This window comes from Nomascus leucogenys, unplaced genomic scaffold (genome assembly GCF_006542625.1).
Source record: "Nomascus leucogenys isolate Asia unplaced genomic scaffold, Asia_NLE_v1 Super-Scaffold_258, whole genome shotgun sequence".
NCBI lineage: Eukaryota > Metazoa > Chordata > Mammalia > Primates > Hylobatidae > Nomascus > Nomascus leucogenys.
The window spans coordinates 3,771,072-3,900,200 of record NW_022095769.1 but is presented as its reverse complement, the minus strand read 5'-3'; the positions used below and the strand labels follow the sequence as shown (position 1 = coordinate 3,900,200).

The window sequence follows — 129,129 nt, the reverse complement described above, 5'->3', positions numbered from 1 at the left end:
CTGGTCCCCCAGCTCCCCAAGGCACACCCACCTGTTCTCGTATTCTCAGCAACACTGTGCGGAAGCCGACTCGGGTCAAGCCATCCTCAGGAGGGAAATAGGTGCCTCCGACAAAGGGCTGGAGGTTGGGAGCCAGCCACACATTCATGGGCCAGCCCCCGCCACTGCTGGTGGCCTGGTGGAGAGAGGGCAAGGGTAAAGGGAGCTGCCCTGAGCCCACGTGGCGCATACACTCCCGAGGAGGGCTGCTCACCTGCACAAACGTCATGTACACCTTGTCCACGTCAGGCTGCTCCTCACGGTCTACCTTCATGCTCACAAAGTCCTCACTGAGCAGGCAGCCAATCTCCTCATTCTGGAAGGACTCCTTTTCCATCATGTGGCACCAGTGGCAGGTAGAGTACCCGACTGAACAGGGCCATGGGGAGAGGTCAGGGGGCCAGCAACGGGTCAGAGGGAGGCTGGCCAAGTAGCCCTGGCTGCATGGAAGACGTCCTGGCCTCTAGTCTCCTGGAAGACCCGCCAAGCCAAGAGGACCCTCTCCCATCTACTGCCACTCCCTGCCCACACTCCCATATCAGGGAAGGTGGGAGCATTACCTGAGAGGAAAATTGGCTTGTTTTCTTTCCTGGCCTTGTCAAAGGCTTCCTGTCCCCAGGGGCACCTAGACCCAGCAGGGTGGGGCATCACTCAGTAGCCCAGAGGGTCACTCAGTAGCCCAGAGGGTCTGCCCAGCATTTCCAGGCAGGGCCCCAGGAGAGGTGCTCACCAGTCCACAGGATTGCAGGCATGTTGTAGGAGGTATGGTGACTTCTCGTGGATCAGGCGGTTGGGGACCCTCTGGGGTGTAGATGAAGGATGGCTTCCCTTCCCTCCAGCAGGCATGGGCACTGAACTACTGACCGTCGCACTTCGGTCCTTGTCCCGGGAGGAGCTACCCCTGGTGAGGACTGGTGCGTCAGGCAAGCCAGGGGCCTCCACCCACCTTCTCCCAGGCCCCCCAGCACCTGCCCCACTCCACTCAGCACCCCAGTAGGACCCCTGCTCCCAGTCCAACCCACCTTTCTGAACCATGGGGGAGACTGTGGCCTTTGTGTTCCCCCTTATGTTTTTTGGGGGGGTGAGGAGAGGTGGCTCATTGGGGGCTCCTTGCCAGGTTAGTCTCCCCCAACCTCCTGGGCCTGGCGGTGGGAAGGATGGCTATGAGGTCAGGGCGGGTCACAATGGGCAGAATGGTTCTTGGGGCTCCATTCTTACCCCTCCCCAGACCCCTCCCCAGGCCCTTCTTGGAGCAGCTGCTTGGAGGCATCTCTCTGGCAGGCCTGGGTGTGGCCCCACTGGAAGGCAGCCCACTGTTGGTGGCTGGACAGGCCAAGATCAGTAGGGTCTGGTACTGGACCAGGTGAGGGACAAACGGAGGAAACCAGACATGGGGACTCCCTCACTCAACGCCCACCTGCTGGGACTCCTGTGTGGCCAGGTCCTGGGCCAGACCCCAGGACACCTAGGGAATCAGAGACCTCAGGGAGTTCAGCCTGGAAGTGGGACTGCAGGCAGACCTAAATAACGAAAGGTCCATGCAGCAATAAAGGACTGTGACAGGGCACAGGCTACTATTGGAGAAAGGCCCTTGACCCAGCATCCAGCACTGGGGTGCAAGGAAGGCTTCCTGGAAGCGGTGTCAGAACAGTCCCTGAGGAGCTGGCACTGCACTGGAAGGAAGGGGAGAGGAGGGAAGGGATGAGGAGGGGAGGGAGGGGAGGGGAGGAGGGCCTTACTGCCAGGGCCAGGTCTCAGGAGCAGACCGGAGGTGGGGTTGGGGAAGGGCCAGGCATGCAGGGGTGGTCCAGACTGGCACTGGGGACCGGTGTCCGGAAGACCCTCCACTGGGCCCGCAGGCAAGCGCAGGGAGTGCCCTAGGGGCCCGCTTGCCCGCCTGTACCTGCGGCTTGCGGCGAGGCCTGCACTGGCGCGGGGCAGCAGAAGGACGCGGCCCAACCAGGCCCGCGCGCCCAGCATGGCTGCTCGGGGCCGTGGGCCCGGCCGCTAACGACAGGAAGGGAGGGCAGGAGGCTGCGAGGGGCGGGCCGGGCACCTAGGGAGCCGCGGGCGGGTCTTCGCCCGGACTTGGGACAGTGTGGCTGGTCTCCGAGCGTCGCCCTGCGGCGCAGCGCAGAATTGCAGATCAGGCACCCCGGCCTTGGGAGGACCCATTCTGTGCATAAAATTGGGCTCTGCCCCTGCCTGCGGAGGACAGCCCTTCTCAAGGGAATAGGGAGAGTTGTGGGATCTAGGGCTGGGGGATGCTAGGGCCATGGGATGCCAGAGCTTCGGCCCATTTTGTCCAACCCCTGCCCATTTTACAAATGAGAAATGAGGTCCAAGGCGAAGGCGTACCTTGGCCAGGTCCACCAGCTAACAAGCTTTGCTTTTTGCAGCCTCCTCGTCTCTAGGTCCTACTCAAATCCTACCCACTCCAGGAAGCCTTCCTTAAATAATATTGATGAGCCCATTTTACGTCTCATAGGTTACACATGGCCTCACTGGCTACATTCAGCCAATATTTATTAAGTGTCTGCTGCCTGCCACTCTGCAAGGCACTGAGTATACAATGGTGGGCAGAGAGAAACAAGGCTCCTGCCCTCACATGGCTCACAGTCTGTTGAGAGCGGCAGATTCGACAGCCATACCGATAAACACCCATGTGACAAGTCCGTGAGGGTATAACGTAACAAGTGACCTGATCTGGTGGAAGGGGCAAAGGATGAAGGCTTCCCTGAGGAAATCACATTTGTGAAGCCATGGAGAACGAGAGGAAGGAACTTGGAGGGTGCTCAGGGGGACTGCTGGGGAAGGAGGCAGAGGCACAGTTTGTGCAAAGGCCCCGTGGCTTGTCAGTGAGTCAGGGCTGAGCAACTGCAGAAAGAGGGAAGACAGGGAGTAGATGAGGGCAGAGGCAAGATCTTGGAGAGACTCGTGAACTGTGAGAAGGGGATTTTTATTTTTTGAGACAGAGTCTCGCTCTGTCACCCAGGCTGGAGTGCAGTGGTGTGATCTCGGTTCACTGCAACCTCCGCATCCTGGGTTCAAGGCTGGTCTCAAACTGCTGACCTCAGGTGATCCATCTGCCTCGGCCTCCCAAAGTGCTGGGATTACAGGCATGAGCCACCATGCCCAACCCAATTTTTTTTTAGACGGAGTCTCGCTCTGTCGCCCAGGCTGGAGTGCAGTGGATCTTGGCTCTCTGCAACCTCCACCTCCTAGGTGCAAGCGATTCTTGTGCCTCAGCCTTCCAAGTAGCTGGGACTACAGGCGCGTGCCACCATGCCCAGCTAATTTTTGCATTTTTAGTAGAGATGGGGTTTCGCCATGTTGCCTAGGCTGGTCTCAAACTCCTGACCTCAAGTGATCCATCTGCCTCAGCCTCCCAAGTGCTGGGATTACAATTGTGAGCCACCGTGCCTGGCCAGAGAAGGGGATTTTTGATGAGAGTAGAAGCAAGCTATTGAAAGGCTTTAGTCAGGAGGGTGACCCGGTTGGATCTGCGTTTTGGAAAGATCCCACCAGCTTCCCAGTGGAGAATGAACTGGAAAGGGGCAAGACTGAAAGCAGGGGCAGATAGGAGGCTATAGCAGCACCCAGGGGGGAAATGGGGGAGCGGAGATGCAGAAAAGGGGATGGGCTGGAGGTCGGTCAAGGAGGAAACGTTGTCAGGATTGGCAGCAACAAAGAAGGCGGTGTCCAGGGTGACTTGCAAGGTGGGGCCGTTCCCTCAAGAGAGGGCATGGGGTGGGGGTGGGGGGACAACTCATGGGGTTCATTGTTGGACCTGCGGGTTTGAGATGTGCACATGGAGACAGAGATGACACTGCTTGGAGGACAGAGGAGAGGCTTCAGGAGAGAGGATTGGGGATCTTGACTGTTGAGACCATGTGGGTGTGGAGCTGATCCAGGGAGACTATGCAGCGGAGCAGAGAAGAGGGCTCAGGTCCAGGCTTGAGTGAGCCTGTGAAAGACACGGAGGCAGGGTGTGGTGGCTCACGCCTGTAATCCCAGCACTTTGGGAGGCCGAGGAGGGTGGATCACCTGAGGTCAGGGGTTTGAGGCCAACCTGACCAACATGGAGAAACCCCCATCTCTACTAAAAATACAAAATTAGCTGGGCACGGTGGCACATGCCTGTAATCCTTGCTACTTGGGAGGCTGAAGCAGGAGAATCGCTTGAACCCAGGAGGCGGAGGTTGCGGTGAGCCGAGATTTCACGATTGCACTCCAGCCTGGGCAACAAGAGCGAAACTCCGTCTCAAAAAAAAAAAAAAAAGAAAGAAAGAAAAAGAAAGACACAGAAGGGGAGCAGCCAGGGTGCAAAGGACAGCACCCCAGAGATGAAGGACAGAGTGCCTACATGTCAGACTCCTTAGGGGCCAGCCTGGCTGGGACAGAAAAATGTCCACTGGCTTCAGCAACATGGAGGCCATTGGTGTGCTTAGTGGGCGTCATTCTAGTGAAGTCAGGCTGAGAGCAGAAGTCGCTGAGTCGGCTGAGGAGGAAGAGGAAAGGGAGGGGAAACAGAGAGAGATGATGGGTGCTTGACATGAGGGCAAAGATGGGAAGTGTTTATACCTTTCTTGCTTCCTTTAAAACAACAGTTCTCAACAAAGGGGAGGTATATATGAGAATCATCAATGCCTTGTCATGTTCCACCCACTAAAAATCTGATACATTCAACTCAGTTAAGACGTATGGCCTTCTGCCCTTAACCTTCCTTAGCAGTTAGAATTAGTCTTTTTTTTTTTTTTTTTTTTGAGACACAGTCTCGCTCTGTCCTTCAGGCTGGAGTTCAGTGGCACGATCTCAGCTCACTGCAACCTCTGCCTCCCAGGTTCAAGCGATTCTCTGCCTCAGCCTCCTGAGTAGCTGGGAGTACAGGCGCCCACCACCACGCCCAGCTAATTTTTGTATTTTTAGTAGAGATGGGGTTTCACCGTCTTGGCCAGGCTGATCTTGAACTCCTGACCTCATGATCCACCCGCCTCGGCCTCCCAAACTGCTGAGATTACAGGCGTGAGCCACCGTGCCTGGCCTGATATTTTTTTTTTTTTTTTTTTTTTTTTTTGTGAGACAGCTACTCATGTCTCGCTTTGTCGCCCCGGCTGGAGTCTGGAGTGCAGTGGTACAACCTCGGCTCACTACAACCTCCGCCTCCCAGGTTCAAGCGATTCTCCTGCCTCAGCCTCCTGAGTAGCTGGGATTACAGGCGCATGCCATACCGCCCAGCTCATTTTTGTATTTTTAATAGAGACAGGGTTTCGCCACGTTGGCCAGGCTGGTCTCGAACTCCTGACCTCTGGTGATCCGCCTGCCTTGGCCTTCTCCCAAAGTGCTGGGATTATAGGCGTGAGCCACCACGCCCAGCCTAGAATTACTTTTTTTTTTTTTTTTTGAGACTGAGTCTTGCCCTGTCACCTAGGCTAGAGTGCAATGGCGTGATCTCGGCTCACTGCAACCTCCGCCTCCTGGGTTCAAGCAGTTCTCCTGCCTCAGCCTCCCAAGTAGCTGGGATTAACAGGAACATGCCACCATGCTCAGCTAATTTTTTGTATCTTTAGTAGAGACAGGGTTTCACCATGTTGCCCAGGCTGGTCTTGAAGTCCTGACCTCGAGATCCGCCCGCCTCAGCCTCCCAAAGTGTTGGTATTACAGGTGTGAGTCACTGTGCCTAGCCATAGAATTACTCTTTTAATGAATATATCTAACAAAGCTGGGCACAGTGGTTCACACCTGTAGTCCCAGTACATTGGGAGGCCAAGGTGGGCAGATTGCTTGAGCCCAGGGGTTCGAGACCAGCCTGGGCAACATGGCAAAACCTCATCTCAAAAAAATAAATAAAATTAGCTTGGCATGGTGGCATGCATCTGCAGTCCCTGCTACTTGGGAGCCTGAGTTGGAGAATCTCTTGAGCCCATGAGATCGAGGCTGCAGTGAGCCGTGATCGTGCCATTGCATTCTAGCCTGGGTGTCACGGCGAGACCCTGTCTGGGGGAAAAAAAATATCTAACAAGTCAGATGACAGTTTTATTACCCAAAAAAATCTGTACGTGTCACAGTTGCCGTTTTCTGCCTCTTACCTGTAATCTACATTGTAGTACTGACAGGTTTTTCTAATACTCTGTGACCAATAGAGGCAACATTAAAACTTGCAGTATCCCAATATCGGAGAAATTTTACTTTGTGGTTTAACCTGGTAGCATAAAGCTACGTAATTTATTTATTTATTTTATTTATTTATTTTTTTTTGGAGGCGGAGTCTCGCTCTGTCGCCCAGGCTGGAGTGCAGTGGCGCAATCTCGGCTCACTGCAAGCTCCGCCTCCTGGGTTCACGCCATTCTCCTGCCTCAGCCTCTCTGAGTAGCTGGGACTACAGGCGCCCGCCACTACGCCTGGCTAGTTTTTTTTTGTATTTTTAGTAGAGATGGGGTTTCACCGTGGTCTTGATCTCCTGACCTCGTGATCTGCCCACCTCGGCCTCCCAAAGTGCTGGGATTACAAGCGTGAGCCACCGTGCCCGGCCTAAAGCTATGTAATTTATTAAAGTAGCTCCATTTCCATGAATGTACTGGGCAAGGACTCTTTTTTTGTTTGGCATCTTAATGCCAAATCTGTTTTGCTGTCTGATATATAAGACAGTGTTTCTGCCTTACAAAAGCTTTGGCTTATAGATATGACTCCTCTGTGCCGGAACATAACAGCTTCCAGGTTGTATCCTGTCTATCACAACAATAAAAATTAACGCTTCGATATTTCAGCAGTGTGTATACCTGTTAAGGACTGCACCTTAGAATTTGTTTTTAAATGATATATGAAGGCTAGGCGCAGTGGCTCATACCTGTAATCCCAGCACTTTGGGAGGCCGAGGCGGGTGGATCCCTTGAGGCCAGGAGTTCGAGACCAGCCTGGCCAATATGGCAAAACCCCATCTCTACTAATAAAGTACAAAAAAAAATTGTGTATTTTTGGGTATGGTGGCACACACCTGTAGTCCCAGCTACTCAGGAAGCTGAGGCACAAGAACCTCTTAAACCCGGGAGGTGGAGGTTGCAGTGAGCTGAGATCCCACCACCACACTCCAGCCTGGGCGACAGAGCAAAACTCTGTCTCCAAAAAAAATACATACATATATATATGTATATATATTTTTAAATTTAACAGTAAAATTGCTGTCTGCTCTGTAAGGGGAAAATGATAATTAAGTTTAAGTCATTGCATTTGTGATTCTACAAGTGAGTTAACTGCTTTCTTTTTTTAGACAACATGTGATTTTTTTCATAAATTATCCCTTCCTTTGCACTGATACTATTCAGGTTATCTGGAAGAGTTCATGTACCACTAAGAATGAACTATTGACAGTTAGGCTTAGGCTCCTGGTTAGAACACCACCACTCCTCTCTCCACCTTACCTTCTGTTTGTCCCAGTGCAAAATTTGTTTGTTCTTCTCTTGCTTAGGTGAAGATTGTCCCCAGTGGATGGTCCCTATCACAATCTCTACTAGTGAAGACCCCAACTAGGCCAAACTAAAAATTCTAATGGACAGGCCAGAGATGAATGTGGTTTTGAAAAATGTCAAACCAGACCAATGGGTGAAGGTGAGTTCGGAATCTTACCTAAACAGATTTCTCTCACTTATACATTTTATGGCCAGCTTTAAATTCTGCTTCAGTTTAGTAGTTTCAAAGAAAAAAAAAAACCTAAACTTTTCTTTGTGAGATTTAGGACGAATTTTCATATAGTATTGTTCAGACATTTGTCCTTATGTTAGGGAAGGTAGTGGTAGAGAAGCAGATCCAAAGGCATAGGACTAAGGAGGAGAAGAAAAACAAAAGTAGATTGAGTGTAAGCTTATATGAACCAAAATATTTGTAGTCTCACACCTTCAAACTCCCCTGTTATTGTAATGAAAGGTTAACTTCAATGATGTGTTGTCACCATATGTGTACTGCTGTAATCTAGTGAGAGCAGGCATAGATAATAATCGGTTCGTGTCACTGAAATGTAAAATTCCTTAGCTGGTATTTCAAAACCATTTCACAAAAATACCAGTAGGTATGAATTATTTTTCATTATTCTGTACTCTGTGCCTTTCATAATGAAAGTATTTACTACAAACTCTTAATTGTATGTTCCTAATAGGAATTACACATTTTATCAGACATTTGTGCTTTTTGAAAAAGAAAGCCCGCCGGGCGCCACGGTAGCACTTTGGGAGTAATCCCAGCACTTTGGGAGGCCGAGGCAGGCAGGTCACTTTGGGAGGCCGAGGCAGGCAAATCACAAGGTCAGGAGTTCAAGAACAGTCCAACCAACATGGTGAAACCCTGTCTCTACTAAAGGTATGAAAAAAAAAATTAGTCGTGATGGCGTGCACCTGTAATCCTAGCTACTCGGAGAGGCTGAGGCAGGAGAATCGCTTGAACCCAGGAGGCGGAGGTTGCAGTGAGCCGAGGTCGCGCCATTGCACTCCAGCCTGGGTGACAGGGTGAGACTCCATCTGAAAAAAAAAAAAAAGCCATGTTCCTGTTTATCAACTTTTTATTTTTTCGAGTTGGGGGTCTCACTATGTTGCTTAGGCTGGATTCAAACTCCTAGGCTCATGCGATCCTCCCACCTCAGGCTCCAGAGTAGCTAGGATTATAGCCATGAGCCACCATGCCTGGCATTGTTTTACTTTTTTAAATATATATTTAAAATATACTCACTGGAATATTACCATTTAAAATTATCTGGAAGATTATGTTGTAGCAATATGAAAAATTTCTTATAAATGAGAAAAAAGTTATGTACACTACAATTTTGATTAGGTTAAATAAAGGGAATCAATAAAGTGATAGTTGAGTTAAAATTGTAGGGGTGGTTTTAAAAATGTTTACATATAAATAGTAAAATATTTATATCTTACTGTTTTACCATTTAACTATTTTGAATATAAATGTTCTCAAAAATATTTTTTGGCTATTGGTAAATAGCCTATAGAGAATAATGCAGTTGCCAGGTGCAGTGGCTCATGCCTGTAATCCCAGGGAGGCTGAGGCGTGGCGGATCACCTGAGGTCAGGAGTTCGAGACCAGCCTGGCCAACATGGTGAAACCCTGTCTCTCCTAAAAATACAAAATTAGCTGGGTGTGGTGGCGGGTGCCTGTAATCCCAGCTGCTTGGGAGGGTGAGGCAGGAGAATCACTTGAACCTGGGAGGTGGAAGTTGCAGTGAGCTGAGATCATGCCACTCCCCTCCGGCCTGGGCGACAGAGTGAGATTCCATCTCAAAAAAAAAAAAAAAAAAAAAGAATAATGCAGTCAGTAATTACCTCACGCCAAAAATCTTATGAAATTGCCTTAGGTCCATGTAATTCTTTAAAATTGGGATCTGAAAATTGTTAATCCGTTCAGTCTCTGTGCTTATAAGATCAATGTTTGTAAAGGCCTAAGCTTTCTTAGAGATTCTACTGTCCAGGTGTTTTCATATATATTAAGTATTTTCTGTAAACCTAAAATTGAGGTTAGAAATAGAAACTTACCCACATTATTTTGTCCCTTCCATGTTCTTTCTACTGTCCCTCACTTTGGCCCCCACAATTTCAAGTTTCCCTTTTCTTTTGTCTGTGCATTCATTCTATCTTGATGTGTTGTCTTGTTTTAATCCATTAGTTGGCATAGATGGTCTTAACTGTTTTTCATCCAGGTATATCTAAAACCAGAACTCCTTTTAAACATACAAAAGGTTGATTTAAAAAATTAATGGAGCTGTTTAATAGTACTTACTGGATATCTTTGCAGTTAAACTTAGGAACAGTGGGGTTTTATCGGACCCAGTACAGCTCTGCCATGCTGGAAAGTTTATTACCAGGCATTCGTGACCTTTCTCTGCCCCCTGTGGATCGACTTGGATTACAGAATGACCTCTTCTCCTTGGTGAGCATCTGTGACTTAAGTAATATGATGGATTTTGCTGATTAAAAGATTTTATTTTTCCTGGAGTATCTGAAACATAATTAGAAGAATATGGGTCTTCTTGATGGTTAAAAACACCTTTGGGACTAGAGCAAATGACTATTTTTAATATGACAAGATTGAGGCTATATAATTTAAATCCCATTTCACTACTCCTAAGCCAGCTTTCTGAAACTCTTAATTAAACTATCCTTTGTGAGGCAAAAAATTCCTTTCTTTTCAGTAGAAATAAATATGAGCCTTGAAGAAATGAACTCTACTGATAGGTTTTTAAAATAATTAAGTCAGAGTGATTTTTTTTTTTTTTTTGAGATGGAGTCTTGCTCTGTCACCCAGGCTGGAGTGCAGTGATGCAATCTTGGCTCACTGCAAGCTCTGCCTCCCAGGTTCATGCCATTCTCCTGCCTCAGCCTCCTGAGTAGCTGGGACTACAGGCGCCTGCCACCATGCCCGCCTAATTTTTCGTATTTTTTAGTAGAGACGGAGTTTCACCATGTTAGCCAGGATGGTCTCCATCTCCTGAACTCGTGATCTGCCCAGCTCGGCCTCCCAAAGTGCTGGGATTACAGGCGTGAGCCACCGTGCCCGGCCGATTTTATGTTTTTCTAAATAGTGGTTGTACTTTGCTGGGAAAGCCAGAATTTTTAAACATCGTGTTCTTATTTCAAATTATATCCCATTAGCTTTAGAATTATATTTATATTTGGCTTTCTTCCAGAAAGGATTTAAAGCAGCAATTAGTATTATTTTCTTTATGACTTCAGCATAGGTTAGGTAATTTCCAGATGTCTTTATGATAAAATTGTCGTATTCCTCCTAGTATTCCTTTAAATTGGACTGGAAATTTTCCCTCCCCTCTGCAGTCACTGGTTTTGGATTCCGCCTTTGTATAAACACAGATTAGCATTGATGCACAAAACCTCACATCTGCTGATCTAATTGCTGAGAGAGACCTGTCCCAGGAGAGTGAGCTGTTTGTGCAGTTGGCTGCTATAACAGAAGTTCTTTTTCCTAACTCTGTTAGTTCTGAAAGGACTTTGAATTTGTAGTGCCTTCTAGTTTATGTTCTTTTAGAAATGAGTAAAGGAGAGGCTTAAGTTGACACAGTTTGCAGGTCTGGCTTTGAAAGAATGTCTGTCAACAACCAAAGCTCAAACTATTTTTGCAATTTTTCTGAAAGTATGAAAAATTTCAAAACAGTAACAAAGCCAAGTCCCCAGAAACTGAGTAGAAATAGAAGTTAACTGGTTTGTTGTTGTTCTCAAATTGTTGGGACTTTTAGTGTAATTTTAAAAAGTAGTTCTTGTATAAATAGCAAATAATTCATTCTAATTTTTCTGTAAAAAGAGAGAAAAAAGTAACAAAGGAGTAGAAAAGGAATGTTATCCGAATAGGATTTTTATTCTAACAGTGTTCTGAGCTTATACAGTCCCATTTCCTTAAACCAAAGAAATTGCTAGCAGCAGATAATGCCAAAAATGCATGCTTATGTTTTTTGGTTTTGTTTGAAGACTAGGTTAATTTATGTTTTTTCCTATCCCAGGCTCGAGCTGGAATCATTAGCACAGTAGAGGTTCTAAAAGTCATGGAGGCTTTTGTGAATGAGCCCAATTATACTGTATGGAGCGACCTGAGCTGTAACCTGGGGATTCTCTCAACTCTCTTGTCCCACACAGACTTCTATGAGGAAATCCAGGAGTTTGTGAAAGATGTCTTTTCACCTATAGGGGAGAGACTGGGCTGGGATCCCAAACCTGGAGAAGGTAATGGATATACTAAATGGAGAAAGAATTAGGCAGAAGTTGGTACTTTTTTATGTGGTTAACAATATAATTAATATCATCTTTGTAGCTACTGGATGTTACTGTATATTCAGCAAGCCAGAAATTAAGACTTGAGTCTTTTAAGTCTACTGGTGAAGTTACATGGGTCAACAACACAGAAACAGTAGTGGTTATGTGTGTTCGATGCTAAATATAATTTGTGCACATGGTGGAAACAAAAGTCTTTTGCAGAATTCCAGAGGCCTATTTTTAGTCAAGAAAAGCAAAAGGGAATTTCAGGTTGTTTTGTTTTATTTATTTATTTATTTATTTATTTAATTTTATTTTTTTGAGACGGAGTTTCACTCTTGTTGCCTAAGCTGGAGTGCAATGGTGCGATCTCGGCTCACCGCAACCTCCACTTCCTGGGTTCAAGTGATTCTCCTGCCTTAGCCTCCCGAGTAGCTGGGATTACAGGCATGTGCCACCACGCCCGGCTACTTTTATATCTATAGTAGAGACGTGGTTTCACCATGCTGGTCAGGCTGGTCTCGAACCCCGACCTCAGGTGATCCACCTGCCCTGGCCTCCCAAGTTTTATTTATTATTACCATAAATACCAGGCACCTTTATGTATAACTTGTAAAGGTGCTGAGAGACACAGGGGTCAGCTTTTTTAATTAAGGAAATTATTTGCTTTCTACATGTGTTCTCTGCTCTGTGATTATTTCTATAAGCATATATTTACTCTTTTTGCTCTCATTTAAAAATTGGGAATGACTAAAGGTTTTACATATCATTATTTTTTATCATCTGCTAATAACTAAAGGTGGTGTTTCCTCCTGACCAGTCTTGATCCAGAAGTCTTTTGTAATAAAAATAGTAGCAATACCTAGACCTCTATGTCTTGTCTTTTTTTTTTTTTTGAGATGGAATTTCACTCTTGTCACCCAGGCTGGAACGCAATGGCGCCATCTCGGCTCACTGCAACCTCTGCCTCTCGGGTTCAAGCGATTCTCCTGCCTCAGCCTCCCAAATAGCATACCACCACGCCTGGCTAATTTTTGTATTTTTAGTAGAGACGAGGTTTCGCCATGTTGGCCAGGCTGGTCTTGAACTCTGGGCCTCAAGCGATCTGCCCGTCTCAGCCGCCCAAAGTGCTGTATTACAGGCATGAGCCACTACAGCTGGTCCCAGCTTCTATGTCTTTTCTTCATTGATTCAACAAATATTTATGTAGCTAGTAAATGCCATATACTATTCTAAGAGCTGGTGATACAGCAGCAACCCAAATATTGCCTTATATGGCTTATATTCTAATGGGAGACATAGCAAATAATTAAATGTATAATGGTCTAGGTGGCAGGAAGTATCATTAAGAAAAATAAAGTTGCCGGGGGTGGTGGCTCACGCCTGTAATCCCAGCACTTTGGGAGGCTGAGGTGGGTGGATCACAAGGTCAAGAGTTCAAGACCAGCCTGGCCAAGATGGTGAAACCCTGTCTCTATTAAAAATACAAAAATTAGCCAGGCATGGTGGCGGGTGCCTCTAATCTCAGCTACTCGGGAGGCTGAGGCAGAGAATTGCTTGAACCCAGGAGGCAGAGGTTGCAGTGAGCTGAGATGGGGCCACTGCACTCCAGCCTGGGTGACAGGGCAAGACTCTGTCTCAAAAAAGAAAAAAGAAAAATAAAGTCGTCAGATAATAAGGAGTGCTGGGCCACTATTTTCTAGAGAGTGTTTGGGGAAACTGTCTCTAATAAGGTGATACTGAGCATAAACTGAGACATGGAGAGAGTTATGAGGATACCTAGAAGAAAAGTGGTTCAGAGGAAACAGCAAGTACAAAAGACCTGAGATGGGAGCATGCTTAGGGTATTCGAGGAATAACAGGAAAGCTGCTGAGTTCAGGACAGGATCGAGTGGGAGAGGGCAATGGGAGACCTTTCTGATCCTATAGAACCTGTTTGCTACAGTGAGAAGTTTTTTGACTTTCACATTTAGTGATATGACACGCTAATTAGAGAGTTTTGGGCAGGGGAACTTGATTTGATTTACTTGGCTTTCTGAAGAACAGACTAAAAGAAGACGAGAGGAGGCAGGGAGACCATTCAGAAGGCTATTTTAGCAATCCAATTGAGATGCTGGTTGCAACTAGAACTTACAGGTGGTAAAGTCTGTGTATATTTCAAAGGTGGAACTGAAACTATTTGGTGAAGGATGGACTGTGAGGTGGAAAGAAAGAGAAGTGTCATCAAATTTTGGCCTGCAGAACTGGAAGAATGAAGTTGCCACGTACAGGGATAGGGAAGACTGCTGTAGAAACATTTTTTTCTTTTAAAGATACAGAGTCTTGCTCTGTTGCCGAAGCTGGAGTGCAGTGGTGCAGTCATAGCTCACTGCAGCCTCGAATTCTGGGTTCAAGCTATCCTCCCACCTCAGCCTCCTGAGTATTTGGGACTACAGGCATGCACCATACCCAGCTATGTTTTTTTTGTTTTGTTTTGTTTTGTAGAGACAGGATTTCACTATGTTGCCTAGGCTGGTCTTGAACTCCTGGACTCCAGAAATTCTCCCGCCTCAGCATCCCAAAGTGCTGGGATTGCAGCCATGAGCCACTGTGCCTGGCATAGAAGCATATTTGTGTGTAAGAGGGAATCGGGCCAGGCGTGGTAGCTCACACCTGTAATCCCAGCACTTTGGGAGGTTGAGGTGGGTGGAACACCTGAGGTCAGGAGTTTGAGACAAGCCTGGCCAACATGGTGAAACCCCAGCTCTACTAAAAATATAAAATTAGCTGGGCGTGGTGGCACACGCCTGTAGTTCCAGCTACTCAGGAGGCTGAGGCAGGAAACTCACTTGAACTGGGAGGCAGAGGTTGCAGTGAGCCGAGATCACGCCATTGCACTCCAGCCTGGGCAACAGAGCGAGACTCCGTCCAAAAAAAAAAAAAAAAAAAATGAGGGGGTGGGAATCATGTCACACATGTGGCTCACACCTGTAATCCAGCTACTCAGGAGGCTGAGACAGGAGAATTGGTTGAGTCCTGGAGTTGAAGCCCAGCATGGGCAACATAGTGAGACCTCATGTCTTTAAAAAACAAAACAAAACTGGATGAGATCAACCAGTGACTGAGTGTAAGTGGAAAAAAGAGGTCTGAGTTCAGGATTTAGAGATTGTGTGGAAGAGGAAGAATCAGCAAAAGAGACAGACTGGCCAGTGAGGTAGAAGGAGAGCCAGGAGAGAGAGGGGGTATCCCAGAATTTAAATAAACAGCAGATGAAAAGAAACAGTAGATGAAGGCAGAGGGAATGTGATCAGCTGTGTCAGATGCTACTATACTAAGTCAAACAGAATGATGAAGGCTAATTCAATATTACATTTAACAAGTTTTGTGGAGTAGTGGGGAACAATAATGAATTCTCCACTTTTGGAGCAGGTTCTTTAGAATAGGAGGAGAGGAAATGGAGACAACACACTTAGACAACTTTTTAAAGGAGTTTTGCTGAGAAGATCAGAGAAAAGGGGTAGACAAGAGAGAGGTGGGGTAAAGGAAGGAATTTTTAAGTTGGGAGATTTTATATTGCATTTTCTGCAACTATTTGAACATATGCAGTAATAATGGAAAAATTCATGTTTTGTGAGAGAGAGGGGTTATTGCTGAATAATCAAGAGGAGTTGAGATCCAGTGCAAAGTTTAGGAGTTGGTTTTAGATAGGAGCACAGATGAATAGTGACAGGATAGGAGTACATGGACACAGATGCATGTAAATTAATGGATGTTGCACTTTTCTTTCATGATGATAACGTGACACTTTTTGACTTCAAAACCATCTTTACAATATAGGGAAAGTGCCTTCAATTTCCTAGCTATACAGATGGGAGAATGAAACACGGCAAAATAATAAAATGTTGCCTTGCATCACACAGCGTGTTAGTACCAGAGCCAGAATATAAATTACTTCTTGTAAGAATCATCACAATAATGTGTAGTTATCTATTGATCTGTGATGGTTTTCTTAAAATTATTTTTGGTTAAATTCTGATTTAAATATAGCAAAATGAATAATCTAAATGTTACAGTTCATGACTTTCGGCAAACACGTACCACATTTCCATCACCCAGAAAGCTGCTTGGGCTCCTTCCCAATTGGTCCCTGCTACTTGAGCCTCCCCTGCCTACCCCACACAGGCACATGCCATTCTGATTTCTTTCACCTAGATTAATATTTATCTCTTCTATTTTATATACATAGAATCATATAATGTGTGTTCTGTTCTTATACCTGGCCTCTCTCACTAAGCATAATGTTTCTGAGATAATCCGGGTTGTTCATTGCTTTTTATTGCTGAGTAGTATTTCATCATATGAATATACTACATTTTATTTGTCCATTGTACTGCTGCAGTTCATCAGATTTGTGTGCCGTTAACTGTTTTTTTTCTCAATCATTTGTTTCCTGGATGTTAACTTTTTTTGAGATATAATTCACATACCATAAAATTCACCTTTTTAAAGTATACAATCAGTATTTGTTAGTATGTTCACAAGATTGTGCAACTATCACCTCCATATTTCCAGAACAATTTCTTCACCGTCCCCACTCTCAGTCCCCCACCCCCCGCAAAAAAAAAGCCTTGTATCCACTGGCAGGCACTCTCCATTTCCTGGCAACCACCAATTTACTATTTCATGGATTTACCTATTCTGAACATTTCATATACATAGAATCATAAAATACTTGGCCTTTTATATCTGCTTCTTTCACTTAGCATAATATTTTCAAGATTCATCTATGTTGTAGCATGTATCAGTCCTTCCTTTTATTTTTTTTTTGGTAACGGAGTCTCACTCTGTTGCCAGGTTGGAGTGCAGTGGTGTGATCTCGGCTCACTGCAACCTCCGCCTCCTGGGTTCAAGCAATTCTCCTGCCTCAGCCTCCCCAATAGCTGGGGCTACAGATGCAGGCCACCACGCCCAGCTAATTTTTGTATTATTAGTAGAGATGGGGTTTCACCATGTTGGCCAGGATGGTCTCGAGCTCTTGACCTCGTGATCCTCCTGCCTCAGCCTCCCAAAGTGCTGGGATTACAGGCGTGAACCACCACACCCGGACCCCCGGGTCTCTTTTATAAGGGCACTATTCCCATTCATGAGGGCTCCAGTTTTTGGCTATTATGAATTCTGTTATGCACATTTGTATACAAGTTTTTGTGCAGACGTGCTTTCATTTATTTTCGAGATACCTAAGAGTGAAATTGCTGAGTCATATGATGACTCTGTTTTTTTTTTTTTTTTTTTGAGATGGAGTCTCACTGTGTCTCCAGGCTGGAGTGCAGTGGGCATGATCTCAGCTCACTGCAACCTCCGCCTCCCGGGTTCAAGTGATTCCCCTGCCTCAGCCTTCTGAGTAGCTGGGATTACAGGTCCATGCCACTGCACCTGGCTAATTTTTTGTATTCTAGTAGAGACAGGGTTTCACCATGTTGGCCAGGATGGTCTCGATCTCCTGACCTCATGATCCGCCTGCCTCAGCCTCCTAAAGTGCTGAGATTACAGGCGTGAGCCACCGCGCCCGTCCTTTTGTTTTTTTAAGAGACAGGGTCGGCTGGGTGGCAGTGGCTCAGGCTTGTAATCCCAACACTTTGGGAGGCCAAGGCAGGTGGATCACCTGAGGTCAGGAGTTCGAGACCAGCCTGGCCAACATGGCGAAACCCTGTCTCTATAAAAATGCAAAAATTAGCCGGGCGTGGTGGTGCAACCCTGTATTCCCAGCTACTCAGAAGACTGAGGTGGAGAATTGCTTGAACCTGGGAGGCGGAGGCTGCAGTGAGCTGAGGTCATGCCACTGCACTCCAGCTTGGGCAACAGAGTGAGACCACATCTCAAAAAAAAAAAAAAAAAAAAAAAAAGACAAGGTCTTGCTCTGTGCCCAGGCTGGAGTACAGTAGTGTGATCATAGCTCACCGCAGCTTCAACCTCCTGGGCTCAAGTGATCCTCCCTCCCCAGCCTCCTGTGTAACTGGGCCTACAGACATATGCTACCATGCTTGGTTAATTATTAAGTTTTTTGTAGAAACAGGGTCTTGCTGTGTTGCTCAGGCTGGTCTTGAACTCCTGGGCTCAAGCAATCCTCTTGCCTTGGCATCCCAAAGTGCTGGGATTATAGGCATGAGCTGCTGTGCCTGGCCATAACTGTATGTTTAACCTTTTGAGGGACTGCCAGACTGATTTTCTAAGTGGCTTCACCATACTGTGTTCCCACCAGCAGTGTTTGAGGGTTTCAATTTCTTTTTTTCTTTTTGAGACGGAGTCTCGCTCTGTCGCCCAGGCTGGAGTGCAGTGGCACCATCTCGGCTCACTGCAAGCTCTGCCTCCCGGGTTCACGCCATTCTCCTGCCTCAGCCTCCCGAGTAGCTGGGATTACAGGCGCGTGCCACCATGCCTGGCTAATTTTTTGTGTTTTTTAGTAGAGACGGGGTTTCACCATGTTAGCCAGGATGGTCTCGATCTCCTGACCTCATGAGCCACCCCGCCCGGCCGAGGGTTTCAATTTCTCCACATCCTTGCCAACACTTGCTATTATCTTTTTTATTATAGCCATCATAGTGGGTATGAATTGGTATCTCATTGTGGTTTTGATTTGCATTCTCCTAGTGATTAATTATGTTAAACATCTTTTTATGTGCTTATTGGCTATTTGTGTGTCTTGGAGGAATGGACCCATCAGATTTTGATTTTTAAAATCTAAGATTTCAATTTATTATACATAGAGCATACTAGTTCCATATGTGATCTTTCTTTGAACCTTGGGTCGAAACTGCATGATGTAAGCCTGTTCTTTTCACACATAATCCTTAGCAGAGTAGTTAACTAGACTGAGTAAACATTTAGTAAATTCAGATAGTTGGCATTCGTGACTGTAGATAAAGTCAGCAAGTTTATTTGCTTGTCTAATCTATTTAGCATATCACTCTTATGATTTGATAAATGTAAAACAAGTATTCTCTCAGGTATTAAGTTAATTGAGTGTGTTTGTTCAAGACCGTAGAATTGGTATAGCACAATTATAAGATATCCAGATGGCAAACTTACAAAAATAGGCTTTTTAAGTAGTCTTATGTCTCTTTTACTTCTCAAATCAGGTCATCTCGATGCACTCCTGAGGGGCTTGGTTCTAGGAAAACTAGGAAAAGCAGGACATAAGGCAACGTTAGAAGAAGCCCGTCGTCGGTTTAAGGACCACGTGGAAGGAAAACAGATTCTCTCCGCTGATCTGAGGAGTCCTGTAGGTTTTCACGATAAATTCCCTTGACATATAGGTAACTACATCATTTTGTGAAGCACGGAACTTTTTTTTTTTTTTTTTTTTTTTTGAGATGGAGTCTTGCTCTGTCGCCCAGGCTGGAGTACAGTGGCGTGATCTCGGCTCATTGCAGCCTCTGTCCCCTGAGTTCCAGTGATTCTCCTGCCTCAGCCTCCTGGCTAGCTGGGATTACAGGCGCTGCCACCACACCCAGCTAATTTTTGTATTTTCATTAGAGATGAGGTTTCGCCATGTTGGCCAGGCTGGTCTCGAACTCCTGACCTCAGGTGACCCACCTGCCTTGGCCTCCCAAAGTGCTGGGATTACAGGCGTGAGCTACCATGCCCAGCCTGGTACTTTTTTTAATAGCCAAAACTGACCTAAGAACTGACCCACAAACCACGTCTACCTCTATTTTAATATATACTATTTAAGTGGTTTATAGTCATCTTCTTACTTGTTTAAAGTTTCTCAGTCAGTGTTGCAGTGCTGAAAGGTGATTAGCTGTGCACATTCCCCTGAAAGCTGCTGTGCTCTGCTGGTACAACATGCCATTTACCTTTGTGGTTGCTCACAGGCACTGCTAGCTCCTTAACTACAGTTTGTAATATCCACATTTATAATATTTACTTTTTTTTTTTTTTGAGATGGAGTCTCACTCTGTTACCTAGGCTGGAGTGCAGTGGTGTGATCTCGGCTCACTGTAGCCCCCGCCTCCTGGGTTCAAGCAGTTCTCCGTGCCTCAGCCTCCTGAGTAGCTGGGATTACAGGCACCTGCTACCACGCCCAGCTAATTTTTGTATTTTTAGTAGAGACAGGGTTTCGCCATGTTGACCAGGCTGGCCTGGAACTGCTGACCTCCGGTGATCGCCTGCCTCGGCCTCCCAAAGTGCAGGGATTACAGGCGTGAGTCACCGCAGCCGGCCAACATTTACAATATTGTTTACTTGCTTTCTGTCTTTTCTTAGTATTAGAATACTTGAAACAAGGTACATTTAATCAAATGACTTATTTTTTGTCCCTGTATTCTCTTGTAGGTCTATCTGACTGTTTTGAAGCATGGTGATGGCACTACTTTAGACATTATGTTAAAAGTAAGTATATTTGAGAAGGCTCCCATTTCCTGCTTTTGAGCTTGGATAGACACACAGTACACCTCTAAATGGTTAAAAAAAAAAAAAGTCCTAGAAAAGAAAGATGCATATTGTAGACATGCAAGTATTTTAAAACTGTGAGAGAATTATATGTCTATCCATATATGTTATTAGATCAGTATTATCAGTATGATGCCAAAGACGTCTTATTTTCCCCACCTTTTTTTACTCACTTTATGCATCTGAAATCTTTTTTTTTTTTTTGAGACAAGCTCTCACTCTGTCACCTAGGCTAAAGTGACATAATCATGGATCACTGCAGCATCAACCTCCCAGGCTCAAGTGATCCTCCTGCGTCAGCCTTCCAAGTAGCTGGAATTATAGGAGTGTGATAACCGCACCCAGCTAATTTTTGTGTTTTTTGTAGAGACAAGGTTTCACCATGCCCAGGCTGGTCTCAAACTCCTGGGGTCAAGTGATACACCCACCTCAGCCTCCCAAAGTGCTGGGGTTACAGGCATGAGCTACTGTGCCCAGCTGAAATTTTAACACTGAAATAAATGTTAGTTTTGATTAACAAGTCACTTTCTTTAAATTTTATCTTCAGTGTAAACTTACTTGGGGTTCTGCCCATTTTAAGCAAAACGTTTGTTTCTGTGCTTAGGTTCTGTGCTTAGAAGGTTTGTTTTTGTGCTTAGAAAAGGGATAGACAGATGATGATCAAGTGTCTCAAGCATCTGAGCTATGGCAGGGTCCTTTATTAATAGACGAAATTAATTCACCTGCCTTCATAGTCTCTCTAGTTTTCCCAGGGTAATTGGCATATAATTAAGCTCTGACTTAGATAAAATATAGATAAAACTTTCCATGTCCTCATAATGGCAGCAATGTTTGAAATTTTCAATCAATAGTAGTACTGTGAAGCAAATGCTATCTCCAGTCCCTATTCATACAGTTCCGGTCTATAAGGAAATGGCTTGAGTGCACTGGCTACATTAGAGGTGGAGGTAGCCAAATCTACTTTTTAATCATTAAATAAAATGTGCAAAATGTGCCTAAAAACCCATTTGTTAAAAGATCCACGCTTAGGACAGGAGTGGAATGTGCTCTACTGTCTCTACCTTTCATGGATTAACAACACTCTTCTGACTTCAAGGGAGTTCATGATAATCAGCTTCACTGTAGAAATAGCTCTAATGATCATAATTGCAGATCTAAATTCTGATATTTTGGTTTTAAACAAATCCTCTGAAAAATGATTAGGATGTCTGAAAATAGAAACTTTAAGAAAGTTTCTCAAAATGTACTGCTTTACTCCTGTTGTAATAGGTTTACTTTCTTTTTTTTTTTTTTTTTTGAGACAGAGTCTTACTCTGTCACCCAGGCTGGAGTGTAGTGGCATGATCTTGGCTCACTGCAACCTCTGCCTCCCGGGTTCACGTGATTCTCCTGCCTCAGCCTCCCAAGTAGCTGGGACTACAGGCGCCTGCCACCACACCCAGCTAATTTTTGCATGTTTAGTAGAGACGGGGTTTCACCATATTGGTCAGGCAGGCCTCGAACTCCTGACCTTGTGATCCGCCCGCCTCGGCCTCCCAAAGTGCTGGGATTATAGGCATGTGCCACCATGCCTGGCCTGCTTTCTAAGAATATAAAAGTTATATTTGGGAGAGCTGGGCATGGTGGCATGCACCTGTAGTTCCAGCTTCTCAGGAGGCTGAGGCAGGAGGAGCGCTTGAGCCCAGGAGTTCAAGGCTGCAGTGAGCTATGATTGTGCCACTGCACTCCAGCCTGGGTGACAGAGCAAGACCCTATCTTAAAAAAGACCCTAAAAAAAGTTAAATTTGGGTTTACCTTCCACCTGAACATTAAGGTCCCTTCTCAGTCTTAATATTCTGTGAACCTATATACTATAAATGATATGTATGAAATGGGATATTTGATTTTTTTTTCATCTAGTCCATGATGATATGGAAAAAGATAGGGATTCTGAAAATTTCATGGCAGATACATTGACATTTTCATGTCATGGCACTTTTAAGATTTTCCACAAGTATGTGTATTTATTAAGAGTTTGCACTTATTTAACCCAAGGGAGTTCACGATAATCAGCTTCACTATGGAAATAGCTCTAATGAAGGCGGAATCATGGTTCTTCAAGAAGCCATTTGGTAAGAGATGAAGAAGGTTGTCTTATGATGGTAATTTAGGAATAATATAGCAGGGTTAAAGAACATTAATTCACAGTATATTTGAAATGTGGTGTTAGAGTGCCATCTAGTGGACTAGAATAGCAGGTTCTCTTTGGAGGAAAATGCTTCCTGAAAGCCAGAGGTTCAGACCTTGAATATTGGAGCTGAAAAGGGCCTTAGAAATTATCTGTCCACTCATCTCATTTTACACATAGGGAAACTGAGACCCAGAGGGATGAAGGACTTAGTCAAGATCATACAGCTAGTTAGAGGCAAAACTGGGACTAGAACCCAGATCTCCCAAGGTCCTATCTATTTTACTGCACTGCTGCTCAGAGTCCAAAGGGGTCAGGCATGGTGGTTCATGCCTGTATTCCCAGCCCTTTGGGATTACAAGTGATGGGAGGATCACTTGAGGCCAGGAGTTCGAGACCAGCCTGGGCAACATGGAGAAACTCCGGCTCTACTAAAAATAGAAAAATTAGCTAGGCATGGTTGTAGTGAGCTAACACCATTGCACTCCAGCATGGGCAACAGAGCGAGACTGTATCTCAAAAAAAAAAAAAAAAAAAAAAAATAGGGAGACCAGCCTGGTCAACATAGCAAGACCCTATCTCTGCTTCTTATAAATTAAAATTGTTTATTGAAAAAAAAAAGTGTCAAAAGGAAGAGGAAACTGAGAGCTTTGATGAGGTCTCCAGACACTCTGGTCAGTGTTAAATCTTAAGGGGTAGAAAAGATCAAAAGAGTCTTGGAGACATAGCTCTTATACATTTATAGTTCTAATTTTTAAGAATTACAACATTTTGTTTCTGATTATGAAAAAAGATTTTATATATATATATATATATACTATGGAAGATTTAGAGACTAGAAAAGTATAAAGAGGAAAATAAAACTTACCTGTAGTTTAAAAAGCAGGTAGCAAAAACAGCATGTATAACATGCTCTCTTTCCAGATTTGATAATGTACATATAGTAGTAATTTTATTTTTTCTTTATGCTTCTCTGTCTTTCAGATATTCTGCATTCGGTATGTGCTGCTTTTGCAGTTAAAAAGTGTGAAGATGCATAATCCCACTGATCAGAAGCCATCATTAATTAATACTACCATTTTGATGTATTTCCAGGGGTTCTCCCCCACCCCTTTTTTTTGGAAACACAGTCTTGCTCTTTTGTCCAGACTGGAGTGCAGTGGTACGATATGGGCTCACTGCAACCTCCACCTCAGCCTTCCAAAGTGCTAGGATTGCAGGCGTGAACCACTGCGCCCAGCCATATATATATATATTTTTTTTTAAATTTAGGATCATTCTGCTTCATCTACTTTCTTCACTTAAATACAAGAACATGTTTATGAGATATTTTTAAAATATAACTTTCAATAATGCATTTTTATAAGTAATTACAGTATTCATTTTCAATTTTTCACTATTATAAATTAATTTGATGATTTGGTATAAGATTACTAATGATTAGTTTGTTCTTCTAACACAGAACATTAGCCAGATATCAATAATGTAAAGAATTTGGCTATGATAGATTTTACCTCTTAGATCTTGATGTTAAACTGGTCTGAACTAATGACAGGCTGTTCATCTGGTAGCATTTACATCTAGTGATTTACTTACTGTAACAGCAGATGACAAATTTAGTGCCAAAGCATATTTTTTTCTTTTTTTTTTTTGAGACAGAGTCTCGCTCTCTTGCCCAGGCTGGAATGCAGTGGCACGATCTCAGCTCACTGCAACCTCCCAGGTTCAAGCGATTCTCCTGCCTCGGCCTCCCAAGTAGCTGGGATTACAGGTGGGCACCACCACACCTGGCTATTTTTTTTTTTTGTATTTTTAGTAGAAACGGGGTTTCACCATGTTTGCCAGGCTGATCTCGAGCTCTTGACCTCAGGTGATCCGTCCGCCTCGGCCTCCCAAAGTGCTGGGATTACAGGTGTAAACCACCGCACCTGGCCCAAAGCACCTTGAAAAGTATTCTCTTTCGTTAATATAATGCCCTGCCATTCTCACCTAGTGAGAATATAGAACTTAAGTTTTACCTTACTGGGGAAGAAAGCATATAATCATATGCAGAACATCCAAGGGAGAGTTAACTATTCCTATCTTTATCTTTTTTCCTGTAGCTTCATAAACAAGCAGATATGCAAGAAGAGAAAAACCGAATTGAAAGAGTCCTTGGCGCTACTCTCTTGCCTGACCTGATTCAAAAAGTCCTCAAGTTTGCACTTTCAGTAAGTTACGGTGAAAACTGCATTTAGAAGTGAATCGTTACCCATCTGTGACGAGTGTCTCTGATTCAGCTCTGATCCTCTTGAGCTGCCTTAACCCTAACTAAAGCTTCCTTTTCCAGAGAAATTGGCTTGAGTTTTTGTTACTGATTTCTGTTTTTCTCCCACTAGTGGCGAGAATCATAATAGTTGGGAGAGTAAACAAATTGTCTCTCCAGAATGGAAACTATGAGGACAGGGACTCTTGAAAACTGGGAAACTGGCTTATGCCTTTGCTTACTTTGTGTCTCTTCCTTTCTTAAACCTATAGGCTCCTAAGCAAGTATCTGTTGAGCAGTCTGTCTGAACCTGTCTCAGTACCTCGTTCTCATTTTGGTTGATCTTTAGGTTAAACATTATCTTCTTTGCTGAGAACTGCTGGTTCCAGTTATTCCTAAAACAAGGAATAAGTGTCTTCAGTGTGATTACTTCAGTGTCAACAGTATGTTGCAATTTCTGGTACCAGAATATGTTTTTGATACGCTAGACTTTTAGCTCTGTTTGTTTTTTAGGAAGAGGTACGTCCGCAGGACACTGTATCGGTAATTGGTGGAGTAGCTGGAGGCAGCAAGCATGGAAGGAAAGCTGCTTGGAAATTCATAAAGGACAACTGGGAAGAACTTTATAACTGATACCAGGGAGGATTCTTAATATCCAGACTAATAAAGGTATGTGAAAAATTTTGAGTAGCTTGCTAATCATGGATATTATTGAGTGACATCCATGATTCACTACACCCATACATTGTGGTCTTTGCTCTTTAAATGTTTCCTACGGCCAGGCGCAGTGGCTCACACCTGTAATCCCAGCACTTTGGGAGGCCGAGGTGGGCAGATCACCTGAGGTCGGGAGTTTGAGACTATCCTGGCCAACATGGTGAAACCCTGTCCCTACTAAAAATACAAAAATTAGCTGAGCGTGGTGGTGTGTGCCTGTAATCCCAGCTACTTGGGAGGCTGAGGCAGAGAATCGCTTGAACCCGGGAGGCAGAGGTTGTGTGAGCCGAGATGAGGCCATTGCACTCCAGCCTGGGCAACAAGTGTGAAACTCCGTCTCAAAAAAAAAAAAAAGTTTCCTTAAATAGTTACTGGCTTTGTTTAAGGACTTCTCCATCTCCCATCACAAATCCTTTATAACAGACTGAAGTTGGCAGAGAACAGAATGATTTGTTTTTAGGGTAAATGGAAGTTTGTTCCCAGCCTCTTTTAGTTTCACTTACTGTTTAAAACCATTGTTTTGCAGCTATCAGTTGAGGGATTTGCAGTTGATAAAATGGCTGGAGAGGTTAAGGTAAGGAAAATACTGTTTACTCTTCACTTTTCAATCTAGTAAGTAAAAACAATAACCTGGTTGTAATTATAGTATTGGGACAATGTACTGTAGCATCTCTTGTGTTTTTGTTTAGAGAAAGACATCATGCAGGGCTGTAGAGGCCATATTAAGAATTTCCTGGCCGGGCGCGGTGGCTCACGCCTGTAATCCCAGCACTTTGGGAGGCCGAGGCGGGCGGATCACGAGGTCAGGAGATCGAGACCATCCTGGCTAACGCGGTGAAACCCCGTCTCTACTAAAAATACAAAAAATTAGCCGGGTGAGATGGCAGGCGCCTGTAGTCCCAGCTACGCGGGAGGCTGAGGCAGGAGAATGGCGTGAACCCTGGGGGACAGAGCCTGCAGTGAGCTGAGATCGTGCCACTGCACTCCAGCCTGGGCGACAGAGTGAGACTCCTTCTCAAAAAAAAAAAAAAAAAAAAAAGAATTTCCTAAAAATGGCCGGGCATGGTAGCTCACATCTGTAATCTCAGCACTTTGGGAGGCCGAGGCAGGTGGATCACCTGAGGTCAGGAGTTCAAGACCAGCCTGGGCAACATGGTGAAACCCCAAATTAGCTGGACACGGTGGTGCACACCTCTAATCCCAGCTACTCGGGAGGCTGAGGCAGGAGAATTGCTTGAGCCCAGGAGGTGGAGGTTGCAGTGAGCTGAGATCGTGCCATTGCACTCCAGCCTGGGTGACAGAGCAAGACTCCGTCTCCAAAAAAAAAAAAAAAATTTCCTAAAAATGGAAAGCCTTCGAATGGTTTATAAACAAGGCAGTGCCTTGATCTGATTTGTGTTATAAAAATTTCAGTCTGGCTGCAATTTGGATAATAGTTTGGAATGGGGAAGAGAAGATGTTGGGAAGCTAACTCTCCCAGCAAGAATGATAGAATAGCTTACAGTAGGGTAGTGGCAGTAGTGGAGGAGACGGAGTAATGGAGATTCAGGGGCTTGAATTTGTTAACCATTAGTTCAACAATATTTATTGATTGGCTTCTCTGTTGTGAGCGTACCTGGGAGAGGAAGAAAAACAAGCCAGGATAATCCCCAGGTTTCTGGTGTGTAAATGTTGGTACTACTTACTGAGATGGAATGGAAAAAGACTTGAGGCCCTGAGAACTGAACCATGATTAGGAGCCTTGGAACAGTAGCAGTTGTCATCTGTGTAAATAAGGTTATTGATTTCTAAAAGGTCTCTGTTTAATCAGATGGATTAGTCATTCTGTCTTTCACACCTGCGGTGACTAAAGGAAAAGCCCTATCATTTTGCCAGCTGGTGTTTAAGAGTTGCTTTGTTTTCTATGAAACCAGGTGTACTCCATTAGAAAAGTTTATTCAACTTTTAATCATTAAGCATTGTGATAAATTATAAACTCAGAAATTGTTTGTTTTACTGTATTAAAAATGTTGGATTCCTGTAATTCCAGCATTTTGGGAGGCTGAGGTGGGAGGATTGCTTGAGCTCAAGAGTTCAAGACCAGTCTGGGCAACATGGTAGGACCCCATCTCTACAAAAAGGAAAAAACAATTAGGCCTGGGAGTGCACGCTTGTGGTCCCAGCTACCCAGGAAGTTAAGGTTGGAGGTTTACTTGAGCCCAGGAGGTTGAGGCTGCAATGAGTCATGTTCGTTTCATTGCACTCTAGCCTGGGCAACAGAGTGAGACCCTGTCTCAAAAAAAAAAAAAAAAAAAAAAAAGACCATGGGGTGTTAAATTATTAGGGCACAGCAGCAATTTAAACTTCTTTGTATTATCATCCCTTACAAATTAATCTTTATTTGAAGCAGCCAAAATGTGTTGAATCCTTAAGTACTCTGTGCTAGGTATTTTGTCAAATGTTTATATGGATTGTCTCTTTAATCTTCTGGAGTGAATATTTTCTCATAGTTGAGAAAACTGAGACTTAGAGCAGTTAATTTTCTCACAGTCACAAGCTAGTACATGACCAAGCCTAGATTCAAGTTCCAAGTCTTCAGTCCAAAGACTGTATTTACCACGACACAATTAGCCTAAAAGAAAGGCAGTAGGTTCTGTCTCTTTATTAACTTTTGATTAGTTTGTTAAGCATAGAATATTTAAGGGGAGAATTCCTATATGCAGGTCCAAGGAGTTGCTTGTTTTCTTTTAGCCTGAGGGTCGCAGTGGTAAATTCTCGTGCCTCATGAAGGATTCTGCATCCTTCATATAGACCAGTGGGTATTTTTTCATAACCTGTAATATTAACTTCTTACTGCTAGTAATGATCCCGCATTCTGGGTTGTTTTATACCAGGCTTTCTTCGAGAGTCACCCAGCTCCTTCAGCTGAGCGTACCATCCAGCAGTGTTGTGAAAATATTCTGCTGAATGCTGCTTGGCTAAAGCGAGATGCCGAGAGCATCCACCAGTACCTCCTTCAGCGGAAGGTCTCACCACCCACAGTGTGAATCCTGAGGTGCCGCCATTGGCGGTTCTGCTGCTTCGCTGCAGGGATAAGGTGGAGCTACCGAACAGCTGATTCGTATGCCAAGAATTTGGAGTCTTCTTTCAAACCAGTGGGGGCTGGACAATGAATGTAGTTAACTGGTTCCTGCTCACATTCCAGAATTAAATTCTATTGAAAAAGGAAAATCAGCAATTCAGCAAAAAATAAATAAAAAATAAAAATGTAAATACGATAGTAATAAAATAGAGCATAACGAAACTGAAACTTTCTGAAGCCTTGTCAGTGGTTAAAAGTATTTAACACCCTACTGTTAATGACAGATGTTCTGTTTTTATAACCTACCAAAAGGAAACTAGAGGCTTCTTGGTAAAGAGGATTTTTGTGAAGTGGGTTCTGCAAGCAGCCTATAAGCCAAGGGTGGTGTCCATTTCTGGGAATGGTTAAACACAAAAGGCTGATAGCTGGTATAACATAGTTGGAGTCAGTGCATAATTCCAAGTGGCTTTTTTTTTTTTTTTTGGCACGGGGACTGATCAGGAAGATATATTCCTGTATAACTCAATCTGAACCAAGGATTGTAGTTTAATTTTCCTCCTTGCCTTCCCTTCTGTGTGACCCCTTGGCCAAACAAACAAACAAACAAAAAACAAACAAAAAATAAAACCTACCCTGTTCTGGTTTTTTTCCTCCCTTTAGTTCCACCCCCAACCCCCATTCCCCGGTGTCCTTCTTAGAGATAAATAATAAGGAAACATCTTTCATAGTCACATTAAATAAAGAGAAACTGATATACATTATTTTTTTTCTTTTTAAAGATGACTTATAAGAACCCTGAAATTCATATAGGGGAGACAATAGAAATAAAAAGATCTTCAGCCAGGCCTTTCTGAAGGAGTTATTCTGCTAAAAATGGTCTTAGTTGTCTGACAAGCCAGGTATTGAACCTCTTCATAACAGTATCACCACTGGCTTCTCCTGGTTCATTTTATGCGTGCGAGAAGTCAGTGGTAACTGCTGCAGGGCTTATACATTAGTGGTAACTGGTTTAAAAAACAAAGACTGTAAGCCTGTGTGTGCCACTGTTTGCTTCAACAGTATATCCTACTAACAAGCCTCACCTATTTAATCCAATGAGTTTTAAATCTAAATCTCATTCCCTTCTTCTTTCCCTTTTTCTTTTTTTCTTAAAAAATTTTTTTGTTAACAGAAATTCATATTTGGTGTGGCTCAACTATTTCAGAAGGTCATCAGATTGTGAGACTGCTTCCTTGAAACATTTTTGTGCTATTGTTTTAAAAAAATAACAATTAAAAAACAGTTGGCGTTAATAAAAATGTCAATGTGAAACTGATGTGCTGATTCACTTTATTCTCTTTGATAAGAAACTAAACTTTCCTATCATTCAGTAGGCTTATGCAAAGTTATACTATCATAGGATTTTTCAAATTCAAAAAAATCCAGTTCCTTAATTCCTAATTTATAGATCTTAACAGAAAAATCCTGAGATTCATTCTAAATCAGTTCTACATTCTCAAAACTCTCTCAGAGACTCTTACAGTCAGCATTCAGGAATGAACTTGAGACTTCCTCAGTCCCTAGTTTTGAGGTACCCTAGTTCAGGCACCATGCTCAGGGCTGCCCTCAGGCTCTCCAAACATGCTTAAGGCACCAGTGAAGCAGGGGCACCAAAAAGACTGAGAAAAATGCAGTTTTAATTGAAGAACTCAGAATTTTGCAACCAGAAATTCTGGAAACAGGTTATTTTACTTTCAGCATACATGTGATTTTTGTCTGTAATAGTTAAGTAGTTTGAATTACGTTCAGGGAGAGGTTATACTGGATGTCTTCCATTTGCCTTTCAGAACCCGTCTTCATCCCACTGTGGACCCCAGCGGGTGCTGACCCACATGGACTGCATGAATGGCTCCCTTGCCCTCTGACTTCAGCTTCTGTTTATCCAATTAGTAATATCCAAAGAAGATAAGAAGACACAAGGAAAAGATGGTCAGAGTACTCTGGCTTTCTCATTGCCAGGTCACATGGGTTGTCTGTGTCCCTTTAGCAAAGACCACAGCTTTCACCAAGCAGCCCCCTCTAGCTTCTGGCTCCTTCTCTTTGCTCCTTCACATCTATGAATAGAAAGGAGAACTCGAGAGCTGGGCGCGGTGGCTCACGCCTGTATTCCCAGCACTTTGGGAGGTCCAGGTGGGCAGTTCATCTGAGGTCGGGAGTTCGAGACTAGCCTGACCAACATGGAGAAACCCTGTCTCTACTAAAAAAAAAAAAAAATACAAAATTAGCTGGGTGTGGTGGCGCATGCCTGTAATCCCAGCTACTTGGGAGGCTGAGGCAGGAGAATTGCTTGAACCCAGGAGGCAGAGGTTGCGGTGAGCTGAGATTGTGCCATTGCACTCCAGCCTGGGCAACGAGAGTGAAACTCCATCTCAAAAATAAAATGAATAAATAAAAATCCAAGCTTTTGGTAATATGTTTATACTGCTGAATCTATACTTAGAGCGTCATTCTTGACTGAAAAATATATTGCTTGATAGAACTGAATCTCTTCCTTTACTAGATACTAGTTTTAGGGTTTCAGAGTTGGTTTTCTCTAAATAAGAGTATTGTGACAATGCAAAATACCCACCCAAGAAGGACCAATGCCTTCTTGTACCAACCCTGGTGCAAGCAAAATGATTGAGGTGTTTGGTTTCAAATGCAAGAATAAGAGCCTTGATGTTAACAAAACATTGAGCTGAACAACTGCCTTCCCTAGGAAACCAAATCAGAGGACTGGTTGTTCTACCAGTTTGATGGCCTATGTTGTGATAGGTGACAGTGTCAGGTGAAGGAAAGTCAAGTGAGTTGTTACTGCCATTTATAAAGAACTCCGATTGCTCCTGTGATTCCACTGCAAGTATCTGGCAGCTGTAGCTTTCACTACTGGGCTTCTGTTTCCAACACTGGGGAGGAATTGGCAGAGAATGAACATAGTTTACTATCATGATCTGTGCTTTCTCAGGGAGGTTGTAGCAGCTAACAGCAGATATACATCAATTAAGATGACTACCAGGAAGAAAAAAATAATCCTTGTCATGGTTTGGCTGACAGTACCACTATGGTCCTCTGAGACATCCCCTACCCCTACTCTAATCAACTTTAACCTTCATCACCAATTTGACAAATTTTACAAGTGTATTACGTTACACTGCAATTCTGGGCAACTCTTAATAAGGCACTGATTACCTTGCATTATTTGTACTCATCTGGACATTCTCTTCCTTAATGTTTATTAGCTTGTACTTTTAAAATTAAGGAGGCGGCCAGGCACAGTGGCTCACGCCTGTAATCCCAGCACTTTGGGAAGCTGAGGCAGGTGGATCACTTGAGCCCAGGAGTTTGAGACCAGCCTGGGCAACATAGTGAAACCCCATCTCTACAAAAAATACAAAAATTAGCTGGGTGTGGTGGCACACTCCTGTAGTCCCAGCTACTTGGGAGGCCGAGGCAGGAGAATCGCTTGAGCCCAGCAGGAGGAGGTTGCAGTGAGCCGAGATCACGCCACTGCACTCCAGCCTGGGTGACAAAGCAAGACGCTATCTCAAAAAAATAAAATAAAAACTAGTTAAGGAGGTGCAGGCATGGTAGCTCACACCTGTAATCCCGGCACTTTGGGAGGCCAAGGCGGGAGGATCACTTGAGCTCAGGAGATTGAGACAGCCTTGGCCACATGGTAAAACTCCGTCTCTAGTAAAAGTAAAAAAATTAGCTGGGCATGTTGGCGTGTGCCTGTAGTCCCAGCTACTCAGGAGGCTGAGGCTGCACTGACCTATGATCACACCACTGCACTCCAGGCTGGGTGACAGTGAGACCCTGTCTCAATAGGGCCAGGGGTGGTGGCTCATGCCTGTAATCCCAGCACTTTGGGAAGCCAAGGTGGGTGGATTGCTTGAGCTCAGGAGTTCAAGACCAGCCTGGGCAACATAATGAAACCCCGTTTCATTATACAAAATATAAAAAAATTAGGCATAGTGGTATATGCCTGTGGTCCCAGCTACTCAGGAGGCTGAGGTGGGAGGAGGATCGCTGGAGCCCAGTAAGTTGAGGCTACAGTGAGTCATTATGGCACCACTGCACTCCATCCTGGATGAGAGAGCAAAACCCTGTCTCAAACAAACAAAAATAATAGTAATAAAAATAAGGAGAAGAAAAAATCAGTATGTGGAATGGCTATTAGGTTAGTGGGAGAAGTCTCAAGAACACCATACAAAATAATAGAAGGGAGACGGAGGGAAACAACTTACAAGAAAAAGTACAAAGCACTTAAAATATTTGAGATGAATGAGAATGGATGTGATTGCTGTTGCTTTTCTAACAGGTCAATTTCCTCTTCTATCAGCAGAATACTTGTAAGTCAGAATGTGAAGGGATGGGATAGGATGAAGTTAATACTGTGCCCCCTACAAGTGTAAAGTTGTTTTCTTCTTTTTTGTCTTGAGATGATCTCTTTGTCACCCAGGCTGGAGTGCAGTGGCGGGATCCTGGCTCACTGCAGCCTTGAACTTCTGGGCTCAAGGGATCCTCCCACCTCAGCCTCCTGAGTAGCTGGGACTACAGGTGTGTGCCACCACACCCACTAATTTAATTGGTTAATTTTGTGGAGGTGGGTTTTCACCATGTTGCCCAGGCTTGTCTCGAACTCCTAGGCTCAAGTGATCCCAAGTTGCTGGGAGTACAGGCATGAGCCATCTTGCCCGGCCTTAGTTCATTTTTGTTTTTTTTTTTTTTTTGAGATGGAGTCTTGCTCCGTTGCCCAGGCTGGAGTGCAATGGCGTGATCTCGGCTCACTGCAACCTCCGCCTCCCAGGTTCAAACGATTCTCCCACCTTCAGCCTCCCGAGTAGCTGGGATTACAGGCATGCGCCACCTGTCTGGCTAATTTTTGTATTTTTAGTAGACACAAGGTTTCGCCATGCTGGCCAGGGTGGTGTTGAACTCCTGACCGCCCACCTGGGCCTCCCAAAGTGCTGGGATTACAGGCGTGAGCCACCGCGCCTGGCCTCTTAGTTCATTCTTATAACAGTAACAGAGTAGATAGACTATTGGATAAACAACGAAATAGTACATGACTTAGATCTCTTGGCTACCAAACCTGGCCTTCTCTTAATTGCTTATTCTCCGCAAATGGAAGACCTGTGTGACCAATATAGTAGCTACTAGCCATACGCAGCTATTTAAATTAATTAGAATTAAATAAAAAGTTGCTTGGGGCTGGCTCACGCCTGTAATCCCAGCACTTTGGGAGGCCAAGGCAGGTGGATTGCTCGAGTTCAACACCAGGCTGGACAACATGGTGAAACCCTGTCTCTACTAAAAATACAAAAATTAACCAGGCGCATGCCTGTAATCCCAACTACTAGGGAGGATGAGGCAGAGGAATTGCTTGAGCCCAGGAGGCGGAGATTGCACTCCGCGCCACTGCACTCCAGCCTGGGTAACAGGGCAAGACTCTGTCTCAAGAAAAAATTTGCTTGGTTGCACTAGCCACATATCAACTGCACAGCAGCCACATAAGGGTAGTGGCTACTGTATTGGACAGCACAGATATAAATCATATTCATCACTCAGGAAAGTTCTATTGGATCACCCTGAGCTACACCTCGTATATCCAAGTGTATTTTTTTGTGTATCATTGAAAGTAATAGCCTGGGCAACATGGTGAGACTCTGTCTCTACAAAAAAATTGAAAAAATTAACTGGGTGTGGTAGCACACACCTGTAGCCCCAACTGCTCAGAAGGCTGAGGTTGGGGGATCACTTGAGTCCAGGAGGTGGAGGTGGCAGTGAGCCGTGTTTGTGCCACTGCACTACAGAGCCTGGGCAACAGAGTGAGACCCTGTCTCCAAAAAACAAAAAAGTTACATTTTTACTAATCTTGTAACAAATTGCTGTTCATCTAAGAACATTATATCACTAACCCCTATTCATTTAAAATTTTTTCATGAACGTAATATATGTCGTATTCATTTTTCAAAAATTGAAGGAAAAAAAGTGACTCTTCTTACAAACTCCTCTACCTTTTTATACTCTATGCATTTTGAATATTTTTAGTAATGAAGATAGGCTGTGCCTCCTTCACTTGTCTGACCATGTAACCACTGCCACGTGTTTTCAGTCTTTGCTGTATAAAACTAAATGTGCCATGCTCAGAGCTGCCACCCGTGTCCTAAGTCATGAAGCTAATCACCAAAGACTACTTGTGAAAAAAGTAACAGCTGGCAAATGCATACCTAGAGAAGTGTTTCTTCCTTGTTTAGAGTCACTGGTTCATGAATGTTTTCCAGCCTGACTTACTGATGTTAAATGCCAGTTTTGTGGAGTGCACACATTTGAAGAATGTGACTTTAAGTTCCTGGCTCAATTAGTTTAAGTGGCTCATGTAATGAATTCACTCAATGTTCTTCCCTCACTGGAGATGTGAAGTGCACTATATTTGGAACTAATACTTGCAATCCTATACGCTGTTGCCTGGGTGTTGAGCTATAAATTTTGGTTAGTATCACCATTAACTAGATTCAGGAAGTTATATGATGATGAATTTCACAAAGATTTTGGTGAAGAGAGATGTGACTGGTTTGAAAAAAAGGGGGGTGAGGGTGCTCTTCTCATAGGTTCCCAATGTGCAGGGACTTCAGCTTGCTGACACTGTTGAATGAGGCCATGCATTCCTCCCACTGGGGCTTGCTCACCTGCTGACGCTTGCCACGCCAGCCTGAGCAACTGTGTTGCCCTGACTCCTAGGCTTGCTCCCATTAACTTGGTGACTACACCTCACTGCTTCCAACAAATAAAACAAATGTGCCATCCATCCGGTAATGACCCAAGTGTGCACTAAACCCAAGAAAGACCTGAGATAGGAATAATCTAGGTAGCTTTAAATGTTCCTGTTCTCTAGGATCCAACCTTAGCCATCCCCAGTAAGATGCTGGGCAAAGGTTCTCATTGGTATGTAGGCATCACAGAAGGCTGGTGAGAAGAGGACCGGCCTTTTCTAGTCATTATCAAATAATACAGCAGCACTGTGCTCCAGCCTCACAGGCTGCTATTTGATGTGAGAGGTGTGCATTTTGGCCACTGATCAAAAGACCTTGGTTACCACAAGAACCTTGTCAGAAAAGCCCCACAGCATTAAACCTGAGTGCAGTATTCAAGGCAAGGTTCTGATGGATTTGTTCAATGGCTATGGGATTCAGATGGCAGACAGTAGTTGCAAAAGCTTTTACTGCAGAAGGAAATGCCTATTATACTAGATATTGAGGCTACAGTATCAAATAAGGTAGACTTGGTCTCTGCCCTAATGGAGCTTATGATCTAACAGTGACAAGAGATATCGAATGAGTAATTTTAAGTGTGCCGACTCTGGAGTGGGAAGTTCAGTGTGCTATACTAGACAGTTCAAAGTAGCCTGAAGGGTCAGGAAAGTCTCCCCAGAGAAATGTTAAACTGAAACCTGAAAGATGAGTAGTTGCCAGGCAAAGAGGAGAGAAAAAGTGTTATTAGCAGAAGAAACAGCATGTGCAATGGGCCTGTAGTTAGAAGGAAGCAGACCTATTTAAGAAAGCAAAAGAGGGCTGGGCGTGCTGGCTCACGCCTGTAATCCCAGCACTTTGGGAGGCCAAGTCAGGCAGATCACCTGAGGTCAGGAGTTCGAGATCAGCCTGGCCAACATGGTGAAACTCCCGTCTTTACTAAAAATACAAAAAAATTAGACGGGCATGGTGGCGGGCGCCTGTAATCCCAGCTACTCGGGAGGCTGAGGCAGGAGAATCCCTTGTACCTGGGAGGTGGAGGTTGCAGTGAGCCGAGGCAGTGCTATTGCACTCCAGCCTGGGCAACAAGAGCAAAAGTCCATCTCAAAAAATAAAAAAGCAAAAGAAATCCAAGATGGGCCCGGTGCAGTAGCTCACACCTGTGATCCCAGCGCTTTGTGAGGCTGAGGTGGGAGGATCGCTTAAGCCTAGGAGTTCAAGACCAACCTAGGTAACATAGTGAGATCCAGTATCTACTTAAAAAAAAAAAAATTAGCTAGGCATGGTGGCATGCGCCCATAGTCCCAACTACTTGGGAGGCTGAGGTGGGAGGATCGCATGAGCCTAGGAAGTTGAGGTATATGAGATGTGGTCCAGCCACTGCACTCCAGCCTGGGTGACTGAGCAAGACCCTGTCTCAAAAAAAAAAAAAAAAAAAAAAAGAGGATACTCGGCCGAGCGCAGTGGCTCACACCTGTAATCCCAGCCCCAGCACATTGGGAGGCCGAGGCGAGCAGATCACAAGGTCAATAGATCAAGACCATCCCGGCCAACATGGTGAAACCCCGTCTCTACTAAAAATATAAAAATTAGCTCGGCATGGTGGTGCATGCCTGTAGTCCCAGCTACTCAGGAGGCTGAGCCAGGAGAATTGCTTGAACCCAGGAGGCAGAGGTTGCAGTGAGCTGAGATCGCACCATTGCACTCCAGCCTGGCAACAGAGTGAGACTACATTTAAAAAAATAAAATAAAATAAGGTAAGTGTTATTAGCAGAAGAAACAGCATGGTGCAGTGGCTCACGCCTGTAATCTCAGCACTTTAGGAGGCCAAGGTGGACAGATCACCCGAGGTCAGGAGTTTTGAGACTAGCTTGGCCAAAATGGCAAAACCCCGTCTCTACTAAAAATACAAAAAAATTAGCCAGGCGTGGTGGTGCACATCTGTAATTCCAGCCACTCGAGAGGCTGAAGCACAAGAATCGCTTGAATCCGGGAGGTGGAGGTCGCAGTGAGCCAAGATAGTATAAGAGCGAGACTTTGTCTCAAAAAAAAAAAAAAAAAAAGATACTGGGAAAAAAAAGAGAAACCCAGGAGAACAGAAAGCTCTCAGGAAAGTGGTACAAGAGGGGTCTGGAGAGACAGACTAGAGCCAGGCTGGCAAGAACTTGGGCCTTGTTAAAGATTCAGAACTCAGCCAGGCATGGTGGCTCACATCTGTAATCCCAGCACTTAGGGAGGCAACGGTGGAAGGATCACTCGAGGCCAGGAGTTCAGGGCCAGCCTAGGAAACACAATGTGACTCCATTCTCCGAAAAAAGTAAAAATATTCAGGACTCTAAGGAACAATAGGAGAACATCAGATTCCTCACCTGTAAAGTGGAAATAATAAGTTATCTCATAGTTATCAGGGAGCAAAATGAGAATAATACAAATAAAAGGCCTTTTTAAGTTATAAAGCATTATAGGAATACTACTAAGATTATATTATTAGTAAAAATAAGTTGTGCTGCTTTCTTAATAGAACCCAAGAGTTCAAATCTCCTCATAATGGGAATATGAAATACCCTCTAAAACCCTGACCTACTCCAGGGAACTGATGGAAAGGTCTTAAGTTTATTTCAGTTGAAACTTCCAGTGTGAGGCTTATGAAGCCTGGGGGTGAATGCAGCTCTTTGGAGCAGGATCACACCATTTATGGCAATGGGATTTCTCAGCTCTACACCAACTCCCTGACACCGCTTCCAGAAAAGATCATTCTGCCTCCTCAAACCCACCAGAGTAGAATCACCAAAGCATTCTTGCCTCTTGATTTCTTTTTCTTTTTTTTTGAGACACAGTCTCACTCTGTCGCACAGGTTGGAGTGCAGTGGTGCGATCTCAGCTCACTCCAACCTCCGCCTCCTGGGTTTAAGCAATTCTCCTGCCTCAGCCTCCCAAGTAGCTGTGACTACATGCGCATGCCACCACGCCTGGCTTATTTTTTCTATTTTTAGTAGAGACGGGGTTTCACTGTGTCAGTCAGGATGGTCTTGATCTCCTGACCTCGTGATCCACCCGCCTTGGCCTCCCAAAGTGCTGGGATTACAGGTGTGAGCCACTGCATCCGGCTACCTCTTGATTTCTTATAGCCAAAGCTTAAGCCCAGCATCTTCTTTTTTCTTTTTTTTGACAGAGTCTCACTCCATTACCCAGGCTGGAGTGCAGTGGTGCGATCTCCACTCGCTGCAACCTCCGCCTCCTGGGTTCAAGCAATTCTTTTGCCTCAGCCTCCTGAGTAGCTGGGACTACAGGCATGTGCCACCACATCCAGCTAATTTTTGTATTTTTAGTAGAGACGGAGTTTCACCATGTTAGCCAGGCTGGTCCCAGCTCAGCTTTTATAGCAGTTGCCATCATTCCAGAAATGTTATACTCTGAGCTGTTCATGGCAAAATCATTATCCCAATTGGTACCTGCTTTATTACACTTTAGGAAAAATTCCACCTATTTCCAAATATGTGATACTTTATTCTTACAATGGTTCCGAGTAGTAGGCACAACCAGTAGTCAAATTTCACAGAATGGATGAGAAACCTGGAGTTTACCTCTCCAATCTGACCAGCCCTGACATGCCACCATGGAGAAACATAATAGTTCATTTTGGGCCATGTCTTCTCTGCCTCCAAAATATGAAACATTACCCAAGTATAGGAGGGCAGAGCTGCTGCCCAGATAGGCATGTGATTTACCATTACCACAACCCTCTTGCTAGCTGTGAGTAGAACAAACTAGACACAATTCTTCCCCAGAGAAGTCACTGACTACTCCAAATGTTCTATAGTACTACACCCCAGAGGTTGCAAACTTGCATTTCTTTTTCTTGACCTACACAATGCTTTCAAAGTCTTTTTGAAATTTTATTTACTTATTTTATTTTCTCATGTGGCCAGTGGGTGGGAAGACCAAAAATCCTCAATCTGCTTGAAAATTTCCATTCCAGCTTTAAAAAATCGAGGTATTTTAAATAAAGATCCAGATTAACAGCTTTTCTTGAAAAATCACCACTGAGCACAGCAGCTCATGCCTGTGATCCCAGCACTTTGGGAGGTCAAGGCGGGATGATTCCTTGCTTGAGCCCAGGAGTTCGAGCCCAATCTGGGCAACAAAGCACAACCTTGTCTCTACGGATAATTTAAAAATTAGCCACAGGTTGGCTGGGCGCGGTGGCTCAGCCTGTAATCCCAGCAATGGGGAGGTGGAGGTGGGTGGATTATCTGAGGTCAGGAGTTTAAGGCCAGCCTGGCCAACATGGTGAAACCCTGTCTCTACTAAAAATACAAAAAATTAGCCAGGAGTGGTAGCGCGCACCTGTAGTCCCAGCTACTTGGGAGGCAGAGGCTGGAGAACTGCTTGAACCCAGGAGGTGGAGGTTGCAGTGAGCCGAGATCATGCCACTGCACTCTAGCCTGGGTGACAGAGACTTCGTTTCAAAAAAAATTAGGCGGGCATGGTGGTGCGTGTCTGTGGTACCAGCTACTCAGGAGGCTGAGCTGGTTACATAGCATTCAGTCACTTACACAGCACTGCCACATCCTTGTGATCTGCACTGTGGTTGATGTTTTTATTATCATCTCTTCCACCCTCCCATTTTTCAGAAAAGGACCTGAGTTCCAGAGGGTGCTTTACCCAAGTCATCACTGGAACCTCTGTCAAAACCCAGCTGTTCTGAACACTCAGTGATGCATTTATTTTATCTTTTTGAGACAGAGTCTTGCTCTTGTCACCCAGGCTGGAGTGCAACGGCACAACCTCGGCTCACTGCAACCTCTGCCTCCCAGGTTCAAGCGATTCTCCTGCCTCAGCCTCCCGAATAGCTGGGATTACAGGCGCCCACCAGCACATCTGGCTCATTTTTGTATTTTTAGTAGAGACAGGGTTTCACCATGTTGGCCTGGTTGTTCTGGAACTCCATCCAAGACAGGGTCTCTCTCTCTCTTTTTTTTTTTTTGAGATGGAGCCTAGCTCCGTCACCCAGGCTGGAATGTGGTGGTGAGATCTCGGCTCACTGCAGCCTCTGCCTCCCAGGTTCAAGAGATTCTCCTGCCTCAGCCTCCTGAGTAGCTGGGACTACAGGTGTGTACCACCATGCCCAGCTAATTTTTGTATTTTTAGTAGAGACAGGGTTTCACCATCTTGGCCAGGCTGGTCTCAAACTCCTGACCTCAAAGGATCTGCCCACCTCAGCCTCCCAAAATGCCAGGATTACAGGAGTGAGCCACTGCTCCGGCTTTTTTTTTTTTTTTTGGAGACAGGGTCTCCCACTGTCATGTAGGCTGGAGTGCAGTGGCACAATAATCACTCACTGCAACCTCTACCTCTCGGGCTTAATTGATCCTCCCACCTCAGCCTCCGAAGTATCTGGGACTAGAGGTATGAGTCATCATGCCCAGACTAATATTTTAATTCAAACATTTATTAACTTAATGCTTTAATTTACTAATTGAATTTCATTAATTCCTAGTTAACCAAAAGAAACCCAGGATAGCTGGAACAAAGAGGACTCATGCTGGCTGGAGTGCAGGCAGGATGGCTGGAAAGGAAGTAGCCATTTTGGACCATAAAGAGGAAAGCCCATGTTATGCTGGGCTTGGTGGAAATCGACACACTCTGTTTATGCCTCTGGATATATTATTCACCGCTGGGCAATTTAGCCTACTATGATTATGTTTTGTTTCTTTGTTAGTTAAAAAAAATTTCATGGAGTCAATTATACCTAAAAACAAAATTGGGATTTATTTGCTTAGTTTTCTATGTTCCAATCATGAATTTATTCTCCATCGTTCACTAAAAGTGTAGATTTTTCCTGTATTCATTTCATCTTATTTCTTGGGTACCTCCCTCCTGGAGGCTTTTGTCCTCTGGCTCCAGCCTTACTGATTGCTCCCTACGCCTGCTGCCAGGCCGGCTATCACCCTAGGATTTCCCTTCATTATCATCTTGGAGACTTTCTTATTTCTCACCTATACTGGAATACCCTGTTGCCGGGATCACGTCTTCCTGTTTCTTGGTTTATTCTCTTATTCTGGTGCACCACATCCTCCAGTAGTTTCCTGAGAAAGGGTACATGGATAGGAAATAAGATTTTATGTATCTGAAAATATGCTTTTTTTTTATTTTTTTGAGACAGGGTCTCACTCTGTTGCCCATGCTGGAGTGCAGTGGCATGATCATGGCTCACTGTAGCCTCTATCTCCCTGGGCTCAGGTGATCCTCCACGTGCAGCTTCCCAAGTAGCTGGGACTCCAAGCACAAACCTTTTTTTTTTTTTTTTTTTTTTGTAGAGATAGGGTTTCACCATGTTGCCCAAGCTGCTCTTGAACTCCTGAGGCTCAAGTGATCCATCAGCCTCGGCTTGCCAAAGGCTTGGGATTAGAGGCATGAGCCACTATACTTGGCCCTGAAAATATGCTTACTCTACTGAATTCACAATTTAAATAATTTATAAAATTATATATCATAAATCATTGGAAAACATTCCTACATTATCCTTCAGCATGGCTAATAAGAAGCATGATGCCAGTCTCATCACTGTTCCTTTGAATGTGACCTGCTTTTTCTATGTTTTAGGATCCTCTATTAACTCATTGATCAGAAACTGCATGATAATATGTCTTCGAATGAACGTTTTCATCCATTACATTGTGTACTCAGTGGGCCTTTCATTTTGGAAATCTAGGCCATTCAGATCTGAGATGACTTCTTGAATTTGTCCTTTGATGATTGTTTTCTCTCCATTTCTCTATGTTCCATATCACTATAATGCTGCTTTTTTTTTTTTTTTGAGATGGAGCCTCACTCTGTCGCCCAGGCTGCAGTGTCAGTACACTCCAGCAATCTCGACTCACTGTGACCTCCGCCTCGCAGGCAAGCAATTCTCCTGCCTCAGCTTCCCGAGTAGTTGGGATTACAGGCATGTGCCACCATGCCCGGCTAATTCTTGTATTTTTAGTAGAGATGGGGCTTCACCATGTTGGTCAGGCTGCTATCGAACTCTTGACCTTATGATCTGCCCACCTCGGCCTCCCAAAGTGTTGGGATTACAGGCGTCAGCCACCACACCCAGCCCTCTGTAATGCTTCTTAATTGAATATTAGTCTTACTGGGCCGCCTTTAGTGTTTTAAAAATTTTTCCGGCTTTTAGGGTTTTTTAAAAAGCTATTTTCTCAATTTTATCTTCCAACTCATTGATTAAAGTTAATGGTTATCATATTTTTTAGATGTTTTATTCTCCAATGTTCTTTTTTAAAAACAACCTGTACTTATTTAATTGATACAACATTGTTATATCTCTGAGAATATGTATCCTCTGTTTAAAGTTTAGATTTTGTTTTGTCCTGTTCTAGGCATCATAGCTGGGATTACAGGCACACACCACCACCCCAGGCTAATTTTTGTATTTTCAATAGATACGGGGTTTCGCCATGTTGGCCAGGCTGGTCTCGAACTCCTTACCTCAGGTGATCCACCCCACTTGGACTTCCAAAGTGCTAGGATTATAGGTCTGAGCCACTGCACCCGGCCTAGATCAATTTTTTTTTTTTTTTTTTTTTTTTTTTGAGTCGGAGTCTTGCTCTGTCACCCAGGCTGGAGTGCAGTGGCGCAGTCTCGGCTCACTGCAAACTCTGCCTCCCAGGTTCACGCCATTCTCCTGCCTCAGCCTCTCGGAGTAGCTGGGACTACAGGCGCCCGCCACCACGCCCGGCTAATTTTTTGTATTTTTAGTAGAGACGGGGTTTCACCGTGGTCTCGATCTCCTGACCTCGTGATCCACCCGCCTCGGCCTCCCAAAGTGCTGGGATTACAAGCGTGAGCCACCGTGCCCAGCCTAATTTTTTTTTTTTAATGGGCAAAATATTTAAACAGATATTTCACAAAATAAGATATATGAATGGCCAGTAGACTGGTAAAAAATGTTCAACATCATTGGCCGGGCGCGGTGGCTCACGCCTCTAACCCCAGCACTTTGGGAGGCCGAGGCAGGCAGATCACGAGGTCAGGAGATCAAGACCATCCTGGCTAACACAGTGAAACCCTGTCTCTACTAGAAATACAAAAAATTAGCCGGGAGTGGTGGCGGGCACCTGTAGTCCCAGCTACTAGGGAGGCTGAGGCAGGAGAATGGCGTGAACCCAGGAGGCAGAGCTTGCAGTGAGCTGAGATCGTGCCACTGTACTTCAGCCTGGGCGACAGAGCGAGACTCCATCTAAAAAAAAAAAAAAAAAAAAAAAATGTTCAACATCATTAGGTCATCATAGAAATGCAAATTTAAACCATAATGAAATACTATGACTAAAATGGCTAAAATTAAAAAGACTGACAATATCAAGTGTTCATGAAAATGTGGAGCAACTAAAACTCTCAAACATTTGTGGTAGAAATGTACCGTAATACAGCAACTTTGGAAAAGAGTCAGGCAGTTTCTTATAAATATATGCACACCATATGACCTAGCATTTCCACTCCTAGGTAGAAATAAGATAAAAGCACATGTCCAAGCTGGGCGCGGTGGCTCATGCCTGTAATCCCAGCACTTTGGGAGGCTGAGGCGGGTGGATCACTTGAGGTCAGGAGTTCAAGACCAGCTGGGCCAACATGGTGAAACCCCATCTCTGCAAAAAAATACAAAAAAAATTAGCTAGGCATGGTGGCACATGCCTGTAATCCCAACTACTCGGGAGGCTGAGGCAGAAGAATTGTTTGAACCTGGAAGGCGGAGGTTGCAGTGAGCCGAGATCACCCTATTGCACTCCAGCCTGGATGACAGAGACTTCGTCTCAAAAAGAAACAAACAAACAAACACAGGTCCACACACAGACTTACACAAAAACGTTCAAAACAGCATTAATTCATAGTAGCCCCAGACACAATCCAAATGTCCATAAACAGGAGAATGACTAAGCCAATTCTGGCAAATTCCTACAAGAGAATATTACTCAGCAAGAAAAAGGAACAAACTATCGATACATGGAACAATTGGATGAATCCTAAGCAAATGACAACAGACATAAAAATAGTACGTTTTATGATTCTATTTATACAAAAGTCTAAAAAAGACAAATCTGGCCAGGCGTGGTGGCTCATGTCTGTAATTCCGGCACTTTGGGGAGGCTGAAGCAGAAGATCACTTCAGTCCAGGGTCTGAAACCAGCCTGGGCAATATAGCAAAACCTTGTCTCTACAAAAAATAAAAAAATTAGCCGGGTATGGTGGCACATTCCTGTAGTTTCAGCTACTCAGGAGGCTGAGGTGGGAGGACTGCTTGACCCAGGAAGTGGAGGTTGCAGTGAGTTGAGATTGCATCACTGCACTCCAGCCTGGGTGACAGAGTGAGACCCTGCCTTAAAAAAAAAAAAAAAAAAAAAAAGACAAATCCAATCTATAATGACAGAGTTCAGATTGGTGGTTGCCTGGAGATAGAGGTGGAGGAGGAAAGTCGTTTGGAAGTGACACAAGAACTTTTGTTGGTGATAGAAATGTTCACTATCTTGATTGTGATGGTGATCAGATTAGCATAGAAACCTAAAACCTACATTTTAAAAAATATGTTATACCACAGTAAAGGCAATTTAAAAATAAACACAATGAGATAACACTATACATCCACCCACTAGAATGTCTACAACTAAAAAGACAAGACTGACTGGGTGCATTGGCTCACATCTGTATTCCCAGCACCTTGGGAGGCCAAGATGAGAGGATCACTTGAGCCCAGGAGTTCGAGATCAGCCTCAGCAACACAGCGAGACCCTGTCTCTACAAAAAATAAAATTAGCCAGGAGTGGTGGCATGCACCAGTGGTCCCAGTTACTTGCGGTGTTGAGGTGAGAAGATCGGCTGGGCAGGTTGAGGCTGTAGGTCACTGCACTCCAGGCTGGGCAACACAGCAAAATCCTGTCTCAAACCACTTTGGAAAACAGGTTAGCAGCTCTTTATATACAAATATAAGCTTAACATATGACCCAGCAACTCTACTCCTAGCTATTTTTCCAAGAATAATTCAAACTTGTCCATCCAATGACTGGCACATAAATATTTATGACAAGTTTATTTATAGTAGTCCCAAATGGAAGCAACCCAAATGTCCATCACCAGATGAATGAATAAATGTGTGGTACATCCATGCAATGGAAAACGATGAAAAGGGATGAACTACTGATGTGCGCAACAATGTGATTAATTTCAAAAACACACTGAGCAAAAGAAGCACCAAAGAGTACATATGGCACGATTTTACTTGTATAAAATTCTAGAGAACACAAAATAAAATAATGTCCACAAGTAGACTGTGGCTGTAGGATGTAGGAGGATGATTGCAAAGGAGTGTAAGTCATGGTGCTGGTAAATTGGGAAAGAAAAGAAAAAAAAGAAAAGAAAAGAAAGAGCCCGGATTTGTGGTACTGTTTTCTGTGGTGTAAATACTCCCACCATGACCAACTTTGAGCTACTAATACGATGTTACTAATGTAGATTTGGGAAGAGATGTACATATTTGGCTCTCCTGAGCTGGTACTAGCTAGCACATTACCACAGAAAGGAACAAAGGTGATCAGATGGTCAGTATCTTGACTGTGGTAGTGGTAGCACAGGTTTATACATTTGTCAAAACTTACCAAACTGTACTCTTAAAATTGGTGCACTTTACCGCATGTAAATTATATTGCGAAAACAGTTATGTTTCAAATAAATATCAGCAACAACCCATATGCCCAATAACAAGGGACTGGTTACATTAGTTTATTGTCTATCCTCTTGATAGACTAGGATGCAGCCATTCAAACAACTTAGAAAATTTCAGCAACAAAGCAACATGCTTTGCTATACTGTATCATGTTTTGTGGCAGAATAGGAAATTTTATTTATTTTTATTTTTTATTTTTTTTGAGATGGAGTTTCACTCTTGTTGCCCAGGCTGGAAGCAATGGCACAATCTTGGCTCACCACAACCTCCGCCTCCCAGGTTCAAGTGATTTTTCTGCCTCAGCCTCCCAAGTTGCTGGGATTACAGGCATGCACCACCACACCCAGTTAATTTTGTATTTTTAGTACAGTCGGGGTTTTTCCATGTTGGTCAGGATGGTCTTGAATTCCCCACCTCAGGTGATCCGCCCCCCTCAGCCTCCCAAAGTGCTAGGATTACAGGCGTGAGCCACTGCGCCTGGCCGGGAAATTTTATTTTTACCATATGTTTGTCTATGCAAATTTTGTGGGCAGATGGATAACATGAGGCTTTTTGAAAGCACTGTCATGAGTTAATTCTTTTCTTTGTATTTAGAAGCAGTATACAGCAAAATGGTTGACAGCCCAGAATCTGTAGCCAGACTACCTGGGCTAGTGTTCAGATCCCAGGTGTCACTTCTCTCAGCTGGGCGACCTTAAGCAACTAACCTAAGCTCTTTGAGCCTTTGTTTCCTTTTTCGGTTTGTTTTTTTTGTCTTTTTTTTTGAGATGGAGTCTTGCTCTGTCGCCCAGGCTGGAGTGCTGTGGCGCGATCTCGGCTCACTGCAACCTCCACCTCCCTGGTTCAAGCAATTCTCCTGCCTCAGCCTCCAGAGTAGCTGGGATTACAGGTGTCTGCCACCATGCCCGGCTAATTTTTTTTGTATTTTCTAGTAGAGATGGGGTTTCATCATCTTGGCCAGGCTGGTCTTGAACTCCTGACCTCATGATCCACCTGCCTCGCTGCCTCGGCCTCCCAAAGTGCTGGGATTACAGGCATGAGCCACCGCACCCAGCCAAGCCTTAGTTTCTTGACTGTAAAAAAAGGCACAATAGGAGTACCTATTTCGGAGGGTTTCTGGGAGGATTAAATGAGTTACTATATGTAAAGAGCCTTGAACAATACAAAGAGTAAGTGTTTTAAAGACATCAGGCTGGGTGCAGTGGCTCACACCTATAATACTAGCACTTTGGGAGGTGGGAGGTTCACTTAAGCCCAGAAGTTTGAGACCAGCCCGGGCAACATGACAAAACCCCATTTCTACAAAAAATACCCCCCAACACACCCAAAAAAATTAGCCAGGTGTGGTGGCACACACCTGCAGTCCCAGCTACTGTGGAGGCTGAGGTGGGAGGATCACTTGAGCAGGAAGTTCAAGGCTACAGTGGGATCACAGATCACATCACTGCACTCCAGCCTGGGTGACAGAGAAAGACGCTGTCTCAAAAAAAAAAAAAAAAAAAAAAAAAAAGGGCCATGTGCGGTAGCTCACGCCTGTAATGCCAGCACTTTGGGAGGCCGAGGCAGGTGGATCACCTGAGGTCAGGAGTTCGAGACCAGCCTGACCAACATGGAGAAACTGCGTCTCTACTAAAAATACAAAAAAACTAGCTGGGGCATGGTGGCACATGCCTGTAATCTCAGCTACGAGGGAGGCTGAGGCAGGAGAACCGCTTGAACGCACGAGGCGGAGGTTGCCGTGAGCCAAGATTGCGCCATCGCACTCCAGCCTGGGCAACAAGAGCGAAACTCTGTCTCAAAAAAAAAAAAAAAAAGCTATTATTTTCATGAAGCAATGATATTGTTTGGACAATAAAAATGCTTACTATGTGCTAGGCAGGAAACACAGGAATTTATATGACATGGTTTCTGACCTCGAGGAGCTATAAATGTGGTTCTCAATTGTGGGGAGTTTGGGAGGGATTCACTCCCTTCCTAGGAGTTATTCTGTAACATCTGGAGACATTTTTGATTGTCCCACCATGACTTGGTGGGAGAGGAGCTAGTGGAACTTAGTAGGCAGGGGCCAGAAATGCTGCTAAACATTCTGAAATGCACACGACAGCTTCCCCACAAGTAATTATGTGAGGGCAGGCACAGTGGCTCATGCCTGTAATCCCAGCACTTTGGGAAACCGAGGCGGGTGGATCACTTGAGGCCAGGAGTTCGAGACAAGCCTGGGCAACACAGCAAAACCCCATCTCTACAAAAAATACAAAAATTAGCCAGGTGTGGTGGTGCATGCCTGTAATCCCAGCTACTCAGGAGGTTACCCAGCTACCAGGAGGCAGAGGTCACAGTGAGCCAAGATCATGCCACGGCACTCCAGTCTGAACAAGAGTGAGACTCTGCTCTCTGCCACCACCCACCCCCAACACCACCCGCAAAAAAAAGAATTATGTTGTCCAAAATAATCAAGGTTGAGAAATCCTGAGTCATAGTCTAACTCAGGACAAAAGATACATGCATACATACAAATTGTACAAGGCAAATAATCAAAATAGAGCATTATGCAATTATACATATAAAAAAATAAAAACAGAAAAGATAGAAGAGCCTGGGCCAGAGTACAGGATTCCCTGTGACACCTGGCCAGGAAGACAGGCCTCAGTGAACTTTCAGTTTTGGGACCCAGTGGACATACTTCAAAGATTTGCAACTTTTAGCTTATTCTATCAGTAGGTACCTTTTCTAAAGGTTAAGTCAAAGTTAAAAGGCTTCACTTCTGCATTGCACCACCGGTGTGAAAATGTACTGGGGCCAGTTCACATATGTTTAATTCATATTATCTTTTCAATGCAACTTGATAAAGAGTCAATTTAAAATTCTTAAAAGGGCGGAGCAAGGTAGCTCATGTCTATAATCCCAGCATCTTGGGAGGCAGAGGGAGGAGGATCACTCGAGTCCAGGAGTTTAAGACCTGTCTGGGCAACATAGGGAGACCCTGTCTCCACAAAAAAATGAACAAAATTAGCCAGGTGCAGTGGCTCACACCTGTAGTACCAGCTTTTTGGGAGGCTAAGCGAGGAGGATTGTTTGAGCCCGGGAGATTGAGGCTGCAGTGAGCCAAGATCATGCCATTGCATTTCAGCCTGGGCAACACGGCAAGATCCTGTCTCAATAAATAAATAAATAAAATTATTAAAAGTACATTTTTTGGAATCAACAAGAAATGATACATAAGAATATTTTGGTTTCCATTTAAAATAGAACTATTTTGGATAAAATATGCCGATATTTTAATGGTGGATATAATTTGAGGTTGCAGGTAGTTTCTGCGGAATTCCTTTTCAAAATTTCTACAGTGAGGAACATATATTTCTTTGAAAATCTGAGAAAGAAGAAAGCGTCCGGGTGCAGTAACTCATGCCTGTTACCTCAGCACTTTAGGAGGCTGAGTCAGACGGACTGCTTGAGCTCAGGAGTTCGAGACAGCCTGGACAATGTGAAGAGACCATGTCTCTACAAAAAATATAAAAATTAGCTGGGTGTGGTGGCATGTGCCTGTAGTCCCAGCTTGAATAGAGGTGGTGGAGGCTGCGGTGAGCCGAGATTGCGCCACTGCACTCTGGCTTGGGTGACACTGTAAGACCCTGTCTAAAAAAAAGCCTGATGTAAACCATACATAGTTCAAGGAAATGCAACTTGAAGTCTCGGTGTAATCCTCCCCATCCTACTAAACCATGTGGCCACCAACTCCTCCCACTTGGGAAACACTGCAAAGTGGCATCACCACCCATTCCACAGTGCAAGCCAGAAATCTAGTAGGGACCAGTGGACACTTCCCTCTTCTTTCAATCAATCGCAAAGTTCTTCATGCCACTGCATTCTAGCCTGGGAGACAAAGCGAGATCCTGTCTCAAAAAAAAAAAAAAAAAATCACCAAGCTCAATTAATTTCGCTATCTCTTTGTGTTTCTACCATTACTTCCACCCTTCTCCTTTTCACAAGTATCATGTCCTACGTGATTACTGCAACGGCCTCCTAACTGGTCTCCCTGCATCTACTCTTTCCCCTTCTCATCCAATCTCGACATTGTAATGACCATCCTTCTTAAAACCTTTGAATAGCTCTCCTTTGCTGTTAGGATACAGACAAAACCACTTGCATGGCAGGGAAGGTCTTATATGGTCTTCCTCCACTCAACACTTGCTCAACTCAATCCCTTGTTCTCTGTTTTGGGGACATTGGCATTCCTGCAGTAACTTGTAATCCCCAAGCTCCTTCCCACCAGAGCCTCCATACACACTATTCCTCTCTTCTTCACCTGAGTAACTCTCTTCCCTTCCTCAGCTAAGCTTTCCCTGAACTCCCCTGACTGGAACCTTCCTTGACATGTGTCACTTTTACAACTTTACATGTTTGAGAGATTAAATGATTAAAGTCTATCTTCACTAATAGACCAAGGACCACTCACTTAGCACAAAATACATGGTAAGGAGATAACAGCCAATGCATACATAACATGCTAGACTGGTATTCACCATGTCTTTTATTTATTTTTTAATTAAAATTAAAGCTGCCATATTTTTCTTTTCTTTTTTGAGACAGGGTCTCGCTGTGTTACCCAGGCTGGAGTGCAATGGCGTGATCTCGGCTCACTGTAACCTCCACCTCCTGGGTTCAAGTGATTCTCCTGCCTCAGCCTCCCGAGTAGGTGGGATTATAGGCTCCTGCCACCACGCCCGGCTAATTTGTGTATTAAGTACAGATGGGGTTTCACCAAGTTGGCCAGGCTGGCCTCAAACTCCTGGGCTCAAGTGATCCTCCAGCCTCGGCCTCCCAAAGTGCTGTGATTATAGGCATGAGCCACTGCACTCAGCCCATTCACCATGTCTTAACTCACTTAGGACCTCCCTATTTGTCCCTACATAGTAAGGACAATTAACAGTCCCATTTTACATTGAGGAAAGTTAACTCACAAACTAAGAAGTGGTAGAGCTGGGATAGGAACTCAGGCACCCAATTTCTAGAGTCTGTGCTCATCACTCAAGCTCTGGTACCTCACCAGCATTTATTGAATGTGAGTACTTTTGATAGGAACTAAACAGCACCATCAGTAACAACTAAAGTCAGTTCATTTTGATTTTGGTAAGGATTTTATGTTTGATTGGAACTTTGCTGTAAAACTTTTATTTTCCCAGCATTTTACTTCAGCCACAGGGTCTCGCTGTCACCCAGGCTGGAGTGCAGGATCATAGGTCACTGCAGCCTTGAACTCCTGGCCTCAAGTAATCCTCCTGCCTCACCCTCCTGAAGTACATGCCACCATGCCTGGCTTTTTCAAAATTGTATAGGTTGGGCATGGTGGCTCACGCCTGTAATTCCAGCACTTTGGGAGGCCGAGGCAGGTGGATAACTTGAGGTCAGGAGTTTGAAACCAGCCCGGCCAACATGGTGAAACCCCATCTGAAATATAAAAAATATTAGCTGGGCGTGGTGGTGGGTACCTGTAATCCCAGCTACTTGGGAAAACAAGGGACTGAGAACAAGGGATTGAGTCGAGCTAGTGTTGAGTGGAGGCAAGACCATACAAGACCTTGCCTGCCATGCAAGTGGTTTTGTCTATATCCTAAGAACAAAGGAGAACTGCTTGAACCCGGGAGGCAGAGGTTGCAGTGAGCCGAGACGGCGCCACCGCACTCCAGCCCGGGTGAGAGCGAGACTCTGTCTCAAAAAAAAAGAAAGAAAATTGTATAGAGACAGAGTTTTGCTCTTATTTCAGTTGCTTTAAAAATCCATTTGCCCTCCCTGGTATCATCATGACTGTTGTTGAGACAGAGGTAGCCCAGCAAGCTGCTGGAGAGCAGGGGAAAGTTAGCTTGAGTGAAATAAATTATGGATAATTTGTAGTGTAGGTGACTCAGGTAAGGACAATTCCAGGATTTTCACAGACGTCATCTCACTTAATCTTCATTGACTTTTTTCGGTGGGGGGGAGGGGGGGGCCGGGAGGGTGACGGTCTCAGTCGCCCAGGCTGGAGTGCAGTGGCACAATCTCAGCTCACTGCAACCTCTGACTTCTGAGTTCAAGTGATTCTCCTGCTTCAGGCTCCCAAGTAGCTAGGATTACAGGCTCCCACCACCACACCCGGCTAATTTTTGTATTTTTAGTACAGACAGGGTTTCACCATGTTGGCCAGGCTGGCCTCAAACTCCTGGGCTCAAGAGATCCTCCAGCCTCAGCCTTCCAAAGTACTGCGATGACAGGCGTGAGCCACCACGCATGGCCAAGCTTCATTGATTTTTTTTTTTTGAAATGGAGGCTTGCTGTGGCACCCAGGCTGAATGCAGTTTTTGGTTTTGTTTTGTTTTGTTGTTTTTTTGAGATGGAGTCTTGCTGTCACCCAGGCTGGAGTACAGTGGGTTTTTGAGATGGAGTCTTGCTCTGTCACCCAGGCTGGAGTGCAGTGGTGCAATCTTGGCTCACTACAACCTCTGCCTCACGGGTTCAAGCAATTCTCCTGCTTCAGCCTACTGAGTAGTTGGGATTGATTGCAGGTGCCCACCACCACGCCCGGCTAATTTTGTATTTTAGTAGAGACAGGGTTTCACTGTGTTGGCCAAGCTGGTCTCTAACTCCTCACCTCAGTTGATCCGCCCACCTCAGCCTCCCAACGTGCTGGGATTACAGGCATGACCCACCACGCCCTGGCCCAATCTTCACTGATTTATAACAAAGTTACACACACAGGGCAGTTGTTCCAGTTAATAGATGAAGCAAAATGCTGGGGTTAAGGAACTGCTAAGCCATGGGAAATCCACTAGTCACAGTATAGTGTGAGGAATGGTGTCCCTACATTTCTAGCTTCAAAACTGCAAAGATATCTCTAGCAGAGAAAGACCATTTCTTCCTCTTTTAACGAAGAGTTGGCCAAGCTTTCCTAATTCTTTGTGAAACCCTTCAGCAAAGTCAGACTTCCTCCTAAGTTTTCCCAGTGTGGCTAGTGCAGGGCAATTACCTCACCAGCTCAAGTCATATGGTAAAAAGCTCTATGAACCAGCTACATCCAATTACCCCTACATCAGTACTGTGAAAATGAAGCAATTCAAGAAATTTTGTTATCATTTATTTTTTCTTTTTTTGAGAGTCTTATTCTGTCGCCCAGGCTGGAGTGCAGTGGTGAAGTCTTGGCCCACTGCAACCTCTGCCTCCCGGGTTCAAGAGATTCTCCTGTCTCAGCCTCCCGAGGAGCTGAGATTACAGGCGTGTGCCACCACGCTCCGCTAGTTTTTTTTTTTTTTTTGTATTTTTAGTAGAGACACGGTTTCACCATGTTGGCCAGACTGCTCTTGAACTCCTCATCTCAAATGATCCGCCCGCCTCGGCCTCCCAAAGTGCTGGGATTACAGGCATGAGCCACCGCACCCGGCCCTATTATTACACTTTTCCTTTATCATTTTAAAAATCTTCATCTTTTAAAAGAGACAGGATCTCGCTAAGTTGTCTAGGTTAGTCTTGAACTCCTGGGCTCAAGAGATCCTCCCAACGTCCTGGGATTACAGGCCTGAGCCACTGCTCCCAGCCTAGGAAATTCTTAACCTGGAGCCCACTTACCAATGTCAAAGGAAGTCAACATACTGTATGCACATTTTTTTTCTTTGAGATGGAGTCTCGCTCTGTTGCCAGGCTGGACTGCAGTGGCGCGATATCGGCTCGCTGCAACCTCTGCCTCCACGGTTCAAGCGATTCTCCTGCCTCAGCCTCAGGAATAGCTGGGACTACAGGTACGCGCCACCACACCGGGCTAATTTTTTGTATTTTAGTAGAGTCGGGGTTTCACCATGTTGGCCAGGATGGTCTCGATCTCTTGACTCGTCATCCGCCCCCCTCGGCCTCCCAAAGTGCTGGGATTACAGGCATGAGCCACAGCGACCGGCCCACATTTTCTTTACATGCATTTTGCTAAGAAAAGGCATTCATGAGTTTCTTTCGGGGTTGAGAACTGAAACAGGTTAAGAACCACTATCCTTTATGCCTGTACACACATTCTTTCTGGTTGGAGGTTGGGCCTTTACAGGGTACTTTTGGAGGGTGAAACATTTCCATTCTGTCAAGCACCTGGTAGCTATGGATGGGGGGTCTAAGAGGAGGAATCCCTCAGCTCACCCATAAGCAAATCAGATTTATCACAGCACAGGTCTCAAGCCCCATATAAGCAGGCCTAGGGGACTCCTTGGAGAGGAAGCTGCTTGTAGGGACAAGGGCAGTCAGGAGAGCTTGAGCTTATCAAGCCACTAACCAACCAGTTGTGTGACCTTGGACAAGTTCCACACCCTCTCTGGGCTTCAGTTTCCACATCTACACATTGGAAGTGGAGCCACATGGCCTTACAGACCCGTCCCAGCCGAAAGCAGGGTACCAAGTCGACCTAGCCATTAAAGCAGCTTCCTGTGGGCGCGGCGCAAGACTTCAACGGCCCCCCCCTCCCCCGCTCAGGCCCGCGAAAGCCTCGCTCAACACGCCCCTCGGAGAAACCGCGCTTACCCAACCGCAGCCCCAGAGTTCGAACCCAGCTCCGCCTCTTCCCGGGGGCGTCCCATCGTGCCCCGCGCCGGGCTCCTAGGGTAGCCGGGCGCCTCCCGCCTTCCCGCGCCCCGACCCCGAACTCCTCTCATTTCTATCGGGCACCCTATCCTATCAACGCCTACTATCCTAGCCAATCGCGCAGGCTCCGAGTCGTGCCTTCGGACCATCCTCCTCCCAGCGCTCAGCCGGTCTGAGCTCAAGGCCTTTACCAAGCCCACCCAATCAACGGCGGGCTCTCTCCTGCCCCATCCCAATCTCCCTCCCCCCGGCCAATCCGCGCGCTCCATTCCGCTGCCCGCCCAGCCAACCCGGGCCTTGAAACATGCAGGCGAATGGGCACGAGATGGCCCTTCGACGCCGAGCGCCTGGCCAATTGGGGATTCCGCGTGGCCAGGACAGCGGCCAATCGCCGTGGAGCGCGGCGCCTCCGCGGAGAGGTCCGGCCCGAATATCCCTCCGCCTTCCTCCCTCCCTTGCTCCCTCCCTGCGCGCCGCCTTTCACTCACCGCCTCCCTTCCTTCTTTCTCCCTCCGCCTCCCGAGCACCAGCGCGCTCTGAGCTGCCCCCGGGGTCCCTCCCCCGCCGCCAGCAACCCATTTGGAGGGAGGAAGTAAGGGAAGAGGAGAGGAAGGGGAGCCGGAGCGACTACCCAGAAAGAGCCGGTGAATGGGCTTGTGGTGACCCCCGCCCCCCACCCCACCCTCCCTTCCCACCCGACCCCCAACCCCCATCCCCAGTTCGAGCCGCCGCCCGAAAGGCCGGGCCGTCGTCTTAGGAGTCGCCGCCGCCGCCACCTCCGCCATGGAGCTGATCACCATCCTCGAGAAGACTGTGTCTCCCGGTAGGACGCAGGAACCGGGGGTTGGGCTGAGGTGATTGGGGTGGGGGAGGGGAGGCCCGGCCCCTCTGACCCCGCTCCGTCTCCCACTTTCCTCCCCCTAGATCGGCTGGAGCTGGAAGCGGCGCAGAAGTTCCTGGAGCGTGCGGCCGTGGAGAACCTGGTGCGTGCTACCCCGCCGCGCCCATCCCGCCGCGTCCCCATCCCCTGCGTGCGGGGCCTTCCCGCCCTCCCGGAGGCCCAGGCCTCGGGAACCTACCCCGCCCCATCCTGTCCCCCTCCCCCCCAACCCGGTCCAACCTAACCCCGCCATCGGGAAGCCGGTGGGTGTGTCCCGCCCCGAGCCCCGCGACTGGCCAATGGCGCGGCGCGCCGGGCTGCCTGCCGCCCAGTCGTCGCGCGGCCTGAGGGCGGCGGTGCAGCGGGAGGGAGAAAGGGAGGGAAGGGAAGTTAGGTTGCGCGGCGCTGCGTGTTCAGCAGGGTGGGGGTGGGGGAGTCGGGCCTAGGGGCCATGTGGAAGCTCTGGGCCCGGCCGCCCGCCCTGTCTGACCCCGGCCGACTTCTCCTTCCTGTCCCTTGGCCCCTGTGGCTCTCCCCACCTATTTCCTAGAGTTCTGCCCTTTCCTAGCTACCTTGGTCCGTGCTCCTGGCCAGGCCTGGCACCCGACTGCCTCTTAACCCATTTCCACTAATATTTTTCCCTCTTCTGCCCGGTTATTCCTCTCTAGGGGTTTTTTCTTTTTCTTTCTTTTTTTTTTCTTTCCTTCTGACCTGGATGAGTAGAGACCTAATCACTAGGGGTCTGCACCCAGAAAACAGACTGAGGCTCATCTTTGAGATGGGGCCTGTTTGCTGATGAAATCACAGGGGAAAGTTCCTCGTTTTTCATGGTTTAAAATTTAAGGGGTCCGGAGAAAATGAAGCTAACTCCGCTAGAGACTGGTCCTTTGTATAAAAATATGGGATGGATTGGTTGAAACAGCCTAGATGCCAGTTAAGTTTCTCTTTGGTGTCCATCTCCTGTTGGGGGATGGGGTCAGAGGGAAGGATTGGATGATGCTTGACATCTTTGAGAAAGGTAATAGGAATTAAGTCTGAATAACATTGTAACCATATGTGTTCCTTTGTGTTATATAGGCAAAATGTCAACATCAACAAAGTGACAAGGCTTATTTTATACAGACTGCCTTTGAATGATTTTTTTGTTGTTGTTCTTCATATGTGCCAATTTTTACAACTAACCTGTTTATCCTTTCCCAGAAGAGTTTTTTCCACTAGTATAGGCTGATAATTCCATTTAGGGTATTATTCCTGTTTCAGCTTTTGCAAATTTTGCAAGAAGCTTTTTATCTTATTCCTAACATTCTTAACATTCTTTAGTGGTACATAATTAATAAAACTTTTAAGAATTATCTTCTGCTGTGCTTGCAGAACTTGTTAGCAGTAAGAAAAATGTGTCTGCTTTTGGCTTTTCCTGCTAACTTTGCTGTTTGGGCACGGTTTTTTTTGGCGGAGAGAGGGGTGTGTGTGTTAAATTTTTAAACAAAGGAAGTAGTTTTTGAGGCCTGTGGATTACAAAAGGTTACAAAAGAACATGCTTTTCAGGAATCCACTGTATTCCTCAACTAAAGTCCAAATGTATAGGAGCAAGTAATTGTTGATCATTAGATACAAAGTTATTTTGCTTGAACAGCTTGCCTGAAGATTTTTTCTTTCACTTTTTCCCTGTTTCTAAATATCTTATCACTTTTCCTTATAAATCCGCTTTTTTCATTGTTTCCTTTTTGCTGAGTGCCCACAAATAAAACAGAGGATGAGGCTCGTAAGTTTGTTTTAGGCTTATCTGTATTTCCCCCTCTCATAAAAGATCACCTCCTTCCACGGGATGAAAAGCTACCCTGCTGCTGCCATGAGATGGAAAGTTGAATCATTCTTTTGGGACCAAGGTTTTTGAAATGTAGATAAACAGTTTTATTTTCTGCCCCCCATCATAACAGGTATTCGTTCAACAAACATTGAGTACCAGACATTATTAAAAGTTCTTGGGACACCTCAGTATACATAGAAGACTGACTACTACTACCATACTCTGAAACCTTGCAATTCAGGGGGTCTAACGTGACAATTTGGGCACTAAGAATGATCTTGATAGGAAAATCTGTAATTCCTCAAGTGCTAGGCTCCATGAGAAAAGTGGAAGACTTCCTGTTATACTAAGTAACATTTTTATAGAAGTCAGTGAAGTAAATATTTTGTGGTCTCCTGAGATGCTTATGATATATCAAAAAAAAAAATTAGACTTTAGTTCCCCTCCTCTCCCCTCCTCTGGTGGTTCAGTGCTCTATAAATTATCCTGAGTTCTGGAAATTCCTAAGATATTTTTATTTACAGATTTATCTTCCCTTAACAGCCCACTTTCCTTGTGGAACTGTCCAGAGTGCTGGCAAATCCAGGAAACAGTCAGGTTGCCAGAGTTGCAGCTGGTCTACAAATCAAGAACTCTTTGACATCTAAAGATCCAGATATCAAGGCACAGTATCAGCAGAGGTGGCTTGCTATTGATGCTAATGCTCGACGAGAAGTCAAGAACTATGTGAGTAACGCTTATCTGTTTGGTTATATTGCCCAGAGAACAAGAAATCGCTTTCTCAGATCTTTTGCTGTTTGCATGGGATAGAGCTGACAGTGTGATAGGTTTCTGGGACCTGAACTTTACCTAAAGATAAAAATTGTCTTTGTCTTAAATCTTTCTCAACACAGCTTGTCCATTCCCATTGATGGATTGGAATTCTTTTTAGATGACTGAGGTAGGCTGCAGCCGTTTGGGAAACTTTAATTATGTGCCGTAATTTGTAAAATCTGTTTGGCAAATGGGAGTAGTGTAGAAATTGGTGCTAAATTTGTATAAAAATTAGGGAATTTGTTAATACGTATTTCCAAGCTCTCCAGAAATTCTGATTTAGTACTTCTGGAGTACAGCTCAGGGAATTTTTTTTTTTTTTTTTTGGAGACAGTCTTGCTCTGTTGCCCAGGCTGGAGTGCAATGGCATGATCTCAGCTCACTGCAGCCTCTGCCTCCCAGGTTCAAGCAATTCTCTGCCTCAGCCTCCCAAGTAGCTGGGATTACAGGCACCCACCACCATGCCCAGCTAATTTTTGTGCTTTCAGTAGAGGTGGGGTTTCACCATGTTGTCCAGGCTGGTCTTGAACTCCTGACCTCAGGTGATCTGCCTGCCTTGGCTTCCCAAAGTGCTGGGATTACAGGCATGAGCCACCTCGCCTGGCTGTTGTTGTTTTTAAATTAAGTTCTTTAGTGATCTGTCTAACGTGGGTAAGGCACAAAGAGGAGTGAGTTAAATATCTGTGCAGTCATCATTTTGTCCATGGTATCTGAGTGGAAACTAGTGGGGAATTCCTACATATGTACTTGTGCAGGACATGGTTATGCACATCATACTTGCTATTTCCTGGTTCTAGATATCAGCATTAGGTAAAGTAGTGCCCTGTAAGGCAATCACTTCTCTATCTGGTTGTGTACTTCCTTCTGTCACCAATCTTGCATACCCATGATAAGGAGCCAGGTTATTAAATCTAACTTGGTTTCAAATCTTTTTGGAATATGTAGAGCTGTTTCTATTCATGTTGGGTCTGCTTGTGTAATAACAACATTTTAATTCCTTCTCCCTCAGCTAAGTGACATAAATGGAAGTATATTCTATCACTGGAAATCTCGATACTGATAGTGCCCATTCAGTTTCTCATCTTCCTTAAATTACACACTAGTAAATGGGATAAGATGTAATTGGAATTGGAATTGGCTTATTTTTTGGCACATCACTCTTAACACCATCCTTTTAAAAAAAAAAATTAGACAATAATGGCTGGGCGCAGTGGCTCATGCCTGTCATCCCAGCACTTTGAGAGGCCGTGGTGGGTGGATCACCTGAGGTCAGGAGTTCGAGACCAGCCTGGCCAACATGGCGAAACCCTGTCTCTACTAAAAATACAAAAATTAGCTGGCTGTGGCGGTGGATACCTCTAGTCCCAGCTACTCGGGAGGCTTAGGCAGGAGAATTGCTTGAACCTGGGAGGCAGAGTTTGTGGTGAGCCAAGATTGCGCATTGCACTCCAGCCTGGGTGACAGAGTGACACTCCATTTCTTAAAAAAAATAAATAAAAATTAGATAATTTATATAGGCATGGTTAAGCCCTCGGGCATGAAAAAAAAGCTAACAGTTACCTCGGCCTTTTTCCTTTTCATAGCACAACTGATAATTAATACTAAATTTCACTGTTGATCTTTTTTGAAATCTGGATATTGGGGCACAATTGAGAGCTAGTTTCTCTTTTCTGATAATTGAATATTACTATTAAGGTTACCTCTAGTTTAAACAGAAAACTTTTAGTACTCAGGAGGTGGACATCTGTAGTTTCTAAATCACCTCAAGTAATACGGAGTCTTCAGAAAGCAATCTAAAGGAAAAAGGTAAAGGTAGAATGGGATTCAGTGCACATCACATATGTACTAGGAGACAATGTAGTGTGGTGAGAAGGCACCCTGGACTTGGGTTGATAATACCCATTCAGCCCCTGACATTCTGGACAATTCACCTTGTTTTTCCCCCTCATTCCCTCATGTCTTTGACATACAGTTTTTGTCCATTCTAGCTCTGCTAGTCCTTGAGAGCAAAGCCTTTCATTTAACATCAATCCAAACTGTTTGTAGTTGGGTAGAGCTGATGGGGGTGGGGGCCAGTGATGGTGATATACCATATAAGAAGGAAAGGAGGAGTTCATTATTGGTTCTAGCCGCAAAGCAGGATACTAAGTGATCCGACCCAGTCAGCAGAGCTGGCCTGAATATCTGGCAGCTATTCTTTGTCCTGTGTTCATGCCAGAACAGTTAACTGTTTGCCTTTGAGTGGACTAGTGATTCTTAGTGAGTTCATTGACTGAATTAGCTGATCACGGTAATAATTAATCCTAGGTCAGTTGTGGCTTCGTCTTTTATCATACCTGCGCCTTTACTCTTTACATAAATGGTGGTGTGGTTACCATGTCAAGCGAGACATGTTTAATGACAAGTGGATCTTGTTTTGACATCTGGCCAGATTTTGGTATCTGTCAGTGGTAGAGAGAACAGTTCTTTGATTCTTGGGCAAACAGAACAAATCCTTTCAGAGTGGATGTTATATAAAGATTAGTTCATAGGTGTTATTAACATCAGCAACTTTGTTTTTGTATTTAGTGATGTTGTTACTTGGCCAAGGCCTTTCTATGTAAGTCACCCAGAGTGCTGGGTTGTCAATGATTAGAAGGAAAAAGTTTTGTTTCAGCCCACGTCTCATGAGTGAGATCTCCTTGGATCAGATTAGACAGTGATATACTGTGAATAAGACCCACCCGAATGCCCCAGAACTAGCTTCATTCTAGTGTCCGTGTCTGTCCACAAAACGAGGTTGTGAACCATCCTTTCCTTATTAATGGCAACAATGAGCCTGGAAGATGAGTTTTGTCCCTATCTCTCTCCTTTGCCATTTACTGCTACCTCCGATTGTAACTTCTGGTTGCCCACCTCATGCCGAAGGTTGAAGTGAGGTGGGATGACTGGTTTTGTTTCTAGGTTCTAGGGCAGTGTTGATTATGCTGATGTTGCTGCTGAGGCTGGCTTTTTCTGACAGCCTTTTCTACTTCTCCGTATTATAGATAAGAATTCTGAGGCCAGGCACGGTGGCTCACGCCTGTCATCCCAGTACTTTGGTTGGCCGAGGCGGGTGGATCACCTGAGGTCAGGAGTTCAAGACTGTCCTGGCCAACATGGTGAAACCCCACCTCTACTAAAAATACAAAAACTAGCCGGGCATGGTGGCAGGCACCTGTAATCCCAGCTACTTGCTGGGGGGAGCTAAGGCAGGAGAATCACTTGAACCTGGAAGGCGGAGGTTGCAGTGAGCCGAGATCGCGCCATCATGCTCCAGCCTAGGGGACACGAGCGAGACTTTGTCTCAAAAAAAAAAAAAAAAAAAAAAAAAAAAATTCTGAGACAGCTGCCTGGGCACAGTGGTCCACACCTGTAATCCTAGCACTCTGGGAGGCCAGGAGTTTGAGACCAGCCTGGGCAACATAGGGAGACCCCATCTCTACTAAAAATCCAGAAAAGTTAGCTGGGTGTGATGGCATGTGCTTGTAGTCTAAGCTACTCGGGGAGGCATGGGAGGTCGAGGCTGCAGTATCGTTGTGCCGCTGCACTATCGTTTTGCTACTGCACTCCACCCTGGACAACTGACTGAGGCCTTGTATTTTCCTTTTTTTTTTTTTTTTGAGCCTGGGCAATATGGTGATGCCCTGTCTCAACAAAAGATAGCTGGGCGTGTCAGCATATCCACCCCTGTAGTTCAGGTACTCAGGAGCCTGAGGCGGGAGGATAGATTGCACCATAGAGATTGAGGCTACAGTGAGCTGTGATCGTGCCACTGCCCTCCAGTCCGGGCAACAGAGTGAGACCCTGTCTTAAGAAAGAAAAAAAAAAAAGAATTCAGAGACACTAATATAAGTATGGTGGTGGGCAAAATGTGGTCAAATAGTGTTAGAAATTTGTATCTTTTGTCTTTTTTGGTGCAGGTTTTGCAGACATTGGGCACAGAAACTTACCGGCCTAGTTCTGCCTCACAGTGTGTGGCTGGTATTGCTTGTGCAGAGATCCCAGTAAACCAGTGGCCAGAACTCATTCCTCAGCTGGTGGCCAATGTCACAAACCCCAACAGCACAGAGCACATGAAGGAGTCGACATTGGAAGCCATCGGTTATATTTGCCAAGATATAGTAAGTGCTTGCCTAATGTATCTGGTTTATATACCTCTGATTGCCTCTAGCTGTGACATGAATGATATTAGTACTACCTTACTGAATCACGAAGAAAGCCAAGCTAAATTGCACAGTGTTTTGAAAGTGAGACTGATTTATTTCCCTTAGGCCTCTGTCTTCACATTGCTAATCACGCCCTAAAGTAAAGAAACTTGAGGATCACAAACTGAAAGCAGAAGTCTGTGTCTGAAGAGTCTTAGATTCTAGACTTACAAAATGAGGATATTCTCATTTGGAGCATCCCTGACCCAATCCTTTTTCTTAAGATCCTGAATGTACCATGAATGTTGTGGCGCATTTTCATTTACTACATTACGGAAAGTTTTGCCAACATTTGATGTAGTTGGTTTAGCCACTGGAGACACAGTATTAGATGTAGCCCTCCCAGCACTGTTGTTCCTGATGAGGTTACCACTCTTGGTGTGTATTTTAATATATAGACTTTATGAAGCAAAGGAGCCCACAGCACTTGACCCGGACTTAGACTCCCTAGATGTGCCCAGGTGTTGATCCTTGGCCTTGGCCCTTAAATATCCTGAAGCTTTACTTTAGAGTACAGATGGCCTGGAAAACACCAACAGACTGCCATCTCCATTTGCACAGAAGCGGGGAAGAAAGCTAATATTACCTCATACCCAGAGTCATTATGCTAAGAAGTCAAAGATGAAGTTGATGAGTTTGACTTGCTTTTGTTCAGTTTTGGACTGCCAGTACCATGAGATTATTTTGCAGGTGGTTTGCAGTGCTACTCCCAAATGGAAATGGGTGGGGAAAGATCACCAAGTCATGATACTTTCTTGAGTGAACTTTACAGTTAAAAAGACTGCCGATTAAGCCAGGCACAGTAGCTTACACCTGTAGTCCCAGCTGCTTGGGAAGCTGAGGTGGGAGGATCACTTGAACCCAGGAATTTGAGGGTGCAGTGCACTGTGGTAGTGCCTGTGAATAGCCACTGCACTTCAGTCTGGGCAGTATAGACCCTGTCTCTTAAGAACAGAAAAAGGACTGCTGATTAGTCATGAGCTCCTTATGGCAGTCATCTGGAGGGGATTGATTCCAGCACCCTCCTCAGGTACCAAAATCCTCAAATGTTCAAGTCTGTTACATAAAATGGTGTAGTATTTGCATATAACCTATGCAGATCCTCCCATATACTTTAAATCATCTCTAGAATACTTACAATACCTAATTCAATGTAAATGCTATATTAATAGTTGGTATACTGTATTAAGGGAATGACGACAAGGAAAAAAGGTGTACATGCACCTCTTGGTGCAGTACAAATGCAACCATCCATTTTTTTTCCTCTAAATATTTTCAATCCATAATTGCTTGAATCCACAGATGTGGAACCCATGGCTGCAGAGGGCTGACTGTATGTTCATTGCACTTCTCTGCTTGTTACAGGACCCAGAGCAGCTACAAGATAAATCCAATGAGATTCTGACTGCCATAATCCAGGGGATGAGGAAAGAAGAGCCTAGTAATAATGTGAAGCTAGCTGCTACTAATGCACTCCTGAACTCATTGGAGTTCACCAAAGCAAACTTTGATAAAGAGGTAAGTTTTTTGACAATAAGGTGTAGATTCAGACAGTAAGGGATGAAAGTTTTTTGTTTTGTTTTCTTAAGTTTGTGATTTAGAAAGTACCACCTACTTAAAAGTATTTGTTTGTAGTTTAGTTGAGTTCGTGTTGTGTGAGATATCCCCATGGAGTGTTTGCCGTTTCTCATCGTGCTTTTGGAAATAAAGTGTTTCTAAGCTTAGGTTTTTCCTTTTGCAGTCCAAAGTGTGGAATGTTGTTGGGTTTTTTTAAATTATAGGGCATGGTCGTGCATACTTGTACTCCAGCTACTTCAGAGGCTGAGGCGGGAGGATTGCTTGAGGCCAGTTGTTCAAGGCCAGCCTGGGCAACAAAATCAGATATCGTCCCTTAAAAAAAAGAAAGGAATAGGCTGGGCGCTGTGGCTCAAGCCTGTAATCCCAGCACTTTGGGAGGCTGAGGCGGGTGGATCATCAGGTCAGGAGTTTGAGACCAGCCTGACGGACATGGTGAAACCCCGTCTCTACTAAAAATACAAAAAAATTAGCCAGGTGTGGTGGTGTGCACCTGTAATCCCAGCTACTCAGGAGGCTGAGGCAGGAGAATCACTTGAACCTGGGAGGCAGAGGTTGCAGTGAGCCGAGATTGTACCACTGTATTCCAGCCTGGGCGACAGAGCGAGACTGTCTCAAAAAAAAAAGAAAAGGAAAGAAATTATGGCATGTACTATATACTTTGGTTTCTTTTAAGATTGTGTGAATCTTTTGCCTTGTACTAAAGATTTTGTGGAGGCCGGGTGCTGGGGCTCACATCCAGTAATCCCAACACTTTGGGCCACCAAGGCAAGAGGATCACTTGAAGTCAGGAGTTTGAGACTAGCCTGCACAACATAACAAAACCCTGTCTCTAAAAAAAAGATTTCTGTGGAGAGGAACAACTGAGTTGTTAACCAGTTTTGTGAGCTCTTGTGTTTACAGGGCTTATAATGGAAAAAAAAGAATGAAAAATGAAATGAATAAAAATTATAGCAATTGGTGTGTTTCATACCACCTTAGGAAGGTGTTTTTAAGAAACAGGATATATAGGCAGGTGCTCTGGCACATGCCTGTAATCCCAGCTACTTAGGAAGCTGAGGTGGGAGGATCACTTGAGCCTGGGAGTTCAAGGCTCAAGATTTCAGCACTGTACTTCAGCCTGGGCAACAGTGCAAGACTCTGTCTCCAAAACATATATATATATATGCGTATGTGTATGTGTATGTATAATATATATGTAAACATTTTGGCTGAAAATGTAATGAATAACATAAAATTTACCATCTTAAGTCATTTTTAAATGTATAGTTAAGTAGATTCACATTGCTGTGGAAACAATCTCCAGAACTTTTTCATCTTGCAAAATTGAAACTACATACTGAACAACAACTCCTCATTTCCCCTTTTCTCAGCCACTGGTAACCACCATTTTACTTTCAGTTTCTATGTATTTTACTACTCTAACGAAATACCTTACGTAAGTGGAATCATATAATATTTGTCTTTTTGCGACTGGTTTGTTTTACTTAGTATGATGTCCTCAAGGTTCATCTAAGGGGTAGCATTTGTCAAAATTTGCTTTTTAAGGGTGATTAATATTCCATTATATATATATGCCACATTTTGTTTATCTAGTCGTCCATCCATGGCCATTTGGTTTGCGCCCACGTTTTGGCTATGGTGGGTAATGCTGCTATGAACATGGGCATGCATGTGTATCTTTGAGACTCTGCTTTCAGTCCTTTTGGGTAAATACCGACAAGTAAAATTGCCGGGGTCATGGTCTGAAAGTATTTCTGTATGTATGTTTGTTGACACTTTAGCTGGCTTTTTACCATTTCTTGACTTTGGAAAGGTCTGAAACCCCAGAGCAAACGGCAATTCTAAGTCATTAGAAAACTGGATTTTTGTTTAATAGATTTTGGAAGATTTAGGAGGGTAGCACATAAAGCTCATTCTCCCTTTTCTCACCACATTTGATGTGAATTTGCTACCTCAGAAAACAAATTTGGTCTCTGAAATAAAGCAGATATTTTGAATTCTCTTATTTTAGCTATAAGGAAATTGATTTTCCTACATGTAAATTTTTATCTTTTAACCAACCATTTTTATTTAAACCTTGTGACCTACATTTTTCTGTTTCCTCCCTGAAGTCTTTGTTAGTGAAGGGTCATTTTGGAGATTAAAAGATTAGGGACCTCATTGGAGGGCAAGTCACATAGCAGACACCGAAGGTAAACTCTTTATAGCCTTTATAGTGCTGTACCATCTGAAGGGAGAGTGGCTTGATTGTACCAGGCAGGGCTGTGTGGGGCCCTGAGGGAGCGAGAGGTTTTCCTTGTAGAGGGAGTCTGGAAATCTTCCTATGTACAGGTTATGCTCTCCTAATTCTCTTTATTTTTATTCCTCCTACAGTCTGAAAGGCACTTTATTATGCAGGTGGTCTGTGAAGCCACACAGTGTCCAGATACGAGGGTAAGTGTTAGGTTATATGAAAAATCTGTCTCGCATCTTTCCTAGGAAATGTCAAATCTAATATAAGTTTAAAATACTGGGAATCAGTTGACTTGAGCAATAAGGTTTGATTAATATTGTTACTAATAATTAATATTCTGGCTGGGCATGGTGGCTCACACCTGTAATCCCAGCACTTAGGGAGGCCATGGCAGGCAGTTCACCTGAGGTTAGGAGTTTCATACCTGTCTGGCCAACATGGTGAAACCCTGTCTCTACTAAAAATACAAAAAAATTAGCTGGGTGTGGTGGCACGTGCCTGTAGTCCCAGCTGCTGGGGAGGCTGAGGTACAAGAATCGCTTGAACCTGGGAGGCGGAGGTCACAGTGAGCCGAGATCATGCCAGTGCAAACAGACTCCATCTCAAAAAATAATAATGATAATTAATAAAAACATTGGAGAAGAGGGAAGAATTGTAATGGAAGTTGCCATCCTCTTAAAAAAGGTTTAAGGGGCCAGTGTGGTGGCTCACTATAATCCCAGCAATTTGGGAGGCCAAAGCAGGAGGATCACTGAGGTCAGGAGTTGGAGACCAACCTGGGCAACATGGTGACACCATCTCTACTAAAAAATATGTATACACAAATAAACAGTTAAGGGAGAAAAGGTTTTCGATCAGCTTTGCTACTTCATCGCCATAGGTTATTCAAGCCATTTCTACTAAAAAATATATATACACAAACAGTTAAGGGAGAAAAGGTTTTTGATCAGCTTTGCTACTTTATTGCCATAGGTTATTCAAGTGATTGTTTTCCCCTGTAGCCATTAAAGCAGCTTTGCTATTGCTATACCCAAAACCTGACCCTTCAAGAAGATAGAAGTTAACATCTTCAGTCTGAATAGTATTAGTGAATTTAGCCCTACCGTGGGTTCCACACGCACCTTTAATGCAAAAAAAAAAAAAAAGGACTGAGGCCAGGCGCGGTGGCTTACGCCTGTAATCCCAACACTTTACAGGCGCATGTCTGTAATCCCAGCTACTCAGGAGGCTGAGGCGGGAGAATCCCTTGAACCCGGGAGGCGGCGGTTGCAGTGAGCTGAGATCACACCACTGCACTCCAGCCTGGAATACTCCATCTCAAAAAAAAAAAAGGATTGGGTGTGGTGGCTCACGCCTATAATCCCAGCACTTTGGGAGGCGGAGGCCAGAGGATCACTTGAGCCCAGGAGTTGGAGACCAGTCTGGGCAACATGGCAAAACTCCATGTCCACAAAGATTAGCTGTGCGTGATGGGGCGAGCCTGTAGTCCTAGGTACATGGGAGGCTGAAGTGGGAGGATTACTTGAGCCTGGTGGTTGAGGCTGCAGTGAGCCATGATCATGGCCACTATACTTGCACCAGGGCAACAGAGCAAGAAGAATGTCTCAAAAAAAAAAAAGAGAGAGAAATGGCCGGGCGCAGTGGCTCACACCTTTAATCCTAGCACTTTAGGTGGCCAAGGTGAATGGATTGCCTGAGCTCAGGAGTTCGAGATGAGCCTGGTCAACATAGCAAAACCCCGTCTCTACTAAAAATACAAAAAATTAGCTGGGTATGATGGTAGGCACCTGTAGTCCCAGCTACTTGGAAGGCTGAGGCACGAGAATTGCTTGAATCTGGGAGGCAGAGGTTGCAGTGAGCCAAGATCATGCCACTGCACTCCAGCCTGGGCAACAAGAGCGAAACTCTGTCCCTTCCCCAAAAAAGAGAGAGGAAATGGGAAAATAAAGGAACGGATAATGAGGGAATTGAAGGGAGATAATGAATTTTAGGGAAATGATAACATATCCCATATTTACCTCAATTAATCCTTAGGATTATTGGCCCATTTGAGTGAATCTAACTTTGTCAGATTGCATTGTTATTTTCGTAAACTATCTGATCTGCTCTTCATAAAAGGTACGAGTGGCTGCTTTACAGAATCTGGTGAAGATAATGTCCTTATATTATCAGTACATGGAGACATATATGGGTCCTGCTCTTTTTGCAGTAAGTATTTTTTATGTGATTTGAGCTTATAGCTAATTACAGAGCCCATCATCCTTAGTTGCTATTTTGCCAATTCTGTAATATTTTACTTAATATTATGTAATCAAGGAAATTCCTTGAGACTGTTAGGTTTAAGCTCATCAGTGGTGTGCCAAGAAAACTGGTGCTAACTTTGTGTGGGTAAACGACCTTCATTTTGAGGCCCGGCCCGGTGGCTAACGCCTGTAATCCCAGCACTTTGGGAGGCTGAGGCGGGCGGATCACCTGAGGTCAGGAGTTCGAGACCAGCATGGCAATATGGTGAAACCCCGTCTCTACTGAAAACACAAAAATTAGCTGAACGTGGTGGCACGCGCCTGTAATCCCAGCTACTCTGGAGGCTGAGGCTGGAGAATCGCTTGAACCCAGGAGGCGGAGGGTGCAATGAGCCAAGAACACGCCATTGCACTCCAATCTGGGCCACAAAGCGAGACTCTGTCTCTAAAAGAAAAAAAAAACCCTGCATTTTGAAAATCTGAGGCTAGGCATGGTGGCTTACGCCTGTAATCCCAGCACTTTGGGAGGCTGAGACTGACAGATCACTTGAGTCCAGGAGTTTGAGACCAGCCTAGGCAATATGGTGAAACCCGCCTCTACAAAATATACAAAAATAAGCCAGGTGAGGTGGCATGCACCTGTGGTCCCACCTACGCAGGAGGCTGGGGTGGGAGCCCGGGAGGTGGAGGTTGTTTGAGCCTGGGAGGTGGAGGTTGCAGTGAGCTGAGATTGTGCTACTGTACTCCAGCCTGGGTGACAGAGTGAGACCCCATTACCAAAAAAAAAAAAAAAAAGAAAGAAAGAAAATCTTTCTTTTTCTATCTTTTCTTTCAAGCCTAGCTTGCTTTTTATAAGTTACATTTCTGAAATTTGCATGTCTGTGGTTAAAGCCGGGTTGGAGTGGGAACTCACTTGAATCAGTACTTATTTGGGGCCTGGGGTGTTTTTCTTCTTAAGATCACAATCGAAGCAATGAAAAGTGACATTGATGAGGTGGCTCTACAAGGGATAGAATTCTGGTCCAATGTCTGTGATGAGGAAATGGATTTGGCCATTGAGGCTTCAGAGGTGAGCTGGGGAGAACTATTATTCTGAATAGGCTTTGGGACATATCTCATTTGTGGATGATACTCCCCTTCTAGGGGAACTTTATTCTGTCTGGGTTTAGAGGGTATCTCCATTGGCAGAGATTTTGATTTTTCTGCTAGCCAGAGCCCTTCATGAAGGAGGCACATCAGTAATGAGGGCTCTCACGTTTTTGCCAAGCAGTCAGGCATGATTGATCGTAAATAGTGGTATTATCACAGTGAACACAAGGGGGCAGCAGGCTGTCGCAGTTTACCAAGGTGATACCTGATGCTGAATTATTTCCTTTTGGAAGTCCTGATGCAAGCCTGGGATGTATAATTGATACTTTACTAGCTCTGGTGAAAGAGTCAGATATGGAGGAGAAGGGGGAGTTCTCTACTTGGGATCTTTGAATTCACGTTTTGTTTCTAGCTTGGTCTTTACACACTTTATTTCAGGACAAGAATAAGGTTTTTTTTGGCATCTTTAGGCAAACTGGGTGTGTGTGTTGATCCAAGGAACACTGAAATATCAGGTTGTCCATATGAATTGAACTTACGAAAAAAAGTTATACTTAATGTTGCCTTGGACCTATAATATATGGCCTAAAAGATTCTCACTGAAGTAGACCAAAAAATTAGCACTTTCCAAGATCACATTGTATGTTACCATTTGTTCCTGTATGTTTCTGTTAAGAGACCCCTGGTCAGCTGTCATTGTATGCCTTTAGTATACAGAGTTTGGTTGCTTTTGTCTAGAATTTGCTTTGTTTCTCCTCAGGCAGCAGAACAAGGACGGCCCCCTGAGCACACCAGCAAGTTTTATGCCAAGGGAGCACTACAGTATCTGGTTCCAATCCTCACACAGACACTAACTAAACAGGTGAGTTACCTTCCAAATATAGGTAGGTAAGCTGTGAAACCTTACTAACAGTAAACTGTTTGTGGAACAGTTTCCATGGAAGGAACTTTGCAACCCATCAACTATTTGATGTTCTGTTGTTGATGACTCAGGAACAGCTAAGCTGGATCTATAAGATCCCCTGGGCTCTGACTTCTTTGTGAAGGAGAACTGAGTCTTAACATCTCAGATGCGTCTTGCTCAGGAATGAGCCACATGCTGCTCTGATTTCCTGAGTGCTCCATTGTCCAAACTCATAAAAGAGAGGTGCTCTATCAAAACTTCAGTGAAGCAAGGTTGGGAGCAAAGATGTGCTGGTTTTAGGCCACTTGTGTATCTGTTCTAATATCTAGGATACTTTCGTGATTTCACAGGGTGTATGTTTTTAAAATGCTAAGGAAGTTGGATATGAGTTATTCAGATCCTAATGAAGGACCCCAACCCAAGAAAGAAACCCTTCTACTGATCCTTTAAGATAATTAACTTCAATTATTAAGATTCAGGATGAAAGTAAAGTGACAAGACTTCATAAAGATTGGGGTCTAATGAGTAAATATAGAAGTTCTTTTATGAGGACCGTGTCCTGGTTGCTTTTGTTCTCCTGACTTTATGCAACACAGTGTTTTCTTGATACGGTGTTTGGGAAGGTTCTTCTGGTGCATGTGAAGTATTACCAAAGAGCTGCTAGTACTCTGAGGAAACAATGCTGGTAACTGAGCACTGCGTCATTGCTTTGTATACAGGATTGTAATTGTTTTTAGGGATGTGTATGATTCTCAATATAGCAGTTTCAAAAGCTAAGTAGGGATGTATTTGGATTAAAATGAACTGGGTGTTCCCTTAAATTTTCATCTCTCCTTTCAGGGTTTTTTTGTTTTTGTTTTTTCTTTTGTTTTGAGACGGAGTCATACTCTGTCTCCCAGGCTGGAGTGTAATGGCATGATCTTGGCTCAATGCACCCTTTGCCTCCTGGGTTCAAGCGATGTCCCACTCCAGCCTCCCCAGTAGCTGGAAATACAGGTGCGCACCACCACGCCCAGCTAATTTTTGTATTTTCAGTAGAAACGGGGTTTTGCCGTGTTAGCCAGGCTGGTCTCGAACTCCTGACTTCAAGTGATCCACCTGCCTCAGCCTCCCAAAGTGCTGGGATTACAGGCGTGAGCCACTGCACCCGGCCTGCTTTCTTATATTTTTATTGTGCTTTTCCTATTTGAGAACAAATTATTCTTTGTGTGATTTTCTGAAACTGCATAGGCAACGTGCCTTAAGTTTACTATGTGGTGTGAATGGCCACAATTAGGAAGCTATACCTTGGATTCTAACTTAAGAGGAGATATTAGTGGAATCTTTTCTTCTTTGAACTTTTGTGTTTTTGGTTTTTGGTTTTTTGTTGAGGGTTGGGGGGTACAGAGTCTTGCTCTATCACCCAGGCTGGAGTGCAGTGGGGCTGTCTTGGCTCACTACAACCTTCATCTCGCAGGTTCATGTGATGCTCTTGCCTCAGCCTCCCGAGTAGCTGGGATTAACAGGCGTGTGCCACTATACCCAGATAGTCTTTGTATTTTTAGTAGAAACGAGGTTTCACCATGTTTACCAGGCTGGTCTCGAAGTCCTGACCTCAAGTGATCTGCCTGCCTTGGCCTCCTAAAGTGCTGGGATTACAGGCATGATCCACTGCACCTCGCCTCTTTTTTGAACTTTTGATTGAATCATGTCTTCCTCCCAGTCATGAAACTCCTTCACTTTCCTGGTCTTTTATTCCATAGGTTAATTTTTGTTGATTTTGGACTTTATTTATTTATTTTTTAATACTATGTCTTTTGTTTTTTTTTTTTTTTTCTGAGACAGAGTCTCACTCTGTTACACAGGCTGGAGCACAGTGGCACAATCTTGGCTCACTGCAACCTCCGCCTCCCAGGTTCAAGCAATTCTCCTGCCTTGGCCTCCTGAGTAGCTGGGACTACAAGCACGTGCCACCACACCCAGCTAATTTTTGTATTTTTGGTAGAGATGGGGTTTCACCATGTTGGCCAGGCTGGTCTCAAACTCCTGACCTCAGGTGATCCACCCGCCTTAGCCTCCCAAAGTGCTGGGATTACAGGCATGAGCCACCGCGCCTGGCCGATTTTGGACTTTACATAACTGGAATCATACAGCATACACTCTAGTTCTGTATTTTGTTCTAAATGTTTGGAATTCATTCTTTTTGGATGTAGTTGAAATTTTTTCATTCTTGTTGTGTAGTACTGAAGGGAATCTTCTTCCATCTGAATCTCGTTTAACAAAGGCTATGCTGTGATGAATGTTTGTGGAAGAGACAAAATACAAAGGTCTTATATTTTATTTCCCTGGAGTTTAAATTCTAAAGACATTCAAGAGTAGTCGGAGGACCTTTCGAGTTAAAATGATTCTTTGGACAAAATCTTAACTAGTGCCATATTCTTTCACCAGGACGAAAATGATGATGACGATGACTGGAACCCCTGCAAAGCCGCAGGGGTGTGCCTCATGCTTCTGGCCACCTGCTGTGAAGATGACATTGTCCCACATGTCCTCCCCTTCATTAAAGAACACATCAAGAACCCAGATTGGCGGTACCGGGATGCAGCAGTGATGGCTTTTGGTTGTATCTTGGAAGGACCAGAGCCCAGTCAGCTCAAACCACTAGTTATACAGGTGAAGCTGAGGGATTTTTGGAGTAGAAAGTAGTATTGTTTAAACTTAAAGCATATCTTTATTTTTCAAAACAAAACTGTAAATTGTCATCTACAAAGATTATTTCTAGATACTTGTTTACTTTTAATGAGGGTAAAATACATTCCTTAGGTTTTTAATTACATAAGTCAGCATGATCCAGAGACGTTTGAAAAAAGCCAAAAGAGAAAAGTCACCTTTAATTTCATTGCCCAGAAATACCACTCTTAACTCTGTATTTATTCTTGAAGCTTTTTCCTGTGTGCATGTCTGTGCAGCAGGCTCTTCCTGTGCAGATTGTTTTATAACTTGTTTCTTCATTTAATACTATGTTGTAAACATTTCCCGATAATTTTTTTTTTGCACTTAGCACTGATTCTCCATAATTTTTTTTTTTTTTTTTTTTGAGACGGAGTCTTGCTGTCGCCCAGGCTGGAGTGCAGTGGCGCCATCTCGGCTCACTGCAAGCTCTGCCCCTCGGGTTCACGCCATTCTCCTGCCTCAGCCTCCCGAGTAGCTGGGACTACAGGTGCCCACCACCACACCCGGCTAATTTTTTTGTATTTTTAGTAGAGACGGGGTTTCACCATGTTAGCCAGGATGGTCTCGATCTCCTGACCTCGTTATCCGCCCACCTCGGCCTCCCAAAGTGCTGGGATTACAGGCGTGAGCCACTGCGCCCGGCGATTCCCCATAATTTTTAATAATGGCATTATTATTCTATTCTTTGGACAAAATGTCCTTTATGTAATGAAAATGTTCTTACGGAAATGTTGTGCTTGTTTTGCTATTATAAGTCGTGCCATCGCACTCCAGCCTGGGCAACAAGAGCGAAACTCTATCTCAAAAAAAAAAAAAAAGAGTTACAGTTGAGTTTAGTGCTTAAAGAATTCAGTCTTTCAGTCTCCTGGATATAGCCAGATGCCATCATAGCTGCATCCTGAGAATTCTGAGTATCCAAGTAATTCTTTTTTTTGAGGTGGGGAGGTGGGGGGATGGAGTCTTACTCTGTCACCCATGCTGGCGTGCTGAAGTGCAGTGGTGCAATCTAGGTTCACTGCAACCTCCAGCTCCCCAGCTCAAGCAATTCTCGTGCCTCAGTCCCCTGAGTAGTTGGGACTATGTGCCACCATGCCGAGCTAATTTTTGTGTTCTTAGTAGAGAGACCGGGTTTCATCATGTTGGCCCGGCTGGTCTTGAACTCCTGACCTCAAGTGACTCCTGACCTCAAGTGTTCTGCCTGCCTCAGCCTCTCAGAGTGCTGGGATTACAGGCATGAGCCATCATCATGCCTGGCCTCTGAGTAATTTATTGCAGACTACTAAAAGCATTTACACCAAATTCTTAATATAAAACTCTAAACTGGAGTTTTGAAAGATATTTTCAAATATTTTGAAAGATGTTTCACACCATGTCCTGTAAAATTACAAAAGTATCCTGGTGACTTTTTTGAGTTAAGCCATCCATCAGTATTTCTTTTTCTGGGGTAGTAGTTAACATGAATTTTAATCTTTGTTTTGCTTTGCTAATAACTGTTATATTTTCAGGCAATGCCCACCCTAATAGAATTAATGAAAGACCCCAGTGTAGTTGTTCGAGATACAGCTGCATGGACTGTAGGCAGAATTTGTGAGCTGCTTCCTGAAGCTGCCATCAATGATGTCTACTTGGCTCCCTTGCTACAGTGTCTGATTGAGGGTCTCAGTGCTGAACCCAGAGTGGCTTCAAATGTGTGCTGGGTAAGGGATTTTCTTCCTGGTGAGAAAAAGAGCTTGCCTGTGCCACTGGCAAGAAAGTAGAAGGTGTGGGAGAGAAATCAATCTGCCTCACTGGAAAGCTTTTTCTGAGTAGCATTTTCTTTCTAATTTATTCAGTTAAAATATGCGGGAGATTCCAACTGCAAGAGCCAGTGGGAACAGTTGACTTATGGTTACTGGTTCCCGAACCACTTAGAACAGTCATGGTAACCCAGTGGGGAAACTGTCTGGACTTGGGTTGCTTTCTTGAATTGCTTGGGGACAAGAAGTTTTGATTAAGGTAGAGAGTTTTTGGCTACAAGAAGTATTATTGCTGAGAAGAGAGCAAGAGGGAAGGAAGGTAGGCGGCCTACATGCTGAGTCAGTTAGGCTAATGTAATTGGTTAAGGGGAGGAAGTTCAAATAAGGAAGGAATGGGGCTAAAAGTCTTTCTGTGAAAGGAAACAAATGAAATGGCAGGTATTGTTGAAAGTACTCTGCTGCTTAGAGAGTTGTCAGATTATCAGACAGGGTGAACAGAAAGTACAAATAAAATAAATAAATAGTTAGTTTAAAAGATACCTGTAAAATGCTGTCTTGAGATGACCTTGGCAGAAAAAGTTGGAAGTTCACTGACACAGCCCAAAGTATCTTAATGAAAAATGAGATAATCCTAAGGTGTGGGGTTCTTTCAGGATTAACATTGAACCTATCTGCATTTCAGGCTTTCTCTAGTCTGGCTGAAGCTGCTTATGAAGCTGCAGACGTTGCTGATGATCAGGAAGAACCAGCTACTTACTGTTTATCTTCTTCATTTGAACTCATAGTTCAGAAGCTCCTAGAGACTACAGACAGGTAACTGATATTTCACAGAAATGAGTGAGGTCTTTGCATCCAAGTTCTATTGCCTTCTGTGTGGAGGATATCTAGCTTAATCATAGAAGCGTAGTGAGACAGGACAAGACTCTACCTTCTCTAGAGGAATTAAAAGAAACCCGCTGGGCATGGTGGCTCACGCCTATATTCCCGGCACTTTGGGAGGCCAAGGCGGCTGGATCACCTGAGGTCAGGAGTTCGAAAGCAGTCTGGCCAACATGGTGAAACCCCGTCTCTACTAAAAATACAAAAAATTAGCCGGGTGTGCTGGCGCATGCCTGTAGTCCTAGCTACTCGGGAGGCTGAGGCAGGGGAATTGCTTCAACCTGGGGCACAGAGGTTGCAGTGAGCTGAGACTGTGCCATTGCACTCCAGCCTGGACAACAAGAGTGAAACTCGTCTCAAAAAAAAAAAAAAAAAAAAAAAGAATCCCATGATTGATTGATTGATTGGTTTGTTTAAACATGGAGGAAGAAATGCAGATTCCACCTACCTTAGAATTGTTCAGTTTACAGCTGAAATCTGAATATCGTGTAATTTCTCTACTTTCTTTGTAGAGAGTAATTGATCTAGAGAGGTTCTTTCATTTTGCAGCATTGACAGTTAACAGGAGTATTTGGTTACAAGAGAAATGATAGTACCCATTATGAATTTGATTGCCACACCAAATCAGTAACTACCATTTTTATTTTATTTATTTATTATTATTTTTTTTGAGACGGAGTGTTGCTCTGTCACCCAGGCTGGAGTGCAGTGGCACAATCTTGGCTCATTGCAACCTCCTCAAGCGATTCTCCTGCCTCAGCCTCCTGAGTATAGCTGGGACTACAGGCACATGCCCCCATGCCTGGCTAATTTTTGTATTTTTAGTAGAGACGGGGTTTCACCATGTTGGGCAGGATGGCCTCAATCTCCTGACCCTCGTGATCCACCTGCCTTGGCCCCGCAAAGTGCCGGGATTATAGGCATGAGCCACCATGCCCGGCCAACTACCATATTTTTATATAGGATGAAGAACTTGGGGTAAATACAGTTGACTTAGAAACAAGCTTTTGAAATGTTGTTTAAAGGGATTATAAGTTGGAGACAACCTTTAACAATTTATGTTTTGTATGAGCTATACCTAAAGTCATGAGCAAAGTAAACCTTCAGGAAGAGAGCTGAGCACAAAATCTTCCTTTTTTTTTTTTTTTTTTTTTTTGGAGACAGTCTTCTCTTAACACCCAGGCTAGAGTGCAATTGTGCAATCTTGGCTCACTGCAACCTCCTGGGTTCAAGTGATTCTCGCACTTCAGCCTCCCGAGTAGCTGGTACTAAAAGTGCCCACCAACATGCCTGGCTAATTTTTATATTTTTAGTAGAGATGGGGTTTCGCCATGTTGGCCAGGCGGGTCGCAAACTCTTGACACCTCAGGTGATCTGCCCGCCTTGGCCTCCCAAAGTGCTGGAATTACAGGCCTGAGCCACTGTGCTCATCAGAAATCTTCCATTTAACTAGTTCATCTCCATGCCTCTTTGAGATTGTATATGAGGACATCTTTTTTAAATGAATGAAGAAAATTGGGGGTTTTTTTGTTTGTTTATTTGTTTTTTGAGACGGAGTTTCGCTCTTGTTGCCCAGGCTAGAGTGCAGTCTTGGCTCACTGCAACCACCACCTCCCAGGTTCAAGGAATTCTCGTGCCTCAGCCTCCTGAGTAGCTGGGATTACAAGCACACGCCACCACGCCTGGCTAATTTTTATGTTTTTAGTAGAGTTTGGGTTTCACCATGTTGACCAAGCTGGTTTCGAACTGACCTCAAGTGATCCGCCCACCTCAGCCTCCTAAATTGCTGGGATTATAGGCATGAGCCATCACGTCTAGCCAAGAAAATTGGAGTATTTTCTTCATAGCACTTCAGACAACTTGTTAAATTGTTCACATGATTTTTTACCATTTCAAACCATTTTTTCCTCTATAATTTTAGCCCATTTCCAAAAGGGCCATTCTATTTTATTATTATTATTATTATTATGCTTTAGGTTTTAGGGTACATGTGCACAGTGTGCAGGTTTGTTACATATGTATCCATGTGCCATGTTGGTTTGCTGCACCCATTAACTCGTCAAAAAGGGCCATTCTAAATTTTAACTGTCTGGAGACCATAATGAACATAGCCATTGGCTCAAAGGACTTGAAGATTTGGTTCTTGGATATCGTGTTTCCAAACTCAAACCAGGTCTGCAGTCATACCGGTTCCTGAGTTCTTATTTTTGGCAAGACATTGTCTATATTCTTCCCTGTCCTTTTCAGTTGAGACTTTAAGATTTTCTCTGTGTTCTTTACAGACCTGATGGACACCAGAACAACCTGAGGAGTTCTGCATATGAATCTCTGATGGAAATTGTGAAAAACAGTGCCAAGGATTGTTATCCTGCTGTCCAGAAAACGACTTTGGTCATCATGGAACGACTGCAACAGGTTCTTCAGATGGAGGTGAGACCTAAGAGTGCCCCTGACTATGGGTGGGAATGGGGCAGTACTTTTGACACCTAGATCTATTTTCCAGACTGTTCTGTCTTTTTAGTGTTTATTATGGGTTTTTTGTTGTTGTTTACTTTCCTATGTTAGTATTGGGGAAGATTATTAAATGGTCCCAGCAAAAGTGGAAGGTTTTCATGTAGACTATGTTTTCTTATTTTCTTTGTAGTCACATATCCAGAGCACATCCGATAGAATCCAGTTCAATGACCTTCAGTCTTTACTCTGCGCAACTCTCCAGGTATGGTGGTGCCTTATGACTTCTTAATAACTCCAGGTTAGAGAATTATTAGTATCTCAGTATGACAAGTTCGTGTACACACAGAACTCGAAAATGGTATAGATGATGCGGATCAGAAGCTGTTCTCAGAAGGCTTTGGTCTGTGATTGATCGATTGGGAGAGGAGTTTCCCACCTGCCTTTCCTGTCTGTCTAGAAAGATTCAAATCCTACTTATTTACAGATGGTCTAGATGTAATCCTGATAAAATTAAACCAACTTGACTTGTCCTAATTCAACATACACTCATCAGACCTCTCTTCCTCACTCTTGTTTGTTTCAACTAACGTCACTGTGTAGAGAAGGAAACTACTTAATATGTGATGGTTCCTTCCAGATATATAGCTCATTTGTGTTGGCAGCTTGAATGGTTTTGGTTTTTTGATTTTGAAAACCAAAAAACTCTTGGTTTTTCATTAGGTTATTCAAGCCTAGCTCAGTCAGATTTGGTTCCCAGCTATAGTTCACTTGGCTAAAAAGTGGTGTCACTTGGCTAAAAAGCCTTGAATTTGTACTGTCATCTTTTGAAACATTTGCTGTTTGACCTAATGTCAGTGACATTAGTTGAAACAAACAAGAGTGAGGAAGGAATGTTTGATGGGAGAAGTCAGGTTGGTTTGATTTTATCAAGATTATTTCTAGGTCATCTGTAAATAGGTAGGATATAGGAAGGGTTGCTTTTTGTTTTATGAATAAGAGCTCTAAGGTGATAGGGCCTTCTCTAAAGCTGAAGTAATTTAACTATGGTTCTAGTAAGACTGGACTATGGAGGCTACCAGCAGGGATTTGTCAGACAGTAAGACACATGAAATTGAGAGGACATGACCTTCTGCACAGTGGAGGATCAGCTCACGTTTGTTCTGAATTGAGAAACAGGAGAAATGTTAAAATGTATTGCTGGTGATTGGTACTGTCAATGTTTTTGTGTATAAAAAGTACATTTGGCATTCCCAAAATTAAAAAATATCAAGGGACTTAATTGATTTTAAAAAGAAAAAGTATAGTGTTCTGATTGGGAGATTTGGAATCAACTGATCTTGAACTCTTACTCGTTTCACAGAATGTTCTTCGGAAAGTGCAACATCAAGATGCTTTGCAGATCTCTGATGTGGTTATGGCCTCCCTGTTAAGGATGTTCCAAAGCACAGCTGGGTCTGGGGGAGTACAAGAGGATGCCCTGATGGCAGTTAGCACACTGGTGGAAGGTCGGTGAAAAAAAAACTGTCTGGTCAGGGAATGTCTTTGGAATATAGGCATTTCAGTGGCCTTAAATAATTGTCACCCAGGCTGGAGTGCAGTGGCACGATCTTGGCACACTGCAGCCTCGAAATCCGGGGCTCACATGATCCTTCCACTTCAGTGCCCCGAGTAGCCGGGACTAACAGGTGCACACCACCATGCCCGACTAATTTTTATATTTTTGGTAGAGATGGGGTTTCGCCATGTTGCCCAGACTGGTCTCGAACTCCTGAGTCAAGTGATCCTCCTGCCTCAGCCTCCCAAAGTGCTAGGATTATAGATGTGAGCCACTCGGCGCAGCTTAATTTTGTTTGTCTGTGAAGATAGGGTCTCACTATATTGCTCAGGCTGGTCTCAAACTCCTGGGCCCAGGCAATCCTTGTCAGGGCATTAAAGAATTTTTGACTACAGAAAGCATAGTCCTTTTACTGGGGCATGAGTCACTTCAAAGTTAGATTGAACTTAAGTGCACACCACTTAAATTTGTATAACTGCCTTGTCAGTCCATTTAAATGGGGAGCCAGTTTGCAACTGAGATTGGCAGAGGTGTTCTTTGGTTTTGTTTTGTTTTGTTTTGTTTTTTTGAGACTTGCTCTATTGCCCAGGATGGAGTGCAGTGGCACAGTCTTGGCTCACCACAGCCTCCACCTCCCAGGTTCAAGCAATTCTCCTGCCTCAGCCTTCTGAGTAGCTGGGATTATAGGCGTGAGCCACTGTGCCCTGCTAAAAGTTTCTATTTTCTTTCCTGGTACTTGCCATCACCTGGTTTGGTTTGTAATGCTTTGGACTAAGATTGACACATCATGGTGCCTGGTATGGGATGAAATGAAACATTGAGCGAGTTCCAGGAATTGATTTTCTGATTTTTACATGTCTGACTGCAAAATTGGTTTGGGGAAGCCATATCTGACTTAAGACTCTTTGAAGGGGCATTACAAAGCACTTTAGGAATCTGGAATGCCTCTTCAGGGGTGGCCTGTAAGGCCTGTAAATTGCTAAGGCCATTTACCTGAGGACCACTCTCCTGAAGACCAGACCTATTTTTGGCATAAGCAGCCTATGTCCAACTGGTCTGTCAACATGTGACCACTCCTCTGAAAGGGCAGAGAAGTTAATTTTGGCTCCTGGAGTGGCTGATTTGGATCTGAAGCCCAGTGCTGCTTTTCCTGGCTATGGTTTGTTTAGCCCTTGATGGGATTGCCTAAGGACCCTGTTTTGAAGCTGGCCTGCAGAAAGGACATGCTATTATCAGATGAGGAGGTGGACAAGAGTCAGTATTGCTGGTTCAGCCCATTTAAAATTAACCTTGACATTCCTTGAGGGCCATACCACTTTGTTGTATTAGCCAGAGTAAAGCCCTATTCTGTGGAGACTGGGCATTGTCTCTGTGGTGTAAGAATTAGGGCCCTTCCAGCAGTAATAAATTTGGCTTATGCAAGCCTTTAATGTCTTAATGATGGAATCGGTAACTAATGCACATTTCACCCAACCTGTTGAATGGAGTGAGTATATTTTGGGAGAGGTAGGATGGGTTATTTTTGCCTGCCTCTGTGTTAACCCGTGGCACTGTCATTGGCTAATAGCTTATTTCATTACAGTGTTGGGTGGTGAATTCCTCAAGTACATGGAGGCCTTTAAACCCTTCCTGGGCATTGGATTAAAAAATTATGCTGAGTATCAGGTAGGATATGCTTTTCGAAATAGTATGTTCCCATTTATACCTGACAGTCACTGTAGTGCACACAAAACCAGGTTCTTATAGCTTAAGTAGTTTTTCCTTACATTGTCCTAAAAGGCAAGCTACTTTATTCATTACCTGAACATTTGAACTGGAAGTAGTCCATGAAAAACAGGATATTAGATGCACCAGATAATGGTGGACAAGATGACTGTTTATTTGCCTAGACAGCACTAATGCAGGAGCAGCTATAAAGTTGAGCTATTAGCATCCTGGAGAGCAAGGCTTTTTTTTTTTTTTTTTTTTTAACTTTATCAGTGATCTCTCTCAGATAGTCTTTGTTCCCTTCCTGCCATGTTGGTTGTTGAAAAATTAATCTCGGCAGAGGGAAGATGTTTTCTCCTTTAACTCTAGGTTCAAGCGATAAAAGCTCAGCAGCTAGTTAAAAATAATATCTTGCCCCAGCAGGCAGCTTTTTCTGTTAGAAGATTATTTCCTTGATTCTTGGCAGGTTTGTTTGGCAGCTGTGGGCTTAGTGGGAGACTTGTGCCGTGCCCTGCAATCCAACATCATACCTTTCTGTGACGAGGTGATGCAGCTGCTTCTGGAAAATTTGGGGGTGAGTATCTACACACAATCTAATTAACCAGTCTTTGAAGAAATCAACAGTTGGAAAGATAGTTAAATATCGACAGGCCAGGCACAGTGGCCTGTAATCCCAGCATTCTGGGAGGCCGAGGCAGGTCAGGAGTTCGAGACCAACCTGGACAACATGGTGAAACCCGTCTGTACTATAAATACAAAAAAGATTAGCCGGGCGTGATGGCAGGTGCTTGTAATCCCACCTACTCGGAAGGCTGAGGCAGGATAATCGCTTGTACCTGGGAGGCGGAGGTTGCAGTGAGCCAAGGTTGCGCCATTGCACCCCAGCTTGGGCAAGAAGAGCCAAACTCTGTCTCAAAAAAAAAAAAAAAATCAGTGACAGGGAGCTGTAAGTTTCTAGAACATTGGCTTTGGGCTTATGAAGAGGGGAGTTGTTCATTTCACAGATGATTCTGAAGAAAGATTGTAAAGTTAAAGGAATGTGTGCTATGTTAGAGATTTTTTAAACAAAACAGTAAAATGCAAAGGAAAAGTAAATACAGTTGTTCCTTGACTTATGATGGAGTTAGGTCCCGATAAACACATTGTAAAGTGGAAAAATCATCAAACCATCATGAGCAGGGGACCATTGGTATATTATACCTCTCTCCAGAGATAGCCATCGTTAATTATTATACATGTGTGTTCTCAGACAAGTCACTTGATTCTTAAGTCAGTCTCCTCGTGTGTAAAGTGGGAATACCAATACCTGGGCTAGCTTCTCCGAGTTGATGTGAGGTGCAAATGGGAAAGGTTTTGTAAGCTATAAAGGACCATCCAAATATTTAAAATCAATAGTTGCTTGTTAGAAATGAAATTTTCGTGGATCTTTGGATCAAACAAGCTTTGACTTAATTCACTTTTCCTTTTGTTCCTTGTCAGAATGAGAACGTCCACAGGTCTGTGAAGCCGCAGATTCTGTCAGTGTTTGGTGATATTGCCCTTGCTATTGGTGGAGAGTTTAAAAAATACTTAGAGGTTGTATTGAATACTCTTCAGCAGGCCTCCCAAGCCCAGGTGGACAAGGTAAGCTTAAAGCTATCTTGGCTGTTCTTTAAGTCTAGCTCTAATTGGAGGGACTATTGACAAACATGCAGCTAAAAGTGATCAGTATGATGTAGGTTCTGTTCTTTGTGTCTTACAGTCAGACTATGACATGGTGGATTATCTGAATGAGCTAAGGGAAAGCTGCTTGGAAGCCTATACCGGAATCGTCCAGGGATTAAAGGGGGATCAGGAGAACGTACACCGTTGAGTATACATCCCAGTTCCCTTCGTCCGCTGGCCAATGTGCACTTAGCCAAATGGGCTATGTCTGTCATTCTGTAGCTCGCTTGTGAACCTAGCGCCTGTTGCTTAAAGGCTGGGAGAAGGGGGAGCAGTGCCCTAATGAAGAGAGTGGCTTGGGGAAAACTGCAGACTATTGTTTTTGCTCTGTTTCTTTCTTTTTTTTGTTTTGAGATGGAGTCTCACTCTGTTGCTCAGGCTGGAGTGCAGTGGTGCAATCTCAGCTCACTGCAGCCTCCACCTCTCAGGTTCAAGCAGTTCTCCTGCCTCAGCCTCCTGAGTAGCTGGAACTATAGGCATCTGCCACTATGCCTGGCTAATTTTTACATTTTTAGTAGAGGCAGGCTTTCACCTTGTTGGTCAGGCTGGTCTTGAACTCCTGACCTCAAGTGATCCGCCCGCCTTGGTCTCCCAAAGTGCTGGGATTACAGGCTTGAGCCACTGTGCCCAGTCTTTTTTATTTATTTTATTTTATTTTTATTTTTTGGAGACAGCCTCACTCTATCACCCAAGCTGGAGTGCAGTGGAGCGATCATGGCTCACTGCAGTCTTCACCTCCTGGGTTCAAGTGATTCTTACGCCTCAGCTTCCTGAGTAGCTGGGACTACAGGCACACACCACCATGCCCAGCTAATTTTTTTTTTTTTTTGTATTTTAGTAGAGATGGGATTTCACCATGTTTTGCAGGCTGCTCTCGAACTCCTGAGCTCAGGCAGTCTCCCACCTTGGGCTCCCAAAGTGATGGGATTTCAGGCGTGAGCCACTGCACCCAGCCCTCTGCTTCTTTTTCTCATATTTCTTGAGTATTGCAAGGGAATGAGATTCAGCAAAAATACTGGGGGGAAGAAACCCAACATAAATGCTTCCTGTATCAACCATGAGTGGCAGGTAGCCTACCCCTTTCCCATCCCCACAAGCTAAATTGGAGGATTGGAGAGTCAGAATTCCCATTACTTGTTCTTGTTGCTGATTGGGGAAATTTTTTTACTTCACCCCCCTTGGTATCATTAGCTCAGGAAAAAGTTAAATTTGTTTCTTCTATATTTGCCTATAGGAAGAGGAATATTTGTCTCTTCTGTCGACTTGAGGAATGACACATTAATCAAAGGAAGAATAATTTGATATAACTATATGCATCTAGTTATCCAGCTTGGACCTTGTATGATAGGGGTATAATAGTTGGAAATTTTGAAAAAGGATGTAGTCCTGCCATATGAGGGACAGCTGCATCAGACCTTCTCTCTTTTTCTTTTCTTTTCTTTTCTTTTTTATTTTTTTATTTTTATTTTTATTTTTTTTTGAGATGGAGTCTCGCTCTGTCGCCTAGGCTGGAGTGCAGTGGTGCAATCTCGGCTCACTGCAAGCTCTGCCTCCTGGGTTCACGCCATTCTCCTGCCTCAGCCTCCTGAGTAGCTGGGACTACAGGCGCCCGCCACCACGCCCGGCTAATTTTTTTGTATTTCTAGTAGAGACGGGGTTTCACCGTGTTAGCCAGGATGGTCTCGATCTTCTGACCTCGTGATCCACCCGCCTCGGCCTCCCAAGGTGCTAGGTTTACAGGTGTGAGCCACCACGCCTGACCAATACCTTCTCTCTCTTTTATAGCGGATGTGATGCTGGTACAACCCAGAGTAGAATTTATTCTGTCTTTCATTGACCACATTGCTGGAGATGAGGATCATACAGATGGAGTAGTAGCTTGTGCTGCTGGACTAATAGGGTAAGTTATACCCTGCTTCTAAGAGCTGAATAGAACCTCTCACGGAAAATGAAAAAACATGGAGTAAGGAGTTTTGAGAGTATCGCGGATGGCAACAATTCACTTCTTTGGCACAGAGATTTCTTTATTGAACGCTTCATGTCCTGTTTTTAGTGTTCACATGATAGTTTATTCCAGACCCTCAAGTCTCTATATTATACCCCATTAAACTCTGATGTTGGTCAACAATTGCCTCTGTCTAGTGACCTCTACTGAGGGTTTTCTTTATCTTTGAAATTTGCTAAGAAACCCATAGCACTGGTTTGGAAGGCTCAAAACATGATAGGTATGGGGCTAGGAGCTCATTCTCAGCTGTGTTTGTTTTGCACAGGGACTTATGTACAGCATTTGGGAAGGATGTACTGAAATTAGTAGAAGCTAGACCAATGATCCATGAATTGTTAACTGAAGGGCGGAGGTCGAAGACTAACAAAGCAAAAACCCTTGCTACATGGGCAACAAAAGAACTGAGGAAACTGAAGAACCAAGCTTGGTAAGATCTTGCCTCCACTGTCCTCTTTCTTCTACTTCGTGGAGGAGGGAGGTATGTTTTCTTTAGGCCGTTCTGGCAAGCACTGCCTTCTGGCATTTTTTTTGTTTGTACTTTTTCCCACGTAGGTGCTTCTGAGTCAGGCAACCTCAGTTTTTCCTTGAGCCAAATGTTTGTTTGACTCCTCATAATGATGGAGAGCAGAACTTTTAAAACTGGAATTAACCGAAATTCCCAGAGTATTTTGGGTCCTAATAAAATCATCAGTAATGTCATTTCCCCCTAATTCTCTTCTGTTTTCTATTCCTTTCCTCATGCCCTATTCTTTCTTTACAGCAATGCTTTTAGACGTTGCCTAGCTCTAGAGAAGATTTCCAAAGTCAAATTTTGTGTGTGTGTTTTTTCTTTTTGAGACAGTCTCACTGTTGCCCTAGCTGGAGTGCAATGGCACAACCTCGGTTCACTGCAACTGCCACCTCCTAGGTTTGAGCAATTCTCCTGTCTCAGCCTTCCGAGTAGCTAGGATTACAGTCACATGGCACCACACCCGACTAATTTTCTTTTTTTCTTTTCTTTTCTTCTTTCTTTTTTTTTTTTTTTTTTTTTTGGAGACGGTCTCACTCTGTCGCCCAGGCTGGAGTGCAGTGGCGCGATCTCAGCTTATTGCAACCTCTGCCTCCCGGGTTCAAGCAACTCTTTGCCTCAGCCAGCCTCCTGAGTAGCTGGGATTACAGGTGCCCCACCACCACCACACTTGGCTAATTTTTTTGTATTTTTAGTAGAAACGGCATTTCACCATCTTGGCCAGGCTGGTCTTGACCTCCTGACCTCATGATCCACCCACCTCGGCCTCCCAAAGTACTGGGATTACAGGCGTGAGCTACCATGCCTGGCCCAGTTTTTGTATTTTTAGTAAAGATGGGGTTTCGCCATGTTGGCCAGGCTGGTCTTGAACTCCTGACTTGAGGTGATCCATCCACCTCAGCCTCCTAAATTGCTGGAATTATAGGCTTTTTTTTTTTTTTTTTTTTTTTTTTTTTTTTTTTTTTTTTTTTTTTAAGTAGAGACAGGTTTTCACCACGTTGGCCAGACTGGTCCTGACCTCAGGTGTCCACCTCTCTCGGCCTCCCAGGTGTGCACTACCATACCAGGCCTCGGCTCCTACTTTGAAATGCAATTTTGTTTGGAGACAGAGTCTCCTCTGTCACCCAGGCTAGAGTGCAGTGGTACAATCATACCTCATAAAAGCCTCCAGCTCGGGGGCTTAAGTGGTCCTCCTGCCTCAGCCTCCCAGGTGGTTGGGACTGCAGGCAAGCACCTCCATGACTGGCTAATTTTTTATTATTTTTAGAGACAAGGTCTCCTGTTGCCCAGGCTGGTTTTGAACTCTTGGCCTCAAGGAGTTCTCCCTCCTTGGCCTCCCAAAGTGCTGAGATTATAGGCTTGAGCCACTGCACCCAGACTGAAATATAGTTTTAATTTCTTTCCCTCTTAATTAGTTATCTTACTCCACAGATCTCAGTAAAATCGGCTCTTTGAGTTTCCCTCCCACCCTCTGATGTAGGTGTTAATAAGAGCGGGTCAATGGCACATAGGGCAAGAAGAGAGTGTCAATCCTTGAAATGTTGACAAATTCCACTCAGGCCTAGGAGCATGTAATTGTAGGAGTCAGCATTACTGGCTCTGTTGGGTATATGTGATCTCAAAGATAGACCTTTTTTTCCATCTGTTTTCAGATCTGTTACCATTGGGATGATAACCTGAGGACCCCCACTGGAAATCTCCAATCTTTTGAAAAACCTGGAAGTGAGGAGTGTGCACGGATGCTGAATGTTTGGGAATGAGAGGATGAGTGAGTGAGGCTTGAAAACACACCACATTGAAAATCCTGCCACAGCAGCAGCCGCAGCCGCCAACAGCAGCGCTGTTAGTGAGCTAAGTAAGCACTGACTTCGTAGAAAACCATAACATCGGCCATATTGGAAAAGAGAAAAACAATGGAGTTACTTATTTAAAAAAAAGAAAGAAAGAAAGCTATCTCTTCCCAGGAGTGGCTAGATAGAAGTAGCTTTTCTGTCTTTTGGCCGGTGCCTAGTGGAATGCCTGGTTTGGGTGAGGAGGAGGGACTGGGTTCAGCTGTGGTGCTTTGTTGTAAAAGGCAGCCTGGCCTTTGCTACTGAGGAGAAAGATGGAGCCTGGGTCTCAAGCCCACCTTCGCTGTACCTTTGCCACATGGTACTGTATGCTTGCCGGCTAGAAGGAGGGTGAGGGATTTTTTACAGTCTGAGAATGAGTGTGTGTGAGTGAGGCGGTATCCACATTCTCAACTTCAAGTCATTGCAGTTTCTTTTTCCCAGAAAACAAGGGGTTAGATGTTGCATTTCATAAAACTAACCGAAGTTCTGTCTACTGATGCAGCACAAGAGATGTAAAAAAAAAAAAAAAAACAAACAAACAAAAAAAAAAACACACACACACACAGGAAAGACGCTCTTTAGGTTTTGTTTTGTTTTTTTTTGTTTTTTTTTTTTTTTTTTTTTTTTGGTTTTGTTTGTTTTTTTTTACTCTAGGGAAAACACTGACGAATGGTCAGAGCTCCTATCCTGATCTTTTCATCAAGGCGCCTTTCCTAATAATATGGTTCAACTGTGAATGTAGAAGTGGGGGGGAGGGGGGAGAAAAAACTCTGGCGTTAGAGGATATAGAAAAATAATAAGTACAATTGTTACAAATAACGCAGACTTCAAAAACAAAAGAGTCACAAACCCAAACAAACCAAAATTTAAATGATCAGAATTGGCAGCACAAAGAAAAAGCCCTCTCCTGACTTGTATTGTGGCAGTCTGAACGCCCCGAGAAAATTGTGCCAAAGAGTTTAGAAAAATAAATATACAGTAAAAGTAAACACACACATACACACAAAACAGCAAACTTCAGGTAACTATTTTGGATTGCAAACAGGATAAATTAAATGTTCAAACAATCTGATAAAATAACCATTTGGAAACTGCTTGGCCTTCTGTTCTTTTATTTGATTGACTACAATGCGGTATTGGTCTCTTGCTGCACTTCAAAACCAACCAACAAAACAAAAACAAAAAAAAAAGTGTGTGTGTGAATGCACAAACACACTAACTAGAACTCTTGTGATGAAAATGGCACTTGAAAAAGGTTTTATTTTTCCACTGAAGTTGAAGGTTAATAAAATGGTGTCAAACGTCCCCTGGTCACACACTTTAATATTTTTTTAGAAGTGTGATGTGGTATGATTACCATAAATCAGACTTAATTATTTTCCCTTTTACAAGGGAACAGGGCATCCTGAATTTTAGAGTCTTTCAGCAATAAGAAGGGATGTTGGTGAGCTTTGATCCTCTTTTGGTTTTGCAGTTGTTAGGAGTTTTTGCTGGCATTTTGAATATGCTGCTTTCAGAAAAACCAAGGAAGTTTTAAAATTGCTTCCTGGTCCTTAGAGGACTAAAAACAAGACCCTCATTCCCACTTTCATTTCCACTCTAACAAAAAGTATGGGCTTGTGTTTTTCTCCAACTCCTCGTTTATATCTTCCCTTCCATGTCCAAGCCTTCCATTCATAAGTGGGATTGGCTCAGTTTTGCCCATCCATATGGCAGCATCTCTAATAGCTCTTGTACAGGGTATCAGATATTGTGCCTTTTGGTGCCAGGTTCAAAGTCAAGTGCCGATCTATGAACCAGTGTACAAAAAAAAAAAAAAAAATCCAGGTATTTGAAGGAGAGACGCTCCATTGTGAATAAAGATCTTATACCAGCTCCTAAGCCCTATTAAGAAGAGGCCTGATCCTCTAATGCCTTGTTTCCATTTCAGTAGTTCTTTGAGAGACAGAATGATGTACTAACCATTCCTGATTATTAGATAGGGTTGGGTCAGGGCTTAGGGAGGGGGCAGAAATATTGGGGATAGAAAAAAAATCTGATCATTCCTCAGTGCTACCCATTTCTGTCCTGTGTGGGCTGCTTAGCTAGACAGCAGGAGAATAAAGTACACCGAGAACCATAATGAAAAAACCTTCCGTGTGTTTTGTCATGTTTTGTTCCAGGGAAGCAGTTGATGAGTGCTGTTACTAATGCTTTCTCCCAGATCCATTCAGTGGTGGAGAGGAGGAAAATGGGCTGGTTGGATGTGGTCTTGGTGCCTTGCAGTTTAATCCTCCTCTTTTCTAGTTAAGCTTTTGCTAGTGGATTTTCCATAGTCTGGGTATTTGACCTTAAATCAGTTATACCACCTAAGGCAACTGGATGCAAAATGCATTCTGTTCACTCACTGTCTGGGCCTTCCCCACCCTAGTCTTGGCACATTCCTTCAAGAATGTAATTACCGTCTGCTTGGGAAGATGTCAGTGCAAATGTGAAGAAAATGGGCATCGGACTAGGCTTTGGTTTGCCACAAGTGGCAGCTGCCTATATCAATTACATTTATTAACTTTGCTTTTCATTTTTCCCGGTTCTGCTCAGCCCCCCTCTGTTGAAATGTTAGACTTTTTGCTGTCAGAGGCAACTGTAATATTGCCTTAGGGACTTGTGGAGAAGGAGAATTGCTCAGCGTAGTGTTTTAACTTTCAGAACCAAGCAATCTATTTACTCTTACAAATATTTAAGAAGTGTGTTAGTCTGACTTTAAGAAAAATCCAAACTCCATCAGCTTTTGATAGCACCTTGGTTTTTGAAACAACTTCAATCTGTAATTGGCATTCAGAATGCCCTTGGCATGCCAGTCTGATGGCATTTAAGACCTGTAAAACACTTGAGCCCAATTCGATTAACCAAAACCGATAACCACCACCTTTATCTTCTAAATAAAATCCGCTTTATTTTTATTTTCAACATCTTGTTGCCTTTTTTTTTTTTTTGTCCCAAATGGTGTCACCTCCATGGAGGTGAAATGGTTTGAAAGTCAGAATGTGTGGTGAGAGGTGTTTGTGTATGTACGTGTGTGGGGAAAAGGACACACATCTTGAAATGGACTGTACATAGTGTAATGTGATATAGATGAAAGTGTCCTACAAATGAGGGAAGGAAAAAGTATGCATGGAGGACGTTTTTATTTCTACTTGCATTTTTCCCCCCCAAGAAACTTAGAACACTAGTTTGAGATTTAGGAGACTAGGCCCTTTTCTTAACCCTGCTGCTTATTAGCATAGTGGTGCCTGCAGGCTAGTTCATGGAAATACACCCTTTCTTAGTTAAGCAAAATAAGGGCTGTAGACTCTCTTTTCTGATTGTACACCCTGTTAGTAAACTCTGATCATGCATACCCCATGTGTTTATAAATAACATACTTGGGGCCGGGCGCGGTGGCTCAAGCCTGTAATCCCAGCACTTTGGGAGGCCGAGGCGGGCGGATCACGAGGTCAGGAGATCGAGACCATCCTGGCTAACACGGTGAAACCCCGTCTCTACTAAAAATACAAAAAAAAAATTAGCCGGGCGTGTTGGCGGGCGCCTGTAGTCCCAGCTACTCAGGAGGCTGAGGCAGGAGAATGGCGTGAACCCGGGAGGCGGAGCTTGCAGCGAGCCGAGATCGTGCCACTGCACTCCAGCCTGGGGGACAGAGCAAGACTCCATCTCAAAAAAAAAAAAAACATACTTGGACTACTATAACCACATATTGTGTAATCATAAGACACAAAAATAGTGAAAAGCAATTGTATGATAAATAGAAGTTCTAGTATTTCTAAATCCAATTTGGAGGTTACTGAGTTATAGAGAGTAAATTTTTACCAGACTGCATTAAGTCCTGAACAGCAATGATTCACTGAGAACATTTCTCCACTGAAGGTGAGATTTGAGAAAAGAATGCAATTAGTTCATCAAATGGCAGAGAAGGAGCAACTGCTCCCACAAGAAACCCTATTACCGTATACCTGGTCCCAATACAAACACTCAACGTACAGTGCAAGCCTGCAGTTCCACCTGGCCTCCAAGGTCCCAGCTTGGCCCACCTGAAGTGAAAAATGGTAAACACTGAGATTTTATGTTTTAACTTGTAGAACAGCCTTAGTCAGTATTCCTGTTTTACTGATGAGGAAGGAAGGGCAGAAAGATTGACTCATCAGACCAAGGTCACTTAGAGCCAGAATTCAGAGCCAGGTCTGTCAAATCGAGGCTTTACACATTTGCCCTGGACAGATGTATAAGCCTCTTAGTGATAAAAAAACAAAGGTCCATATTACACATACTTAGGATATGCCATCCATTTCCTTCCCAGCACTATCTAAAAGTATATTTTAATTTCGTTGTTTATTTGTTGCCAGTTTCCCCCGCTATAACGTAAGTTCCCTAATACAGTGACCTCGGCTGTCTTTTAGTATGCTCAGCTGAGACGGCGCCTGACATAGTAGACTTTCGATAAATATTTGTTAAACTAATGACATAGTAGAGTTCACAGAGTTCCTGTGATGGCATCACTTAGCCTTTGAAGGGCAGAGCATCCAGAAACCTGGGAATGGCAGGGCCACAGAAGACTTCTAGCTCTTATCTGCTGGATGACTTCAGGCTAACTTCTCAACCTTAGATTAACTGATGGAATGGGAACAGGATTAGTGAATAGTCATTATTTACATGATGTTCTTTTTATCTACTTACAAGATGCTAGGCCTGTGATAAGTTCTTTCATAGAGTAATAAAGTTTGTCAACACTGTAAGGAAGGCACCATTTTATTCCTATTTTACAGGAGGAAATGGGAACAGGCTAAGAACCTTGCCCAAAGTCATGCAGCAAGCAGTCCTGACCTGGATTTATACCTCTAGCCTACATTGTGTGCCAGTGTTGTAAATGAGCTGTGGTTACCAATCAGAGGGAACCCTGGTTGAGTTTTTGGAATTCAATAGCAAAGCCATTTTGTCTTAATTCTACAATAAGTTCCATTATTAACCTTTGGCAACTGCCAGACTCTTAATTGAGTATGTGTGTGTGAGATCAGTTTCTCTCCTAATTGGAGTTTGAATGTGTGTGTGATCAGCTTCCCTCCTAATTGGAGTTTGAACCAAACCATCTCCCTGCACTTCTGCTCCGTTTTCTCTCTCAGCTGGAAGCTTTTGGGAACCAGGGCTGGGGGAGGGGTGGTTGTTGGTGCTCGGTAGCCAAAAAGGCCACTAGGCTGCTGAGTAAGCTCCACATCTGAATTACCCCAGCTTTGTCAGCTGATTCCATGCACAGCACAGGCAGGAGGCCTTCAAAGCCTGAGCTGTTCCCTCTCCCAGGTGCTCCTTGGCCACAGGTTACCAAGCTGAGCTGTCCTCAGTGTGAAATGTACCTTTTTGTCTGAAAGGAAAGTACATCTCAGCTTTGGCATATGGCATTAGCTCTGGATGCAGAGGGGCAGCCTGTCACCATTTCCGAAGGGAAGAGTTCACAAATAGTTCTGTGTGAATAAGCTCTTCATAGCAATGGGCAATGCCTGCTATGTTCTGGGCACTGCCCTTCAAAATATTTCAGTCTTTTGAGTATGACCTTGGACAAATTCTCCAACTCTTCTGATTATCGATTTCCTCCTGTAAAATAGGGATCCCGATGAAAGATAATGCATACAAAGTTTTTAGCACAGGACCTTGAACTCACATTGATTAACCAATCAACTACTACTGGCCAGGCGCGGTGTATGCCTGTAATCCCAGCACTTTGGGAGGCCGAGGTGGGAGGATCGCCTAGAAGTTGGAGACCAGCCTGGGCAACATAGCAAGACCTTGTCTCTACAAATAATAAAAAAATTAGCCTTGTCTCTACAAATAATAAAAAACATTAGGCTGGGCATGGTGGCTCACGCCTGTAATCCCAGCACTTTGGGAGGCTGAGGCAGGCGGATCACCTGAGGTCAGGAGTTTGAGACCAGCCTGGTCAACATGGTGAAATCCCATCTCTACTAATAATACAAAATTAGCTGGGCGTGATGGCACATGCCTATAATCCCAGCTACTCAGGAGGCTGAGGCAGAAAAATCGCTTGAACCCGGGAGGTGGAGGTTGCAGTGAGCTGAGATTGCACCACTGCACTCCAGCCCGGGCAACAAAGCAAGACTGTCTCAAAAAAAAAAAAAAAAACAACCAGGCCGGGCACGGTGGCTCAAGCCTGTAATCCCAGCACTTTGGGAGGCCGAGGCAGGTAGGTGGCCCACCTGAGGTCAGGAGTTCAAGACCAGCCTGACCAACATGGTGAAACCCCGTCTCTACTAAAAATACAAAATTAGCTGGGCGTGATGGCACATGCCTATAATCCCAGCTACTCAGGAGGCCAAGGCAGGAGAATCACTTGAACCTGGGAGGTGGAGGTTGCGGTGAGCTGAGATCGCGCCATTGTACTCCAGCCTGGACGACAAGAGCGAAACTCCATCTCAAAAACAAAAAAACACATTAGCCAGGCATGGTGGGAGGATGAGGCAGGAGGATCACTTGGGCCCAGGCGATCAAGTCTGCAGCGAGATGTGATTGTGCTACTGCACTTACCAAACAACTGTTTACGTGCCAGGAGACACTGGGGATATAGCAGTGAATAAGCAAACAAAATCTTCCTGTGGAGCTCACATTCTGATGGATAGTCAATATTCAATAATTCAATATAACTTTAGAAATTCTGTTTGGGAGATAGCAGAAATGAACGTGCCTGGAGAAAAATGAAGCACATATGGAATTATAAAAAACAACATCTGGGCGTGGTGGGTCATGTCTGTAATCCCAGCACTTTGGGAGGCCGAGGCGGGCAGATCATCTTAGGTTGGGAGTTTGAGACCAGCCTGACCAATATGGAGAAACCCCATCTCTACTAAAAATACAAAATTAGCCAGGCATGGTGGCGCATGCCTGTAATCCCAGCTATTCAGGAGGCTGAGGCAGGAGAATTGCTTGAACCTGGGAGGCGGAGGCTGCGGTGAGCTGAGATGGCACCATTGCACTCCAGCCTGGGCAACAAGAGTGAAACTCCGTCTCAAAAACAAAAAAAAAAACAAAAAAAAAAACCGCTCTATTCCTTCCTTCCCAAACCCTACTAATTCAATTAGAGGCTCTGCATTACCTCCACAGGAATTTGGGGACGTGGTGAAGGAATGTCTTTCTACCACTGCCCTACCCTCCGATCTGATGGAACACCTGCAGCTGCAGTTGGAGTCCCAGGATGCTTGCATGGTGGGTGAATGGCCCACTTTCTAGGGTCTGGAACTGGAGGGCGAAGGTGGCACCTAGATCCTGCAGTCACATGGGGCTAATGAATTTTCCTGCCCGCCAGGGTTCCATTTGAGTCATCTGGGTTTTATTTTGATTCAGCCTCTTTAACTGGCTGCTAATGTCACCTCCTCCTACTCTTTTCAGGCAATAATGGGACAGGAAAGACAGCCTCCAGAGCAAGAGTCATGGGAGTGGGAGAGTCTCCCTGGTGGTTTCCAAGGAGGAAACACTGGCAGGGCCGGCTCTGGGGGCCTGCGTTTGCACTGTCTCTCCTACCTTAACGATTGGAGATGGGTCCTCTGTTACCACACCTGTGAAGGCCATTTAGAAATGTTTTACAACTCATGCCTGACCACTGTCCACCACTTTCCCCACTCTCCTCCCACTGTGGCTCCTATCCCCTTCACCATATCCCCTATTATCATCTCCACCATGATAAGCCCTGCCAATACCAGGGGCTCTTAAAAGGGATTCAGACCTGCTGGGCGCGGTGGCTCACGCCTGTAATCCCAGCACTTTGGGAGGCCGAGGCAGGCGGATCACGAGGTCAGGAGATCGAGACCATCCTGGCTAACATGATGAAACCCCAGCTCTACTAAAAATACAAAAAATTAGCCGGGCGTGGTGGCGGGCACCTGTAGTCCCAACTACTCGGGAGGCTGAGGCAGGAGAATGGCATGAATCTGGGAGGTGGAGCTTGCAGTGAGCGGAGACCATGCCACTGCACTCCAGCCTGGGTGACAGAGCGAGACTCCGTCTCATAAAAAAAAAAAAAAAAAAAAAAAAAAAAAGAGATTCAGACCAATAGAAAAGTGGAGTAGTTAGTCTTAAGTCACACTGCCTCATTTATTTATTCATTCAACAAAGAACATACTTTCTTACTCTTAAGATTTAGCTTAGCCAGGTGCAGTGGCTCATGCCTGTAAACACAGCACTTTGGGAGGCCGAGGCAGGTGGATGGCTTGAACCCAGGATTTCAAGAGCAGCCTGGGCAACATGGTGAAACCTTGTCTCTACAAAAAATACAAAAATTAGCCAGGCGTGTGGCGTGCGCCTGTAGTCCCAGCTGAGGCGCAAGCCACCACGCCTGGAGACTGAGGTGGGAGGATCACCTGAGCCCAGGAGGGCGAAGCTGCAGTGAGCCGAGATCGCACCACTGCTCTCCAGCCTGGGCGCCAGAGAAAGACCTTGTCTTTTTTTTTTTTTTTTTTTTTTTTTGAGACGGAGTCTTGCTCTGTCCCCCAGGCTGGAGTGCAGTGGCGCGATCTCGGTTCACTGCAAGCTCCGCCTCCCGGGTTCACGCCATTCTCCTGCCTCAGCCTCCTGAGTAGCTGGGACTACAGGCGCCCGCCAACACGCCCGGCTAATTTTTTGCATTTTTAGTAGAGACGGGGTTTCACCGTGTTAGCCAGGATGGTCTCGATCTCCTGACCTCGTGATCCGCCCGCCTCGGCCTCCCAAAGTGCTGGGATTACAGGCTTGAGCCACCGCGCCCAGCCAAGACCCTGTTTTTAAAAAAACAAAAATTACATCGTAAGAGCTCATCAAGGAGACCTTCTCTGAATACTGTGAAGCAGATCCCATCCTCCCATTCTTCTCTAGCGCTGCCCCTTGGTGTTTCTTTTTATCCTTTATCACAATTTCTTTCTTTTTTTTTTTTTCCTGAAGACATGCCAGTTTTATTATTAATTTTTTTTGCACACAAAACAATAAACATTTTCTAAAAATACATACAAACAAAAAGAAGCCTATCAAACATATTAGGAAGGTTGCACATGGGAAGACGGGGAATAGAAATGGGGGGTGGGAATTAAAGAAAATAAATGAGAGAGGGACTTTGTATGGATCAATGATAATAACTGAATCCTCTATTTGACAAAGAAGAAGGAGAAGGAAGAGGAAGAAAAAGAAAGTGGGATAAAGGATCGGAAAGGGAGGAAAATAGAAAAAATTAAAGTATGACTCCAGGGTAGACCTGTTTTGTTGTTGTTGGGTTGGTTGGTTGGTTTGTCTGTTATATTTTTCATATGTTTCGTCATGTTGGCCAGGCTGGTCTCGAACTCCTGATCAACCCTCCTCGGACTCCTAGAGTGCTAGGACTACAGGCGTGAGCCACCACGTCCAGCCCCCACGTTGCGTCTGGCCTCCGTGGTAGACCTCCCAGACGGGGCGGCCGGGCAGAGGCGCTCCCCACTTCCCAGATTGGGCGGCCGTGCAGAGGCGCTCCCCACTTCCCAGACGGGGCGGCCGCGCAGAGGCACTCCTCACTTCCCAGACGGGGCGGCCACGCAGAGGCACTCCTCACTTCCCAGACGGGGGCGGGGCAGAGGCGCTCCTCACTTCCCAGACGGGGCGCGGGGCAGAGGCGCTCCTCACTTCCCAGACGGGGTGGTGGGGCAGAGGCGCTCCCCACATCCCAGACGGGGCGGCCGGGCAGAGGCGCTCCTCACTTCCCAGACGATGGGCGGCCGGGCAGAGGTGCTCCTCACTTCCCAGACGGGGCGGCTGGGCAGAGGCGCTCCTCACATCCCAGACCATGGGTGGCCGGGCAGAGGTGCTCCTCACTTCCCAGACGGGGCGGCCGCGCAGAGGCACTCCTCACTTCCCAGACGGGGTGGCTGGGCAGAGGCGCTCCTCACTTCCCAGACGGGGCAGCGGGGCAGAGGCGCTCCTCACTTCCCAGAGGGGTGGTGGGGCAGAGGCGCTCCCCACATCCCAGACGGGGCGGCCGGGCAGAGGCGCTCCTCACTTCCCAGACGATGGGCGGCCGGGCAGAGGTGCTCCTCACTTCCCAGACGGGGCGGCTGGGCAGAGGCGCTCCTCACATCCCAGACCATGGGTGGCCGGGCAGAGGTGCTCCTCACTTCCCAGACGGGACGGCCGGGCAGAGACGCTCCTCACTTCTTCCCAGATGGGGCGGCTGGGCAGAGGCGCTCCTCACATCCCAGACGATGGGTGGCCGGGCAGAGGTGCTCCTCACTTCTCAGACTGGACGGCCGGGCAGAGACGCTCCTCACTTCTTCCCAGACGGGGCGGCCGGGCAGAGGCGCTCCTCACCTCCCAGACGATGGACAGCCGGGCAGAGACGCTCCTCACCTCCTAGACGGGGTGGCGGCTGGGCAGCGGTGCTCCTCACCTCCCAGACGGGGCGGCTGGGTAGAGGCGCTCCTCACATCCCACACGATGGGCGGCCAGGCAGAGACGCCCCCCACCTCCCAGACGGAGCGGCGGCCAGCGGGGCAGAGGCTGCAATCCCAGCACCCTGGGAGGCCAAGGCAGGCGGCTGGGAGGCCAAGGCAGGCGGCTGGGAGGCGGAGGCTGCAGCGAGCCAAGACCACGCCACCGCACTCCAGCCCGGGCAACAGGGAGCACCGAGTGAGAGAGACTCCGTCTGCAGTCCCAGCAACTAGGGAGGCCGAGGCGGGCAGACCACTCGAGGTCAGGAGCTGGAGAGCAGCGTGGCCAACATGGCGAAACCGCGCCTCCAGCCAAAGGAGAAAAAGCAGGCAGGGGTGGTGGCGCGCGCCCGCAATCCCAGGCAGCCCGCAGGCCGAGGCAGGAGAATCTCGGGAGCCGGACGCAGGGAGTGTGCAGCAAGTCGAGTATACTCCAGCATGGGCCACGGAGGGAAGAAAAAAGAAAAAAAGAAAGAAAGATGGAAGGAAAGAAGGAAGGAAGGAAGGCAGGCAGGCAGGCCACAATTTCTTTCCTTTCTCTCTCTTTCTTTCTTTCTTTCTTTTTCTTTCTTCTCCCTCCCTCCCTCCCCCCTTCCTCTTTTCTTTTCTTTTCTTTCCTTTCTTTTTGAGATGGAGTTTCGCTCTTGTCACCCAGGCTGGAGTGCAATGGGGTCATCTCGGCTCACTGCAACCTCCGCCTCCTGGGTTCAAGCAATTCTTCTGCCTCAGCCTCCCAAGTAGTAGCTGGGATTACAGGGACCCACCTTCATGCCCGGCTTATTTTTGCATTTTTAGTAGAGATGGGTTTCACCATGTTGGTCAGGCTGGTCTCAAAGTCCTGACCTCAGGTGATCCGCCTGCCTCCGCCCCAAAAAGTGCTGGGATTACAGGCATGAGCCACTGTGCCTGGCCCTTTATCACAATTTCTAGTGGTTTTACTTATTCATCTTTTTATTTTTCTGACTTCTCTACCATATTGCAAGCTCCACGAGAGCAAGAGACATGTATACCTGTCAGAGACATGTTCAGCACTGTATTCTCAGCACCCAGCACATAATAGATGTTCAAGAAATCTTTGCCAAATAAATATACAATGAGCAGGTACCAACCCTCGGGGCACCTTAGAATACAAGGATGGACGGGATATAATCCCTGCTCTCAGAACTGCCTGGTATGAGCAGCAAAACTAGAAGTGGAGAATGCAATGAGATCAGGTCCAGATTGGAGGAGGGGGAGGATTTTAGGGCACCTAAATCCTAATGGATTTTTGCCACCAACCACCTAGAACCAAGGATAAAACCATTTGGCTGCACCCTGCCAGGTGACTCAATAAGGCCCTGAGCATCCAAGCAGCAGCAGGGGCTGATAACTCATCCCAGAGAGTGTGTGCTTAGAGGGTCCTGAGACCCCTTTTTCCAGTGAGGGAGGGCTTGCCAGTTGGTCTCATGGGTCCTGTTTGTGGCCAAGTCCAAGGTCATCGAGGGTCCCAGAGATAACCCTACACCTCCTAGCCTAGCCTCCAATCGTTTGCCTAGTCCCTTGCTTCAGAAGAGATCTTGGGGAGTACTATGGAAAGGAACATCTGCCTAGCCCTTGGGATTAGTGGGGTGACAGATATCCCCACTGGTTTCCCTTCATATCTGGAGGGTAGATGGGTCATCCCACATGGCTCAGAGAAAGCTAGTGCCTCAGAGAACAAGTGGCTGACCTGCCTTCCTATTCTGGACTACAAAAGGGAGCCGGTGCTGGCAGGAAAGACTGAAAGGGAACCCAGCAGGAGGAGGACGAAGGAAGCCACTGAGAATCCCCCCTTCTATGAAGAGAACGGTCTAGAACTCTGGCTGGCTCTCCTGGTAGAAGCTCACCTCGCAGTCCAATTTTCTCCCAGCAGTGAGGAAAGATGGCAGCTGCTGCTTTTCAAAGCTGAGAGAGAGCAAGAAACCTTTTCCTTCCATCCTCCCCCTCGGAGATTCCCATCCCCTACCCCACCTCAGGAGCCAAAAAGGTAGGCTCAGGTTCCCAGCAGTCTTCGCAGCTAAGGCTGAATCTGCCAAAAGCCCCCACCCAGCTTATCCCCTGCTTCCGGGCTTTGCCTCCCTGTCCACAGAGGATGCTCTTTAGCCAGAGTGCTCCAGGGTTCCCCTGATCATTCTCTACCTGCAGCTAGGCTGACCATGCCTCTGTCCACATTGTTTAATCCACAGGCAATACTCAAAATGACTCGTTAACGCTTCCTGAGCATTCGCAGGCTGCTGTATCTAGTTCTGATCCCCATTCTTCCTCCATGAGAGTGCTTAGGTGGGGCATGGTCTCCAGCTTAGAAAGGTTAAGGTAACTTGCCCAAGGTCACACAGCAGGAAAGTAGCAAAAAACTTGTTTCTGTTGCCCAGCAGTTTGGTAGGTGCTCAAATAATCTTTTGCACAGGGTGAAATCTGTTGTTTCTTCATTTCCCTGATCTATGGGTACTTGAGGGTGGCCGGGAAGTGGTGTGTGGGGCGGGGGATGGCTGTCCTTCTTCATGAATGAATCTTTGACCTCCTTAGTTTCCTCTCACTTCCAAAGAAGTTACAGCTTAACTCTAATCTCTCTGTACCCTATGTTCAATGTATTTATCGCAGCAATGCCCCTTTTTCCAAGAGCAACGAAGAGCAGGTCTAATGATTTCCTTCTCAAAAGCGCAAAGACCAAAAAAAAAAAAAAAAAAAATCCAAATAAATAGCCCCACTTCCTCCCCAAATATACAGCCCATAACTAAACAACCAAAACAACCAAAGCATCAGCCGGGCCCCTGCACTGACCGCAGACGCCCCCAACACACGCCACCACGCCACACTGCGCCGGGAGGCGTCGGGGAGGGGGCGCCAGTGCCGGCCGCTGGCGCCGCAGGGAGCCGGTGGGCTCCGGGCGCACTGCCAGGAAGGGCCGCACCGTGGGGGCCGCCGCCCCTCGCCACGTGGTGGTGGCAGCGGCGGGGTCCGGGGCGCCTTCCCAGCTGGAGAAACCCGGAGCAGCCGGGGAGGAGGAGGCGGAGGAGGCGGCGGCGGCGGAGGAGGAGCGGGGCGGGCGGGAGGGAGGGGGTTGGGGGGAGGGTTGGGGGGTGGGGAGAGACCCGGCGGCGGCGACAGGGCGAGGAGCAGAGCGCGGTGCCAGGGGGGTGGGGGCACTGGTGCCCGTTTGGGGAGGGAGCAGGCGGAGGGGGTAAGCTGCGATTACAAGCAGGAACCGGCAGCAGCTGTGAGTCCCCGGCTGGGGCTAGGGCGGGGGGAGGGGAGCGGCGCCCGGGCCGGGCCCTGGGGGTCGCGGGGTGGGCAGGAGGAGGCGGCAGGAGGGCAGTTGGCAGCCGTACGGGATGGCTGGGAGGGAAGGGGTCCGGCGTCGGCCGGCCGCATCCCCTAGCGTCCCCCTCCGCCGCCGTTCCTCAGGCCGCGCCACTCCCGGAGCCCCTTCCCCGGCCCCGACAGGGTGTCCGGGGGCCCCGGGCTCGGCCGGCTGTGGGGGAGGGGGCTGCGTAGTGTCGGCCCCCGAGAGGGGAGGGGCGACAATTTCTGTCGGCCGAGCGAAAGGGGTTTAAAGGGCGACTCTTAAAGGGGCCGCAGGAGGGGCCCGGGCCGACCGAGGCACGCACCCCTTCCCCTGCCGCCTTCCATTGCGCTCATCCGGGCGCTGGGCCCAGAGAGGAATGCGGAGGAAGGAGGCATTTGTGGGGCGGCCTCGGGGACAGAGCCCCGCCAGCGGGGTGGGCGCAGCGGGGCGGGCGGGGGTCTGGGGGGTGTGGTGAGCGCTGGCGCGCGGAGCTGGGGGGAGGGGATGGCGTGGGAAGGAGAGGGTTAAAGGTGGGGCCGGCCATACAAACGCGCGCACACACTCCTTACTCAGACCCAGTCACTCGCGTTTGCCTGGCACTTAGATGGGCCTGTGGGTGGCTGGGGGGGGTGGATTGAATTGGAGCCTGCGCCGGAGCCCTTTGCACCCCAAGCTCCTGCAGCCCGACCTGGGGGCCCCGCTGTCTGAACTCACAGCTCCCCGCCGAGCCCCCTCTCCGGGGCGCACACACGCTCCAGCGCGCGCACACAACTCGGACAGTCCCCTCGCGTCTCACGTGACACGCGGCCCGAACGTGCCACCCTGCCCACGCGCTCACGCACGCGTGCACACACCGGCCTCCCGGCCGCTGCCCCACTCCGTCCCGACGCCCCTGCGACCCCGAAGGCACTCATTGACTGACACACCTACACTCATTCACAGGCGCACACTCCCCCCATACGCCAACCCCAGACACATTCATAACCAGGCCCGAGAGAAGTACACACGCACCCCCTCACTGCCTACTCCTGCTTTCGGGAGCCTGAGTCATTCCTGCCCCCTCGTAGGGTTCCCCATTTCCCGGCGCGCGGGCACCCTGAGACGGCCTTGGGAATTCGTTGGCGTCCCATTCCACCTGGGTCCCCTTCCCCAGTTTGCGCCCCGTGACACTCAGCCAAGGACTTCCTGTGGGTCCCAGGTCAGGGGCCAAGGGGTCCTGGACGGCTGCCACAGCCCCAGTGCGCCCGGGGGAGGGGCTTCCTTTTCCTGAACTCTGGGATCCTGCGGGAGGAAGCGGGGAAGCTGGGCGGGGGTGCAGCCGAGGGCGTGCCGACTGTGGAGGGGCCGACCCTCGCGCAGCTCTGGGCCTTCCTTGGGGAGGAGCTGGGGTGCCAGAGGCCCAGGCTGAGGAGCTTGGCGGCGAGGTATTTGGGGAAGTAAGGCCTGGGGTGGAGAAGCGCGGAGGACTGGGCCGGGACCGGCTGGGAAGGCAGCCCTCTCCCAGCCACAGGTCTCCCTGGGTTCTGGCAGGAGCCTGCCCCTGCTGCCGGCCTGGCTTACTTGTCCCTACTTGTCAACACCCTGGCAGCGGGGTCTTCACCTGGTTCCAGCCCCTTTTCCCCAAGGCGGCAGAGAGGATGGGGCTGAGGAGGCTGGAAAGGGGCCATGGGAGTTCCTGCTGAGCTCGGGGCAGGAAGTTTCTGGGTTGCATCTCAGCCAGCCCCAGGGCGTGCAGAGCCAGGGAGAGGGGTACCAGGGACACACCCTAGACAGACGGCCCTGTCCACGGTTGCTCCTGCTCTCCCAGGAGGCCCTGTGTGGGCCGCGGCCCGGCCCTCACCATGGAGTCCATGTTCGAGGAGGACATCAGTATCCTGACGCAGGAGGCCCTGGGGCCTAGTGAGGTGTGGCTGGACGGTCCCGGAGACCCCTCGCTTGGGGGCGACATGTGCTCCGCCTCCCACTTTGCCCTCATCACTGCTTACGGAGACATCAAGGAACGGCTGGGGGGCCTGGAGAGGGAGAACGCCACCCTCCGACGCCGCCTCAAAGTCTACGAGATCAAGGTCAGAATTAGAGAGGAGGGCGCCTGATAGAGTGTGTGGGATGGGGAGGGGGACTGGGAATCTGGTAGATACCAGGGATCCAAAAGAGGGGTCGCCGTGCAGACTCTTGGGAACTTGAGGGTCTCCCATGAGAGATGTGGCTGTTTGGGATGCGAACTGTCTCCTGTTGGCTTCAGAAGGGCTGGATCTGGGATCTAAAACAGATCCGGTGGGTGGGAGATGGCTGCAGGCCCGTGGGAACTGGGATCCCACTAGCCAAGGAGAAGGAGGGTCAAGGGTCTGAGGCAGGTTGTGGGGTTGGGGGCACAGCAAGGCTGAGGCCTGGGCTGGGCACCCGGGAACCCGGGAACCCGCTCTCCTGAAGCCCCCCCCCCACCACCCCCGCAGTACCCACTGATCAGTGACTTTGGAGAGGAGCATGGCTTTTCTCTGTATGAAATCAAGGATGGCTCCCTGCTGGAGGTGGAGAAGGTCAGCCTGCAGCAACGGCTCAACCAGTTCCAGCACGAGGTGAGCCTCCCAGGCTGGGCACACCCCCTGAGCATCTTGCTCCAGTCTGTTTCTGATACCCTTCCCTCCACACCCCCCAGTATCTGGCCTCTGCCCCTTTGATTAGAGATGGCCAGGTCCTCCCTAAGACCAGCTGCAGCTCCTCCTGCCCCTCCATAGGGTGCTGGGAGTGGGGGTGGGGAGGTGCAGGGAGCTCTCCAGCCCCAAGTCCAGTGTGAGACTGACCCTGCGGCGGGGCCCTCTGGGCCTCATCCAGTTACAGAAGAACAAGGAGCAGGAAGAACAGCTTGGAGAAATGATCCAGGCCTACGAGAAACTCTGCGTGGAGAAGAGTGACTTGGAGACGGAGCTGGGGGAGATGGTGAGGCCTGGGGAGCCGGGGGTGCTTGAGGATGTGTAGCTGGTTGTGTGTGTGCATGTGTGCATTTAGTTCTGTGTGTGAGGATTCCAGCCTGTGACAGTGCAGTCCCATGTGTCACACACCACTTGTTCGTGCCCTGCTTGTGTTCATGTGTATCTGTGAGTGCCCGCCCGTTTGCCCTTGTGAGGGAGACTGCATGTGCTATCCATGTTGCAGTGTCTGTGTGCATCCTGGCCATGCAGTGGCCCCGTGGGAACCTCTGTCTCTGTGTGTATGCCTGGCTCTCACGCTGGGGTGACCCTGTGCCTGTGAGCACTGCCCTTGGGAGGCTGTGAGGGTGAGGGCAGAGGTGACCAGGAGTGTGTGACTGCTAGGGTGGGCCTGCGCTTGGGTGTGCTTCCGAGTCAGGGTGTGGCTGTGCCAACGAGCAGGTCAAAATCAAGAGACAGACCAGGCATGGTGGCTCACGCCTATAATCCCAGCACTTTGGGAGGTCAAGGAGTTTGAGAACAGCCTGGGCAACATAGCGAAACCCCATCTCTACAAAAAATACAAAAAAGAAGTTAGCCAGGTGTGGTGGTGCATGCCTGTGGTCCCAGCTACTCAGGAGGCTGAGGTGGGAGGATCGCTTTAGCCCAGGAGGTCGAAGCTTTGGTGAGCCAAGATCAAGCCACTGCACTCCAGCCTGGGTGACAGAGCCAGACCCTGTCTCCAAAAAAAAAAAAAAAAAAAAATCAGGAGACATGGTCTCAGCCAACCCCAAGCCATGACCTCAGTTAAGTCACTTAGCCTCCATCCCTCCTCTGAAAAGTGGGGCAAATATTAACATCCTCACCAGGTTGTGGTGAGGGTGATGGGGCATTCATGTATAGATGCTTTGCCTTCATAATCAGATATTTATGTGGCACTCGGGGTGTGCCAGGCAGTGTTCTTTTCACCTGGCATACACTAGCTCATTTTAATTCTCAAAACAACCCTAAGAGGTGAGTGTGGGACTGTTATCCCCATTTTATGGATCAGATGGGTGAAGTCCAGAAGCTCTTGCCATGTATGCAAATGGAAGTTCTGATGCTCCTGAGGGGGGTTGGCCTCCAAACAGGGGGCTGAGTGTTCTTTTAAGTGTCCCTGTGTGTCAATGACAGAGCAGGGGCATTAACTTGACCTCGCCAGGGGCAACAGCCCGCAACAGCTGCATTGCGGTGGCTGAGAGGAGACTTTGCACTCACGGCCACTTGGAGAGTGGGCTTGGGATGTGTGACCTGGGGCCTCTGCTGTAGTCTGGGGTGATGACTCTCTGGACATGGGGAAGTCCTGGGCCTGTGCAGACCCTCCCCTCTGTCTGTCTCTCCAGAGGGCCCTGGTGGAGACGCACCTGCGTCAGATCTGTGGTTTGGAGCAGCAGCTGCGGCAACAGCAAGGCCTCCGGGATGCAGCCTTCTCCAACCTGAGCCCGCCGCCAGCCCCCGCCCCGCCCTGCACTGATTTAGACCTGCACTACCTGGCACTGAGAGGGGGATCTGGCTTGAGTCATGGTGAGATCTCAGTGACCCCGACTTACCTCCTAGTCCCCAACCCCCATTTCAACATTCCTAAACACCTCGTGCTTACTTACCATCCCATTTGTAATATAATCTATTTCTCCATAATCACCCCATCCTCCCTTACCTGCTGTCCCCTCACCTCACCCACTGTTACCCTAATTTCTCTCCTCCTAACTCGGGCATTCCGGATCACCTCATTGCAATTCCTGTGCCTGCCAGCAGAGGGCGCCCCCCACCCAGAGTCCCCCTGCCCTGTCTCTGGCTGTGACTAGGAGAGGCCCCTGCAGATGCTCTAGACTTGAGTCTGGCCAGTAAAGCCTTCAAGAGCCCATCTTATTTTTTTCCTGGCCTCCAGGAAAATTAGAAATGCGGCTCAGCCCATCTTTCCTCGCTGCCCTTGTCGCAGTCATCCCTCCTTGGCTAGCTGTCCTGGCTTCTCTCCTGGATTCCCCATGCTGCATCCTCCCGTTTCACTCTGTGTGGCTCTGGGAGCTGGAGGAGGCAGCTGAGCTCGCCTGACGTTGTCCTGTCCACCGACAGCAGGCTGGCCGGGCCCCACACCCAGTGTGAGTGACCTGGAGCGGCGGCGGCTGGAAGAGGCTTTGGAGGCCGCGCAGGGAGAGGCCCGGGGGGCTCAGCTCCGGGAGGAGCAGCTCCAGGCCGAGTGTGAGCGGCTGCAGGGGGAGCTGAAGCAGCTGCAGGAGACCCGGGCCCAGGTAAATGCAGGGGCCTGGAACAGCTTCTAGAGGTCCAGGGCTGGGCCTTCCCTACTGTGTGCAGACTGGCCCAGGGAACTGTAGACAAGGGCTCTGGCAGGGGTGAGCTTGGGCTCTGACCTCTCCATCTTCTTCCTTAGGATCTGGCCTCCAACCAGTCGGACCGAGACATGGCATGGGTGAAAAGAGTTGGGGACGATCAGTAAGTCACATTGGTAACCCTAGTCCCCCTAGGTTTGCCTTTCGTCCCTCTGTGATGTTTGGGAAACCTCCCCTCTCAGCCCTCAGAGGTGTGGTGTCTGGGCTGCTGCTGTTGCTCTGTGTGCATCCTTCATAGGGAGGAGGTGGGGTTCCTTTTTTTTTTTTTTTTTTGAGATGGAGTTTCGTTCTTGTTGCCCAGGCTAGAGTGCAATGGCGTGATCTTGGCTCACCGCAACCTCTGCCTCCCGGGTTCAAGCAATTCTCCTGCCTCAGCCTCCCGAGTAGCTGGGATTACAGGCATGCACCACCATGCCTAGCCAATTTTTTTGGTTTTTCTTGAGGCGGAGTCTTGCTCTGTCACCCAGGCTGGAGTGCAGTGGTGCAATCTTGGCTCACTGCAAGCTCCGCGTCCCAGTTCATGCCATTCTCCTGCCTCAGCCTCCCGAGTAGCTAGGACTACAGGCGCCCGCCACTACGCCCGGCTAATTTTTTTTTGTATTTTTAGTAGAGACGGGGTTTCACCGCGTTAGCCAGGATGGTCTCGGTCTCCTGACCTTGTGATCCACCCGCCTCAGCCTCCCAAAGTGCTGGGATTACAGGAGTGAGCCACCGCACCCGGCCCCTTTTTTTTTTTTTTTTTTTTGTATTTTTAGTAGAGATGGGGTTTCTCCATGTTGGTCAGGCTGGTCTTGACTCCCGGGAGGTGGGGTTCTTCAGTGTTTGGGATCTGGGACATTCCCTTTGCTTTCCTCTGGGGCCCAAACCCATCTCTTCTGGAGATGCCGGTTCTAAGTGACACTTACTCGGCTGTTTTGTTGCTGTGTCCAGCGTAACGTCCCCTGCTGAGCTTTTGGGCCTCCTTAGGGCCCCATTTTCTATTCCAGTGACAAGGCCCAGCCAGTTGAGTTCACCCTCCCCTCCCTAGTGAGGAAGAGGGAGGCGGTGTTTCTCGGGATTTGTTGGGCCTTGTCTGCTGATCTCAGGAGAGAGAAGCCTGAGGCATAGAGACAGGAGAGGCTTCCATGGGTTCACACAGCTGTGGGTTGGGGAGTTAGAATCTGCTCTGCTGGGGTAGTCCCTTGGAATCCTACCAAGAAAGGGGCAGCAGGGAGCGGCAAGGGAGCTGTGTTGGTGGGGGGCCTAGTTTTGGGGCCTCCGGGGGGCACTGGACAGCAAGGGAGGGGTGAGCAGCCACCCAGCAACAGTAGAACCTGGTGCCTTTCACATCCGCACTGAACTCACCCTCTCCCACTTTCTGAGAAATAGAGCTCAAACCTCTTTCCGCCTAAGTCCTCTCCCCTAAGATGAGCTGTGTGGCACAGACTCCCTACTCTAATTGGAGGAGAAGACTGAGGCCCAGAGAGGGGCAGGAACTAACCCTCCACCGCACAGCATACCCAGCTCCGGGGCTCCGGAGGTCTCCGGCCCAGCAGGCTTCTTCCTCATCTGCCTTCCAGCTTCTGGCCAACTGGGGATACCCCTCGCCTACCTCCCCACCTTAGAGTGAGGGCTTGGGTGGAGCTGTGATAGCTGGGGAGGTGGTGAGAACCCAGTTTGTGGGACTGGTGGGTGGGACCCCTCAGCTAGGCCTTTGTGGAGAGGGTCCACCCTAGCTTGTGGCTGGGGCTTGGGGCCCATCATAGCCCATGTGCCCAGACCTGGAACACACAGACACACACACACACACACACACACACACACTCACACTCTCCAATCCTAGCTTGCCCCAGAAGTCATGCTGTAGGGCCCTTCGTGGGTCACTGAACCCAGTCCCCTCTTACCAGACCAGCAGTGAATCTCCCTGAATTGGTAGAACTCCAAGGGAGGACATTTTGGTGGGGCTGGAGTCTGGCTCTTCAGGCTTTGAATCCCAGGGGCCTTTGTTTACTGACTTGGACTCTACCTCTCTGGATCCAGTTTGGCTCACGGTATCAGGGGCCAGTCATTGCTGAGAGATGGGAGAGGAAGGTGAGGCAGTGGGTAGAAGCAGAGAAGGGGCAGTGGCTCCCAGGGGCCAAGGTTGTATTGTGTGAGTGAAAGGAAGCCCACCCTATAAGGGGCTAGGAAGCCGTATCATCCACGCTGCCCATTCTGGCAAGAGCAGCCCCTTCCCTCTCTCTCTCCCAAGGCGCCTGCCCTTCTCAGGCCCTTTGGCTGGAGGGAGCTGGCCTCTGCTTGGGGGCTGGCCCCACAGGCTTACCAGAGGCCACCTCCTGGCTCCTCCCCTCCTTCCCTGTGATTTGGCTGTGTCTCCAGCCTCCCAGATCTCTGCATCTGGAGCCAGCCAGGCCCTGCTGCCCAGCCACACGATTCCTTTCAGGCCGAGCAAGCATCTCTGGACAGCCCTAGTTTGGCAAGCGTTAATTCTCAGAGGAAGTCCTCACTCCCCCAGTAGTTTTATTTTCTTATAAACTCAGCTCCTTTTGGTAATAGGCTGCTTCCCGAGTGCTCCCTCCCCTGTCCTCCCACCCAAGGAAGCCTCAGTCACTTGCTTTCAGCTCCTCTTCCCCCACTAGTGCCCCTCTTCCTTCTGTTTCCACCTGACTTTCCAGGCTGGTGGGAATTTTACAAGTAGGCTTTTCCGGGAGTGGAGTGAGTGTCGAGGCTGGATGACCCAGGTTTGGGGTGTGATTGGGGTGAGGAGGACCAGGATGTGAAGGCTGAAGAGGGTACACACAATTCCTGAGTCCAGCCCACTCTTAGGGGGGAGTCTTCTGTATGGTGAATTCTGTATGTATGTATGCCCACCTGTCTTGGTCTAGACACCTCCGGGGCAGCCAGTTTTATTGCGGGAGTCCTCAAGGTTAACCGCCCCCACCGCCATCTCTATTAATTCCCTTCCCTGGATCCTAGCCCCAGCCCCAGCCCCAGGGTTTCCCAGTCCCTTCCCTCCCAGCCCCTGGCTCACAAGTTCTGGCCATTAATGTTCCCACGAAAACAGACACCCAGACCAGAGCGAGGCAGACTACTACCCTCCAGGTCTGACCCCCTGGGAAACCCATGGTTTGGTTAGCCCAGCTCCTGGGGACAGAGCCCAGGGAGACAAACTGCCCCAGAGGAAGAGCCACTGGGGGTCACACAGAGGCCAAAGGCAGTGATGAGGGAGGCAGTGGGAGCAGAGCCCACCCTGCTCCTGAGGATACACAGGGAGGTAAAGACCCCGACCTTTGGGGGGGTCCCAGCCCAGGTGGAAGGCACAGCACCCACAACCCCCTTCTCTCTGGGCCCAGCTCCCCAGCCTGGGGTTCCAGAGTGGGGCCTTTTGGAGGGTATGGCCGTGCTGAGGGGGAGGGGAAATGGGGGGGGACTCCTTCAAGGGGATGAGGGCTCTGAAGGGACAGGGGCTTTGTGAGGGGAATAAGGGCCCAGTAAGGGAGGGTGGGCTCATCTGTGCGGGGTCCATCTGGGAGAAGATGGGGACTCAGTATGGGCAATGAAGAAAAAACTATAGGCCTTTCTTTCTTCCCAACGTTGGGGGCTCAGCGCTGCAGCCCGGGCCCTTTTCCGCACCACCTCCCCCCCACCCCTCTCTCCACCCACAAGCCTCTGCGTGGGCTGCGGTTAGTGGTGGGAAGAAGTGTGAACTCGAGAGAGAGGATGGAAACTCTGCACGGAGGTCAAGGGCAGCGTGGGGTGGGTCAGGACGGAAGTCGGAGACCCCCGCATACCCTGAGCGTAGCCTCATGCCCCAGAACCAGCAGGCCCAGGGCCTCCCCCTTCACGCTTCTCACCCTCCCTACTTCCTTTCTTTCAAGTCTCCTTCGGCCAGGGCACCCCCGCGCTGCACTCACAGGAGTTAACCCCTGAGCGCTTGCAGCCTTGGGGGCTCCCACAGGCTAGGTGGGTCTGAGGGATGCGTGAGCTTTCAGCCCCAGTCCTTGGTGCTTTGCCTGCCAGCAGGGTGGGGAGCAGCTTGTGCCAGAGCCCCCTCCCTTGATGGGAAACGCCCGTCTTCCCTCCTTAAACCGAAGCCACTAGGCTGGTGTCTCCAAAAAAAGGCTCAAAACAAGTTTCCCCCTTTCTCTACCTGTCTGCTAGGCACTCCCCTGAATTTTTTTTTTTTTTTTTTGTCCATGCCAGACACTATGCGAGGTGATTTACCTACAAAAATCTCCTTTCATTCTCACAAACGTGATGTAGGTATTGTCCCCCTTTTACAGATGAGCAAACTGAGGTGCAGGGAAGTAAAGTAATCTGAGAGTTCAGTAAGAAGTTCAGTGCAGATGCCAAGTGGGTCCTAAGCAGATGGGGTGATGGCGCCTCTGCGGTGTGTTTCTGGTTCAGGTTCTTCTTCAGGTAGAAGGCCCTTATATGAGGGGCGACTGTGTGATTTGTTGACCAGACTGGATCACTTTTGAAAGTGAAAGGGGGCACTATTAATAATTATGCTGGGGCAACTAGTGTGAACTGGGACAGTCCTAGGCAAACTGGGATCTCTGGGCACCCCACCTATATGGGAACCCTGGTTTCCAGGCCTACCCCTGAGCTGCTCCAATCAGCTGCATCTGGGAAGCTTTCTAGACCCGGGATGTCAGCTCTGGTGGATTCGTGGCAGGGGCTGCCATGAAGAGCCAGGCTCTGGGGACCCCACCAGTCATAGCTGGTCGAGGAGAGAGAAGGGGCTCAAGGCGCCCGAAAGGAAGTGGTGGAGCACTGGGTTGTTGCAAAGCAACTTCCTCCTCCCCGCCGGCCCGCAACCTCAAGTCCGCTCCACGGCCCGGTGCCTGTGGTCCCCTCCCCGAGGGTCTGGCGGGAAGACTGATGCTGGGTGTGCCTGTGGGTGGTGGAAAGTTTGGTCCCTAAATTATCCCACAGGGGTGAGGTGGCTGGGGCAGCTGGGCGCAGCTTCGAGCAAGGATGGAAGGGCCCAGGAAGGTTGGATTTCTGTTTTCCTCCCAATTCCGAATCAGACGATGATTCTGACCACATGGACAGCTCTAAACCTAACCCTAATCCTAATCCTTTTACTGCTCCCGTCCCTGACTCTAACCCTATCCCTGATCCTGACCCTCAGCTCTGTCCACAATCTTGTGCAACATCAACCCCACTCCTAGTCTGACCCTGGCTTCTTTAATCCTGTCCTCAAGGCCATCCCCAGCTTTATCGTTTCCAGAAAAGTGTGTGAGATCCGTGAATTCTTCGTGGAAAGACTGAATGAAAGGATACGAAGGGTGAATATTTGCAGCCTAGGGGGCCCCCCTTCCTGCCAGCTCTGCCATTTGCTCTCTGGCTCCTCCAGAGTTGCCAGCTTGGCAGGCTGAGGTGCCAAGAGCCTGTGTTTGAATCTGCTGTGTGCCACTGCCACTCTGTGACCTTGAGCCAGCCACTTAATCACTCTGATCTTCCACTTCCACATGTGTCTAGCACCTTCCTATCACCCCCAGGGAAGGGGTGGTGATTCTCAGGGCTTCCAGGCCACTGCCAAGGTCCCCAGCCCCCTCCTCCTCTTCGTCTTTCCCTTCTGCTGCTGCCTTGCCTTTCCTCTCCCCTCCTTCCTGCTTCTTTGGGGGACGCTAGAGCATAATGGTCAGTAGCCTGGACTTTGGAGTCTAGGGGGCAGAGCTCCCATCCCAGCAACTCCATTACTAGTAGGCTTTATGATTTTAGTCAAGTAACTTAACCTCTGTAAGCCTCAGTTTTCTCATCTATAAAATGAAGGTAACAGTGGCAATGCCGTAGGGTTGTTGTGGAGATGAATAAAGTTCTCAGCAGAGTGCCTGGCCCGGGGTGAGCACTCAAACAGATCATCTGATTCTTTTCTCTCTGGGTGCCTCCCAGGTTCTGAAAGACTCAGAACTTTCTCCTGTCATGTAAGCAATAAAGCAGCATCCAAATGCAGCCATCTGCTGCCATTTACCTGACCCATTCTTCCCAAACAGTCATGATAGTGAAAAAGCGCTCAGGTGTGGGCCAGGAAGCCAGGAAATGGAATGTGTATTTCGGTGCACGTGTGCGACTCTTGGTTGTGTTGTGAAGTTGAGATTTTTTTTTCCACTGAATTGGCAGTGTTTTCAGTGAGTCATTCAGGTCGTTAGCATCTTCAGTGGCCCAGGCCTGTGCATCTTGACATGGAGAGAGACACCCAGTGAAGGGGGAGGTCCCAAAAGGCCATGGGGCATCAGGAGGAGGTCAAGTCAATCACCTTGCCGGGGACTTAGCAGTCTTTGTGAGAGTTGCCTGAAGTTCTGGGTGGACAGAATCCACCCACCTCAGGCCCCAGGTGGCAGAGCTGGGAGAGGGGCTGGACATTGTGGGCCAAGGCTTCTTCCTTCCATTTTCAGCCACCCTGTCTGTTTCACTGTGAGAAGGATGCCAGGGGCTGGGTGGTAGAAACTGGGGTAGCTCCTGACAAGGGGAGGGAGGCAAGCAAGGGAGTGTGACAGGGGCCTGGGAACTGAGTGTGGCAGGTGAGATCTCTGAGGCGGGGTGTGAAGACGACGACCTGTATCTGTCGCCTGAGATACAGCACTGAAATTGGATGGTGAGAGAAGCTTTGGCTATGTGGATAGAGGACCACACTCTGTGCCCTGCCCAGAGCCCTCTCCTTCCCCTGCTGCCAAGGCGATAGCACGATCCAGCCCTCCAAAAGCCCCCAGTCTGATGGGGGACACACAGCTCCTGCCCACAGATGTCCTCGGTCTGGAGGGGAAGCCTTCCCTTGGGGAGTTCCCTATTTGACGTGGGACACACCTGGACCTCCCAGTCTGATGGGGAAGATGCCATTTCTTCCCACAGACCCATGAGCTGAGGGTGAGGGGGCACAGGACACATTTAACAAAAACAAGGGCTGAGATGTGATGGGATGGAGGCCGCAGGGTCTCAGCAGCCTCCTCCTCTCTGGGACTCCTTCCTCTCTGCCTGCCCAGCCCTGCTCACCTTCAGATGGGTGGCGAGGACTCTCCCTCCCTAAGAAGAGGGCTGTCTCCCAGAGACCTGGCCCATTTGCAGTAATTTGGCTTTGGCCCAAATGGGTTAAAAATAGTCTTGTGGGAGGGGCAGTTTCTGCCCCATGATTAGTAAGAGAGAGCCAGTGAGCGAGAGCAGGGAGCCTAGTCATTATCTACCCTCTCCACCTCTCTTTTCCTGCCCTCTGAAGCCCTAACCTCATGACTTCCCCTCCTCTCCTTTAGGGTTAGACTTAGACACACACACACACACACACACACACACACACACACACACACACACCCCCTACGCTCATTCACGCCTTTCCTCATTCATCAGCCTGGCCTCACACCTGTCTTCACACTCTCCCATCCACATGTCCATCACTATGGGATGGGGACAGGGCCCTCCAGGCCTAAGAAATTGGGCCCCCTTGACCTCTCTATCCTGGGACAAGACCTCCCCTGGGAAGAGATCTGTGTGGAGCGACACCTGGTATTTTCTCCCAGCTCCAGCTTCCACTAAGTTCCCGAGTCCCTTCTGGAGTTGGAGGTGGGGAGAGCCAAAGAAACCTAAATCTCTGCCTTAGGGAGATTCAAGGCTCTGTCCACACTCAGAACAGTGATGAAGGCAGGGCCCAAGGGCATGGCAGAGTTTCCCATGCAGTCAGGGAGGGCTCCTGGGGCCGTGCAGGCCACAGTGGGAGAAAGCAGAGAGCAGTGGAGTGATGACCTTCCATGGTTCTGGGTTGCGAGTGACCTAGAGATAAAGGAAGGGAAAAGGAAGTGGGTGAGGTTCCTTGCCAAGTCTGTTCCAGCTCCATGGGGGTGGGTGCCCAAGATGCCTGAACAGGAAGCAGGGAGGAAGAAAGGGAAGGAGAAAGAAAAATGGAGGGAGAGGCTCAAATGCATTATCCACTTACTGAACATCTGCTGGGTTCCAGGCCCTGGACAAGGTGGTGGGAATATAAATACAATGACGTAATCCTCACCATCAAGAAACTCCCCATAAAGTTCTAGAACAAGGCAGCCTTTGAGAAGTGCCTGGCGTGACTGGCACTCCCTGCAAGTGTGCAGTGTACAGCAGCTGTTCACAAAGATCTCAGTGTTAAGATCCTGGTGGAGTTGTACAGCAAGGAGGTCCTGGGAGGGGCAAGGCTGAAAAGAGCCCAGAGGCAGCTTTGATGTTGAGCCAGGTGCAGTGGACATGGAATTGGGCTGGTTTGGGGTTAAGTTTATCAGTTAGCACCTCCATCAGCCAGGAAACCATCTTTGCTTATGAAACGAGCTATTCTATGCAGCAGGGTCCCCAACCTTTTCAAAGGTGAGGACTCTTCATGGATCCCACTCCCAGTACACAGATTATAACACTTTTAGTATGCGCTGCTTGAGAAAATTCACAGTGACAGAAGCTACTATAAATTCAGTACAGCTTTTTGATGAATCCGTGCTTTAATTCATAATCACAGCTTTTGCACAGATTAGAAAAACATTCACACATACCTGTATGAGCTGTGTTCAGGCCACGGACAGTGCCTGATGCATGCAGGGATTCAGGGAGCCCTTGGAATCTCTCTGCTCCCTGTCCCTGCACTTAGGCTGGGAACCACTGCCTTAGCCCAGGGAATGGGTCTTAGGATGCAGAGGGAGGCTCCCTGGAAGAGGTGGCTTTTGAGCTGGACCTTAAAGGTAGGGAGGATTTCTGCAGTTGGGGTAGGAGGGCCTTGCGGGTGGGAGGGAGCATGGTGGGGCCAGATGCTGGGGCAGAGCCAGTTCTTCCTCCACAGCTGGGACGGTAGACCCACTGCCCTTCTCGTCTTCCCCACTGCCCTCTGACTTCAGGGTGAATTTGGCGCTGGCCTACACCGAGCTGACGGAGGAGCTGGGCCGGCTTCGGGAGTTGAGTTCCCTACAGGGGAGAATCTTGAGGACTCTGTTGCAGGAGCAGGCCCGGAGTGGCGGTGAGATGGGGCAGGGCGGGGGGCGGGGGGGGGTGGCAGCCCCGGGACCCGGGAAGGAGCGGGTAGCCATGGCAACCATCTTGGTCCTGGGGACCACCCTTTATTTCCTTTCCTGTGGCCTGGAGTTGGTGGGCATGGGTCCGGGCAAGCCCCTGGCGCTCCAGTTCTGAGGTCTTCTCTCTGCACCTCTGTCCACCCACCCCGTCCCGGTTTCTCTTCCAGGCCAGAGGCACTCGCCACTGTCACAACGCCACTCCCCGGCCCCCCAGTGCCCCTCCCCCTCCCCGCCTGCCCGAGCGGCTCCCCCGTGCCCCCCGTGCCAGTCCCCCGTAACCCAGCGCCGCTCTCCCGTGCCCCCGTGCCCCTCGCCGCAGCAGCGCCGCTCTCCGGCCTCACCCTCCTGCCCGTCGCCCGTCCCGCAGCGCCGCTCGCCGGTGCCGCCGCCGTGCCAGTCCCCCAGCCCGCAACGCCGTTCCCCGGTGCCCCCCAGCTGCCCGGCCCCGCAGCCCCGGCCGCCGCCGCCGCCCCCGCCGAGCGAGAGGACGCTGGCCGAGCGCGCCTACGCCAAGCCGCCCAGCCACCACGTGAAGGCCGGCTTCCAGGGCCGCCGCAGCTACTCTGAGCTGGCGGAGGGCGCGGCCTACGCGGGCGCCTCCCCGCCCTGGCTGCAGGCGGAGGCGGCCACTCTCCCCAAGCCCCGGGCCTACGGCAGCGAGCTCTACGGCCCTGGCAGGCCCCTCAGCCCGCGGCGGGCCTTCGAGGGCATCCGGCTGCGTTTCGAGAAGCAGCCGTCGGAGGAGGACGAGTGGGCTGTGCCCACCAGCCCGCCAAGCCCGGAGGTGGGCACTATCCGCTGCGCCTCCTTCTGCGCGGGCTTCCCTATCCCCGAGTCGCCCGCCGCCACCGCCTACGCCCACGCCGAGCACGCGCAGTCCTGGCCGTCCATCAACGTGAGTGGGGCGCCCGCGTTCCGCCCACCTCGGACCGGGCCTTGAGATTGAGACCCCAGTGCCTCACCCTCCGTTGAGGGCCCTGCCCCTTTCGGGTGTCAGCGTGCAAACTATTCACCCTCCTTGGACCCCGGGCCACAGTCTAGGTCCCTTCACCTCCCTTTCCCGTGGTCTTCTGTCACCAGAAATTGGGGCCTGCCCCATTAAGATTTCGTTCATTTCCTTGGATAAGGATATGGTTTTTGGAGTGAGTGACAGTTCTGCCTTTGATTCCAAACTCCACCACTTAATAGCTCTGGGACCTTGTGCAAGTTACTTATCCTCTCTGATCCTCAATATTCTCATCTGCAAAATGGGGACAATGATTATAGTATCTGACTACCATACAGGGTTCTTAAGAAGCAGGCAGTGAGCCTAAAGTGGTCAGCACAGTGCCTGGCTCAAGCATCTGCTATTATATTGGCTGTGGTGATGGTGGCTACCGACCATAGCAGGCCACCAGCCAACACAGGAACAGGCCTGTTTATCCAGCTCCCTTCTTCAGGCCTCAGAGCCCTTGCCCTTTTCTGTCTGTCCTGAAAGACAGAAGTCTATCTCAGGGCTCAATCATTTCACTGAAATAATGAGTTCCCTGAATGTCAGAGCCACCCATTGTAACCTGGAAAGACCAAAATATACTCCAAAGCCAGACAGAAAATTATTTTGGGGTTGTACCTTGTTTAGGATCGTCCATTGCTTTGAGTTATCCGGGAGCTGTGTCTTAGTCACTCTGAGGGCATGTCTGGGTCTTGGCTTCCCTCATTACCACAGATGCCCTGGCAAGCTTAGCAGTGACTCTCTCATACCTGCCTCCTGGGGACCCTGTCCCTGGGCAGGGGGGTGGACACTGAGCTGGTGTGGGGGAGGACGGTGCTGAAGAAAGGGTGGCTGGACCCCTCCTACATGCCACAGCCCTCCCTGCCCTGGGTCCTGGGACAGGGCAGGCTGGGATGTGGGGACCATGGGTGGGGGCTGGGGACCATAAGTGACTTCCTTCTCTCTCGACAGTTGCTGATGGAGACGGTGGGCTCCGACATCCGCAGCTGCCCCCTCTGCCAGCTGGGTTTCCCTGTCGGGTACCCGGATGATGCCCTCATCAAACACATTGACTCCCACCTGGAGAACAGCAAGATCTAGGGCACCACCCCCACCCACTGGCTGTTTCTCTGTCCTCTCCTATCACCCCCAAACACTCACTTTGAATGCTGCATGAATCTCGTGGGGGGTCCCTGCCCTTGCAACCCCCAGATACCTCCACTTGCTACCGAGTCAACGTGTGTGCCATCTTCCCTGGTCCAGGCACCACTCAGCTCTGGCTCTTCCTGGGAGGTCAGCCGAGGCTCCCCGCCGTGCTCCTGGTTTTTGCTTAGGAGGTGGGGACTTGGGCTGGGATGGGGATGGCATACCCCTCCCAGGCCTCTCCCTCTGCCTTTCTGTTCTTAAACAGGGTTAGATCCAAGAAGGTGTCCAGTGCTTGGGCCTGGGGTGGGGGGAAGGTGTTAGAGGGCTCCAGGAGCTCCTGCGCCCCTCCCCAAATGTCCGTCTTTCTCAGACGGGGCTCTGGGGAGCACCCACAGGCTGTCTTTGGGGTCCCAGAGCCTGCTCTGCGCAATGACCCCAGTTCCTCCATCCTGTGGCCAGCCTAGGGCTCATGGCATGGGCCCCCATTGGGGGAGGGAGGCATCTTGTTTCTTGTGGTTCCCTGCAGGCCAGCCCTGTCCTCCTTTCCCTGTTCTGCCCACTCTGAGGAATAGGGAGGGGAGGAGAGGAGAGGAGAGGGAGGATCCTGGAGGACTGGGAAGATCTAGTCTAAAGAGGCTTCTCTGAGGGCCAGGGCCCTACAGCATCCCCCTATGGCCAGAGGACTGTCTGCCAGCCTCCCAGGCCCATGCCCTCCTGGCGCCCCTGGCGCTGAGGCACAGATCATCAAGGCAGATGCCCCCTCAACCCTTCTTCCACTGGAGCCCCTGACACCGAGGCACAGATCATCAAGGCAGATGCCCCCTCAACCCTTCTTCCACTGGAGCCCCTGACACCACAGGTGCCCTGGAGCCCTTGTGTGACTCAGCCTCTGTTAGCTGGGTGGGTGTCATCAGCCCCTGCCTCCCAGGCCAGAACCCGAGAACGGGCCCAGGGTGCTGTGGAGATCAACTTCAAAAGAGCTAACCCCTTCCCACACTCCACCCACCCACCTACATTTCCTCTGTGAAATCTACCTCAGAGTCGTACCCTCAGAAGGACGGGTAAGCAGGAGGCCAGGGGGTCCCCAGGGCTGAGGTGGGGAGCCTTCTACGGCGAAAGTCTGCCACCCCACAATGAATCCACCCCGCTCCACTGCACGCCTCTCCCAGGTCTCAGCTCTGGGTGGGGAGCAGTGGCCGCTACTGACAGCGCATGTCCGCTCTTATCCAACTCTTCCAGGCCCCACCTCCGTGCACCCCTCCCCTCTATAGAGCAGGGGAGTGAGGGGGTGTGTCGGGCAGGGAAGGGGCCAAGGACACGTCATTGTACCCTGAGCATCCCCAGGGAGCGGAAATGGGGAAGGGGGCCTGGAGAGGGGAGGCGGGGGCCCCTGTGCTCTCTGAACAAGTTGAAAGTCCAAATAAAACTTACCTGTTCCATCTGCGCTCAGTCTGTGCCCTCTGTGGCTGGGGGCAGGGCGGGGGACGGGTAGAGCCCTCGGTAGCAGGAGGTCTTGGAAAGTGTGTCTCAAGTGACTGTGACCATGGGAGGTAGACACTGGGCAAGTAGGGGATGCATGGGGCACCCACATTCAGAGCGGTTCTGGAGGTGCAGACATGTAAGTGGTTGCAGATGACTTGTGGCACGGCAGTCATTAGAACAGATAGATAAAAAGCAGCCACCCAGGCCGGGCGCAGTGGCTCACGCTTGTAATCCCAGCACTTTGGGAGGCCGAGGCGGGCGGATCACGAGGTCAGGAGATCGAGACCACGGTGAAACCCCGTCTCCCCGTCTCTACTAAAAATACAAAAAAATTAGCCGGGCGTGGTGGCGGGCGCCTGTAGTCCCAGCTACTTGGAGAGGCTGAGGCAGGAGAATCGCGTGAACCCGGGAGGCGGAGCTTGCAGTGAGCCGAGATTGTGCCACTGCACTCCAGCCTGGGCGACAGAGCGAGACTCTGTCTCAAAAAAAAAAAAAAAAAAAAAAGCAGCCACCCAGCCCTGAGCAGGCCTCTTGAATTTCCCACCCAGTAGGTCAGGCCAGTCGAGGTTCTAAAGCCTTGGGGTTTATCAGTATCAGTTATGTCTTCATCAAATGATTTCTGCTTGTCAGGAACCAGGCTGGGGCCTCAAAGAGGAAGAACATCCGTGTTCCATGTCCTCATGGGTCTAAGAACAGGGGAGGGGCTGAGTTCCAGGCTCAGCAGCTGCCTCAGAAGTCCCACAGCCTGAAAAGTCAGAGCTGGGTCATGAACCCATGACTTATGCCCCAGCCGGGGTTGTGCCCTGTGTCTGCAAAAAGTGCTTCAGTGACTTGTTAATCAACTGGGTGCCTTTCTCTTCCTTTTTGGTCAATAGTTCACTTAAAAACAAAAAGGGGACAAAGGCAATTGCTCATTGAAGGTGTGAGGTTCAGCTCTAGACCCAGGGCAAATGTGCCTTCCCATTCAGTGCCAAAGTCCAGACCCCCATGGGAAGACTTCCCAGCTGCCCCGGGTTCTCTGTTGCAGTTAACAACTATGCTGCCCTCTCAGAGTTCATCCAAGCTCAGTTGCGCCCGCAGCCAAGTCCTGAGTGCCAGGAGAAGTTTGACCAGCCGTCCCTATGTGACATGGGTTCACAGCCCTGGGAAAGAAGGTTCTGGAACCTTTGGCACATGGGTGCCCGTTTAGTGCCCCCTGCTATTTCTCCACCTCCATGGAGGAGGTGGACCTGGGTGCCATTTGGATCTTTGGAAGCACTTAGGAGACGTGCATGAATGAATAAGGGTGGTTTAGGGACACACGAGGCAAAGAGAAATCCTGCTGTTGAGAAGAGGCACAAAGGATGGCTGGGAATGAGAGCACAGAGGCAGGGGGATGACCCAGGTAGCCACTGCTGGTCCTTGAGCATGTCTGAAGGTGGAAGGGAACCCAGGTGTCCTGCAAACTGGGCATTCCCCTGTCACCAGGGTGGGGGGGAATGTGGGGACACAGGGTGCAGGTTCTGGCAGCTTGTCTCCTTGATTTCTAGGGACCTGGGAGAGGGCTCAGGTGCAGGGTGGAAAGTTGCTGGGGGCTGGGAGGGAAGGCTGGGAAGGAGAGAAAGCTAACGTGCCCCAGCCTTTCGTCTAATCTTCCCCCTCGCCCCCTCCACCAAAAGGAGAGGACAAGGTGTGGGGAGATGGGGAAGGGCTAGGGAGCCCTGCCAGTCCTTCTCTCAAGGACTGTGATCATGGAAGGACACCTGATACTCATTACTCTGTGGAGACAGGGAGGCAGGGCACTGGGGCTGAGAAAATGCAGAGGCAAAGGGGTCTCTAGGCTCCTGGAAAGGGGAAGAGGGTGGGAAAACTGCGGCAGGAGCAAGGGGGAGGGAGGGAAGACCTCTGCTGAGTCTGGAAAGACACACGTGGGGGACCCACTCACTCTCCCAAAGCCAGACATGCAGTGGTGGGGGAAGACGACTTCACAGGGAACAAGCCACCCTCGGGCGCATCGCCACATGCTGTATTAAAGGCCAGTGTCCCACAGTCTCTCTGGCTATGCCCCTTCTCCCCACAGGGTTTCCCCAGCCAGAGCTACCAGCCCATGGAGACCCCTGCCCCTGGCCTGGGTCCCCATGCAGGCTGTGTCAGGAGATCAGCTGAGTGCAGCAACAGCTCCTTTCAGCAGCTGGTGGTGCATGTACGTGCACATGTGTGTGGGAGAGTGTATGTCGGGAGCATTGGATCCTAACAAGGGGAGGGGTGTGTGGGTGAGTCAGCCGTGTTAATCAGAAACACCTCACCCATTAGTCCTGATTAGGACTAATGAAGAACGGAGTGGGTGGGGGGCTCACTCAGTGATGTCTTTATAGGGTAGGGAGAGCCGGACAGGTCCCCCAGTCCCATCCTCCCTCAGCAAGGACAAGAACAGACCAACTTTGGCGGCCACAGGAAGAGTAGAGGTCAGATATAAGGATGAACCACAAGGGCTGGGGGTTCCTAGCTGGACAGGGGCGGGCAAGGTGTCTGAGGCGGCGGCCAGGTAATGTGGGGAAAATGTGTGAAATCCTCCAGCACCTGCCCCTATTCCTGCACTTCCTCCACTTTCTCTGTTTTGACCCCAGCGACATTCGACATTCTCGGTGCTCAAGGCTGCGCCCCCTGGTTGCCTTCTAAGAGCCAACCCACATCTGCCACACCGGAGCCCGGTGAGCATGTGAGCCATGCTGTTCAGGAGCCGCCAGCCGTGCCCTTTACACCGCAGCCCAGGAGAGAAGGCTCTGGCTTGAGGCACTTACTGGTTTGTGCATTCACTGTTCACGCAGATGCCATGTAGATGCCATGTGGCTCTATGTCATGACCAGGGAAGTCTGGCAGGGCTGAGGGCACAAAGGGGCTGTGCAGGGGGAACCTGGGCATCAGCTAGAGGCCCTCTCATGCCTGCCCTTCCTTGGGGCAGAGGCAGATGCCCCTGAGAACCCAGTCTCAGCCCACAGCTTCACCCATCCTGCATGCCAATTCAGCCAAGGGCAGAGTCACCAGGCGCATCTCACAGATGTCCCATTCGGCTATGTGAGTGTGGGCATGGGGGAGGGGGAGGGCTGAGGGGACAGGATGGGTGTTGGCCAGCACCTCAAACACCTCCTAATTTGCATTACCGCTGACACCCTTCTTGACCAAGAAAATGGAGCCAGAAATAACAAGGGGGGAGGCGGTTCCCTTGAGGGGGACTTTGAGGTTCCCTTTCCTTGCCTCCAACACTCCCACGGTGCAGGGGACAGGAGGTCAGCCCCACAGCGGGGCCCTGGCCAGGGGAAATGCAACTGCTGTGGCTCATCCCTCTCCAGGTTGGGCAGACACCTCTTTCTAGCTTCCCACTTCCCTCAACCCCAAACACCTGAGCCCTGACCTTTCCTTCTTCAGAGCCTTCCCCACTGTCTGTTCCTCTGGGAACCCTCTCCCTGGTGCCCCTCTGGCAGCTGTAATGACCCCAGCTCTGCCTAACTGGGGAGTTGTCTCTGCCAGTGTTCTCAGTCTGTGTCCTGCCTTCCCCATCAGACTGGGCATTTCCCAGGGCCAAGGTATGAACCTCCCCTGTCAATCTGGCACCAGCTCAATGGACCATTCCACATGGTGGAAATAGGCCACACAATAGAGCAGAAGAGCTTGCGATGAGATTCTAAAAATGGCATGAGGTAACTCCGGGTCCGGTGTGAGACTGTGGCTGTGTGGTGGGGCAAAGGTAGACCCCCGTCCCCGCAACCCCAGGGACTCCCAGGTCTGTCAGAGGCCTCTGAGTGTCAGGCAATGGGATCCTGGAGGAAAAGGATCAGGACCGTGGCAGCACAACACTTTTATCCCCTGCCCCAGTGACTGCGGCACAGACTCACAGACACATCTGATGCTCAAACTGTGTGGACTGAATTTACTTCTGTCCCAAAGAGGGGAGGGAATGGTGTGACAGTCACGGCTTGGAAGTGGGAAATGATGGGCCATGGAGAGCAGGCCCCCTCTCTGGCCAAGAGGTCCTGGCACCTGGCAGGGCAAGGTGGTGAGGGTGGAGGCAGAGCAGAAGGGCCTGGCAGGGAAACCAGGTCGTGAGAGACAGCGAGAGAGCTGTGAATGCACTGTGGGAAGGAGAGAACGGTGAACTGAGAACTCCCCCACTCCTCCCTCCAGAGATGCTATTTTAGGGGAAGAGAATATATGCAGTGCAGGGGGCAGGGGTGGGGGAGCAGGCTGTCCATGGGGTCAGCTGGGCCACTGCTGCCTCTACTCTCCTAGGCATCTTCTTTGGCCCTAAGCACTCCCTTCCTCTCTGGGAAAGTCTTCTTATTCCCTTGAGTGTGAGGGTGGAAAGAACGAGCCAGGAGATTTGGAGCTGGCCTCTTGGTACCCTGTGAGGGTCCCTGGGGCCTCAGACCTAGGGGGAAGTTTCGATTTCCATTGCTTCCTTGGAAGGTGGGTGTGGAGGGCAGACTGTGAGGCAGGCACGGAGCCCAGTTCAGCAGGCCTGAGCACTTCTTGCACCCAACTCCACGCTTAGGCACTCTGCGCCGATCCTCTCTTAGTGTCAAGCAGGGGGAGTGAAATTTGGTGTTAGAGGAGGCCAGGGCGAAAGGCGCATCCAGGCCAGCCAAGCTTCCACAGATGGTTGGACCCCTCCCAATGGGGAGGCCGACATGCTCCTTGGCCCAAGGAGGCTGGATGGAGATTGCTATCAGATAGAACCCTTGCTTGGCATGAAGGGAAATTCTTGCACCCCAGTTCAACCCTCTGAAGGGCCCTGACTCATTTTGGGATGAAGGCTCCAATGCCCTGTGGGTTTCTGTGGTGGCTGGGGGCAGGGGTGGGCAGGGAGGGTAGGGGATGAACAAAGACTTTTGTTTTCGTTTTTGGAGCTGGGTTGTTTCTCCACCTGATCCAGCTTCACCTGAAGGAGAGCGTTGGCTGGAGTGGGAAGAAGACCCGACTTCCAGCCTGGGAGGTGCTGGGCACTGGCTGCAGTAGAAGGAACCTTCGGTTAAACTTTAGGAAGAACTTCCTGCGGACACATTTCCAAAGAAGAACTGAGGGATCCCGTCCCCTGGATGTTCCCCACAGCAGATTCCTAGAGGGATCTGGGAGCTTGGCCTGGCCTTGGGAACAGAGGCAGAGAGATGAGCAGAGAGACCCACTGCAGGTGGGGAGTGGGTGGCAGAAGGCTCCAGGCAGGAGGGATGAGGGTGGGTCCAGGCGTGAGAACGCACATGTCCCCAGGCCACAGCCTGGGTTGAGGGATCTGAGGCGGAAGAGTACAGGAAGAAAGGCTGCCTCTCCGCACCTCCTCTCACCTGTCCTGTCTTCATGCTTTTCTTCTTCTGGCCTTATGGGCCAGGGCAGAGAGGGGGTGGGAAGAAACAGCTCTGGTCCTTCTACCCATTCCTCCCTGGAGCAAGAGGCCTGCAGGACTTCTTGGTGGGGAGACTGAGATGAGACCTCATTTGGAGCCTCAAAGGTCAATGCGGCAGTGGAGCCAAGTCCCCTGGGGTAGAGCAGCTGGAGGCAGCCAGTGAGGCGAGAGGCAGGGGGCCATGCCACTTTGAAGGGATGCCCATGCCAGGCCTCCAGCCCAGAGGTGAGAAGGTGGCCAGGCCAACTGAATAATGATCTTGCCCCTCCCCTTTCTTGGGGCCCTTGGCCTTGTGGGTGTTGCGGGAGCCGAACTCTCCCTTCCCCCCACAGACAGCAAAAGCACACTGTGGATGGGAGGTAAGGGGGAGGATCAGGAGATGGTGTGAAGGAAATAGTTCACCCCTGCATGGGTGAGGGGGAAGGGAGAGGACAGTGCCCCCTGGTGCCCAGCACACACAGAGAACTCACATGAGGGATCAGAGAGCCCTGTGCCCACCTGGACATTCCACTCCCTCCCAGACTGGCAAATGGTTGTGCTTGAGGACAGAAGCAGTGCAGAGGTGAGACTTCGCACAGGGTCTCAGGACTCCCTGCGTCCTAGGAGCTCAGAGGTGTATGTCTCTGATCTCAGGTGCTGCCCTAGTCCCCCACAGTGGGCACAGGTGGGTCTCCTTCCCACGGACGGTCAGGCAGTTGCATTGTCACCACACCACCCTCCAGACTCACCCTGTCACATCACCCCAGATACACAAAGCACACGGACCGACCCAGTTCCATGCACATCCCTTCCCCACCTACCAGGCTTCCAGGAACACCCATGTGCAGGGACACACTCCTCCCAACACACACAGCCAGGATCAAGGTGCCACACAGGTGTGTCCCAGGTGCCACAGGAACCCAGGAATAGTGCACACTAACACATGCATGGAAATCCCACACCCATATGCAGACACGTACACTCCTGGCTCTGAAGCTGACCTTATTATCCAGTGGTGTGCTGCCAAATGTTTAACAACCAGCTCGCCAATGTAAGCTACCTCAGCACTGAGCACTGGGAAGAGATACTCATAATCGGCTCTTGAGAGCTGGCATGAGCCAGCTCCAGCCCACCACTCCATTATCCTTCATAGAAATCACATGATAAAACTTAAACGCAGCTGGGCAGCCCCAAGGAGGGCTGCACCTGGGCAGCAGTGACTCATCAGGGCACCTTTTTTCCCCGTGGGAGTGCCTCCCCTTCCCTAGCTTCACGCACCCCCCCACTCCTGTCTGGACCCCACTTCCTGCCCCTCTCATTCCTCCTCCTCCCTCTCTGTCACTCAGGGCTGCGAGCTGTGGCTGGTACTCAGGCACATCTCGTTCATCCTTTCTCTCTCTGCCATGGCTGAGGCCACCAGGTGTGGAGGGTGACAGGCTCATTCCTAATTCTAGCAGCCTTCCTGGAGGAAGAGGACACGGCGATGCCATATGTTACCAAAATGCTGTACCTCTCTGTGCCTGGGCTGCCACTGACCTGTATCCACATCCTTGAGCCAAGCCCATTCCTGTTTACTTTCTTCTGTCTGGTCATGAGGACAAGGGGTCTGGTTTACACTGAAAATCGTGAGAAGGGGAGAGAATTCTCAGCCTACAGGGTAGCAAAGGAAGCCGTTTAGAGCCTGTTCTGAGAGTGAGCACCTCTGGTTCTAGCCGCGCTCTGTGAACACTGTGCCGTTTCTCAGCGCTTCTGTTCCTCGGTGGACTAGGTGGTTTAATTTCCATCATGGCTCTGACATTTTGGCATTCTATATTTCTGAGATTGTTCCAAACTCCATTCAGTGGGAAGCTTCCCTTAGAGCTAATCTTGATCTCTTTCCCTGTAGCTCATGCGGGAGGTGACAGATGTGGTTCGGGAGTATACCTGGGGGACTCAGGGGCCTCTGCTCTTCGTTGTGGCTCCTAGATTATTCCTGCCAGGCACACATGTAATGGGGCAGGGGCAGAGAGAGAAGCAGAGAGAGAGGAGGGAATAAGGAAGGAAGAGAAAGAAAGGAAAGGAAGAAAAGAAGGAAGGAAAGAAAAATGAAAGAGGGAAAGAGAAAGGAAGTGAAATGATATGAAAGAAAGGAAAGGAAGGGAAATGAAGGAAAAGAAAAGAGAAAAGCAAAGCAAAAGGGCTCATCGTGGATGCAGAAAGCAGCCAGCCTTGCCAGTAAAGTAGCCGGGGGTACATGGAGGGGATACAGAAGGCTGTTTCTGGTTGTTGCAAACCCCGTCTGTGTGAATCTGTAAAGTGGGTGCAATTCTGGGTCTTGCTGAGCCTTGGGCTGAGTCATGCTAGGGCAGAGTGCTCTGGGCAGGGGCTGGGGTCCGGGAGTCAGCCCACTCCTCTGCCCAGGGCCTCCTGCCACTGCTTTGCTGCTCCTTCTGAAAACAACTGAAACCGCAAAATTGGCTTGTGGTCGGGTGACTATCAGTCACTGCTATTCAGCTTGGCTTCCTAGGATGACTAAGGGGGTTAAAAGTCCCTCCCATTAGCCCCCCAGATTTTCAGGGGAGTCAGAGGCCAAGACAGAAAATTGTTTTCTTTGGAGGCTTTTGCTAGGGTCTGAGTTCCCAAATAGCAGGGCCTGCGCGCACTGTGTCTCACAATGTCTGTGGGTTCAGGAGTTGGGGGGTCACCAAGGTGGAGGTAGCAGTATCCCTGGGCTTGCACACCCAGCAGCTTGGAGTGGGGAGGGGTTGGGGTGGAGGATGTCTGGGTCATCAAAAGAGTCTCCTTTCAACATGCCTCTTCTGGTCCCAGTTCTCGGGGTAGCTAAGCTGCTGATGCTGCTAGTGGGACGGGGTATCATGGGTCCCCTCGGCAGGGCCTGGGCACCAGCTAGGCAGCCCAGCTGCTTGAGCTGCAGAGAGTGCTGGAACTACCCCTGCTGTGCTGAACATCCCAGGTGCTGGGTCCTCCTGATTCCCCATGGGGTTAGAAAATTCACAACCTGGGAGGCAAGAGGGTGGGCTCTACAGGGTTCTGTGTTCCCTTTTAGTGGCTCTGAGCCGTCTTGCTCTGACTTGATTTCTCCTTCTTGAGATGAAAGGCTTGGATTCTCTCAGCACTGACCTTTCGCGTATCTGTGATGCTAGAGAAAAAAGGGAAAAGGCAACCACTTCCTAGACCCGCAGGCCCCCTCACCGCGCTGCCCAGCTATCCAGAAGGTCCTGCCCACCTCCAGCGCTGCCCTCCCCTCTCTTTCTGACTGCCCGGGGTCTCAGTTTCTCTCTTTCCCTCTCTTTCTTTCTCCCTCTGTCCTGCTCACTTTCCGTTTAGGCTCCCTCATACTCCCCCTACCCCTGACAGCGAGGTGCACGTGAGTTCTTCTGAATGCTGACCCAGATCTTCCTAACCACTCCCTGGCTGGGTTCAATTTCCCCAAGGGGTGAGACCCTCCCTAAACTCTCCCACCTATATCCAGGGTCTAGGGGTGGGGTTTTGATATCTCTTTGAGCCCTCAAACAGGTGGGAAGGTTGAGGGTCTGCATGGCACGTCTGTGACCTGCCCCCACCGGGCTGAGGGTCCTCTGCTGGGAGGAGGAGCCAGTTTTCTGAGAGGGAGGTGCCGGTATCCTCAGAGACTCCTGAATTCCCAACCTTTCCCTCCCGAGGTGGGCGGGTCTCCTCACAGGGAGACAGAGGGAATCTGCTTAATACCCAGGGATCAATGACAAGCAGGGGAGGGGGACGCCGATCAGACTTGTGACTCGGGGAGGCATGGTGAGCACGTGCAGACCCAGAACGTGTGAAGAACATACGTGTGGAAAAAGTTTGTGTCACTCATAGGCATATCAGAGGCATGACATCTCCCCTCCTCCACCCGCCCTCTCCCTCGGGGGCTAGAGGGCCCCCCTACATACCAACCACACACGTGTGTTAAGTGTGTGCACACGCACACATGCAGCCGTCTGGAAGAGCACGACCGGGGAGCTGGGCTGGAGGGGTGGAGGGGGAAGGGACAGGAAGGCAGGGTCGCCCCACCCCCACCGCGTGCCCGTGCCTACCGAGTGCCGCCTCCCGGTGGCTGGTGAGGTCTCTGCCCCCTTGACTTTTCCCTGCTTCGAGGAAACACCTCCCTTTAGGGGAAAGCGAGATGGTGAGGGGAAGCAGGGGAAGCACTGACTCTCGGCAGAGGCATGAGCCTGATTTTCCAGTCCGTGGCGGGGCGGAGGGAGATGGCACTGGGGACGCCCGGGCGATGGGGCCTGACTCAGAGCCAGAACCACAGGGCTCCTCCGCTGTATTGTCGTCGGGGAACTAGAAGCCACCAGGTTTATAAGAAACTGCAATTCATCTCTGCCCTCTTCCACCCCTCTGCAAGGGAGCAAGGTTAGACTAGGAGAAGAACTTATAGCCCAGGGCAAGAAAGGGACTCTGCCTCAGGTGATCTTTTTGGAAGCCTTCCCTGGGTTTCTTCGAGAAAAAGGGCCTGCCCCAAGGGGGTTAGATCGTAAGAAGAGCCTGGGGCCAGGGCGTGGGGCCCCCCATTTCCCTGTTTGTTGTCAAGGAAAGCCCCCTCCTCACTTCCAGCCTGGAACAGGAGCTCCTAAGAGCTGTGGACAGAGCTACTGCTGCGGCTGCAGCAGGGGCATACAGGGGTCCCCAGAATCCCAGGCAGTCTGGCTGGCATGGAGGGGATGGGGCAGCTGGTGGCTCCACTTGGCTCTGCTGCCTCACTCTTGGCCACTGGCTCACGTGTCCCAAGGTGAGAAGCAAGAGGG

The 129,129-nt window shown here is 47.8% G+C and overlaps 4 protein-coding genes and 1 pseudogene across 6 annotated transcripts; 3 read left to right on the top strand and 2 right to left on the bottom strand.

The window, feature by feature from the left end:
* LOC115833560 overlaps positions 1 to 1,139 on the bottom strand; it is a 146,723-nt pseudogene extending 145,584 nt beyond the window's left edge.
* A 6,418-nt stretch (positions 1,140 to 7,557) lies between these two features.
* On the top strand, positions 7,558 to 28,640 carry NPEPPS (aminopeptidase puromycin sensitive). Its single transcript, XM_030808033.1, is given in 9 exon segments — positions 7,558 to 7,644; positions 9,829 to 9,963; positions 11,546 to 11,765; positions 18,911 to 19,053; positions 20,109 to 20,165; positions 24,495 to 24,602; positions 25,151 to 25,306; positions 25,881 to 25,928; positions 28,228 to 28,640. Coding segments are annotated over 9 exon segments (1,080 nt in total). The 5' UTR covers positions 7,558 to 7,584; the 3' UTR covers positions 28,381 to 28,640.
* Positions 28,641 to 31,241: 2,601 nt separating this feature from the next.
* On the bottom strand, positions 31,242 to 54,757 carry LOC115833559. Its single transcript, XM_030807955.1, has 3 exons — positions 54,429 to 54,757; positions 41,185 to 41,274; positions 31,242 to 31,339 (listed from the first exon to the last, which is right to left on the bottom strand). Exons 1-3 carry the CDS (start codon positions 54,755 to 54,757, stop codon positions 31,255 to 31,257), a joined length of 504 nt encoding a protein of 167 aa, XP_030663815.1. The 3' UTR covers positions 31,242 to 31,254.
* A 633-nt stretch (positions 54,758 to 55,390) lies between these two features.
* On the top strand, positions 55,391 to 89,475 carry KPNB1 (karyopherin subunit beta 1). The gene is made up of 21 exons (XM_030808032.1): positions 55,391 to 55,471; positions 57,719 to 57,901; positions 61,930 to 62,130; positions 63,580 to 63,732; positions 66,166 to 66,225; positions 68,144 to 68,233; positions 69,227 to 69,337; positions 70,118 to 70,219; positions 72,689 to 72,913; positions 74,479 to 74,670; positions 75,392 to 75,522; positions 77,871 to 78,018; positions 78,233 to 78,304; positions 79,403 to 79,547; positions 81,180 to 81,262; positions 81,771 to 81,878; positions 82,784 to 82,927; positions 83,046 to 83,151; positions 84,794 to 84,908; positions 85,279 to 85,440; positions 87,174 to 89,475. Coding segments are annotated over exons 3-21 (2,196 nt in total). The 5' UTR covers positions 55,391 to 55,471; positions 57,719 to 57,901; positions 61,930 to 62,082; the 3' UTR covers positions 87,175 to 89,475.
* Positions 89,476 to 100,923: 11,448 nt separating this feature from the next.
* Positions 100,924 to 118,307, top strand: TBKBP1 (TBK1 binding protein 1). 3 transcript variants are annotated; one of them, XM_030808031.1, is made up of 10 exons: positions 100,924 to 101,042; positions 102,919 to 103,177; positions 103,565 to 103,687; positions 103,944 to 104,048; positions 105,400 to 105,580; positions 106,130 to 106,305; positions 106,446 to 106,507; positions 115,233 to 115,351; positions 115,574 to 116,301; positions 117,349 to 118,307. In XM_030808031.1, exons 2-10 carry the CDS (start codon positions 102,953 to 102,955, stop codon positions 117,475 to 117,477), a joined length of 1,848 nt encoding a protein of 615 aa, XP_030663891.1. In that variant the 5' UTR covers positions 100,924 to 101,042; positions 102,919 to 102,952; the 3' UTR covers positions 117,478 to 118,307. The 3 variants fall into 3 exon arrangements, with proteins under 3 accessions (XP_030663891.1, XP_030663890.1, XP_030663889.1); XM_030808030.1 differs by having other exon boundaries at positions 103,920 to 104,048; positions 106,133 to 106,305; XM_030808029.1 differs by having other exon boundaries at positions 103,920 to 104,048.
* The last annotated feature ends 10,822 nt before the right edge of the window (positions 118,308 to 129,129 follow it).

What these genes read in the sequence shown, in the direction of transcription:
- LOC115833559 (XM_030807955.1), bottom strand. Translation starts at nt 54,757, where the DNA reads ATGGAGCGCGCGGATTGGCCGGGGGGAGGGAGATTGGGATGGGGCAGG. An exon ending in AACTCTGGGGCTGCGGTTGG is followed by an intron (nt 41,275 to 54,428) that starts GTAAGCGCGGTT and finishes ACCCTTTCTCAG; the next exon opens with GAAACTACTGGAGGATGTGG. An exon ending in AACAGGGTATTCCAGTATAG is followed by an intron (nt 31,340 to 41,184) that starts GTGAGAAATAAG and finishes ATTCCTCCCCAG; the next exon opens with TGTTGGAAACAGAAGCCCAG.
- KPNB1 (XM_030808032.1), top strand. Translation starts at nt 62,083, where the DNA reads ATGAAGGAGTCGACATTGGAAGCCATCGGTTATATTTGCCAAGATATA. An exon ending in TGGGTCCTGCTCTTTTTGCA is followed by an intron (nt 68,234 to 69,226) that starts GTAAGTATTTTT and finishes TTTCTTCTTAAG; the next exon opens with ATCACAATCGAAGCAATGAA. An exon ending in AAAATTATGCTGAGTATCAG is followed by an intron (nt 81,263 to 81,770) that starts GTAGGATATGCT and finishes GATTCTTGGCAG; the next exon opens with GTTTGTTTGGCAGCTGTGGG.
- TBKBP1 (XM_030808029.1), top strand. Translation starts at nt 102,953, where the DNA reads ATGGAGTCCATGTTCGAGGAGGACATCAGTATCCTGACGCAGGAGGCC. An exon ending in GGGATCTGGCTTGAGTCATG is followed by an intron (nt 105,581 to 106,129) that starts GTGAGATCTCAG and finishes GTCCACCGACAG; the next exon opens with CAGGCTGGCCGGGCCCCACA. An exon ending in GGAGCAGGCCCGGAGTGGCG is followed by an intron (nt 115,352 to 115,573) that starts GTGAGATGGGGC and finishes TTTCTCTTCCAG; the next exon opens with GCCAGAGGCACTCGCCACTG.